Source organism: Diplotaxodon limnothrissa, linkage group LG2 (assembly GCF_057381915.1).
Source record: "Diplotaxodon limnothrissa isolate DT_005_m linkage group LG2, D_limnothrissa_male_GT1.1, whole genome shotgun sequence".
Classification (NCBI taxonomy): Eukaryota; Metazoa; Chordata; class Actinopteri; order Cichliformes; family Cichlidae; genus Diplotaxodon; species Diplotaxodon limnothrissa.
In genome coordinates, this window is record NC_140597.1 from 27,025,119 (window position 1) to 27,169,297 (window position 144,179).

General features: G+C 39.8%; 2 protein-coding genes, 1 long non-coding RNA gene and 2 pseudogenes across 3 annotated transcripts; 3 read left to right on the forward strand and 2 right to left on the reverse strand.

Annotated features, from left to right (window-relative positions):
* Positions 1 to 36,078: 36,078 nt before the first annotated feature.
* On the reverse strand, positions 36,079 to 117,218 carry ctnna1 (catenin (cadherin-associated protein), alpha 1). The gene is made up of 18 exons (XM_085361780.1): positions 116,893 to 117,218; positions 115,279 to 115,396; positions 114,843 to 115,038; positions 103,538 to 103,704; positions 103,056 to 103,175; positions 100,710 to 100,979; positions 94,544 to 94,747; positions 77,337 to 77,417; positions 76,896 to 77,048; positions 69,412 to 69,504; positions 68,740 to 68,896; positions 67,673 to 67,873; positions 64,314 to 64,465; positions 60,944 to 61,054; positions 56,745 to 56,926; positions 50,118 to 50,223; positions 38,912 to 39,046; positions 36,079 to 37,854 (listed from the first exon to the last, which is right to left on the reverse strand). The coding sequence occupies exons 2-18, from the start codon at positions 115,381 to 115,383 to the stop codon at positions 37,564 to 37,566; spliced, it is 2,724 nt and encodes a 907-aa protein (XP_085217906.1). The 5' UTR covers positions 115,384 to 115,396; positions 116,893 to 117,218; the 3' UTR covers positions 36,079 to 37,563.
* Positions 80,646 to 83,650, forward strand: lrrtm2 (leucine rich repeat transmembrane neuronal 2). The gene is made up of 3 exons (XM_085373788.1): positions 80,646 to 80,679; positions 80,761 to 80,871; positions 82,014 to 83,650. The coding sequence occupies exons 1-3, from the start codon at positions 80,646 to 80,648 to the stop codon at positions 83,648 to 83,650; spliced, it is 1,782 nt and encodes a 593-aa protein (XP_085229914.1).
* Positions 117,219 to 120,547: 3,329 nt separating the features above from the next.
* Positions 120,548 to 125,691, reverse strand: LOC146638549 (uncharacterized; annotated as a pseudogene).
* A 1,327-nt stretch (positions 125,692 to 127,018) lies between these two features.
* Positions 127,019 to 130,134, forward strand: LOC146638550 (uncharacterized; annotated as a pseudogene).
* Positions 130,135 to 131,801: 1,667 nt separating this feature from the next.
* On the forward strand, positions 131,802 to 135,650 carry LOC146638551 (uncharacterized). The gene is made up of 4 exons (XR_014906666.1): positions 131,802 to 132,054; positions 134,284 to 134,335; positions 135,208 to 135,363; positions 135,597 to 135,650. It is a non-coding gene; the product is annotated as an uncharacterized LOC146638551 (long non-coding RNA).
* The last annotated feature ends 8,529 nt before the right edge of the window (positions 135,651 to 144,179 follow it).

The window sequence follows — 144,179 nt, forward strand, 5'->3', positions numbered from 1 at the left end:
TATTAGTGCCAGTGTCATGCTTGTCTGGTAAATGTTCCCTAAATTGCAATTAAAATGACCAAATGTGCTACTAAGTTACAAGAAGTCAGACAGTAACCGGCCAGAATCTGATTTTGTGACTGGGAGAATTAAAGTGCAACTTTTAGAACCCCCCCCCCCGCCAAAAAGGAAAATATATATATATATATATATATATATATATATATATATATATATATATATATATATATATATATATATTTAAAAATGTTTTAAAAATAAAAGAATCAACATGCCATTTAAAACTGGATTAAAAATAAAAAAAACATCTTCAGGAGTTCTCTCGTGAGCTATAGCAAAAGGTTTTCTACTGTTTAATTTATATGTGTCATTTAGTACGATGCACAATGCCCCAATTACACTTTAATTCATGTTTGCACTGTAAAAATGATACACTGTTCTAAAAATGATGATGATAAAGAAAAGGATGTAATAATGAATAGTTATGTCAGATTTAAATCAGAATATCTCCTTCCACACCTCGAGGCTGTGCTCAGAAAGGGATTTACAGTAAGAACCTAATATGACTTCTTTAGGATAATACAGTGTATGAACAGAGAAAGTAAGTTTAGTTTTACTGCTGTCTCCTTGATAAATGTCAAATACTTTTTTTGCATAACGTGCCTTTGAGTATTTTGAACTGATAAACCCTCGTCTATGTTATTACTGTGAATCACGTCACACTGAAAACACTGAGAGTAGAATAAATTAGAGATATCCAAGGGATACATCTAGTTTGGCTTATTTAAAACTAACACAAAAATTGATGTGCCAACAAGCGTAGTGGTTAGACTACACGCCTTTGGAACAGAGGATCGCAAGTTCGATTCCTGCCTGGGGCGTCTGTATCCAGTAAGGGTCCTAAGGCTAGACCCCCTATGCTAAGCAAGCCTACCGCAGACATGAGCGAGACAGATAAATATGAAGGCATGCCGGCTCGGACGTCGCCCGGATCAACAAGGTCCGCGTCAGGTGTTGAGGAACCAGGGCACCCTGACGAAAAGTGGGCTACTGGAACAAGAAGGCATCGGTGGGCAAGAGACGAAAACAGGGCGTTGTTGGAATGCTACTACGCAAGTAACCCCGGCGGAAGGGGCTACATGAATAGGATGAGGGACCTATGGATTCTTCGATACCCAACATCCACAATGACGGCGAAACAACTAGTAGCTCAGTGTTCCAACATTCGAAAGAAGGGACTGCTCTCACATCTAGAGATTGACGAGGTACAACACAAATGCTACGGCAAGGAGTCGTCAGGACGCCAGGTCAGGGGGGCGATATCATCACCCCCACCCGAGATTGGGTACATAGCCCCAAGTGCGATAGGAGAAGGATCGTTGAGTGCGAGAGGAACTGACCTGAAAAATAGGATCATGGCCAAGCTTGAAACCTGGATCCCCCGTAGCCGGTTACCAAGATTACGTGAAGTACCCTCAGAAGGTCTGCTAGATGATGTTAATGCAGCACTACGGGCAATACCTACAACCACGATTACCGACACTAACAAGCTGATCTACAATACGGCAGCAGTGATCAGTGAGATGCTTGGCTACAAGTTGAACAGCGACAAGGGGCAGTACCCTCCATGGAGAAGGAGGCTAGAGGGCAAGATCAAAGTAGCACGGAGGGAGGTTAGCCAACTAACGGAGTTGCAGAAAGGTGCGACAAATAAGGTACCTTGGAAACTGCCAAGCAAAGACTCACAGCCTTGGCCAGCCGCTTGAGGAGGTACACCAGAGAGATAGAAGGCAGGAGAATAAACCAGCTGTTCTCCACAGAACCAGCAAAGGTGTACTCTCAGTGGCAAGGGAACAATAAGAGAACAGCACCACCAAGGCTGGAGACGGAGCAATACTGGAAGAGCATATGGGACAAGGATGCAACCCATAACGGCAATGCTCAGTGGCTAGAGGATCTGAGGGCAGACCACAGCGACCTCCCTGAACAGGGTCCAGTAACCATCACAGTGGCAGATATCCAAGAAAGGGTCTCCAGTATGAAGAGTTGGACAGCACCAGGGCCCGACATGGTTCACGCCTACTGGCTGAAGAAGCTGACTGCACTCCACGAGCGTCTGGCAGCACAAATGAACCAGCTGCTAGTTAACGAGAGACACCCGGAATGGCTAACTGAAGGCCGGACGGTCCTGATCCCCAAGGACCCCAAGAAGGGACCGGTCCCCTCCAACTACCGACCAATAACCTGCCTCAGTACTACATGGAAGCTCCTGTCAGGCATCATATCGGCTAAGATGAACAGGCACATGGGTCAATACATGAGCGGGACACAGAAAGGAATTGGCAAGAATACCAGAGGCGCAAAACACCAGCTACTGGTAGACAGAACAATCAGCCGAGACTGCAAGACCAGACTGACCAACCTGTGCACTGCCTGGATTGATTACAAGAAGGCCTATGACTCAATGCCCCACAGCTGGATACTGGAATGCCTAGAATTGTACAAGATCAATGGGACCCTAAGAGCCTTCATCAGGAACTCAATGGGGATGTGGCGTACAACACTAGAGGCCAACTCCAAGCCCATAGCACAAGTCACCATCAAGTGCGGGATCTACCAAGGAGATGCTCTGTCCCCACTGCTGTTCTGCATAGGCCTGAACCCCCTCAGTGAGATCATTAACAAGACTGGCTACGGATACCGACTACAGAACGGAGCAGTTGTCAGCCACCTCCTGTACATGGATGACATCAAGCTGTATGCCAAGAGTGAACGAGACATCGATTCAGTGATCCACACTACCAGGCTATACAGCAATGACATTGGAATGTCGTTCGGACTGGAGAAGTGTAGCCGGATGGTAACAAAGAGAGGGAAGGTAGTCAGAACTGAGGGGATTGAACTACCAGAAGGCAACATTGCAGACATAGAGGACAGTTACAAGTACTTGGGGATCCCGCAGGCGAATGGGAACCATGAAGAGGCCGCTAGAAAAGCTGCAACCACCAAGTACCTGCAGAGGGTCAGGCAAGTCCTGAGGAGTCAGCTGAATGGTAAGAACAAGATCCGGGCCATCAACACGTACGCCCTACCCGTGATCAGGTACCCTGCTGGGGTAATAGGCTGGCCAAAGGAGGAGATAGAAGCCACTGACATAAAGACAAGAAAGCTCCTTACCATGCATGGAGGGTTTCACCCCAAGTCCAGCACCCTGAGGCTGTACGCTAAGCGGAAGGAAGGGGGCCGGGGACTGGTGAGTGTCAGCACCACAGTCCAGGATGAGACAACGAACATCTCAGAATACATTGGGAAGATGGCCCCAACTGACCGAGTGCTCAGTGAATACCTCAGGCAGCAGAAACCCAAGAAAGAGGAGGGAGACGAGGAACCATCATGGAAGGACAGGCCCCTGCACGGTATGTACCACCGGCAGATAGAGGAGGTGGCTGATATCCAAAAATCCTACCAGTGGCTGGACAAAGCTGGACTGAAAGACAGCACAGAGGCACTAATCATGGCAGCACAAGAACAAGCTCTGAGCACAAGATCCATAGAGGCTGGGGTCTATCACACCAGGCAAGACCCCAGGTGCAGGCTGTGTAAAGATGCCCCAGAGACAATCCAGCACATATGTAGCCGCTAAGACTGGTGGACCTAAATCCTCACCACCACCACGTCTGGTATACATACAAGCGAAAAAGGGGAGTGGGTGGGTCAGCGCTCAGGGCACAGAAACTTAGCTGGCTTCAAACACCATTTATTTCCATAATAAAAAAACACAGCCAGAGTCACAAATACAAGACAAAATTCCCCATATACAATAAAAGTAGTGTTGCAACCCGCTAAAAACCCTGCCGGCAGAAATAACTATACAATATTAAAACAAGGCTAAAACATGTTTTCCATATACTAAAATTACTCTCCCATAGTCCCATAATCCCACAGTCCAGCCACACATGGGCGAATGGTCCTTATATGAAGGAGACAGGAGAGGAACTTCTCTTCCAGTATGGCAAAACTCGTCAGCAACAGACCAGGGAGGGGGCTCCTATCGCAGACCTGTCTCCTCCTGACAGCGCGTCGCCGCACAGTCCCGCCCCACTCCACACCTGAACACGGCCTCCCTCGTCTCACCGTCAGATGCAGGCAGAGGGGCATCCCTGCCCTGTCGTGCATTGCAGCCATCGCCACCCACTGGTGCCGTTCCTGCCGTTAGGACTGGATCGCCGAACAACTCGCGGCGCCCCACAGTCAGGCAGCAGTTCGTTCCACACACGTGCGGGGTTGCACGCGTTCCTTTTTCGCCTCCTCACCCTTCGTGCGTCACTCCTCTCTCCTTTGTCTCTGCGCTCACCATCCCCTTTAACAGGGCAACCTGGCGGCTGATAGGCCACCTTGGGGAACGCCCCCACCTCACAGGTGCCTACAATTATCTGTTTAGTCCACAGTGGGTTAAAGGAACATGGTACAACATTAACACCAATATAAATATGAGGATAAAACCATGCAGTATAAATATCAATAAACAAACATGCAATATAAATATCACTATAAAATCATGCAAATAAAATCAACACTATGTACCAATACACAGATTGATAAAACATAAAAAACACAAATTTCCGCTGTGTGACACATAACAGCAGGGTGCAAGATGCTAGCAGGCAAGGCATACATGGAACGCCATAACCAAGTGGCCGGCATAGTGTACAGGAACATCTGTGCCGAGTATAACCTGGAAGTCCCGAGGTCAAAATGGGAGATGCCCCCAAGGGTGGTGAATGACCGAGCTAAGATCCTGTGGGACTTCCAGATACAGACGGACAAAATGGTGGTGGCTAACCAACCGGACATAGTGGTGGTAGACAAACAGAAGAAGACGGCCGTAGTGATCGATGTAGCGGTTCCGAATGACAGCAATATCAGGAAGAAGGAACACGAGAAGCTGGAGAAATACCAAGGGCTCAGAGAAGAGCTCGAGAGGATGTGGAGGGTGAAGGTAACGGTGGTCCCCGTGGTAATCGGAGCACTAGGTGCGGTGACTCCCAAGCTAGGCGAGTGGCTCCAGCAGATCCCGGGAACAACATCGGAGATCTCTGTCCAGAAGAGCGCAGTCCTGGGAACAGCTAAGATACTGCGCAGGACCCTCAAGCTCCCAGGCCTCTGGTAGAGGACCCGAGCTTGAAGGATAAACCGCCCGCAGGGGCGTGCTGGGTGTTTTTTTTTTTATATATATATATACACACACACATACACACACACACACATTATTTACTGCACAAGTTAGCACAACTTTTAGGATTTTTCAAAGCGCAGATGTAAGCACCAGTAGCACAAATCTGAACATCCTATCATGTTCTTTGCGTCCATTGTTAGATGACAAGCAGTCTGCTTTTTGGGACACATGAAAAGCTTCAAAACTCTCTGGTAATATAACTCTATAACTACATATCTGGCCATATGCTATCTCTGAATATTTCATGCTTGCGTTAACAGACCTGAGGTTTACAGTTTCATGGCTCATTTCTGCTGCACTCACAAGTAAAAACGTTTTTTGTTGGTCAGAGTTGTGTATTTGCATGGCCGTGATAATTCTTCCTCAGGCTGAGCAATGCACCGTAACACATGACACGCACTGCACAAAGGTCAAATGTGTGGTGCAGGAACACATTGCCTTGGCATGGCTTGAGAGGGATCGAGATGGGAAAAAATAAAGGGGTGATAAGGGGTTCAAATACAGCAATCTGAAGAATGTATGATCATTTCATAATATTTATGATCCAGAATTTTTTGTAGCTTTCTAAAGTACAGATAAAAGATACCAGCATTCTCCCACATGATTGAACTACTAGCTTTACATGTTGTAGATGACTTCAAATTTTAATAACATCATATTTCAATTTGTTTCCTTTGTACAAGTGAATGAAAAGCTTTTTTTGTTGTTGTTTACCAGCGTGCTTGCTTCAGATTGCTGCTCATGGGACATAAAGAAGAATTCGAATCAAAATGGACTTCAAACATTAAAGCCTATAAAAGCGAAACTATCTGCAAGGACACATGGCACCTGAGGGTGAACTGACCCTTTGATTAAACCATTTTAGAAACAAAATACTGCAAATGAGCTCATTTGAAATGGTAAGCGCTGTGTTTCAGCAGTCAAAAGTGGTGTCTTAAGTTCAATGCCGCAGCCATCAAAGTAGAGACAAATGTGTAACAGCCGCATCAAAATAAAAAATAAAAAGCGTTATCTGTTGCCAGCGTACATGGGCATGTCAAACCAGGATATATATTATTCATCACATCTCGTGTTTTTGATGAAAAAGAACAACATGAAGCCACTTCTAAGCCTGGCATGTTTGGAGGCAGCCGTGGCATTTTGCGGTTGCATGTTCTTAACTGTTTCTCGGGTCTGCGGGGATGCACACGCCACGCTGGCTCGTACTGTACCTGTCTTCAAGGACTGTGACGGCAGCGGCACGATTGCAGCGGTGATTTGGTTCCACAGCGTCTTGTTTATTGGCAGCCATTAAGCCGAGTGTGTCTTTAAAATCTCAACAGAATAGTCTATCAGTTTATGCAGCCCTATTCTCACAGAGATACGCTGCAAAACTCTAGTACTGGCATGGAGAAATGTCATGAGATTAGAGATATCTAGTCTGGTCTTACTCGACAAGGCAGTGGGAATTCATCCTCATCCAGTTTTTTTCTTCTTTTTTTTGGCCAGAAACATTCATTTGACTTCAAAAGAAACGAGATCTATCTATATTTTCTGCTACAAATGACTCCAAGCTATTTCTTTCCATGATTTCATTCATTAATGGTTTTTTTAAGATATTAGATTTCATTAGAAAAGACCCTGCCCCTAATCCAAACAACAAAGCTACATAATGGGAAATGGCCCAAGGAAAGGATAAGTCCTGCTCTCTTTTTTTGGGGTAATATTCGCACAGTCATTTGGATCGTATATAGTCCAAGCACCAGATTAAACTGGAAAAAGAAGCAGCTGCCCTGTCATGAAATAATAATACAGTATATAGTAACAGAAAATAAAACCAAGTGTTTTGCCAGGTGCTTCAGAAAGATGCAACATGAGCTGCCGTGTCAGCGGTGCCTGTTAAAAAAGAAACTCCACGTCACATTATGTAACACCTCATTTCTCGAGAAAAACTTGACAGCACGCCGCATGTGAACACGGGTCGGGACGGACAGCGTTTCTACCTCCACGAGTGTTTACAAACGCAAAATACGCAGAGTGGATTTTTAAAGAGCTGAAAACAGTAACTGAACAAATATGAATTTCCGTCTTTGACTTAATCCATTCACGCTGCCTGGGGCTTGGTGCTTAACCCCAGGGGAGCCCCGGCAATACCACCCCCACCCCCTCCACCCCCCTCCCCGACTGCCTCTGGAGACCGGCGCGGAGAGATGTGCAACAGAATGGAAATCGCAACACTCTCCACCCTCCCAGATTGCCATTGAAAGCATTTACAGTACACTGGGTAAGACAGGCAACCAAGCATTGATAATGAGGAGACGGTGAGAGAAAGTGAGGGAGAGTGTTACTTGGGCAGTGTTTGTCGGCAAATACAAGGGAAGAGAGTCAACGCTTAGTTTTTATTTAGCCCTCCAATAGAGTTAACTATCAGCAGTTGCCTTTGTTGCTTCGTCACTTTGATGCAGTGTTCATGATCTCAGATCATGATGACCACTGGTAGGTGTGAGGTGATTTCGGGGCTGGAAGAAAGATCCTCTGTCCATCACAGAGAGAGTTAAAGGGAGAAAGAGAGACTGTCATCCATAAAAGAATTATCACAGACAGGAATGGCATGCCTTGTAGGGCCGGTCTGGGTAACAGGGAGCTTACAGAGAGAGTACACTCTGCAGATGAGTACATTATTTATAGATGAAAGAGGATCCAAAACAGAGCGATCAATGCACAGATGAGACCAGCTACCAAATGACTCCAACCTGGGTATTTGAGAGCGCGGCAGAATGAGATGTGAGCGGTGCGAAACAGGCAGGGGCACGGGCTGATTTTCATGGCCCCGTGCCCTCTTTGCTCTAAAACAAACCAGCCATCAAGCAGCTACTTCTACCAATCTGATTGCGGAGGGGTAAAAAACTCCGGCCTAGTCCTCATTTGGGAGAACCGGCAAATGAGCCGGCAGGACCACAGAGGAGTTACCACCGTTCGGACAGATCCATCAGAGCAGTTTTGCTGGCCATGCCTCTGCATCTAAACGCATTCCTGCACACAAGCACCCTCACAAATCTTTTGTTATCACCAGAGTGGCCACTGTGAAAGCATTACACCAGGTGTGATATGGACTGCTTATGCTAGCCAGGGAGGTGCAAGGGGATAGGAAGTGGGACCTTGGAGAGTACATTAACCCGCACCGATCTGCCAAATACAGCAGCAATTTCACACCTGAGTGGATAAAAACATGACCATTCATTTTTTTTGCCGGTGACAGGGGAAAACCTCAAGGCTCCAATTCAGCCATCAGGTATGAGACATATGTTCCCCATCATTCAACTGTGTTCGCAGCAGCAGGGGAAGGCATTACATTTATTCCATTGCAGTCATCTATTCAGTTATTCAATTAGCTTCTCGGATTATTTGTCTTCCTGAAAAACTCTCTGGCGTTTGGATGTCTAAGTTTAAGGCGATCGCATGCTTTTAATAAGCATTAAAGCATCTATCACAGTATGACTAGCTCTACTTAGCCACGGCTGAAGTGTGGGTTGGTTAAGGACAAAAAAAACCGCCTTCACAAGTAAAATTCATTCACGAGCTAAAATGCACCTGCAGACGCATACAAGACGCGCACTCTTGTACAATGCACTTGTATTTGCTGCTTTTTTTAAATATTGATAACAGTGTAGGAAAATGGTTTTAAATTATCTCTAATGGTGATTTTTCAGGGGCCACGGCAATGCTGGGTAACTTAAGCGCGCACTGCTGAACCAACAACATTTGCCTTAAGTGGTGCAGGCAAATCTCGTTTCTGCGAGATTAAAGGGCATGTGTCAAGTCGCATCGGAATAATAAGTGACGCTTTTTTACACAGTGTGTTTACAGAGAACCACTTTAACATGCTCCTTTTTAAAAGTGGCATTTCTCCTCCTATAAAAAGCGTCTTCAATAATGGCATGCAACGATGTTTTCATGTTACCATTTCCCTGCAGTAATTGCAGTGGGTGCTGCTGATTTAATACTCTGTACAGTAAACTGTAAATATAATGCTGAATGCAGCCCCCAACCCCCACTACCCCCCTCAAAATTTTTGATGTGCAGTCTTATCAGGACCTCAGCAGTATGAACTTCAAGTTGACACCGCAGGAGAGGAGTTTTTCAGATCCTTTGATGTGTGATTTCTAGTGAACAAGGGCGAATGCGATGTACATGCGAGAAAAGACACCAATTAAAGAAGGCACCACACTTCCAGAGAAGTCGCACCATTATTTCTTTGAGACCCACTCAAACTCTGACAAAGGGCATGAACCAAACCAAACCCTTAGGCATGGGCAGGAAAGGAAAATTGCCTCTGTGTGTGTGTGTGTGTGTGTGTGTGTGTGTGTGTGTGTGTGTGTGTGTGTGTGTGTGTGTGTGTGTGTGTGTAGACTGTATCCTGCACAGCAGAGCTCTGAGACCGAGCAGTAACAAACAAGATAAGACAGTCAGCGAAAGAAGAGAGTGGAAAATTTCAGGGATCTTCAACAAGAGGAAGCTCTCGAGACAGACAAGGTGATACTCTAAGCCATAAGGCATAAGAGTGTGTTCACACTGAGCATCCTTGTGGCTTTGTGCTTGAACTCTAGAGAGTTTATTCTTGTCAGCTGGTTGTTTTAAAAGGTGTCAACCATGCTGTTGTTTTGTGTGCGGTAAATAACTGCACAGGGTTCACCTGTGGTGTACTGGTGGTGTATCTGATAAGTAGGCAGAATGTGGGCTGAACCAACCTGCTGCTCTAAAACTATCAAAAATAATGCTTACAGCCAGGTAATAAGTAGCAGTTGCTGGGTTGCAAATACAAAATTCAACAAGTGAATAAGCAAGAGAACGAGAGAGGCAGTGATGGTCAGGCAGAACAATGGCAACAAGAGAAAGAAACAAGCCGAAGTGAGAACAAAGCAGTGAGTCAGAACTTTGTTTTCTGATTATTTCACAGCAGTCATGTTCAAAAGCACATATAAACACATGCACACTTCCACACAACCCTGCAGAAAGCCAGATGTGACTATGCAGACGCTACATTGCGAAAAGTATTCACTCACCCATCCAAATTGTTCAATTTATTTGTTCCAATCAGTTCCACAGCCACAGGTGTATAAAGGCATGCAGACTGCTTCTACAAACATTTGTGAAAGACTGGGTTGGTGCATTCCAGCGTGGCACCGTAATAAGATTCTTAGATGGCACCCTCTCACGGGTGCATCTACAACTGCTTCTATCTAAGAAAGCTTTAAAATCAGCACCTTTAACCTCCTAGGACCTGGCATCCACATATGTGGACATCACATTTTGGGTTATTTAGACCAAAATACTCAATTTTGCTCTACAAGGGCCTGATATCCACTTACGAGGACATTATACTGCTACTGTTCTATCAAAATTTTAAATGAATATCCTTATATGTGGCTCTTATTTTTCTTAAAAACAAAAATAAGGTAAAATAAAATTCTGGTAATTCTTTGTTTCTACATTCATTGGGCCCCAATCAGCCCAAATATCAAAGAGAAATTAAAAATGCATGTCATGAAAGACTTCGGGTCTAAGGAGGTTAAGCTCAACTGAAATTTGCATGCATGGATGGTAGTGGTAGCAATATGCTCTGGGCTTGTTTTGCTGCCAGTGGTTGTACAAAATATATGGAATAATCAAGGAGGACTACCTCCAAATTCTGCAATTTCGCCCTCATATCAGCAGCTGGATGGTTGAAACTTGAACACAACTGTGTCTTCCAACAGGACAATGTAGGCTAACATTAAGCTTTTGGAATGGCCTTCCCGAAGCCCCAACCTCAGTCCTATTGGAAATGAGTGGATTATGTTTAAAAGCTGGGTCAGTGTGAGGAAAGAAACCGATTTAAATTTACTCTATCAATTCTTTCAAACAGAGTGGTCAAATATCCAGCCAGAATTATAATTATACCATATATTTTTGATCCTGTGTGGAGAGGAGAAAATCTAAAATAATTTCAAACAGCTCCACCAACTTCTTATGTTTTAGATTCATTAAATATACATGTTACCGTTCTGGGTCATTTTGACAGCATTTTCAGTTTATGTGTTTTTGTATTATTTCATATTATGGTTTTTGTTCTGAGTCCTTGTTTGTGCTCTTTTGTCTATTGTGATTTCTAGTTTTGGGGTTTGGTTCTGCCTTTGCGCTTATTCTCTTGCTCCCCAGTTAGTCATGTCTCATGTCTCCCGAGTCCCATGTCTCTGTGTTTCGCCTGAGTCTGTAAGTTCTGTCTGTGGATTTCCTGTTTTACTTTGAAGGTCAGTGTCTCAGGTTAATGTATTCTGTTTTGCTTCCCTCAGTCTCGTCAGGTTTGATTACTCCCACGTGCTCCCCTTGTTCGTCTCATTTCCTTGTTACGGCCTATTGTATTTAAGCCCTGTATTTTCCCTGGCAAGATGTTGCATCCTCCACATTAGTCGTGTGTGTATCCATTGTCTTGTATCATCAGAACATGTCATGCCATTTTTTTCCAGTCTAGTTAAACCCTCCTAGTTTAAGTTTTGTTTTTTGTATTGCCAAGTTTGTTGCCAGCAAATGTTTTGTCTCCGAGTCCTGCACTTGGGTCCAGCCACTGCCAGCCACACAGCTCACCGTGATAATACATGCTCCATTGTGGTGATGATATTACACAGACAGGTCAAAAAAACAGAGGATGTAGTCTGTTTAACGATCCAAGTACTTCCACCTCTTCAGTTTGTCAGATGACTGGTTATTTCCTTTTTTCATTTGATCTTTCTCCTCTATCCTGTCCATCGCTTTCAACCACTGATCCACTCACCACTTAGCCCACCAAGTAAAACAACAAATTTCACATTTTTGAAACAATTTGCCTGCTGCATTAACTCTAATCTTGTGTGGCTGCCGGTGTGTGCTTAAAGATTATTTCACAACAGCTTTGAACGTAGCGCAGCCAATCATAATCAAGGACCAGAACTACCCGTTTTAGAAGAATAATTACAGAACAGGATCACGTATCAATCACAGCACTAGAATTTACCCATTAGCATAATTCGAGAATAAATGGTCACGCTGAATGTGTGTAATTCATTGTCTCAATTCCCAGTTTGTGTGTCTAAGCGTTATGAGACACATCAGCTGAGAAAGAGTGTCACTAGTTGTCAGAGAGCCCAGAATTCATAGTGGCTCACCTCCAGACGGTGCTGCATGGTTGTGCAGGGAGGACAGCAGATATAAGTCACTTACTGCATTTAATAGCTTGAATGAAAAAATGTACTTTATGCATCTTAAATCAAATCAAATCAAATCAAATCACTTTTTATTGTCACATCACATGTGCAGGCACACTGGCACAGCACATGCGAGTGAAATTCTTGTGTGCGAGCCCCACAAGCAACAGAGATGTGCAAACACATCTGTCTTAATGACTTAACTTCTTCTCTGAAGACCATAAATCTGCATATCACAAAAGAGATTTAGTTGGTTCAAGATAAGATGGTCACATAAAAATTCACAACAATGAAGCAACTGCTCATTTGGCTTCATACTTTCCTGAGTTAAAAGGATAAACAGAGAGAAATAATGACATTTTTCTAAACCTCTCAAACGGAAGAGGTTTAGCAATTGCTAAGTTACGGTTGCTATGGTACAGAATAATTAGAGAGTGTGTGCATGAGGGTGTGACTCAGCACTACCAGTGTACGAATGGGAGCCAGTGAATAAACATTAAGAGGATGTGAAATAAAGCATTGTTTATGCAGCTGCTGCCTCCGACGAGTAAGTAACCTATGCCAGCATCTCAATTCTATTCCTGTTCTTCAAGACTGTCCAAGGAAGAGGGAAGCAGAAAGAGCAGAAACCAGCTTTTATGGTTGCTTATATAAATGCAGATGAGGAGTCCAGAGTCCTTAAATGTGAGAAAAAGTGAGTATACCCGCCAGATAAGATGCAAGGGGAGGGTTGGAGCTTTGAGCTGTGAGAATGCACTGATCTGTTCACAGTGCGGTATATTTAGCAGAGATTAAAACCCATGTGATGCAACCGCAACACAAATGGCTGAAAGACGCACTTTCTGTTTTGTGATTTTGTAACGTTCTGTGTGAAATTCAATGAAAAGAAGGGACAAGTGGAGCCTCCACGGCAGCAGGTAACATTAAAAGATGACTCATTCAGCACTTCTATGGGAAGGCTCCCTCGCACCTTCCCCACTGCAGAATAAGCGTGACAGTCTCAATACATGTCGTGTATATGAAGCCTGACTTTAATTTCCCAAGCTACATCCTTTTTTTAATTTACGCTTTTCATTTTAAGGATGAATATCCTCTATAACATTACATTCCACTTAATAGTATGTGAGAATTTATGCCCCTGGGGATTTTTTCCACACTGGAGCTGTGTAATAACCACACAGTGAAGAAAGAAAAAAAAAAGCGGCTCCAAACATCCATCACGCCCCCCCCCCACCGCACTCAGCTATGATCCAGTTTAAACACTACTAGGCTTTGGCAGCGGAGCCGCAATAAAAGCAACTTGACATTGTACACTGTCACATGATTCCCTGGCTACAAAGCACTCTGTGTGTGAGCTCAGCACAAGAGGGATAAATCTGCATAAGCACATAAACAATGTTTCAGGAGAGAATTTGCAGAGATTTACATTTTTTGCTGCATTTTTTTTATGCCTGACATGTGAACGACACCTGCTCTAAAGGTCAAGGCAGTTTACTCCATGTCTGTAAATCCTTGGAGTCATGCTCACAAAAAGCAGCACGCACGTTTAGCAGAAGCAAATGAAGATCTAGTGGTGTGTGACCCAATCAATAAGTGAGACATGGACTCAACTAGGGATGTTGGGGTGTTGCAGATCTCTTTGTATTTATCTACCTAATTCTGCCAGTCTTGCTACCAGAAGGCTAAAGAAGACTGAGACTGAGCCAGTTCCGGGTCACATGGGGCTATGCACCGGACTTCAAAACTCTCCAAGCAGGACGCGAGCGCCAGAGGCAGTATGTGCTGCAAAGCCTTGGATCACGCCCTAGTGGAGAAGCTAATTGGCCAGCAGCGTTGTCTTAAGTCTACTCTGCCCATGATTTAACTCCTTCATTAACTGGTGCTTGTTGCATGTGTTCTCTCTTTAATGGCAAGCAACTCAAATGAAAGCATCCATGGAAATTATCTACTTACTCATCATGGACCTCATTTCATTTCAGTGCGTTATGTGCTGCTGCAGGACTCTAACCAAAGCGCTCTCCCCTAAATAAAGCACTTCACGCTGGGTGTTGGTACATAAGAGAGCAAAAAAAATTCAAACACAAAAAAATCACAAGTCTAGTGGGAAATTTGAATTAGCAGGTTCTTCAAATGTACAGGTGATACATGCTCGCAGTGACGGAACAACCAACTCTCAGTATAGTGAGACATTTTAACAAGGAGCTCAGGTCCAATTATTGACTGAACAGATGTTGCGTTCTTATTTCAGGGCACGGTTGTCATGTCAACCAGCAGAAATCAAAGGAACTCATCCATTTCATTTTTTCAGACCAACACTTACTGAGGGACAAACTAATAAGCCTTGGGGATGTACTGCATTACAGTTCCCCGGGAGAAGCCCGTTTTAAGGTATTTTCGCCTGAAAAAAGAACACATTTGATGAAAAAAAAGAAAAGTTAATAAAAAGAATATCAGTTTCTTGGGTATATTTGTTCGACCACACAGAGTGGCAAAGATGGGCTGCTGGCCGGAGTTACTGCAGGTCAATTAAACAGTGTTTTTTGCAGTCATGAGCAGTGAGTTCAGCACAGCATCAGTTATGATGTGCAGTGACGGCTGCCAGTGCAGCTGTCACATTAAGCACCAGTGCAGTTCAGGTGGCCACTGGCATGCTACGGCTGAGTGCTACAAAACATAACACTTTGCAAAAACACTACCGCCCCTCGCTAAAAGGTTATTTAAAACATAAAACCAGATGGCGTAAAAAAAAAAGTGAATGTATTCAAAGAGGAAGCCAACCGTTTCCAGGTTACACACTTGCCATCATTAAGGCGGAACTGTCCGCCCGTCCAAAAAAACGAAGCATGCATTTATGCAGATGGAAGCTTTGCATAGCATTTAAATCAAACTGGTACCTGTATCCTTATCACATATTCATAGTCACTCAGCCCGCTATGAAGTATTTACATTAAGGCCCTTTGTAAAGCGTTCTACATTCTCGAGCACTCCAAGTTAGCTGCACAGCCCGGGGCAAGAGCAGAAGCAAGAGGCCCCTGCAGATGCTACACACTCACTGATTACTGAGTGTCCAAAAAAAAGCAAGAAAAAAAAAAATCACTGCTGCTGCTGAAAACAGTTTGTCCTCTTCGTTTTGCTGTATACCTATTACTTTGCACTCTGTCTGTCTGGGCAGAATCTATAGGGCAACAAAAATTATCTGCACGCAGATGTTTGAGTGTTTCACGGAAGCGTTTAAGGCTTGATGTATGCTATTATAAAAGCGGTGTGACGGCGGCTGCATTGTCAGCATTTTGGTGTTCAAGGAGCTGATGGGAGGCTGGGGGTCGATTCAGAACAAGCTCAACGAGGATATGACAAGATAAGGGATATTGTGTTACTCACTCCAAACAATAATTACATTTAAAATCGAGCATCTGTGTATTAAGGAAATTGGTTCATTTTTAATGGCTATCTTTAATGGAGTCTCTCCTATTTGACATTGTAATTACAACAGATCTAAATATAGTGTATATATATATATATATATACTGTTTTGGGTTTTTTTATAAGCCATATTTGTAATGAGACTAAGTGGCTTAAATAGAAGCCCTGTTTACTAATCCCTTTGCATTACAGGCAGATGTTTGGTATTATCATATACCATATGCTTAACTGTAATTATCCCCTCACGGTTGTATGACTCCACCACCCAGTCAAGTTGTACTTTGCACCCATGATTACATTTTTCCTGTTTGTGTTCGTCATCTGAGTCAGGAGTCTGAGGATACAGTAAGTTGTCAGCTATACTACTGAAGCCCGCTGAGGTCTGTTTTTGATTTGTGGTGCCGTAGCATTAATAAAAATTTGATTTGACTGGACTGTGTTAAAATTAGTTTTCCTTGTTCTACAATATTAATGCGTAAATTTGCCAAGAGCACCAGAAGACAAGTCATATTTCTTCTGTGTGTTCACACACTTGGCAGACGAAGCTAATTCTGATAGAACACAACACTGCAGGCAAGTCGGTAAACCGTGCTTCAGATGCAAAGAGAGTCAGCACATTTGGCCACCCAAGATCAGTGCCATCAAACTAGTGTCAAGTCAAGTTAAGGCAGCCATTTTTTATTAGTACTAAAGTTACAACAGATGAACCAAAGTGCCGAACAACAGGCAACCTGGACAGTCATTCAGACCTGTGAAATACAGTTAGGCCTAAAAGTTTTTGGGATGTGACATAATTTTTGCAGCTTTGCTTCTGTGCAGTACATCACCCCAATGGAATGCAAATCAAATAGTCAAGATGTGACTGAAGTGCAGCCTTACACTTTTAATTCAAGGGGTTTAATACCAAGTATTGAATTCACTTTTTAGGAGCTACAGGCATTTTTACACATGGTCCTCCAGAGGCTCAAAAATAATTGGACAACCAACTGACAAAAAGCCAAGTGAGGCCTGTTCCCTTGTCATTCTGTGACAAATTAGGCGGATAAAAGTGTTGAACTTACATTAGGTAGCGTTCCCCTGGAATTCTCAATGTGAGGTCCAATGAAATGCAAGGGACAAAGTTCATCATTAGAATGGATGTTATGGATATTTATTTAAAACAGGCCACGCTTGAAAATGGGACATCGTGTCTCAATGAGATTTACCTGTATGAATAATGGTGAAATAAACTAAGATAAATAAACATTGGGGGTGAAAAATACAAATAAACATATCAGAAGGAAAGAAAAATCAAACAAAATCAACAATCTTGTACACAGCAAACAACAAAAGTCTTGAAAGACTACTTCTTTGGTCAAATATCTAGCTAAGCAAAGAACAGTCTCTATCTTTGTCAGAGTCTCCAATCAAGATTCACATTCATGAATGGAAATACACAGAGTTTACAACCTGGTGCAAACCTCTGGTTACACTCAAGAACGGAAAAGCCAGATTAGACTTTGCCAGGAAACAGGCCGAGTTCTGGAAATGGTCAAATGAAAACTAGATGAACTTGTAGCAGAATGATGGAAGAGAAAAGTATGAAGAAGAATAAAAACAGCTCATGATCTGAATAATATCACATCATTTGTAAAATATGGCGGAGGCAGCAGTGAAACTGAGTCACTGGTGTTTACTGACGATGTGACTGCTGATAGAAGCAAGGTGAACTGTTAGGTGTACAGAGTTATACTCTCTGCTCAGAATCAGCCAAATGCTGCAAAGCTACATGAACAGCACTTCACAGTACAAATGAATTATGACTGAAAAGTAAGCGAAGAGTTTCTCAAGTCAAAGAAATGAAATATTCTTTGATAGCCAAGTCAGTCACCTTATCCCAGCCCAATAAAGAGTCATGTCAGAGACTGAAGGTAAAACTAATTACAGTGGCCCACAAACAAGTGAAAGTAGCTGCAGTAAAGGCCTAACAGAGCATCTCAGTGGAGGACACAAAGCATTCTGTGACATCCACAGGTTCTGGCGATCAGGTAGTCATTAACTGCAAACGATTTTTCTTCCAAACATTCCTTATACTTAAAATTATGCTAGTTTTTCCATTTAATTTTCAGGCTCTGAAAATGGGGGACTATGGATAAAAATGTTACAATTCCTAAGCACTTACTACAATAAGAAACTACTTTCAGCTGCTCCCTTATTCACATGGGATTTGGCAGATTTTTACACCAGATGCTCTTCATGACGCAATCTCAAAGGGATTCGTGTCTCCTCCAGGATCAAAGCAGGGGATCTTTTGTTTGTTAGATAAATGTGTAAACCACTACACCATACTATTGTTAAACCCTTTAATTTAAATCTAAATCTGCACTTCAGCCACATAATGACTGTTTGATTCAAACAGCTCTGAAATAATTAAGAAAAATAGGAGAAATGCAGAGATGCGAAATGAAGAGGAAATACAGTCACAACCCAACCTTCTCTCCCTGAGACAGGTAAGTGTTTTTGCAGAACATTATGATGTTGCAGTAAAGCTGAATATTGACCTTTTGGATCAAAAATGCCATCAAGTCATCATCTATTTCTATTACAGCTGCACACAATTTGTGAAATTATAAATTCCAGAGTTAGTGCCAAAAGCATGTTTTGTGAGGTCGCAGTGACCTTTGACCACCAGAATCTACTCAGTTCATCCTTGAGTCCAAGTTGGTATCTTCCCAGATATAACGAAATTCCCCCAAGGTGTTCCTGAGATATTCCTTTCACAAGGATAGGACAAGGGGGATATATGTATAGACAGGAAGCCTGAAAACAATATGCCCCTGGCTATGGCCTTCAGTGGCATATCAACTGACTGCTTTTAAATCCAGTGTCTGCAGCATTGACCATAAACATGCGTGAAGGCATTCTAATTAGACTGGATCATGTCGTAAAGTACGACTTCACTCTGAGCTTATTTCAGGAGGATGGAGTCAATCTCCAAGAAAAACAGGATTGGACTGTCTGTCTGATTCCCTGACAAGTTCACTCAACCCCAAGACAAATTTCACAGCTCTCCCTCTCTCTGGTTTTATATCATTCAGAACCGAAGAAAGACAGCACAATCAAGGCAAGAACGCAGACACTCCTGAGGCACTTTTCCAAAGCAGAGTCTAATTTCTCCATTGTTCTGTGCCCCACTTCTCCGGATATACATACAGACATTCGCCCTGATTCGCTCACCCTGCAAAGGGTCACTGCTACCGAAGGGGTAGAATTTTCAAATCCAATTGTAACGTCGGGGGCGGTTTTCTTAGGCAAGACAAATACTGCCTTTCTGATAAATACATCTCCTCGAGTGTGCATGATGACTGAAATCAGGCGTGGAGAAGAGCACCAGGTTGCGCTCTGAGGCTGAACTGAGTTCATGGCGCCGTCACCACAGAGAAATTATTTAACATCACTTTTAATTAAGTCAGCTAACACAGCAGCTCATTACAATGGAAGGTTGACTAACTCAGTGTATTTGGAGCCCAGTTCAGTTCAGTGGCGCTGATGCCTGTGCCTCCATCCGTTCAAGCTCACCCACACACGCAGCGGTGTCACTGTGGGCCTACCAACAGTACAACAGACATGACAGCAGTAATATGGGAACTGACAGCAGAATAAGAATAGCACTGGTCTTTGCAATGCATTAGTCTAAATGACCCCTTAAGAGATAGCAAGTTAAAGGCTGTATAGGCAGCTTGCTCATGCAGTACTTTTCTGAAGGTTAAACTTTCCCTTCATTGAATTAATTCATTCTTCATGCACCAGCTTGGTGAGCAGTTTAGCTAAATGTTTTTGAGGGCATATCATAGAGGTGGGACTCCTCATCCTGGCTACCAAGTAAAGTAGAAAAATGAGGCTTGTAAGAACGTGGAATGTGGTGAAAGGGTCTATTGTAAGATAAATGTTTTTTCCCCTAAATCTAACCCAAGAATGACTGGAACCAAAAGTAAAAAAGCTACTAAAACTAACGGTGCATCTAAAATAATCTGAACAAATACTAATGATCCCACACAGCATATGAATAGAAAACCAAGCAATGAGCGAGCAAGTGTGTGAGTAACAATGATGTCAAACAGGATCAAACTCCTACAGCTGTTCTCTTTTTTTCATTTGTTTTTTGTAAATTACACATAATTTGTAGAGAAGAGATAAGACCAATCTAGCCATTAAAGACTTTGACTAGAAAGCCATGGGGGGGCGAGGGGGGGGCATCATTAGGAGTTGCTATTCTCCCTTGTTGGGCGACCAGCAGGGACAAACAGTCAGACAGTAGATGTCACGGACGGCAGCAGTGGTCTCAACATGGGTTCATATCTAACGTACAACACAAGGACATTGGCAGTGCTAGCTTACGGCAAGAGGATTCCTGTGACCGAGGTTGGAGGCCAGAGATCGAACAGGCCTGTTTGGGAATTTGTAAACCCCCAACTGACCTAACGCTCTCCAGGAGTTCGGAAGCAAAGCACAGAGACAAGCTGTTGCCGCTCGCCCACAACAAACAGAGAAAATGACTAAGTGTGTTTCTGCCGCTCAGCTATAAAGAGTGTTTTATGGGTTTTAAGAGGCTATTATGGCTTTGCTTTTTTTGTTTGTTTACTTTATTTTTCATGTGACTGCCATTTTTTAGCTAGTTCTAAGATCTTAAATGACATTTAAATGATTCTCAGTTGACAATAAATGTCCTGGAGTGTGTCAAGGGAATTCCCCCCACACCACCACCAGCCTGAACCCTTGATATGTGACAGGATGGATTGATCCTTTCATGTTGTTTACACAAACTCTACGCAACCTACCATCCAAATGTTGCAGACTCATCAAACCAGGTGACATTTGCCCAATTTTTGTGAGTCTGAGCAAATTGTAGCCTTGATTTCCTGTTCTTAGATAACAGGAGTGGCACCCATGTGGTTTTCTGCTGTTGAAGCAGTCTGGTGATTCTCCTCTGACATCTGGCTTCACCAAGACATCTTTTGCCCAGAGAACTGCCTCTCACTGGATTTTCTTTGTTAGACCTTTCTTGTTTCTAGGAAAATAATCAGAATACATTCATACAGTCATTTATATCACCTTCCTTCCCCATTGTTATGCTCGGTTTAAAATTCAGCAAGTTATCTTGACTATGTTTTTTTACATGCCTAAATGCCTTGATTTATTTATTTAGCACACATGGGCACTTGAACAGGTGAATCTTAGATAAACCTCAAGTGGCCATTTAAGAAACAGCAGCTTTTGGCTCTTTCTCTGTGGCGCCTTTTTCAGCATCAACAGTTGCCACTTGGCATCAAACTGAACAAAAAGAGTGGCTGGCCAACTTAATTTATAAAGCACTTAAAAAGCAGCAACCACTGACCAAAGTGCTGAACACAGGAATAAAATTACACTAGAGTAAAACAAAATGAACAAAATCAAAGCATTAGTGCAATACAAGACATTTTAATATGAGTTTAAGAAAAGGTGAGTGAAACAAGGATAGTCAGAGAGACTAATCCATGTTTGTAGGGATTTATCTTCATCTTTCACAACCTGTATCATGCTCAAGGCTGATATTTTCCTTCATTATAGTCAGGCTGTTGCAAATTTGTAACCACAGACAAAAAATCTGAACATCTTTAGGTCTTAATTTAGCTGTTTTGTTAATGTTGCGCTCTATGCATCTGCAAGTTTCGTTAATGTAACAGTCAAATTTAGGGAGGAGTTTTAATCTTGCCATTTTTACAGATTTGATTGATTATTGAATATCATCAACTTTAAAATAAAATGATGAACAATGTTAAAAATAGATTTAATTGTATGCAAGCTTAACGGCACAGCGCTCATCCAATTTCTGCCGTTGCTGCAGTACCGGCCTCATTGTCACATAATTCCTGTCCAGATATTGTGCCCGTTTCGCAGAGTTTTATGAGACCCCGTTTTGGAAGCATTGGCATTTAGTTCATTAAATATTGAAATAAACATAATGTATTACCTCTCCACCTGAGGGCTGCATTAGCCACTTGCATTTGGATGCAGATGATTTTGGCCAACACAGCAAAATAGCTTCTTATATAGCTGGCAGAGAAAGCCCTGTTAGTGGTAAAGTACAGAATAAACAATTCCTCCAGTGTAAAGCGACATGTTTTTCACGGCAGACAAAGCTGGGAATTGATGGGGTTTAATAAGAGAAAATAAGCTGCGTGCTTTGTTGCTAGTTGTTGTCGTTGCAGGTCTCACAATTAACATGCGACACCAGCAACACGGAGCATCGCGGGGGAAGGAAACAGACCAATTAGTGATTTGTAATCTTGATACATACCGCTCTATCACTCCTGATTCTGGCTCCATTGAACTAATACCAGACTACTAAATTGGACGTCATGTATATCCCAGACTGAATGTCACAACTTTCACAGGTAACCATGGTGACAGAGGCAACTGCCTGATTGGTAACCCATCTCTTTTTTAGAGAAAAGAGATCACAATGCCACTCTCTCCATTATGTATGGTAATAACGACACTGCACGCTGGTCTTTTCATCTGCACTGGTACCATATTAGGAAGCCCTCGCCCCGATCCACAAAGAAGACGTGGTTGTGCTGCGTAACCGTGGCCTTTGTTTCACCACCAGCCAACTCGCTGGACCCCGAGCAAACATACATTTATGTGGTTGAACTAACTCTCGACCTAATTAGCCACAAATCACTGAGTGCATTTGAAAATCATCACCAACCTCACCTATAAAGAACACCAATAAAAATGAGCAGGTCTTCGATTAAAGCATTTAAAGCCCATATGTAGAGTGGGGAAGTGGAGTACATTAAGTGATTGTAGTGGATTTCTATTAACATAATGCTATGAGGAGAGAGAGAAAGGAAGCACACCCACACGATGCAACAACATTGAACTATGTCCATGCTTTATTGTGGCTTGCTCTACTCTTAAAAAAAACAAAAAACAAAAAAAACTGTAAATTTGTTTGCTTTTCCATCATCCATTTAAACATTTCATAGGCCAAAAAAATAAAATAAAATCATACCATCATTCCAAACTCTGCTTTTCACGGCAAAATAACATTTCAAAGAAATAACATTTCATAAGATGGGTCTTTGAACAATTTCAGGACACCTTCTCACCCCTGTCACATTGAAAAATACAAACCAGGATAAACACTATTAGTAAAATCAATAGGTCACGAGCATGCCTCCCAGCAAGATATGCCTAAATAGCCTTCTTCACACCTTCCTTTCAGAGCTCTCCAAAATCCTCTTGACCTCTTAAATCTGTGTACAGTTTGTGTGAGACACTTACTAAACAAATAACGGTGTTGCTTCGCAGCCCGTTAGCATCAAGGCAGACATGTAAGGACACATTCCCTCAATCTCCAAATGCAGAGAATATGTCTGGCGATTTGATTAATGCTGCAGCTGGGAGCGAGATCTAATTGTAAAAGCAGGATAAACACTTACTCAGAGAAAGGAAACGGTGCAAATCAGACCACTCCCCAGAGTACTGAGGAAGGAAATTGGTTTAAGGATGAGACACAGGCTTGCGTACCAATGCGGAGCCTGTCACCCTCCTCTTACTCTCTCAATCTAACTCTCTCCAGTTCTACTGCAGCACCTCTGATTCAGATTTTCACTAAAAACTGGGGAAGTGACACAGCACCCCCCTCCCTTATATTTGCAATGCTTGTCCAGCAAGCACAAAGTCAGATCCTTGGATCTGATTGTAACTGATGACTTGAGAAGATATAAATCACACTTGAATTGCAGCCCTGAGATGTCAGCCATTAAAATACAGTGCTGGCTAAAGTGGGTACCCAGAATATATATGAGATGATTGGTAGTCAGCAATGCTGTGTGACACCACTGGATTACCTTATGCAAAGGTGTTCACTTGAATGTTTAATATGTGGCTGTGTTTAAATAGCTGTCAGGATGTATTTCAAGTATAACTGAGGAAATCTTAACACCCAGAGTAAGGAATATATATATCTATATACATTTAAATTAGCCATTCTACAAGTTTATAGAACTCGAGAGCTGAAGAGCTGATCGAATAAGTCCGGCACCAGACACTGGATTTAGGTATTTGCAAATAATCCACTGGCCTTGACTGGAGACAGCATCGCGCCATGAGGGAAAACCTGAGTGCCACAAATCACTGGAGCCCAAAGTCAATTAAAGAGGCAGCTAAAAAGCATTTTACATCTAATTACATCGCACAAATCGTCCCAGACAGCACACACATGTTCACCACCAGTCATTTATTTGCAATACACTGATGGCAGCACTCGCTGTACAGCTTACAGTATTAAGCTTTTTTCCCCCCTCCTAAAGCGTTTGTCGTGAAAGGAGTTTTTAGCATAATTACCTGTCTGAGCCACTGCTGATTCTATTACTTTTTACTGCCTTTTTTTTCTCGTGATTCCTTGGGAGCTGATTATAGAAATGACTTTAAATGAAAAGATAGTGCCAGCATTTAAAAAAGCACTATTTCACTGAATTGCATAGCACCATATTCTACAATAACTTTAGACACAGATTCACATCACAGAAATAAATACCCTGGAACTGCACTCACATTAAAAAAAGATCTCAGAAGCTATGACGTGAAAAGATGTGTTTAGTGATATTACTTCAAATTAGGATGATTATTTTAAAAGGGTAACAGCAATGGGTTTTGTAGGCTTTGTAAAGTCCTGTTTTTGAACTCTGATCTTATCGCTATGATCATGAACATCTTTAAAGCCAAGAGCTTGTTCCTCTGCTGCCATATTTAGTGCCTCTTTGCTTTCTTTCAGTCAGTTTTGTCCACTGGTAGGATTTCCCAGTATCAGCCACTTCTTCTATCTGCCGGTGGTACATGCCGTGCAGGGGCCCGTCCTTCCATTATGGTTCCTCCTCTTGCTTCTCTTCTTTCTCTGGTTCTGCTGCCTGAGATATTCACTGAGCCATCAGTGGCCATCTTCCTGATGTATTTGCAGATCTTTGATGTCTCATCCTGGACTGTGGTGTTGACACTCATTAGTCCTCGCCATCTTTCCTTCTGCTTAGCTTACAGTCTCAGGGTGCTGGACTTGGGGAGAAACCCTCCATGCATGCTAAGGATGTTCCTTGTCTTGATGTCAGTTTTCCATCTTCTCCTTTGGCCAGCTTATTATCCCAGCCAGGTATCTGATCATGGGAAGGGCGTAGGTGTTAACTGCCTGGATCTTGTTCTTCCCATTCAGCTGACTCCTCGGGACTTGCCTGACTCTCTACAAGTATTTGGTGGTTGCAGCTTTCCTTACGGCCTCTTTGTGACTGCCATTTGCCTGTGGGATTCGTGTAGCTTGTACGTGACACCTTAATGTCTGCAATGTTTCCTTCTGGGTTTAAAACCTAGTGCTTTGGATCCTTGAGTCGATCTCTCCTTCACTCCTGGGCTTCATTCTGTAGACTGTATGTGTAGACAGTCTTGTTAATGATCTAGCTTTGGGCCACTGCAGAAGAGCAGCATCTCATTGGCAAATCCCACATTTGATGGTGACTTGTGCAGCTGGCTTGAGGTTGGCCTCTAGTGTTGTTCTCCACATCCTGATGAAGGCTGTTAGGGTCCTGTTGATCTTCTACAGTTTTAGGCATTCCTGGCTGTAAACATGTTTATCTCCTCATTTAAACATGTGGCTTCTAAAGGGCTTGAAAAGATGTAGGATCTGTATCATCCGAACTCTGATCTTCATGTCTTTTGAAGAACTGAGGCACAGATTTAATCTTTAACTTAATTTTTAAATATCTGCTGTTGAAATCTATTTCAGGCTAGACATTCTATACTCCTCAAGACACTTGCTGAAGAATTGTTGACAAATGACACATTTTCAGAATCATTACAGAGCCCATATTATAATGCATGGAAAGAATGTTTGGAAATCCAAGCAGAAAGTTGGGGTTTTTTCTTGAGGTGATATTTTTATGCAGTGAGTGTAACTCCTGCGGATTTCAATCATTACATGAAAATATACCAAGCAGAGGTCCATAACGCACAGAGTGAAGGAACGCTGCTTCTCTGTGTTTGGCAGAAAGACTGAAAAAGTTTTGCGAATAGGTTTGAGTGACTTGTGAAGAAAATCTATTCAGTAGAAATTCCACTGGACCCAGAGCTATTTCCACTTGGTTTGTATCCAACACCACAGAGTTATAATAAAAACTAACCTTTTTAACAGCCAAAAAAGTAATAGCATTGGTTTGTGTGAAGTAACCCCACCCCCTCACTATTACTACCAATATCCCAAAGAGGAAAAACAAACAAATGAAGAAAGAATTTCCTCTTTTACTCAAATTTTGTGCAGTCGATTCATTTCAGTGCCGTGTGCGAGTCTCTAGTGCATTCTGCAAGCATTTATGCCTGTGCTAGTTTCCTTCCACTGCTGTCACTGTGTGTGTGTGTGTGTGTGTGTGTGTGTGTGTGTGTGTGGCACAAAGCACAGCACAAAGCAAATTAGAAGACAGACAGAAGAGAGAATAGCTCGTTAGTCTACAGTAAGCGCATCAAAATTTTTCCAACAAATGCTAATCCATCTAAAACCGAAGATGGGCCAATTTCAGCCAACCACAGACATCTGCAAGTCCAGCGGTCCCCAACCCCCGGGCCACGAGAGTTGAGGCTTGGGTGTGAAATGTATGGTTTTCAGGGTTTTTATCAGTTTTCAGCGTTATTTTGTTATCGTTTTTATCGTTAACTCGGTTTTCCTGGGTCTTTTCACGTGTGTTATGAATAAATCTTCTTTTTTTCGGTACTGGTACTGGTTTTATTTTGTTGTATTTATCCGCGACACCTTAAAGGCCGGACCATGAAAATATTGTCGGGCATAAACCGGTCCGTGGCGCAAAAAAGGTTGGGGAGCGCTGTGCAAGACTGATAATAGAGATGCACTGACACACACACCTTCATACATCAAGGTACTTTTTGCACAACTCACCGTCATTGTTGCACTTTTCTATTGCACTGTTGCGTCTGCACTGTCTTGTGGCTGTTTCTTTTGTAATTTTTGCACACTTGCACTTTATATAGTCCTATGTTGATTGTCTGTTATATGAAGCACCATTGTTGCCTTGCTTCACTGTACCATTGCACATAGTTGAAATGACAATAAAGCCACTTGATTTGACTTGACAAGTCCTGGTTATAGTTCCCCATTGTGGACCTTGTACCTATGGCTTAATTTGCGAGCTCTGGATACAATACCGGCTGTATTTACTTAAAATTTAAGAATTACAAGGTAGAGTAAATAATCTATCATATCAATCCAGTGGTTTGCTCCCCAGCTCCTTCAGTCTGCATCTCAAATCCTTCGTAAGCGACTGAACCCCGAGCTACCCCAAATGCATCCACTGGAGTGTGAATGTTAGACAGGGTGCTTAGGTATGGAAAAAAAGCACTTGTATCAATACGTGTATGATTGGGAGAATGAGGCTGGCGGTAAAAAGGGCTTTGAGTGCTTAGTCAGAGTAGGAAAGCGCTATGTAAGTACCAGTCCATTTAATAAATCACTACGAATATCAGTGCTTAAAGGCACTTCCCAAAGCCTGCAATATTTCACATTGTAGCCCAGTCTTTACCAGTTTAAGCAATCCTGAGGGGCTGAGATGTAGTGATGCCTGGCATGGTGATGGTGAACCCCTTCTTGTTTTTGGCTAAAACAGCTGCAGACTGTAAAAAAATAAAAGACTCAGCTCAGCAATCACAATAAAACCTCTGACCAGCCAGTAGATGAATGCTGAGGAGACTGAAAGCCCCATGCGCCATCACTAATTACACTTCCACGAGGAAAAGAAAAATGAAATCCCCTGTAGGACAATACTTATATTAAACATGACAAGTGGGTTACTGTGCTACTATAAACCTGACACAGAAGGCCAAAATACAATGCGGTAACTTACAATAGCTACAGTTTCTCCTGCTGGCCCTTGGGTGATTAATATTCTTTCAGATTCCCCTCTTTCCCAGCCTGTACGTGTGGTTTAGGTGAACTTGCGGTGCCCTTTTTTGTGTCATCTTATTAATGCGAGAGCGTCAGTATTAATGATGCTCTTAGAAGGTTGAGCTCGTGAGGTCAGGATCACTGATGGAAGACCTTGAAACTAGATTAAACACATCCCGTTTGTTTCCAGAGTTTTGACTTTGCTCGGTTACCCCCACAGCTTAACAGAGAGGAGATCTGTCACTGCTCTAACTGTTGAGAGGCGTGTTTGAATAAACAGACTGTGATCCCTCGTGGTTTTAGAGTGTACAACTGAAACCTTCACCTGTCAAATTATCCCACTACAAAGTAGCCTGGCACCAAATAAAAGAGCCTCTCGGTGTGTTTGCTGGCATTGGAGAGCATTCACAAGTTCAGAGTGAATGACCGTCTCCCCAGGTGTCCCTGCTGGACTCAGTGGGCTACTGAATTCTGTGTAAGGCTATTGACATTTAGCCGGGTTAGCCGAGACTACCTTATTTGACATGATTGTACACTGGCATCTGGATGATGGGGTTCACAGGCCCTTTCAGCCAGTCATACATTTAACATTTATACTCCAGATAACAGAGCCAAATCTGAGACATCCACTGACAGACTGACAGCAGCATCCTGTGTTTATTGCCAGTTCTCTCCCACTTGGTTCAGGGCTAATACTTCAGAAGTCCCTCTGTTCCTTTGTTTATGTACTGCATCGCTCGACAGCAATAAGTTCAACTCAACCATTCCCCAACAATCTGCTACCCCCCTCCTCCTTCACTCTGCCTCTCCACACCCCCACAGCGCCTTTCCTCTGGTTTTAAAATAATGCGAATCTCTCGGAAAACGTACCCTATTGATTAAACTGTCATACCTGACCGCCGTGATTGATAAAAGTTCATTCACACATGTCATGCAATGACAGCAGCCTGAATGATACAGCAAATGGGGGGGAAACTAGCAGCAGGGGGTTTTGACATGACGAGCTGCTCAGCGGTGTCACCTTTGCATCATATCTGCATTCAAATGCCTCATGAAAAAGAAACATCCTGCACTGTTTCACTTTACAAGGCCTCGGCAGATTTAGGTGTCCTCCTTCACGTCAGAGGAGAATCCGTTCTCCTATTAACTGTCAACGCTCAGTCTCTGGAAAATGGGCGGCCATATTTACAGAAATATATTTGCCTGGGTTAACAGCAATGAAACCCTAGACAAGGCTTAGATGGATGACTGGCTGAGCTTAACCTCAAACCAAAATGCTTAAGATTCAGTCTAAATTACATTAAAGATAATCATACTTTGTTCTGACCAGGGGCGTAATTTCCAGGGGTGTTAGGGGGGCTATGACCCCCCCCCCCAATAATCAGACCCAGCCAATATAACCCTCACAATAAAATTATAAATTATCTTGCATAGATAGGCTGTTAATTTTTTTTACTCATTTCAGTTATTACCAGCAAAACAGTTGCATGTTTAATCATCTGATTTATTTATTTACTTAGACAGAGATCTTGACCCACCCCAGTGTTAAGCACAACGTTACGCCCATGGTTCTGACCGATCATATTTAGTAGAATTTAGTAGAACATGTTAAGGAGACTGCTGCAGCTCACCTGGAAACCAGGAAATCATAATATAAATAAATATGTAACTGCACATACTTGTAATACAGACCTTGCACACCTTTAATATCGGCACATCCTCCACAAAGAAAATAACTGTCAGTTATATAATGTATAATATATGATGAGAGGGGCACCTCAACTTCAACTTTATTTCATATTTAATTTTCTGTAATATTTTGCAATATATTGTATTATTTAATATTCTCATTAACTCTGACTACATTATTTCCTCTGGAATTAATAAATTATTCTGACTCTGATTCTGATTCATTTCAAACTGAATTTTCGTTATTACTACGACCTGCCTGCAGTAACTTAGTGGCCCATCAAGAAGCTCCGGCACACACTTTGGAAATCACTGATCTAAGGTTTGAAACTATGTGTGAGAATAGTTTTAAAAGGTATTAATTTTGAGTCTAGATGGAGACAGCCTCGACCTCCTAGTGCATTGAGTTTTTCCATCTTTCCACCTGTTTGTTTCACTGTTCTCTCGGACCTCCACACCTGTATCAGTGTCACACTGGCTCTCCGTCAGCTTACCCGCTGTACGGCTGATGATCCAGTATCTTTTATTTAGAGTGAGTAAGGATGAACACTGTGTATCCTTTGGTCTGGTTCTATGCACAAAAACACTGAAGACTGCTGATGTCACAGTTATCCAGACGTTCCCTGCTGAAAAAGCTGGCTGTTCACATGCACACTGCTGTATTCAAAGTGTGTTAATAGAAAGTTGATGGTAGGGAAGCAAAAGGGATGATGTTAGCGTTAGGGTTAGGAGAGGATTGCCAAGAAAAGTCAATTCGAGGAGTGGACTGAGGCTCGTGTGCATCAAGAGTCAGCACACACGGGCTTCTTCAGGAAGGGAGCTATGAATGTCGCATTCCTAATATCAACTAGAGGTGGGAATCACCATACATCCCACGATACGATATTATCGCAATACTTAACGCACGATACGATATTATTGCAATTTTTTAAAATATCTGCGATATTCAGATTCTGTACATAAAGGTAAACTTTATCAATATTCATTTTATCTAATATCAAAGTCTCACACTCAGTCATTCTCTCATTTCAGTCAGTTTTAATGTTGACAAACTGAACGGTTTGTATTACAGTCTAGTCCAACTTAACTGAATGCAACCATCTGGTACAATTATAGCTGTTCTGAACTATGCAATTTATGAAAACTACGCAGCCCCTTCAGCAACTGAAGAATTTGAAAGTAAATTAAAACAAAATATAATTTTACATTAAATAAAAAAAGTTTTAAACTTAATTAAAATAAAACATGTCTTAAATTAAAATAAGTAAGCTGTCATGTTTATTGCTGCCAAAAAAAAAGTTAAACACATTTGGGCAGTGAAGGAATGTCAGGATTCTTGCTCAGAAAAAGGATCAACATGCTCTGAAGTCAGAGCACAAAACCTTTTTTTGTAACAAAATATCGATTTCTGCTGTCCCTGTATCGATACATTATTAGCAAACAAAATATCACGATACTACACAGTATCGATTTTTCCCCCACCCCTAATATCAACCCACTCATCAACATCAGAAGCATCCTAGGTAGGATGGAAGGAAGGAGACTTTGTGCTCAGTTTGCTCAGCCGGTGGTGTTTGGTCCACTGTGTTTTATCAAGTCAAGAGTCAAAGCAGCATCTACCAGGAGATTTTAGACCGTCATGCTTCCATCAGCTGACTGGCTTTGTGGAGATGCTGATTTGCTTTCCTGGACTCAGAACCTGCTCACACGGCCAAAAATACAATTAAATGGCTTGATAACCATATTATTATTGAACTTGATTGGCCGGCAAACTTGCTTGAACGGAACATCGTAGACAAGTTCAGTGAAACGCTCGACCCAAAACTGCAGACGAGCTGAAGGCCACTATAGACCTCAAAGCACTACTGTATTTTATGGTAAAGCACTTATATATATGTGTGTGTGGAAAAATGCATACAGAAAGTCATGTTTAACCTCCTGAAGATGATGAATTTTCCTCCACTTAATGTATTTAATTACTTTGAACATTCAGGTTTTCAGTGAAGACATAAGAACACCTGTATCAGTTTAAGGTCCTGCATCCTGCTTTGTGGAGAAACACAGGTGGAAATACCACCCTAATGCAGTGTGATGCATAAGGCAACATCAGCACAGGACTGATGTGAGGTTTATTATTACCAATAACTGATGTTTACGGTTTCAAAATTTACTGCTTCTTCCTACAGCCTGGCTAATTCAGGCTGCCCTGGATCTTTTAACATTAAGGGAGCAGATTTATTCCTCATAGCTCCTCATAATAGTGCGGGTTTATTTTAATATAAAGAGGAAGATTTATACTTTAAGTACTTCTTACAATGAACTTAGGGTGCAGGCCCAAACTCCAATGAGAAATGTAACCCTCTGTGAAAACCAAGGCTGCTAAGACAGTTTTCCTCCTACTCATTATTATGTGCAAGGGACGGCATACTTTATGATATGGAAGTTCCCCTGAAGATGCCAGTGAGTCGGATAGATTCAAATTTATTCATTTATTTTCAGATACTTTAGTGAAAGTAGCAACACAAAAGCGTGATAAAGTTCTGCACTGAAAGTCTTGCAAGTCAAAATTCTACCCAAAGCTACCCTTTGACTACCAAAAAGGATTTAAGCCTTACAAAAAATAATAATAATAATAATAATAAAATAATAATACGACCCAGCTCTCATTCAGGTGACATGGCTCATGTCGTCATGACTCACGTCGTCATGGCTCCCATTGTGGCCCATTTGGATGGACAGAAAGGTTCAACCTTGATGGTTTCAAGGCCAAAAGTACAAAAACATAACTGTATGAAGAAAGGCAGAAAGTAGCACGTGCACAGTGAGCAGGATAATAGCGGAACTGAACAGAAGCAGAATAAAACCGCGGGGTAAGAATAAATACGTTTCACTCACCATTAGATAAAGTTGAAAGTGTTGAACCGTCTCTGGATAATATCCCTCCAGTCATTAGTGCACTTGGCAGGTAATGCTTCTCTCAAAGGTCAGATGGACTCCCAGCGAGGCTTCTAACTGGTCTTTCAGTGTGTAAAGCATGACTTGCCGCTAACACTTGAGTGCCATTTACCATTGTGAATCTCACTAGGTGTTGCCACACATTGGTTTGATAGTCCTCCCTCCCTGACTGCCACAGAACAGCAGAAATGAGCAGGAGAAGAGAGAAGATGGTGGCTAACATGCTGCACCCGACCAGAGTCAGCTGGCAAAGTCAGCTGGTGTTAACGGGTTCATCGTTTGGGTTATTGCATGAAAAGCAATCGCTAACACGAAATTCGATTAAGTCTGCGGCTGCAGTAAAAGCCAGGCAAACTATCAAGGGAGGAAATGTAGCAGTTGGTGACATCCATGATTCCCAGATTGTAGGCAAAGCATTTACACCCAAGTATTAAAATCAATTCTTGTGTTTATAATTGTGAAACTTAGTCCAATTATATTTGGGCCTGTGAACATGGCAGCACTACATTAAATGCTATCTTTTTTGCTTCATAAGGGGGCTGCACTTGCAGGATGTTCGGCCAGTACATTTAAAACTAGGCTCAAAGCAGTTATCGGATGGCAATTATACACCTGGTCTGGGTTGACTATACTGTTGGCCACTGTCTTTGTCCACTATGACTCTGCTGAAGCAACAACAGCATGCAGAGGTTACCCTTTGCGCACGCTTGAAGCTGGAAACGAATCAGCGCTCTTCAGTTCCTGTCCTCTGAAGGAGACTGTGTAAAAATCCTGCATTTGCAAAATGGTTAATTCACTATTTTTTCCTTAAACCACTGCTGACTTTCACAAGTTGGGAGCATCGTGTCATTGCTCAACTTATGGAGGGGACTGTATTTCACTTTGACGCAGCTGCCCACAGTGGGGTATTCGCAGCCATTATTGTGACAGTTTGTAGTCTTCTTTTCACCAAGTGGGAGATATATCACAGCTACCAAAAATGAACGATGGCTATCTTCAGTTGGAATAGCTTTGCTGGGACGCTTAATGGAACTGGGCTGTCATTACTCTCATTAATTCCACCTATGCTTCTCCCCGATCTGAAGCGAATATGTCTGCTGTGACAAAAGCTCATTATATCCTTATTCCATATCTGCTGTTCTTTGTTGTACCTTTCAGAAAGTTCCAGGTACAAATGTGTGAAGCACTGACCCAATTTGCTGGGTCCTCCTGCACCCTTTCAATTCACTATCCTCTTGCGCTTTTTTTCCTGCAGCTGTATGTATATCATGTTGTTGTCTGCAGTGAGATGAAATACCGTAATTGTAAATTTAACACGTCACACGGTCACGAGGGATTATATGACCTATAATCTTGCCCAGGGGGTCTTTTTTCCCAAAAGACCTTTAATTCCAACCCATGCGGAAAAATGTGTGTCAGTAGATACACAGCAGCGGCCCCACTTTAAGTCTTACTCTGGCTTTATGCTGACTTAGACACTTTTTATGTAGTTACATTTATAACTTTTTAACTGAGATGTACACTCACTGCCCACTTCATCAGTTATCCATTGCTAGTTTCATATTGGACCCCCGTTTTCTCTCAGAACTGCCTTAATTTTAATGGCATAGATTGGTTGATTGTTGTTTTGAACAGGTGCGCCAAATGATTTTTTTAAAATTTATTTTCCAGCTATCACCATGCATCAACCTTTTTAGTCTTTCTATTTAATGTTCCATGTTTGCCAATGTTGTTTTTTTTTAAGTAAATGTATTCACATCAAATCTTATACAAGGAGCTGGAAAATATGTATTCTTTCCTAATGCAGCTTTCAAAAACAGTATAATTACAGCCATCAGTGATATGGAAATCTTTTACTGCATCCATTTTTGTGTGGGGTTTTTCTAAGCGATTCTGGGAAACTATATATTTTATTAAGTCAATTTAAATGAGGTACAGTAAAAAAACAAAAAAACTGACGGACACACAATCTTGCAAATCACCATACTTAAACTGACTTTCATATTTAAAAATTAAAAAAAAAAAAAGGTGGTTTTGTCTTCTCAGTGTCCTTACAATGACCCAAATATTCTCTGATGTGCGATTACTGCAGCAATATAAATTCTTGGCTGCTTCACATATTGCAGTCCAACTTCACTGGCTATTGTTTAATAAGCACCAGCACCAGGCTAAATATAGTGTTTGATGTTAAAAGCTGCACTTTTAATAAACAACAGCAGCAGGACCCAATGTATGTTGCAAAATAATGAAGTCTATATGGGAGGCGTACAACATAATTATACAGAGCAGCACATTAGGCGGCATGCTAAAGCTTGTTTTGAGAGCAAACATTACTCTTCTGGGCTTTTCCCCCCCCACATACTATAATGTGTTACTACAAAACAAATTAAAAGTGGTACAACAGGGGGGGAAAGTATGTAAGCATGGTTCAAGTGAGGGGAGAAATAAAAATAAATTAAAGGAACGTGTTAATCAGAGTGTAGCATCATGTCAGTTAAACTTTGTAATTGATAGGTCAGTTAAATATCAGAGGGCGTAATCAGTTTCAGCTGCTTTGTTGTTAATGAAATTAACAACAGGTACACTAGAGGAGCAACAATGACAACCCCCAAAAAGGAATGGTTTCACAGGTGGAGGCCCCTCACATTTTTCCCCACTAGTTTTGGTTAGGGTCAGTATCATTATTGGTGGCATGATGCGAAACCTGGACCTTCGTCCCTACAGAGGTTGCACAGGTAGTCCAGGATGGGACATCTATATGTACCAGAAGGTTCACTGTGTCTCCCAGCAAAGCCTCAAACATGGAAGAGATTCCAGTAGACAGATCGTTAATCAAGCAGAGCTGGACAGGAACATAGGTCCATAACTCATTGGCAGGACTGATATCTGGTCTTTTGTGCAAGTAGGAACAAGATGAGTACTTTGAGCTACAAAATGACCTCCAACAAAACACTGGTGTGAAAGTCTCTGACCAAACAATCAGAGGGACAGTAATGGTCTGATGAGGCTAATCCATTTGAAGCATGTACAGCCTAGGCAACAACACCCTGACTTCCATTAGTTATCGAGGATGAAATTGTCAGACCCTATGCTGGCGCAGTGGTTCCTGGGTTCCTCCTAGTGCACAACAAAACCAAGCCTCACATGTTGAGTCAGTGGGCACCTCCTGGAGGATAAAGGACCCCGTCCTCACCTGACTAATTCAGTAGAACACCTCTGGGATATGTTTCGGTCCATCAATGCTATCAACTGGCAACTTAGAGTATCCAGGGGCTCTGGCCCAGATGTGGGAGACCAGGACACAGTTTGATAAAGAGTGTGCATTCAAGCATGTGGGGATCCTGCAAATGACTCTACCAATTTGTAATTCTGCAATAGTAATTTCAGCAAAATGGACTGGCTTCATATTCTTCCACTTTGATTTTTGGGGTGTCTTTGAGTTCAGCCATCTGCAGGTTGGTAATTTTAATTTCCATCAAATGATGATTTGTTTTCAAAGTGTTTATTTAATTGTTTTGAGCAGTGCACATTACTTTAGTCGGCAGTGGTACAAAGACAAATTACAAAATAACAGATTAGATTCACTTTAAAGTTTATTAAGATATAAAGCAGACACATTAAATTTATCAAGTGTCCACTAATATGTCAGCTCTCAATAACAAAACAATCCACAGCAATGTAGTTTGATATCAACTCAAGACTCAAATACAGCAAAAGGTTAACAGTAGGGAGGGAAAAAAAACCCTAAATAACAAAAACGTTCAAAATGCTCAGTTCCCTAAAAAACATGCATGCCCATCCTGCTATGGTTTACAGATGTCAAATGAGCAAAACAAATTCAGTTCCAAGATCAAAACAGCAAGATTTAAAAGCCTTGCTGCAAACCAATGCACCACCATACATGTCTGCAAACCACGCTGCTAACAACTTCTGCTTTTATTTGAACTCTGTAAAGTCTAACAAGCAGTTTGCGTGTTTTCTTAAAGACTGTGCATTAAACTAATTAAGATTTTATATATAAAGGACAAGCAACACAATAAGAGTTAAGAGGCAGATAATCATTTCCATACCTTGCCAACTTCTAAGATGTGAAGAGAAAAACATTGATCCCTCAGTTTGGACATGTTGAGAATGTAGTGGTGTTTGGTCTCATTGACAGCTAATGAAAGCTTGTGGGCTTTGGACAGTACCAACAACTGTGTATTCATTCTTTAGCCCACTGGCTTCTCTTAAACACAGAGGAGTTATTGCTAATTAACAAAGTTTGACTCAACTGCTGGAGACCTGTGCCTTAAAGTGTAGGTTCACACAAGTAGATCAGTTATGTAGCAAAAGAGAAGGGTAAGAATAAACCGTCACCTTTGGTTTCTGAAGACAATACAATAACAGTAACAACAATAAAACTCATTCAAATACAATTTGAGATGGTTAAATTAAAAGGAAAATATCCTTTGACAATCAAGGGGTACAAATGGATCAAATTGTATGGTGCTGACAATAAAGTTTAAAGTTGGTCTGATTTTTTTTTTTTTTTATAGTGTCATAACAAAATACATAATGGCATAAAGAAAAACGCAGGCACACATGGAAATATCTCGACTTGGCTGAACCAAAACATGTTTAAATCCTACCAGTTAGACTCCCACATCCAAATTAACTGCAGTTATGCCTAAAGGTAAAAATAAGGCAGTTGAAATTTTGCATAGCTGATATCTGCAGTACAGAACGCATTTTGCCGTAATCAAGCCTTACACCCTGGAGACCCCACAGTTTTATTCTGAAACTGGTTAGGATACAAAATAACCACAAGCCCATATCCATTAAATTCACCTACTGAATAACTTTGTCCAGTTGATTTCCCTTTCTGAAGAATAGACACTTGATACTAGACAAGAGTACATTTGAGCTGGTGGAATAAAAATGAGGCAGTGGAGGAATATATTGGGTCAAACAGACAAGCGGTCTATGGAAAGATAGAAGAAATATGCTAAAAGCTTCTCTCTTTGATAGAGTGACATGCTCAATCTATAGAAAAACTCATTGGTCAAAATCCTTTGTTATTTTTAAACAATAAATGTGTGGGGTTGGAGGTCAGGGGTCTAGATGCTATCCATAGCTTTGAATTCACTCAAAGCCTGCACAGGGTTCACGTGCTTCCTTTGAGAAGATCTCTTGACTCTGTTGGTCTGGCCATCATCCTGCTTCTCTCTTTTCACCAGAGGCTTCTTCTCAGGAGCTTTCATCTTCCAGGAAACAGCGGGCATATTGAGTGCCTCCATGCCCTTGTTCTTCTGGTACTTGGTAGACGCCACATACGACGCCTTGACAGTGGACACCACGGCATTCATCAGGTTCTTTGCTGCTTGAATGAGTGACATGGCGCTGTCCAACTGATACAGTGGAGGAGATGTTGGAGGGGGGGGGGGAGAGAACAGGGTCAGCTTTGTAAAATGATAAAAGCAAAGGCTGATTAAATCGTCTTTAAGCTCATATCAAGTTAAAAATGAACTAAATCCATCTTTACAGCTTTGTGGGGAAGAGTTCAGACTAAAGCATTAACAACCAGTCCCTTGTCTGAAATACAAACACGTGTGACAAAATTTTGAATATGTAAAAAGGTCACACCAATTTAATCCCCACACTTAACAGCCCCAGAGACGCCACTCACACTTGACTCAAAGTAGTAGAAGGATATTCTCATTTCTGCCCAACAGAAAGGAGGAAGTAATTCATTATTCCCTGCACAGATATTTAAATGAATTTAACTGGCAAGTAAGTGGTTAATTAGTGCTTAAAGGACTTGTAATTTTTTTTTTTTTATTGCAAAGTGCTATCTGAGGTAGTAAAAAGGTTAGGAAACATCAGGGCAACATTAGTCCTTTCCAGCACAGAGAAAGCCACTAAATGCTGTTATGCGTTTATTCAATTAAAATTTAAAATTTAAGCTGCAACTTATAGTTCAGAGAATAAATCATTAAGTAATCACAACCAGCAGCCGGTGTCATTAAGCCTCTGTATTTTTAATTTATTTGGGCAACAACAGATAAAACTTTTAAAAGTAGCTGTGGGATTCTATTGATTTAAGAACTGTTGTAGAAATTAAAGGCATTCCTCTGAGATTTCACTATACACAAGTGCAGTTCTGTTTACATTGATTATCCCATGAAGCTGACAACAAAGCAGCTCAAGTTTCCTGAAACCTGCACAGTTTGCACCACTACTCAGTCTCTTCATTCTTCTCAATTACTGCCACTTTGCCCACATTTGAAGCTGCATCACTGTCACCAAGTTTTACCAGCCTGCAATCTTCAAAACAAAAATCCGATCTCAAACTCAAACTCAGTTCAACACTCGTTTCAGCCTGATCCGATGTGAGGTTGAAAGATAATGAAAACTGGAATATACAACTTAAAGTGCTTGAGGATAAAATGAAAAGGCTAAACTTACCCCAGAGACAACCAGCTCTCCTCCCAGGTTCTGAACTTCGGCCTTGACTTTACTGCAGATGTTAAGCTGGTGGCAATACAAGGCAATACGCTGCAGGTAGGCGTGCAGGTCCTGCTTACAGCTGGAGTCAGGACACTATGAGAGAAAGACAGACACACACACACACACACACACACACACACACACCCTTGTTATGCACAGCTTTCTATCAATAATATTACCTGTTTGCATGTAGCTGCTAATCAGTTAAGTCACTTGCTGGCACTGTTAAATTTACTATGAATGCAATTATGTTCAGCTTTATCAGGATGAGATAGTAGCATGTCTGTGAAGGTTCTCAGTCATCCAGGTCATCATACTCTAAGGAGCTTGGAAAGAAAAGCGTCTGGACTTCTTTGAGTTGCTTGAAGACGTTTCACCTCTCATTCGAGTCCAGACGTTTTTCTTTCCAAGCTCCTTAGAATAAGATAGTAGCAGTGTGACAGGTAAGGTAGACACGCACAAAATCAAAGTGCTCCTGGTACAACAACCTGGTAGATAACTCATTTTCACAAGGTTAAATATGATCAAGTCACACAGAATGCAAATTCTAGTAGGAGGCAAACATTGCTGTCAGTCAATTAGTGTTGATATGAATGTTGTGTGAAGTCTTTTTTTTTTTTACTGAAAGTGTAAACCCAAGCACAGTTCATTGATTGTTTTCAAAATGCCTTCAGTAATTTGAATTCTTAGAAGAAAAGAGTTTGAAAAGACCTTCATGCCAACAACTTAAGCAGTGACCTTGGGCGTGAAAGTGCAAATAAACTTCTCAGGGCTGGAAAAGCACTCAAACAGGCTTTGGTAAATACAGTCTAATATGTGAGTGAGCATGTAATAGTGCAGAGAAACCTTAAAATGCACAGTTAAGCAATTTGAAGACCATAGGTTCATGTAGGTTAAAAAAAAAAAGTCTTACTTTTGTTCCCAAGGCCTATCAAAAGCCAACCAAAAGCACACACACACACAAAAAAAAAAAAGAATACACTGAAGCATTAAAGTTATAAACGCTATTTCGAAGTGAAGAGCTTCAAAAACTGTATTCTGTTTAGCACTGGCAACCTTTTTGAATTATAGCATCGTAATTACACTTGCGCTCTACCTGGTTTGCTAAACAAGCCCCCTGCTACCAGAGTAATTAGGCCACAGTACTCTTAGCTGCTCATCAAGTGAAGGATCTAAGCAGTCTGATGGGGCTCCGATGCTTTACATCAGATCATTACAGTGACTTGAGTCACAGCTAGCATGTCAGCGACAATCAGACTGGCTATGCTATACGATCAAAGGCTGGGAATTGTCAACATCACCTAGCAAACACAAAATATCTATGAAAATATTTGGGATGACCATGTTTGTGAAAAATGTCAGAGGGAGGAGTCCTTTGGTCCTGTTAATTTTGAGTGCACAGAAAAGGTGAAATGGAGATAATTAGGGCCAATCTTTTAATTGATAAAAGCTCTCTGGGACAGAGCTTGTGAGGTCAGTGCTAAAGAACACGAGTGTAAACGAGTGCTTGCTTGTCTTGGGATAAACAAGAAACACTGTATATAAGCATGTAAATGACACAGCGGGGCATAGGGGTATCTCCCACTTGGCTATAATGGCTTTTACTCCTCTTCAAGTGCGTCAACCTAACCAAAGGCAACAAAACCCCGTTTTCGTTTCTGTATCAAAGGAGGGAGGAAGAGGAAACATAAGTAGGATCCTGATTTTTGGACACTTCAAACAGACTAGGACTTATGATGCGTCTAATCCTGCTGAGCGCATCAGTATCCCTAGTGGGAGAACAGAGTGCACGGCTGAGTATAGTGCACTCACTCCCAGCCATACAGCCATGCATGCATGAATTTAAACACCATCCCACCCAGTACAACTGTACTCATTCATACGTGATGGGTCACCACAGCAGAATAGAACATACAACCAACGCATCCTTTAACTACTCAAATAGACCTCATCTACATATAGGACACAAACATCCTAAAGCATCTACAATTACAATTTATTGACAGTTCTTTAGATATTCCATGTACATTTTAATAACAACATTCCCATTTCCTGTATTATCACCATCTACTGCTGACTAATAGGACAGGCTAAGCAGAGAGGACAAATTAAGTGTTGACATTCTATTAAAAACTGTATGGAAAAAGAGATGATGATCATTGTACAGCAGAGGACTAATACAAGGCTGTGAGACCACAGAAAATGGTAGAAAGAGGAAGGTTTAAAAAAAGAAGAAGCAAAGGGGAAAAAAAGAAAAATAAGTAGGAGAAAAGACAGGGATGAAGAGTGAGCCAGAGGGGGAACAGAGTGGAGGAGTAAATAAGAAGTAGAAATCCAACTGGGGAAAAGGAAGGTAGACGAAAGGATTCAACTGTAGTTGGGAGGGGCATTTAAGTCAGAGAGAAACAGAGAGAGAGAGATGCAAACGCAAAGACCTGGGATGAGGCTGAATGCAGCAGCCATGCTAATGAAGGCTTGGGGAAGTATTCAGATGGCTGGAAGCAGGGCACTGTGAAAGCATCACTTGTGCTCATACTCAGCTCAGCTGCTGGCTTCACTTAGCACTCAGGAAACTCTGCAACGCTGCTCTGACTGTGACATGTGAATACATAAGTTGCAAAAAGAAGAGACAAGAGCACCTTGAATTGTTTAGGTGCTGCAAATGGAAATAGAAGTGCAATAAATGCAGGTGGCAAAACTAAGGTAGCTCAATAACTACCCGCACTGTTACGTCAATGCTTCCCTAAAACCAGGTGGATCAAAGGGCAACATCTCTGCTTTTAGACTTTATGCTATAAATAATTAATACTTCAGGTGTAGTTTTACAACCTAAATGTTATTGCATCTGCAGGCTGTGCAAGCACTTTCCCTCGGTAGTCAAGTTAATAATCTAGCCTGTTATTGAAACGGTTCACTCAAAATCTGCTCTTGCGTGAGTTTTTAACTATTAGAACACACCACTGCCTATTTTTGTCTCGTCTGTGTGCTGCTCTAAAATTGCATACAAGCCTTTTTATGTAAACTTTATGGCAAGGATCTTGCAAAACTTTAGAATTATAAAAAAAACTTAAGGATTTTTATGTACCACTCACTGGATGTAGTGGATTAATGTTATTCTTAGGAGATTTAGTGATTCGGGTTAGTAAGACAATGTAATGTTGGGAATGAGTGTATATTATCTGGTGTTTGGGAACAAACTTATAAGCTGTGGGTAGTCATTTGTCAAATTGAGCTGCGCAAAAGCCATCTTGTACATGATCATATTGGAATTTGTATTTTAATTTATTAGTGAATAAACTGAAATTAAAAACAGTTGTTTAATAGGACAGTCAACTTTGCCTTGCCAGCTACTGTGGAGAGATGGCAAATCAAGAATAGGTGCACTAGAGACAATTCTGGTTATCTTTTCAGAACAAACTAGAAGGACAAATCTTTTCAAAAGCAGCCAGACAAATCTTTTCAAAAGCAGCCAGCAGTACAGGCAGAAATGTCAAAGATTCTAGTGTAGTTTTGCCTCCCCTTCACTTCTTGAAGTACCCTTTAAAGAAAAAGAAAGGTGAAACAATGGATGACATGGGGACAATGGGTACCAGATCAGTATTCTAGTTTGCTAATTGAATCTCTTCAGTAACAATGCCTTACAAGACTTTTAGTGTACTACACATTTATGTGGGTCTGAAAAGAGTGGGTAGCTCTTTCTTTCCTTTGCATCAAAGCTGTAGCTCTAGAGAAGCTCACATCACAATCCAATCAAAAGCAAAATGTATTTCTTTCCAATCCACTGCACACAAAAAACAGGAAATGTGGCAATAAGAATGACAGTGCAGGATGCTGAACAAAGCTCTCTCTGTTACTCAACACAAAGCACACAATCTATGATTTAAATAATGATCGGATGGTGAGGTCCCATCATTGGCGAGTGCTATTCAGTTCTATTATACAGAGCAGAGGCAGAGCCACAGAGCTGCCACCGCCCAGCGCTGACCTTTCCGGACGCATCACCCAGAGGAAATGCCAATTTCCAATATTTACTCACGGTGCGGCATTCTAATGTGTCTGCCAGCAACCTGTTGGGGCGAGCCATGCAACAATGGGACCCAAGAAGCGTTTTCTGTTATGTTTGCTTTTCAGTCATGAGAAAATCTAGTCTCCACTGTCCTCAGGCAATTGAGTGTTTTCTCTTACTGTATTTATTGGAGGGACCTGTTGCTCTAGTCTCTAAATTTGGACTGCTTCCTGAAGTCTTCCTTCCAGTTATCTTGTTTACTCAAAAAGACCCATTTATACATTCATTTAGATCAGATGACTTAGTTGTAGGTGCAATTAGAAAGTTAAACAAGAAAAAAAAACTGTACTGATAAAGCATCTTTCAACCCTATAAAAAAAAATAATAATAATAAAATAACAAAAAATAAATAAATACAATAAAACACCAATAGGTAATTTGTTCTCCAACAGTTGAAAGGCAGGCTTAAACACTCAAACATTTATTCAAGTGAGTTTGACAGTCTGGTGTTGTGGATGCATTTTAATAGCTTCAATGGGGAAAAAAATAAATAATACAATACAGAACCTTGCCTGTTGGTATGCTTGTCTATAAAGAATTACTGCTCAGATATACTGGAGACAAAGGTTAAGTCTGTCCAGGCCAAATTCAGTTAGCTTTTTAAGTCAAAATAACAAGCTTTGCTGCAAAAATGTTTATGCACTACCAGTGTATACTTTAAATTTCATATACAATTAGCAAACTTTTGCATACAAGTGTAAAAATGGTAAATGGCCTGTATTTGTATAGCGCTTTACTAGTCCATAAGGACCCCAAAGCGCTTTACACATCCAGACACACACACACACACACACAGGTGATGGCAAGCTACATTGTAGCCACAGCCACCCTGGGGCGCACTGACAGAGGCGAGCAACTACTCCTGGGTGGAGGAGAAAAAGAAAAAAGAAAAAAAAAAAAAGACCAAGTCTGTCTGGTAGAAGCTTCTGGATAATTAACTATGCCTAACATAACAAAGGACCTTCAGGACAACCAGCCGCTGGGCACCTTTATCTGTGATTACACCTCAAAACTGCCACAGGGGTTGCAAGAAGAGATGAAAGAGATAGAATGTGCTTATAGCCACGGGAAAACAACAAAAAAAGGGGGAAAAAAAGATTCATGGCAAACTCTTCTGGAGATACAGGAAACAAAGCGCTGAAAAGACCATTCTGTTTTCTTTAGGGGAGAACTAAAGTACGAGATATGGCTAAGCACTGACGGGAAGTGATCAATTTCCAGCTATAGTCTGTGTAGACATCTCAAGATAACGCAACAACATAAACAATGCTTAGTATATGATATGGGGTTTAAAACTTAACAAAACAGCAGCAAAATGTACAATAGTGAAAAAAATGGGATGGCTTCAAAAGCATACAAACTGAAAAACCTCAGCAGTAAGAAATTCAAAGCAGCTTTACTTGTGGATAAAAACTAGATGGATTAAAACTTCCCAGGACTCTAAAGTGTAACCATTTAGGTCTCGCAACCATACAACCATAAACGTGCCATGTAAGACAAAGATGAGATATGCATTTTCCCATTGGTATGCCTGACTTGTTGTGACATAATACACTACAGAGGTTTCACCAACCTTATAAACAACACATTTGCATAACATTGCACCAATGACAAACAATGGGCTGTGAGATCAGTTTCATGATCATTACTATCCAATTGTCATGACCATTGATCAACAACCACTGATCAAAGTCCATTTGTCAGTGGTGCTAGTTTCAGTCATTATGTTTATAAGGCTGGGAAACATTCAGTCAGCTGACTGAAGAAGTCACTTGGATGAGTGATGAAACGTTTCTCCCACTGAAAACGCTACGTCCAGATGAACAGAATCAACTTTTTGGGATTTAATTACCTGGATGATTGAGCACTAGGGATGGGCATTGATAAGATTTTCATGATTCCGATTCCATTTTCGATTCTGTTTAACGATTCGATTCTTTATCGATTCTCTTACCGATTCTTTTTAAAAAAAGGAGAACACTATGGTCGAATAGCTTAAAACTTTGTTTTATATCTTCTCTTTGAACAAGATAGAAATTTAGGAGTAACATGGCCTTACAAACCCAACAGTGAGATCTTAAGAGATCCAGCCTATGGCTCTTCAATGGGGTGTCACAGGGTCCCCAGGAAAAAAAAATTGTAAGTGTAAAATAATAAAAGAAATATTCTTCTGTAGCAATAACAAAGTATAACATAAATTATTCTGTAGCAATTACACAAGAATATCCAGTAATGTCCCTGCCTACAATTAAACACATTCACTTACCGAAAATTGGGGGCATCTGCTGTGGCAAATGGGTGCAAGCCTTTTACCACAAACTTAGTCACTGCTCGGTGACATTCGTCTATCCTGGCCTGAAAGGAGACGCTACCGGTAGACTGCAGCGAGAACTACCAGCATCTGAGCCAGCCAGACTGTCTCTCTCATCATGGTCACCTAAATGCAGCGCACAGTCATGGCAGGTTTTGTAATAAGGCAGATTGCATTAACGGGAGAGGACGTGCAAACGTTACCGCTGCTGCTGGGTTGAGATTCACGAGTCCGGAGCAGAATTAAAAACACGACATTCATTTAAGGTTATCGTGTGTTTTGTGAGCAAATGCTTTTGCATATTCGTAGTGTTTCCTCCCTTAAATGAAATCTCTACTTTGCAAGTATTGCAAGTTGCCCTGCTGTCATCCGTTCTCGTAAAGTATAATCAAACTTTTGAGCGTTTGAGCTGCCATGTTTACTGCCAGGTAAATGACGCTCCGCAACGTGGTGACGTCATTCGGGGCGACTGGAATCGATAAGGGAATCGTTTGCAAAAAATGGCAAACAATTCCAAGGAATTGAAACAGTGGTTCTCAACAAGAAACTGTTTTCGATACCCATCCCTATTGAGCACGTATCAAGATAAACGAACACCATGAAAAACAAATTAAAACACTGGACTCCATCAGTATACTGGTGGTGTATTATCCTGCAGCCCTGCATCTTCTTTGCAAGACCTCTGATCAAGTGGATATTCCTTTGCTTTCTGTTCACAGAAATCTTTCCAGTAAAGGTTAATTGTAATGCCCATTCTTTTTTACTTTACCAAGCTAGTGCTGATTCTATTACTAATGAGGGTCAAGAATAAATCTTCCATGGGCAACCAACAGTTCATTTTAAACTATGTGATGATAGCTACATTTCTTAACTGCAGCTGCTAAAAAGAAGCTCCGTATTTGGTTTGGGCTGATTCAATCACACTGGCACTTGGGAATGTTAATGTGACATTGAAGCAGACAGGAGAACATCAAGCTGGGAGCACACCAGGAAGAGGAAAAACAAACAAACAAACAAACAAAAAAACCCAAAAAAAACAAAACCTGTCAAGGTAACCACAGGGACCAATTAAAAGGTCCTCATCAATTTTTAATGTTCACACTTCACCTGTCAGTCAGGCATTTTACTGTCGGACTTGTAAGCAAAACTGATAACTTAGCACGGCCAGAGAGAGTCATGTTAAAACACTTACATTTAACGTTGACGCTCTAAAGCAAATAGTTTCTGGCTCTGAATTCACAATAGGTGTGAATTCAAGTGTGAATGGTTGACCGTTTTTTCCTGTGTCGGCCATGCAACCTGTCCTCGATGTACGCCACCTCTTGCCCTATGGTAGCTGGGGAGCAACCCTGGGAACTCTGAAATGGACAAGTGCAACATATGGATGGATGAAAATAATAAAATGCAACTGAATGGGAGCTGATGGTGCTTGGTTAGAAAAAAAGAAATCCAAAAAAGAAATCTTCATTTGGTGGTTGAGTTGAGAATTTGTGGGCTCTCTGGGCGACTTTCCTTCTTCTCTGCAGTAGGTAATTTATAACCCTGCCTGAGTACAGTGTCTAGGACCGGAGCCTGGATCAGACTGTGACCAGCGACAGAGCCAGTGGATCACCATAAATCTTTACTGATTGAATGCAAATTGGAAAAGTACATTATGTATGTCAGTAAACATCAGGAGAATAAAGCTTGCGCAACAAATGCATACAGCATGTGCATGCCTATTCTCCAAATATGTAAGCCTTATTTTATGTGCTCGTGTTTGCATGTGTACATGCAAGTGTTGGTAAGAAGGCAAGCAGCTGCAATTTATAGGCTACATAGCGGCTAACACATTTGCATTATAAATCTCAATTACATAGCATTATTTGCTTACTGGCCCCTCAGATGTAATTCTCATAAGGTGCCCTGCAGAGGAGGGTCATAAATTCTTAATAAACTGCAGTGCAGACCTTTGTACAGCAATGACCTAAATCCTGCAGCTCATCTCTGCACTACACTCATTTCTTTAAATTTTAATAAGGCTCCATTACACATATTTAACAGTTTCTCAAAAACCCCAACCTAGACCATGTCCACCTGCACAGTTCTTTTGAACACAGCACTCGTGTACCAAGCATATCATGACACAGTTGTACAAAGAAGAAATGTGGGGTGAGATGCTGTGCTATCAGTCTGGGACCATCTGCCAATGTGTTTTATATGAGGAGCAAACCCTCACAGGCCCTGCAGGCCAGAGGCACAGAGCGCAAGTGATTAATATGCCTAGGTTAATGAGCAGTCCCAGCTTTGCCTTTGCTTCTCAGACTCTGTCAGTCTATGTGCATCCTGGTAGTGATTCATTTAACCACTGCTGATGGAGTATGCAGACCATCCTATAGCGCACTGCCTTTGCTGCAAGTGGGCCTGTGGCATCTCCTGCTTTGTTAAAGATATGGCCCTAAAAATAAACAGCCTGCGTGAATAAATTTTTAAAAATGGCCACCTGGCAATTATGCTGCTAATTAAAAGGCGAAGCACTCTTAATAGATTCATCTCTCAGGAGAGACATACCTCTCTCAACGCAAATGCAATGCCCCCTTTCTCTCTCTCTCCCCCATCTCCATCATTCCCCTCGTCTCTACCCCATGTCCATCCCTGGGAGCCTTGGCTGATGTGTTATGGGAGAGTGTCGCCTGATCTGCGAGTGTTTTGGTCTCTGCTGAGAGAGAAAGGCTAAGAGGGACAGCTGGATGGGTTCAGAGGCTGAAGGGGTCCTCACTCTTGGCAAATACTTCTGTTTCAACAGCCAAAGCTCTTCATTTATTCATACTTTGAGTGCCTCCAACCCCAAAATCCTCTCATAGTGCGTACACATAACCAAAACACACATACACAGAAAACAAACAAAGTACCTACAATGAGTTTAGTACATAAATGCAAAATAGGTACCTGAATCTATTACATCCACACACACAGACTGCCAAATGGAGAAGCATGTCAGTCAACAGACATGATTGCATGCAGGCATGCACACACAGATATGCACACTCACACCTGCACAGTTACCCATCTGTTTTCTTTGGGGGATAGCGCTGTTTTCCTTAAAGTGAATAAGCATCTTTAAAAGCAGCACTGAGGCATATAAAAGTCACTTTCCAGAGCTTATTCCCTATTCAGATGATTCAAATGCAATTAGGTCAGTACAGGTAGCACTGTTACTTTTTGATAGACGTGGGGTTGTAATATTAAGGATCTGAGGCCATCTTAAATAAAACATCAGATATGCAGGGTATTAGGAGGCCAGCAGCTCATTATGTCAGACCATAGGGGGGTGGAATCTGCTTAAAGCTGAATGCAGATGTTTCTGCTACAAGAAGGAATAACCACGACCTCTCCCTGTGCAGGAAATATGGAAAGGATACTTGAAAAACCTCTTCCCATTTGAATCAGAGGGGAACTTAAAGTACATGTATAGTAAGTAATTAGAAACGGATAAATCCCAAATCAGCTTGTAAACTTATTGCCCTGAAGTATTTAATTTAAACTCTAAAAGAAACAAACAGGCTTCTACCTTTTGCAGCATTTCACCTATATTATCAGCTGTAAAAGAACTGTTAAAGTTTTGATAAAACTCGTTGGCTTCGACATCTAAAATGAGTGAGTGCCTTTCTGAGTGACTGTGTTCTTGAATACAAGTTGACAAAACCCACAGCTATTATAGTCAAACCACAAAGAGCAAGTGATGTATTTAAGGGAGAAAGCCTCAAACTGACAACTGTGTCTTGTTAAAAACATAACTAAACTCTTCCATGATTTCACACCAAAATGTATACATGTTGGAGAGAAAAAGGTAAGCCCCAGCGTTAGAGACGGCACATGAATAAGTTGGGGGATAAATCATGTAACATGTCTCCCTGTGGAGCGCTACAGTGCAAGTATTTAAGTGAAATATGAGGCCATGGATAATTGAATGTGTGTTTCCTGATGTCAAGGACCATAGTCACTGGGGCAGGGAATAGATGTGAACAAGTGATGGAAGTGGGAGGGGGGAGATGGAAGAATGAGGGTTTAACACTGAAAGAAATGGTAAATACTGGTAAGGATTGCATCACAGTCACACAACACTTTGCAGTTAATGTCTTCTAAATAGACAAAAGAACAAATAAAAGAAAGAAGTATTGGGGGGGGGGGGGGGGGAGTAATTCATGTAGTGGATGTTTTCTGTTTTTGTCTGTTAAAGTTTTGTCAAAGGAAAAAAAAAAAAGAAAAGCTTTGCAAATTCAGGTAATGAAAACCTTGACAGTACACCACCATGTAACTTGAAACACGAATTGTTATGTACTACTGTTATTTATTTATTTTTTGAACAAAACAAAAAAAATAACTTTAGAAGACCTGATCACAGGGTGCCAAAGGAACTCTTCGGGGAGGGGTTTGAATTGCCAAATGTTGTAATGCACGGAAAGATGTGGTGATATGAATGAATAGGACTTTAGAGAAACTAAACAAGAGTATTCCAATGCCAGCAGGCAGACCTTTACCATTTTCAATTAAAATTGTGTGTGTTTGTCTTTAAATGATGAACATCTAATCTAATTTGTAGCATTAGACAAACTAATCAAAATGTTAATAATTTTCCATGTAGTCTGAAACATGTGCCACTGATCTGAGATTGGTCCCATTTTACATTATGTATGAGTTAAAATGTTCTGAAACAGAACAAAATCTTTTATGTTACTACCTTACGAAGCTAAACATACTCTGATGTTAAGAATGAAGCTGTAGTCTACAGATTAATATTAACTTACATGGTCAGCGATGGTGCGGCCCAGCTTGTCCATTCTTGATCCTGCCTCAGCAATTTTCTTGGCAGCGCTAATGACATCAGACGTATTCTTCAGCGGCCCTTTTCCCCTGAGGAGAAGACGTGGAAAGATCAGTGACTGTTTTTGATATATTGCAAGCTCATCAAATCAAATCACTTTTATTGTCACATCACATGTGCAGGCACACTGGCACAGCACATGCAAGTGAAATTCTTGTGTGCGAGCCCCACAAGCAACAGAGATGTGCAAACACAACAACACAAACGAGCAAAATACAAGAATGGCCAACCTGAAACTAATAAATATATGTACAATATATAATAGTGTATGCATTTCTGGATGTGTATACTAAATATTTTCCTGCGTGTGTGTGTGTGTGTGTGTGTGTGTGTGTGTGTGTGTGTGTGTGTGCGCACATTTTTACAAATTAAATAGTAAAAAAAAAAAAAAAAAAAAAAATTAATAATAATAATAATAATAATAATAATAATAATAATAAAAATATATATAAAATATACAGAGTTGAATATGTGCAGAACAAGTGGCATTTATATACAGTGTGGAGTGCATAATGTTGAAGTTCCAGTAGTGAAGCTGAGGTGTCTATGACGTGTTCAGCAGTCTGATGGCCTGATGGAAAAAGCTGTCTCTCAGTCTGCTGGTACAGGACCGGATGCTGCAGAACCTCCTTCCTGATGGAAGCAGTCTGAACAGTTTATGGCTGGGGTGACTGGAGTCCTTGATGATCCTCCCCGCTTTCCTCAGGCAGCGCTTCCTGTAGATGTCTTGGAGGGAGGGAAGCTCACCTCCAATTATCCGTTCAGAGCACCGCACTACTCGCTGGAGAGCTTTGCAGTTGTAGGCGGTGCTGTTGCCATACCAGGTGGTGATGCATCCAGTGAGGATGCTCTCAATGGCACAGTGATAGAAGGTCCTGAGGATGCGGGGGCTCATGCCGAATCTTTTCAGTCTCCTGAGAAAGAAGAGGCGCTGCTGCGCCTTCTTCACTGTTTTGTTTGTGTGTACTGACCACATAAGATCCTCAGCCAGATGTACTCCAAGGAACCGGAAGCTGCTCACTCTCTCCACAGCAGCGCCGTTGATGGTGATGGGGGTGTGTACTTCTCTGCACCTCCGGAAGTCCACTATCAACTCCTTTGTCTTTGCGACGTTGAGGGTGAGATGGTTGTCTTGACACCAGTGGGTCAGGGCGCTGACCTCCTCCCTGTAAGCCGTCTCATCACCGTTGGTGATAAGACCCACCACTGTAGTGTCGTCCGCAAACTTCACAATGATGTTGGAGCTGTTAGTGGCTGTGCAGTCGTAGGTGTAGAGTGAGTACAGGAGAGGGCTCAGTACACACCCCTGTGGAGCACCAGTGTTCAGTGTGATGGGGGATGAGGTGATGCTGCCCAGTCTGACCACCTGGCGTCTGTCAGACAGGAAGCTAAGGATCCAGCTGCAGAGGGAGCTGCTCAGTCCTAGATCCTGCAGTTTCCTGTCCAGCTTCGAGGGAACGATGGTATTGAATGCTGAGCTGTAATCTACAAACAGCATCCTCACATACGTGTCTCTCTTCTCCAGGTGTGACAGGGCAGTGTGTAGTGTCAGGGCTATGGCATCATCAGTGGACCTGTTGTGGCGGTATGCAAACTGTAGAGGGTCCAGTGAGTCGGGTAGTGCAGAGGAGATGAAGTCCCTGACCAGCATTTGCTCATTCAATATGCAGGAGCAGCTGTTTTTTTTAGAGACCTCTTTTTCGGTCAGAAGCAAGAATGTATCGTGAACCGGGAACACCTCAGGGAAACTGCACCAAATTCAAAGTGCACGCTGGTACACACATGTCCATACACATAAAACACTCTGGCATCATGCTGTTCTGTCAGGGATGAGAATGTGTTATAGTCCTTTAAAGTCAGAGGTTAGACTTTAAGTTTATTCTCAAAGAACTGAACTATAACACTGCACCATCAAACTCTTGTAGCACCTACATGACTTCTTATAAGATCAAGTTTTCAACTCATTTTTCCTTTGTGTTCAGTCTAATAAAACGCATATTAGCTTGAAAAAATATGCATAAAATTTACTGATGAACTGACAACACTTTGTTTCTCCACAAACTGCTTGGAAATAAACTATCTAGAGGCGATTATATAGCACCACATGCCTTCTATCACAACAGAAAATATAAGAAAAATCTACTTAGAAACTTTTAAGCAACTTTGAAGTGTTTATCACAGTGCTAAGACACAGGACAAAGGTTGATAACACAGGGGCAAGAGACTTTTTGGATAAAGATTGCGCAATAGTGCAATAAGTTAAATATTTTTAGGTTGCCGAGGTAGTTCTGTGCTTCTGGTCACTTGGCTCCATACTTGGTACGGTAAGCTGCCACTGTTCGTCTCTAGTTGCTGGAAGACTTTCTCATCTTCACTTCTAGAGAAGTGTAACAGTTTTTAATAAACAAATAATTGTGTTACCCTGTTAAATTAACAATCTCCATTTATATTACACATGGACGCAACTGATTACATTTGCTGCAACACTCCCACATTGTTGTTTTATTATTTGCCATTGCAAGCCTTAACGTAATGATAACTTGAAGACAGCTAATGTGGCTATCGGACAAAGTACTTTAGACTACTCCCTTATTTCCCAAGGGAATGTCACACTGGATGGACAAGCATACTTGATTTGGCAGACTTCACACCGGATACCATTCCTGATGCAACCCTCCCATTTATCCGAGCCTGGCACTAGCACTAAAAGGACACTAGCCTGTGAGCCCCTGAGGTTGGGTTTGTTTATATTGGGTAATTCTTAAGCCAGGTTGATAACTTTTTAATATTGCTCAAATGGAAACTTTACTGACTTCTTCCAGGGTTTGTCTGCCCACCTGCATGCAGCACTGCCATGTAAAGTTGTCAACATACTACTGAATTAGTCTTAAATCCAATTTATTTGTTTTTGCGCGATCAATTAGTATCCAAGTTTTTCTTTCACACACCAACTTCTCTCTCTTTTTTCCCCATCCAAGTTGGAGACAAAGAAGGCAGGAAGAGAAGGCAAGAGAATTGAAAGCAGCAAAATTGGAATCCAATTCAATTTAAGGCCTTTGGTCATTGCCACAGTATTACACATCCATTTCTGACCCGTCCTGAGCCAAACAAAGCCCATCCCAGCACAGGTCAATCCAGCCCTGACCTGACCCACTGTAAAGCTTATCAGCCATTTGCCACTTTTCTGCCCCCCCCCCAAGGGACTCTGGGACACAGTTGGCAAGAGGCACAAATTGGATTCAAAGCTTCTCTCTTCAGGCTAAAAAAATGAGCCATCCAACCCAGAACAGATGGAATTTTGTGTTCTGTTCTCTTGCTTCCTCTTCCCTCTCCTCTCATCTCCAACCCTTCCCTTCTCATGCTCTCCCTCTGCTGCTCTGATGTAAAGCAAGCCAGAGTCCTAGTGGAAAAGGCCACGCGTCAGTGCACATACTGGAAGCTCCCTGGGGACAAGTCAACCCCTGGAGAGAGCTAACGGTGCTGTGACGATATTTAGAAAAAGATTTGTAGGTTGGTAATATAATACAGAAGTTTGCCCCCAAAAAACACATTAGAATACATAAACATGGTAATCATTTTTATACTGCGAATATATACCTATGATGTCCTCCTTAAAAAAAATTGTTTAAAGCAAAAGAATTAAAGCATCATTTTCCATATCTGTCCACACAGCTGTCCGTGTGTCAATGTGAAGCATTCTACATCAAAAGACTGTGACAGGTGGCTTTCAAATATGTTGCATGTTCTCAAGCTATACACATATGCCTTATTCATGAGAGCTGCCATACAGCCATAAGCGATGCAGAGTCAACAAGGATCTCAGTCACTCTCTGCAGATTTGTCAGGAGGGAGGTCTGGATCAATTACCTCATACAGCATTAACCTTGGCAGTGCTTTGTGCCAGCTCAAGGTTGTGGGGGCAATAATTTGGACGCGGGCTGAATTAGCCAACTACTGACCTTCCATGTGCTACCACTGCATGTGAGAGTGAAGGCATAATGTGAAGATATTTATTCTGCCTGACAAATGACCATGCGTGTTCCCTCAGTCGACCAACCCGCGCGCACACATACACGGACGCATGTGAGACAAGCGTACACAGAGTCAATTCCAAACTCCCTGACAGTGCCAAATAAGAAAAGCCACAATGCTAAGTTATGGGATTAAATGAACAACTTCTACACAGTTACTATGTGGACTGTCAAAAATATTTGTAAAGCATCATTTTCAATTTATTTAAAATGGCAGTAACATAGCAGAGAGGATATAATGTGCTAATTGGAAGAAGTATGACTTATATGTATAAATTCAATTCAAATATTCAAAGGATAAATAAAGAAATTGCATATAAGGTCAGCAGCTCATCACATTGATGAAGGTGCCTCATTTTCTATCTAATAGAACACAGCATTTCTCTTTTATTACTCACATAAAAATAGTCCATGAGTTACCATTCACTGAAGTTTAACTGGGTTAATAAATTGACTTTGTGATTTCATTTTGCAAACTGTAAGAGAGGTGAAAGGCTACAAACAAAGCAACTCAAATGTTCACTCACATTCATACTGCAAATTCTCAAAGATTTATTAGTCATGCTTATTTTTATTATAGCTTTGTCAATCTTTGGCTGAAAACTTATAACTAAAATATTTTCGAATGATAAAATGCATTTGTTAGATAAATAATGAAAGCTGAAGTAGGCATGTGGCTGTCCGAGTTCACTAAAAAGCACTGATTTTAGTCCAGGATGAGCAGTATCATCTGCATGTCATGTAAAAAATTTTCTCTTAATCCTCTGCATGAATAAGAAGTACTGCAAGCAAACATGACTGGTTCCTATTTAACCCTGGTCAGATTGCTGGTTATGTCAGTATTTCAAATCCTCTACAGCTTTCCAGCAATTCACTTTTTTTTGGCCAAGGAGACGGGATCTTTGACCCATTCAGAAGATTAAGATAGAGAGGCAGCATTTCATCATCATTACGGAGGTGACTCAGAGTTAGACACACAACGTCCTCTGAGTAATTCACTTGAAAATTTAAAAAGGCACAGCCATACAAATATAGTCAGACGCAAATACAGGCAGCCAGTCAAAATGTCCACTTGTGCATGCCAACATACAAATGCACTCACACTGTAAGCTAGAAGGTAATGTAGAGATGGTGATGTTGGTGAACCATAATCAGTAATCCCTTTGGACAAGCCCCCACTGTGTACTTGGCAAGGGTCACGATTTACACTTTTCTATCATCAGCGGGTGAGAGAAAAAGCCAGTATCACATCCTTTGTGAATTTTCAAGGTCCTGAACTTACTTGTATATACAACAATGAAACAACAATAAAGAAAGCCGTCACATGCAGCACTGAGAACTTCATCACTGAATTTGTTGTTTATGGTTTGATGCGTTTTGATGTGAAGTGAAAGCCAACAAATCTGTTAGCAAATGGCAAAGACCAGGATGAACTGAAAAAGAGCCAAATTTCTAATGAGGCCTTTGGAGGGTACTGGCTGCTACTTCTGTACAAAGGTGTGTATGTTGCTGCAGAGTCAGAGCCAAGAGTGGCGAGATCTCTTATGTCAACAGGTTCACTAAAACAGACTTGATGAAAATTTCAGGATAAGGCCATGTTTAACTACATTTGCTACCATCTGTCCACAAGACTATCTGGGCTCAACACACTAAGGTCAATCTTTTCTCATTTTGCTGCTGATACAGAGTTTGCACATAGAAGTTTAGCAAATTTAGGCACTATTCACCATCTATAGCATAAAAACGCATGTCCCAAATGTGCACAAAAAAGACCGTGTACAGGTAAAAAAAACAAAACAAAAAAAACACTGGGAATCTACTACTTACTTCAAGCTCACTTCCACTTCCAAGTATTTTGCATATTGACAAAAAATGCTGATTTAGACAGTAATTACACGTGGCTGACCAGCTTATAACATTAAATCATGACATTTAACAGGTCTTTATTTTACTTTCCTTAGACCCATAGCTCAAATGTAGTCTCTCTTTTTTGGTGTAAAATGTCTCACCTGTCCCTGCTGAGCTCTTCACCTCTTGCACCATTTACCAAGAGTGAATACAGCCACTTTAGAGCAGCTCTGTGGATGGAGAATCCCCACTTCCAGAGCTTTATTCATGTACCAGGAGAGAGGGAGATCTGACACACTGCTTATGGCTGTGCATATTAAGATTAAAGGAGGACTGAAAAATAATCAAGCACAAAATCCTACCAACAGTGCTGCTCAAGGAAAAGGGCACTGATGCATGAATGGTACTGCTAAACTAGGTGCACAGCATTGTGCAGATATGGGCAAATGTTGGGAAAACAAATGTAGGCTTACTGGCTGATTGTATTTGACACAGGCTTAAGTTAAATATGCAATCTGACTTGGAAGGCATTTTGCCTGAAGTGCACAACAACAGAATATTAATGCGAGCAAGAGGGAAGTTGACATGCAGCACGTATTTTGTCCCCGTGCAAGTACATGAAAGTAATTACCAATCAAAGGTATTCTTTAAAGCAGTCCACTAACACTAACCTGGTGAAGTCTGTCATCTCCATCATGATCATGCACATCTGCTTGGCCAACACAATGATGTCATTGCCACTGTCGTCCCACTTGGATACCTCTGCATCCAGCTTGCTCTTCTCTTCCTGGAAGCTGGCCACCTGCTCAGCAATCTTTGCCTTCTGCTCCTGGGGCAACTGAGCCATGATAGCCTGAAGGAGGATTTATGAAAAGCATGGATGGTTAGCAAACTAGACCCAAACATACTGTTGCTGATACCATGAACATAAGTTTGGCGGCCATAATCAATGAGTGAGTCTTGTTCGAAACCACGCCTGAGAATATCAAGGCAGCAAGATATCCTACACAACTGTGTGACCCTTTATTTAGAATTTAAACACATGCATAATTGTTCACTATTTGGTGTGTAACTTGCTTTTCAGCAATGTGCCTGAATAACGGTTGCCTGAAGTATCCTCTGAATAAGTAAGTAAATAATATTGTTCTCTCATCCCCAAAATTCAAAGCTGGGTTCAAAATTATGTTCAGAGCAAGTGAGTCATATGTAACATATCTTGGAAAAATATGAACTCACCACCTCTGGCCACTGAAGACCAGTATAAGGGGAGTTAGTTACAACTACTTTATTCACGTTAAGATGTATTTATCACCATATTTATCCATCCTTTTGGACTGGAGAGTAAGAGGGCAGCTTCCAAAAAAGGCAATCAGACATCAGCCATTCAGTGAATGAGCCTGTCAGGCCAAAGTAGGCAGACACTTAAGAGCAGGAAATCCAATATCATCACACAAGTGTTCATTCTATTGCTGATAAATGGGACCCTCTCTCTAGAGGCACATAAGCTTCAAAAGAGCTGTTTATGCAGTGCACAGATGGAAAGACTGTACCTAACAAAACAGATCATCTTTGGCGATTTAAAAACAACAAAAACACTTGAAATGTACCAATGGAGCCATGAGGGATTCTTGAGATCAAGACATGTACAATCTCTCTATATTCTTAAAATATAAAGTTACAAGTAAGTTTAACCTTAAATTTAACAAATTTGGTGCGTAGTACAAATACTGTAGAACTGCAATTCTGTCCTATCCAAGTGAATGTTGTATTGAAGTAATCTCATGACAAAAGAACACACAAAGCTGGTGTCCAGAGGCACAAAAGATTGGATTCGCAGTGTGTTACACCACGCAGGGAAAACAAAATAACTAGCTGCTCAGTCTTTTTTGGGTAGTTCACAGAGTGCAGACTGCTCAGTCAACAAACATTCACTGGTTCCGTCTGTGACATGGTATCTAAGAGCCAGATGGCATGGATGACTGAAGGAAAGCAAACTGGAGGACATAATTCACACAATAAGTCAACTTTAAAGTACTGACTTCAAAGTTGACTTATTATCATCATTTCTTAAAAATTTTAAATTTATTCCAACTCATCTGCATACATGTGTTGTTGCTGAGCTTTATATTTGTCTGATTTTATTACATTTCCAATCTATGCTTAAAGGTAAGTGAAGAATGTCTCTGTTGCCATGAATACTGTTAAAAAGGTCATTTGCAGTGAAAAACCTCTATTTTTAAAACAGCTAAAATGAGTGAGCAAAAGATTCTGGAGTCACCAACTGTCTTCGGGTAATTAATATAGCTTATAAACAGGTTTACGTGTGCACAAGAGCTTGCATGACTCAGAATAAAAAAATTTTTTAAAAAAAAGCTGCTTGGCTACTATGACACTTTTCTTCAATAACATTTTAATGATAGATTAATGGGGCCAAATATTAAGAAAAATATCTTAAAGATGCCAGTTTCCTTAAAACTCATGTAAAGTTTTGATCCTCCATCATTGCTCTGTATCAATAGAACAGCTCATCTTTTAGCATTAGCCAAAAAGAGTCCTACTCATCTATAGCCATGCATTCTTTGAGAAACAGAAAAAGTAAGTAAAAGCATAACAGGTCCATTTTAAGTTGAATATAAGAGCTCTATATGGTTAAACCTTTTTCCCCCCATAACTTGAGCTATTGAGAAGACAAGCCATCATCACCAAGTACGTGGGTGAAGTGTTTGAAAAATAAACAATGGCTGGGACAGCATTAATATTAGAATACTGTTAAAAAAGACTAAATATTTCCTGCAAATATAGAAAGACTAATGTATTGGTTCTACTTTTCTCATCTTCAAATTTCATTAGAGATATAAAATTGCTCTTCAAATAAACTATTCCAATTGATGTTATTGCACCAGTCAAGTGATATTTGTCTCATCAAGTATATTTTTAAACCTACCACACACACACACACACACGGGGTGCAACGATATTCGTATCGATATTGAACCGTTTGATACAGTGCTTTCGGTTCGGTACGCATATGTATCGAACAATACAACATTTGTAATTTATTTTATCAACTTTCCTTCTGACGATGCTGTCTGTGTTGAGCGCTCAGTGAATCTGCATTCGACTACTCCGCCTAGGCTGCACTGTCGAGCGCAGATCCACTGAGTGCTCAACACAGACAGCATAGTCAGAAGGAAGAGCGCAGGGCAAGCTAGCAAGACAGAAGTTAAGCTCTCCAGATCTGGCGTTTGGAATTATTTTGGTTTTCATGTGACGTATGACCCTGAAGGTAAGCGAGTCATGGACTAAAGTAAAACAGTATGTTGGATGTGCCATGCAATGCTCAATTACATGGGTGGGAGCTAGTGTGTTAGCGCAGTTAGCTCGTTAACGTGTTGGCCGTCTAGCCCCATGCACGGGGCGATCGGCGGTAGCTCGTTAACGGAGATTTGCCGTGTTGTGGCGTTAAGGTCATTTCAACGAGATTAACCTGAAAGCACTAGTGGGAACACAACGAATATGACTGCACATTTACGCCGACATCATCCTAGTGCAAAGACAAAAACAACAAGCATGCTACTAACTTTAGCCGAGTCATTTAGACAGCTGTTAGCACATGATTCTCCTTATGCTGCTGAGAATATAGCCCAGAAGAAGCGGATAGTATAGCTTTTATTTTGGAAAGAGACATTTCTCTGTAATAAACTCTCTTTTCCAAAGATGAGTGATTCCTCAATCAGATACAGGGCTTGCAATATCGCTAGCCCGACGTCCTGGGGCTAGCGATTTTTTTCAGTCGGGCTACCAAAATCTATCTCTGCCCTGCCCGTCGGGCTATTGTAGGAAAAATATATGTCAATGCTTTTGCATTCTTTCAGAAATGTAGCTGGGTAATTATGTCATTGGCATCGGTGAGCCACTGTCAATATGTGACATATTGAAATCGCGTTTGAATTTGCGCTTGTTTTTTTGCTTTCACTTTGCAATCGCGCGAACTGTGTATAGAGAGCGACAGCACTGATCTGTGAGTGATGAAAATTTGTGCACCAATTCCTCTGACATCGTCTTATTAATCGTTAGCTCACTATGCAAACATGACAAGTGAAATCTCCCGCAGCAAGCTTAAACATGTGAGAGGTTGATCGCGCAGAGAATCGCTGAGCTTATGTGAGTGCGTGTGTAAAAGCAGGAGGATATATATTTCATTTCTTCTGAGCCAAATAAGACAGGTCAGGGTGAAGAAGTGACAGCCAAAGAAAAGCTTACCACAAAACGGAGAAGTTATGACAAATCAGACTATAAGGCAAAAAGAAAGTGCAGCTTCATGGTTTCATGGACAAAAGAATTTCTGTGGCTGCAATATGACGAGCTAAATAACCAGGGCTGCACATAAGTGGTCCGCAGGTGCGCATTCGCTGTCAAAATAAAAAACGCGCACAAGGGTTAGGGTTAAATTTAAAAACTGTACTTTTGAGTTAAAATATATATTTATAATTTTAATAAATGACAAATTAAAAAGGCATGAACATTTTTTTTGTATCGAAAAAATATCGAACCGTGACACCAAAGTATCGAACCGAAAATTTTGTGTATCGTGTACACACACACACACACACACACATATATAGAGTTGGATGACAATATTCAACTGTGATACTGAAATATGCAGTATCACAGCTAATATTTAACCATGTAAAAATACAGTTAAGCCGCACACTGAAGCAACCCATTTTCTCATAGGAAAATACATTTTTGAGATGTGTTTCTTTCTGGGATATTTCACAATTTTTCCCAAAGTATTGTTGCAATTTGATGACCCTTCGTTTTACAGGAAGAGGAGTAAATACAGAATCAGAACCTCTGAACAACATACCCGTGCACTTTGGCCAGCAATAAGCTGGTCATCCTCTGTCTGCACACTGGTCCTGCTGCGAACATCAAAGTCTTCAGTCTCAAAGTCAGAGTCATCCAATTCCTCTGGAGTCTGTAACAGGACAACAGAGCATGAGAAGATGTCAAAAGAAAGACAAACATCCCAAAAAAAAAAAGTCCAGGAGGAGGGGAGAAAAGAAAAATGGGAGATGAAGTGGAATAAGGTAAGAAAAAGCTGTTTGTACATAAGTGGGGAACATAAAATAATATTGGCATACTACAGCATTGTGAACACTATTAAATAGCAAAACTGCTTACCATCTATGAGAAATGCCTTAGTGCTGCCAGACAGGGCAGCATGAGATAAATGTCTACCCTCTCCACAGCTTGGTAGAGAAACTGTAAACTCCAAATGAATTTGTAAATCAAGTGTAATGTGCTGCCTGTGCATCTTGAGAGGGAAAATGAAGGTATGAGCTGGTACGAAACATATTGGGAGCAAAACACTTTAGAGGCCCATCTGTCGCTATCTGCAGAAAGGAGAGTGAGGCATGAATTGTGTTTTTCCAGAATTTTGCCACTTCATCTCAGATCCTTTACCTCTTGCCCTGAATGCAAAACAAGCCACAGGGAACAATTTGCCATATTATTAATATATAAAATGAACTTTATCTTTGCCGGTTATGCTTCAGGCAAGATACAATATTAAGTGATAGGCAAAAGTTAGTTGATATGTAGGAACAGGGGAGATGATGTGGACAGATAAAGGGACATTAGGATGCAGACGCCCTGGCTTGTGCTTATCCGGCTTTCTCACTACCTCCTTTCTGTAATGAAAAAATAGTTGAAAGTCTCTGAACAATCTTACTCTGCTTTAGGGAATGTAGAGATGTTCTTGTACTCAAGGGAATATGGGTATGGTTTCAGATACAAAAGCTGTAGTGACTCATTGGCATCGCTTTCAACTCAGACAATGCTGTTCAGTGGGGCAGAGATATCACCTGCTGCGGCCTGTGCAACAGATAACCTGTGAACGTGGGAGGCTCAGAAATCATAACTCATGGTGGGCACCCAGTGGGAAACTACTGTGAGAAGTGACAATAGCCTGCAGTCTAAAAAAAGACAACATATTGAAAACCTGCTGTCAAGGTAAATGAAGTTAAAACCCACTTTTTCCACATTGTGGGAAAATATGTTAATCAGGTTTTTAGGTGATAATTCTCTGTATTTCTACCGTGTCTGAAAGCTGCAATTATCCATGTCACCTGTAACGCCTTCATGACGCATACATGTACAGATGATATCTGAAATGCAATAATTACAAGTGTACAGGGCAAGAGGTGAAATTATAGCATTATGACAGAGCTGGAAAACAGACATAGCCTTAACCAGAATTTTTTTCCCTCCTGTTGTAAATATGAATGAGACAGTTCAACACTGAAATAACCCCAGTTTTATTCTTTTTGTGACATTCTGCTCATAGCCTCTGTGGGTTGAGACAATTTTTTCTTCTTTTAGGACAGAGGCAGCAAAATCACCTTGGGCTGTGATGCACCGCACAAATCATACGGTAACAGCTGCCCTCTGTATCTAACTGTCAGTGGCTCGCTGACTTCGAGACAGTTTCATGTCTAGGAGGCATATTCTCTGATGTCACTGGAGGTTGGGAGAGGAGTCTGTCTGCCTGTCAAATACTCAAGGGACATCTAACAGACTGTCTGTGCACTACTTATAGAGGTTAAAGATGAGTCTATCTTAAGCAGCCCCAACCACACTCTTGTCTGTTTTGATTTAAGACTAGGGCCTTGCATGTGGGGATTTTTAGAAAGACAGCAAGAGGGTGGGTTTGTACATGTGAGTGGACATGCCCTGAAGAGAAGCTGTCTCGTGGCCATCTCAGCGCAGCTGTTAGGAGGATTTCATATTTCTTTGGACTCAGAATTGAACGTGCCCACAGAAAAACCCTTGAATGACAGTTTAGCCTGCAATTGAATCAGTCTAGATCAATGCTTTTGATACGCCTTTAATCTTATTATAACAAACAGTAATTAAGACTAAGATTAAAGAGTGTGCTGTGTAGATGCTGCTTGAAATAACAAATGCAGAGATAACACTAATCCATTTTTTTCCTTTGCCTTCTCTAGAAAGTGGTGGGTGAAGGTTCAATCTCATCAGTCTCTCCAGCTGGCACTTAAAGGCAGAATAAAGCTAACAGATACATTATGAGCAAAGCTGCTTAATAAGTCCCGTTAACAGTCACACACGCCAAATTACACCTGCCCACAAATCTACCAGGTAGTGTTCAGCCCAAACCATAAGCCCAATGTTCACCGCTGGGTCTGAAACAAAAAGGGTAAGAAGAGTGGAGCTAGGGCAGATGGAAATTAGTCTTAAAATATAGTTCTTTGGCCTGCAATTCAATTAAGGAAAGCCAATTAAACCCTCCATCTTAAATCATTCACTTATTAAAATGCAAAAGCAGGATAATGTTCCTCTTTTCATTTGTTATTGCTTTTTTGTTTGTGGTTGAGCAGGATTATTAATAAGAGTTAAGGACCACTGTCAAAACAAAATGTGCTCTCAAGGCTAGTGTTTTCAATTTTAAAAAAGTGTTGAAAATAATAGAAGACAGCAACCAGCACTTTGTATCTTAGTGTGATAAATACATAATTTGGTACTGTTAAACATGACAAGTGGTTTAAAGAAATTTGCTCCCTACTGAGAAATCAAATTTGGCAGTTTCAGGTACTTTAGCTACAGGGGGTAATATGTTGAAAGACAAAAAAAAAAAAAAAAAAAAAAAAAAACTTTCCCCCAGAATCTTATTTCCTACAGGCTGTGTGGGTTTCCCCCCTTCACTTTTCTTCATTTTAGAGGAAATATGGATTGAGTCCATTTGTGATTGAATGCCCAAACTGTTCTTAGTGATCCTATGATGAAACGTTTTACCCTGATGGAAATGTTTTCTTCATCCATGGGACACAACTAAAAGGCATTATGCCACAGACAACTAAACCCATTGTTATCCGAAATTGCAAGTCTGGTCAATTAGGTTGGCCACTGCCTGAGACAAGTTAATCATAGGTTCCCAAGACTGCATGTGTACAGGTTCTCACAATTATAGATAAAAAGCTAATCTGGATATTACTACTCATATGGCAACAATAGAGCAACTCCAAGCATATGACTTCTGTTCAAAAGCTGTTAAAAACCACGTCAAAAATCCTCCGTCAGAACTCTCACTGTCACAATTTGAAAGAGAAAAATAGATGACAATATGAAGCCTTACTTTGCATTAGAAATAATAAATTCGATTTAAAAAAAGAAAGAAAAAAAAAACATGCAAACAAAAACAAAACTGTGCAACTCACTCTGATCATGAGGACAGCCTTACGGATGTCACGAATGCCATCATACACCAGGCGCGATGCATCAATGAATTCGTTCTCATCCACAGGCTGTGAGGGGTTTGCACTCAAGGCTTCCACTGCAGACTCCACTTGCTCTGTAAACCGTGGCATGACTACAGGAAGCAGAGATGAAGTTGATCAGTTCCTTTATCAATCTGATGTGGCTTTTCCTGACAGCTGTATGTTGAATGAATTGTGTCGGCAGTGTAAACCGTACACAACTCACTAACATGCAAGCCTCATTTCTACCGTTTCTGTACTGTCAGAAACAAATAATAAAGCAGCTGTATTGATGCTGAAAACCTCTGTAGGTCTTTTTTTCCTACAGTAAAAACTGATCAGATAGCGTTCCATAAGCAGAACTGACAATGTTGTTAGATACACTTCTGTAAATATTTATCCTTATATCAGAGTAATTTACCTTGGGCCTATTTTTCATTTTACATCCATCACATTTCTCTCAGTGTAACTTGGGTTATAAAGCTACTTGACACATACTGTTAGTCTAGTAAGGAAATTACATTAATCGACTTATCAGTATCAATCGCCCCAGTGATAATATTGAACAATAGTTCTGGTCTGATGTTGAATTAAAATTAAATGCAAACGAAGATAGTGGTGTCAGAATTCATAATTACAAAGTGTTATATTAAACCTAATGAAATTTGCACTGGTGTCTACTCAATGCCTTAAATGAATGCACAGAATGCTCTGGAGGACTCACCAGGACATATGCATAGACACCACTTAAAGCACTGCATTAAGAGAGTTGCATTTTGCTGCAACTTCATGAGAACATCATGGGTGTCAAGATGCAAATGTTGAGGGAGGGAGCAGCAGGATTAAAAAGCAGATTTGGTTTTGTGTTTACAACCTCCAGGCTTTTTCAGTCACAGTGATTACTCTCCTTAAACTATCACAACTGACTCTTTCAAGTAAGTTCCCATTTAAAAAAAAAAAAAAAAGTGTTAATAAATAACTGTATTGTTAGTGAATCCATAGATAATGAACTTTAAACATTCTTACTAACTGGTGGAAAACATTGTATAAATGCACCTCAACATTCAGACAAACTGAAAATAGAGGCTAATAAAGATTTTTTTTGCCCTGGTGAATATTGTCCCCCCTCTCTCTATTGCATTGTAAAATATTTTTTGGAATTTGTCCTTTGAAGGACAAAAAACCTCCACACATTAAACTGCAATATAATAGCACAGGTGGAAGGAACTGTAATATGACTCAGTCTTTGAACCTATGACAGATTGATTACGTCATAATTTGGATTAAAACAGAATACTACTGAAGGGTTAACAGTGACCGTCATGTCATACTGACTAGTAATGCAAGCTGTGTGAGAGACCATATCACACAATGCACCATAATGAATTGTGGAAGAGCTCAAAATGTCTCAGGCTCATTCAACAGAAAATTGCATTTCACAAGCCAATTCTAGATTCATACAAGTTGCCTTTTAAAATGCCACCAGCACTCAAATGCTCAAAAACATCCAAAGCAAAGACAAATCAAATAAAGGGCAGACTTCTGAGAAACAACTTTGCAGGCAGATACTAGTGTGGTTTTAGCACCAGGCAATGTACCAAAGATAAAGTGGATGGAGCAGGGTCTCTCCACCTTTTTAAAAATAAAAAGTAAAGATTTTAGAGGCTTTTTGATCAAATTAAATTAAAGGAAATTCTTTATACATGTGTATGACTACTAATTTGTACACAAATACTCCAACAGTACAGTGCACCACATTACAGACAACCTGTCTAAACATGCATACCTCTGGTTCTGTTTGTAAAAAGTGCTGCGTTTGTATTGTACTAGTACTACCACCACCTATAATAAATATATAAGCATAACCAAAATAAGCTCATTCTTGAAAGCAACTAAAGCTATTCTCAAAATAAAAATAAAATCTTAGGAAAGAACAAACAAACAAACTTGTGATCTACAGATTCTCCTAGTCTGCAAGAGCTTAACTGGGGGACCCTATTATCTTAAAGCCCTTTAGTAGTTAATCTTTTTATACTCTTGTCAACCGTTTTTACACAAAAACAAGACAGACATCAAAGAAAGACTATCACGCTCATGCCATTATGGCCCCTAGTGTGTCAGTCCATGTAAGTAGATCATAAATACCATATTTTTCGGACCATAAGGTGCACAGGATTATAAGGCCCACTGTCGACAAATGGGTCTGTTTTCATACATAAGGCGCACTGGATTATAAGGCGCATTAATCGAAACAAAACAGTCAGATAAGTCAAACTTTACTCAACTCATTCCTCTTGCTTCCTCCACTTCCTTACAATTGATTCATTAATGTTGAATTCGCTGGTAGCTGCTCTATAAACACTGGAACAACAGTATGTTGTTCCAGTGTTTTTCTAACTTTTGCTATGTAACTTTGCACTGTCCACTTTCTGCTGTAACAAAACAAATTCCCCACGTGTGGGACTAATAGAGGTTCTTATATTAATGACTAACCTCATATTGTGGCTGGATTATCTCAGTTGTTCTCCCCTACTGAAGTTTGGTCCGTTTACAGTAATTTTCCATGCAATTGCATTTGTCAAAAAAACCACATTGGGAACTTTTATCAAGTGGAAAAAAGTTAGTGTTCATTCTCCAGGTTCACTGTGTTATGCTTTGGTATGCTAACATAAATGTGTCGCTAGAAATCTCTCAGTCAGAACATGATATATCGTGTTTAGTTAACTAGCAAAACTAGCGAGCTAACTTTCTGCTAACTTCTAACTCCGTTAAATTTAATATATTCTGTTTTCATGGATGCCTGGATGTTAAACTTAATTGTTACACCTGGTAAAGCAGCAACACTGATCATTTTATTAAAGATGAAAGAATTTACAGTGTTCGTTTGACTTTGGGGCCTGACGCGGAATACGGTAGCCATAACGCTCAGACAATCCATCAAGCGGTGCGGCTTCGTAGCTCAGCAAAGTCCTACTAAAACATTTCGACAGATTTTTGAGCGGCGTGTACCACATAAAACCGGCTCGAAGTCAATAAACAGCCAGAATTCATAGATAAGCTGCACCAGATAAGGCACACTGCCGAGTTGAGAACATTAAAGGATTTTAAGTGCACCTTATAGTGCGGAAAATACGGTATAAGTGTTAACCACACAATGTATATAAAATATGGACACAGCAACCATGACGCCATCCATGCCCATGGACCCACTGCCTTCTCATTTAACTTTGAGTAACCTACATTAGCAAGTGTTACCGTGTCTACCCTCTCAGTATTTGTCTAAATTTATTTAGTAGTAAACTTATTTGTTTCTGTGGTACCTGTATCAGTAAGGAGCTTTGTTGCCTCCAAAACCTTCTCTGTGTAGACTCCAGGTTCATAATTGTCCATCTCTGAAGTAACCACATGGACAACTCTGGCAGCACGGCCTCGAATAGCCCCGGCGGTACGGTCCAAACCATCAACATCTTTCTCTTGCAGAGCAATGACACACTTATTCACATCCTCCAGGATGTGGTTCTCTGGGGACATAAAGCAGTGTGAAATTATTAGTGTACAGCCCGGACGGACAGTCAGACCTCTCCACACACACCCACACTTTTTTTTATTTTAATCAAAACGACTACAGTATAATATGACACATAATGTGACAGTCTAAAAAAAAATTATTAGGAAGTTCTCATTCCTGAGTTAGTCCTGAAATTAAAAGCCACTGAAAAACTCAAATACATAATATGCGTTTGTTGGAAGGTATGGGTTTGAAAACCAATTCTTAGAATACTTATTAATGAGCCGCCTATAAAATGCAAATGTCCACTGTGTAAATTACAGTCTGTCCTTGGCTGGAGGTCAGAGAAGCCACTCTGCTTAATGCTTAATGAGGACTCTAAACCATTTGTGTGCTTCAACATACATGACAGGATGTCAAATATAGATGTAGTTCTGTTCATGCTTCTGGGTTTTTCTCTATAGCGCATAATGATACCTTGGAGAGTGAACCGATGCTTGTTGTTGGACAAAGGGAGAATTAAGATGGCTTATGCATCTTACATACATACGTTATATTTTAAATCAAATAACAGTGGTTAGTACTGCACTACAATCTCAATCACTCTGTTGTGTGGATAATGGTGACAAATATGGTCTTCTACGTTTAAACATTTTGCTAAGGCCACGTCAGATATATATATATCTGAGAAGTATACAGCGTGACTGCCACTCACGAGGAAACACTACTACTACAGACCGTATAAAAAGGTTTTTCCTCCGTTATGCACTGCGTTTAGTCTATAAGCATCACGAATAATAAAATCCAGACCATTACAACTATTTGGAAAAACTTATTTTGTTTCCTCATGGCTATGACATGCAAATGAACAAGACTTACCAGACACACAAAGGAAGTCATCAATGGAGGTTATGTCATCAACAGCATCAGTGAGGACACGAACCTGCTTCTCCCACTGCTCCTTGAACAAATCCATATTGTCCTGGGCCACCTTACTGTTGGGCTTGGCAGCGAGGGCTAACGCTGCATTAATCACCTGTAATCACCCAATTACAACCATTAAAGCTCAATTACAACATAGCCTTGAGCCACAACATTAGCATAGGTTGATTGCACGAAGACCCCATTCCCTAGCTCAATGTTAGGATTGAATTAGGAAGAAAATTAATTTCTAGAGGTGATTACAGGGAGTGTTTTTAGATACTGACTAGGGCAAAAATAATAGATTGTTTGTTTTGGACTAAGAAACATCTGTGGATATCATAGCTCAGGATGAATGGGACTCATTAGATGAGCTTAAAAAGAGCGTTAGCAGCAGGTGTGTGGAAAAAATGGACTCAATGGTCAAAAGATTGACAAGCAAAACAAACTTGTTATTTGCGCGCGCGCGCACGCACGCACGCACGCACGCACACACACAAAAGGGAGGTTAGAGACGTAAACAGATTTCAACTGTTGTTTGCTGAAGACAGTATGTGCTTGCAATTAAATTTATTGACTTTTGGATGTGCTCCAAGACCTGAGCTGGGTGACAGCTGGGGGCAAACATACCTGGGGGCAAAGACTTTCTAGTTGAGATGCAGCCATACGGACCAGTTTTACCCCTTCCTCATTGTTGGAAATGGAGCATGCCAGATTTGCCACCTACAATGAACAAAAAACAAAATTGTTAACCAAAGGCAAGAAATCTCACAAAAAAAAAAAAACAACAAAAAACAACATGTGTGATTACCCTGCTTCAAAAAACAAAAACAAGAAAAACCTTCCAGTGTTGTGTCCATTGATTCTTGATAATTATTTAAGGTGTGTGAAGTCGCTAAAACTACTCATATGCAAACTAGTATAGATGTTTGTTTTCAGTACAAAGCTTTGTATCACGCTTGGCTGAGGCGTGGAGCTATAAATTATTCAAATAAAAAGGAAGAAAACCACAGTCAAAACTAAATTGTTCATATTCAGTGGTGGTCTTTTTTTGTTTATAACCCTCAATCAATATAACATTTGTTAAGACAATTTCAGTTTGTTTTAATATACTTTCAGCACATTTTCACAGCAAGTAACAAAACCGATAGCTGTGATAAATATTGATATTTGTGATAAGAAAATAATCACAATATGAAAATTTAAACACTTAATTGCTAGTGTCTGTCTTTCCATTGCTTGAAATGGTCCCTCTAACTCACAGGAACCAATAAGTGCAGTGTTGGCTCAAGCAGAGTGGGTGTTAGCAACCCAAATCATTTCAGAATCAGAATCAGAAACTTTATTGTCATTGTCATGAGAACAACGAAATTAAGAATGGTCCCCGATCATTGCATCATCCCTAGCAATATCAAAATATAAATAAAACAATAAAATTCAATAAATAAAATAGATAGAATACTTAAAATACTAATAAGATATAACAGTAAAACATTCACATACATTCCCACACACATGCTTCAGACCGTGCATAGATTAACACAAGAGTGGCGTGATGGACATTTTTTTGTAGTATTCAGATGTGTTATTGCAGTTGGATAACAGCTGTGTTTGAGTCTATTAGTCCTTGCTCTGATTGCCCTGTACCGTCTGCCTGAGGGCAACAGTTCGAACAGGGAGTGGCCAGGATGTGAGGTGTCTTTTATGATGTTTTGGGCCTTTTTAAAACAGTGGGCGTTGTGTAGAACTTCCAGTGTGGGGAGAGGGCAGCCAGTGATCTTTTGGGCGGTGTTAATGATCCCTTGGAGTGCTTTCCTCTGAGCCCCTGTGCAGCTAGTGTACCAGATGCATATGCAGTAAGTTAGAACACTCTCAATGGTGGCTCTGTAGAAGGACACCAGCAGTCTCTGTGTGATGTTATTCCTCCTGAGAATTCTCAGGAAGTACAGTCTCTGTTGGGCCTTTTTCAGCAGCTCGGAGGTGTTCACACTCCAGGAAAGGTTCTCCTCTATATTGACTCCCAGGAAGCGGAAGCTTGCCACCCTTTCTACACAGTCCCCATTTATGAATAGTGGTTGGATCTCTGCCTTTTTCCTTCTGAAGTCTATTATGAGTTCTTTGGTTTTTGAAGTGTTGAGGAGGAGGTTATTGGCCTTACACCATGACGTCAGCTGCTCCACCTCGTCTCTGTACGTAGACTCGTCTCCCTTGGAAATGAGCCCCACCACTGTGGTGTCATCTGCAAATTTCACAAAGATGTTGCTGTGGTGGCGAGGAGTGCAGTCGTGTGTGTAGAGAGAGTAGAGCAGTGGACTGAGCACACAGCCCTGGGGTGAGCCAGTGCTGAGACTCAGGGCTGAGGATGTGTGATGGCCAACTCTGACTCTCTGTCTACGGCCCGAGAGGAAGCTATTGATCCACATGCAGGTGCTGTATGGAAGCCCCAGGTCTTGTAGCTTGGCCACCAGTTTGTGTGGAAGGATGGTGTTAAAAGCGGAGCAGTAATCCACGAAGAGCATCCGCACATAGCTACCATGCTCTTCCAGGTGAGTTAATGCAGCATGGAGTGCTGTGGCTACAGCGTCTTCCGTGGATCGGTTTGCTCTGTAGGCAAACTGATGTGGATCCAGGCTGCGGGGCAGGGCTGCTGTGATGTGTCTGCGGACCAGCTTCTCAAAGCATTTCATTACCACTGGGGTGAGTGCCACCGGTCTGTAGTCATTCAGGCCGGTGATGTGGGGCTTCTTAGGCAAGGGGACTATGGTGGAGGACTTCAGGCAGAGTGGGACAGTCGCCTGTGCGAGGGATTTGTTGAAAATCCTGGTGAAGATCCCAGCCAGCTGTCCTGCACAATCCCTCAATATTCGACCTGGCACACCATCAGGACCCGCCGCCTTCCTCGGGTTAACAGCCTGCAGCATGCGCCTCACCTCGTGCTCTTCCAGGGTGAGGGTGGTGCTGCTATGGGTGGCGTGTCGCCACAAATCTCAGATGCTGCGAGCCTGTTCTGAATAAAGGCAGCACTTTGAACGGGGCACTGCACTAATTTTGAGAAAAAACAGAAACAAACGCCATACATACTGTAGATACATAATTAAACTTGGATAAGTTCATTATGGTAGCCTGGTTTAGGGATTCTTCCGTCAGAAATGGAGCAGCTCTGCAATACAACTAATCCCTGTGGAATACAAACCCACTGCTGTGGATTAATTTATAAAGCTGCTAAAAAGGATACAATATGATGACACAGAGGGAGAAACCAAAAAAGTAGGAAGAAAAACAAAAGCCGAGCTGTTGGGAAAGTTCTGTATTCAATTCCCAGAATAAAAGTAAATTTCACCAAATGGAAATCTAAGTTGTAGCTGGTTAACTCAAGGATATCGTTATTCTCAGTGACTGAATCACAAGACTGCCAGATTGCCATTACGCTCCTGGAGAGGCAAATATTAATGACACTTTCAAAAAGTGAGCAGTAGAGTGAGAACGGGAGTGCTAAACTAAGCAAATCTTGCCTGCAGCTGCTAACATCAGTAATTTTTTTCTGTCTTGACTAAAATAAAGCTCTCCTACAATTATCTCTAAATAGTCTTTCATACTCAAGTTTTACATTAGACATCTACTTATAGCGACATAAATTTAGGTCAAAGGCTTTGAAGATTCCCATTTTGGTTGGCATATACTGGCAGCAATGCTGTAACAGAATGCCTGGGATGTGAGGAACTGCGCCAAAATGGGATTATTCAACAGATAGAAAATGTGCTGAAACATAATCAATTACAAAGGACTAAACCAACTCATGACAGCAAAAGCACTATGAGTCCAACAGCTTTGCTCTTATTTTTGTATTCCCACACATAAATCTGTTAAAGTTTGGTCACTAATTTACTACTTTACTGACGTCTGGGTCAAAAAGCACAACAAAACTGTCAGCCAAGGTGACACACTGAATTTTAAAACGTACATTAATAATATGTCTGATTGGAGCAAAAACACGAGGTTGGAAAAGGAATGAACAAAGCTCAGCTTAGGCATTCAATTTATCTTTTTCCTTTAATCAACTTCTATTCAAAAACAGGTTTCTGTGATGATATTCTTCCTCTGGTACCATTAACAGACAGGGAAATAATACTTATTAGAAAATAATACTTATTAGAAAAAACAAAAAACATCTTATTTGATGGGCTGGTGCATCACTGGCTGCCAAAGTATTGCATTGAGGAGCCCCTTTCAAACCTTAAAATGTCTGAGTAATTTGCTGATGAGAAGCACTTTCTTCACTGTGTAGCTAAAGCACTGAAACATTGATATAAACATATTCTACATCGCTATTCAAACATACTGGAACCAGAGGGAGAACATTTAGTAATCCATGAGGACGAATGAAGAGTGGTTACATGAAGAAAAACTGAAAGACCTGTGTTTTTACTTGCACGATCTTTCACAAAAGCTTTTGATGACGCCCCCTGTGAACCACTGGGAAAGGAGATGTTTCTGCATAGAGAGATGCCATTCCACTTGCAACACTGTACCATACCATTTAAAGTATCAGGGGAGCCCGACTTTACAGTCTATGCAAACAATTACAAAAGTGCACCCGTTTTCTTACCTTCCTGTCCTACAGAGCTATTCCTTAATACACAACCCCTTGTTAAAGAAGTACTCTGTCATCAACAATACGTACAAACCCAACTCCAAGAAAGCTGAGACATTGTGTAAAATGTAAAAGTGAAGAAAAAAAAAAAGCAATGATTTACAAATCTCAAACCCATATTTCTCACAGTGAACATACCAAACATATGTTAAAGCTGAGACACTGGGGTTGCATTTATTTGAAATAACTATGGCCCTGTAACAGTTATCCCAATCAAGCAGTTGCACTAAGGACAGATAATCCAACAAACTACAAACTTATGCTAATATCATGGATAATATATTTAGCATAAAATATCTTAATCACTGCAGTGGTTTAGTATCAGTGCTATTGAGCCAAGTATACAACTGCAGTGTGACCGTCCATACATCAAGCTTTAAAAAAAAAAGTTATTGATGTTCAGGTCTAATGGATAAGGTATTCAGACACCAAATCTTTTTAAAATAAAAGGGTGTACAACTGGTCATTCACATGTCAATGACATAATACCACTGACAGGTAAGATTAAATACACTGATTAACTCCATGCACTCATGGAAAAGCTGATTACCAAGAGTTGTTTTACTGACATGAGGGAACACAATATTTAGTGACCGGTTTTAGAGTTATGGATAATGGGTGCAAGTTTGTTGTTGTTGTTTTTTTTAAACATTAAAAAAAGCAAGCTTTAGGGCAATGCTTAATTTTTTTTTCTTAAACAAAAGAAATCCTTAGGTGGGGTTTACCAGTAAATTCACTTTCCACTGCTGATTATACCATCAGTAATGCACATCTCTGCATCTCAACCTGCTATGTAGCACATCTTTATGACTTATAGTGGCTTCACACTCCAAAGCTTATATTTCAGAACTGAGTGTGCACTCAAAAACAAACAACTTATCTAAATGAGGTAAATAAGTAACCCTCTGCATAATGTGACAACCATCCCTTTGCCTGGATGAGAGCCTTACACAGCTTGGTGCATGCCAAATTGAATGCAGTTTTTTGTATCCCCCTCATTCTCTAAATATGGGTCAGTCATAATGTAGCTTTCATAAAAATGTGTGTAATGTAATAGGCCATTTGCCTTACGGCAGACTACAATTGCGCAACCTGTGATGATATACAAAACACAGCCAGAGACTGGTTGCTCTTTGCTATTCCTGCTACTGAACAGAGGACATCCTACATTTAAAGCATTTTTGTTCCACATGTTATAAAGAAACAAACATGTTTCAACTTCTCTCTCTAGTCTTTCCAGCTCTATTGATTTGCATATATATTGTTTGGCAAAGGCTCTAATCTAGAGCGGCCCACAGCACAGTTCAATACCTACTTCCTACCATGCATTTGAAGGTAAATGTCAACCATTTTTATTTAAAGGTGAAAGCCAAGAGGTCTACTGTGAACTGCTTACTGTTCAGCCGATTGTATTGATGTTGGCTTACAGGAATAATTTTCCTGAGAAGTGAGATAATACTTGACTGTGTGCTTTTGCCAATCATATTAACCAGGGATGGGATACATAAAAAAATAATTAAAAAGGTTAATGTAAAAATGACAAAATGCAATGTTGGCAGCTTCTACAAAGGCAGAAATCTTTAGCCAAAATGAAGAGTAACGTATGCAACTTCTGTCGAGGCTGTTGCAAAACATGATTTATAATTCCCAGGTCCTAGTTAGAGCTGGGCTCTCTCTAGGTTTGAAGGCATACATCAACTTAGGTTGTGAACGCTTGTGTTGCAGCAGTTGATGTTTGTCGTTTTTTGGAAGGAACACACTAAAGAAAGTATGTGGAGGATAAACTGCTAGATTACACTGAATATCTCCTAATGTAGATTTTGAAATGGGAATTTATGGCAACTGGCTCCCTTTTAGAAAATGCGTAATGAGCAAGAAAGTTACTTTGCCCAGTGCTTAAAACTCTACCATAATGATGCCCATCAACTCAGTGCCAAGATGCTGTTCAGTGGCTTTACTACACTACTAGCATTCCTAATTTATGTATGACAAAAACATATTTTGCTGATAAATATTTTAGTACAACTAGACTGATGTAGGAGCTCAGTTCAACTGCAGATATGGAGACTTTGGAAGTAAAATATTCTAGTTAAAGTCATGATAGCAACAATTACCACAACGAACCCCAGCTTTAAAATAGACAGCATTTGGAGTTTACATTCTTTAAACATCATTTGTACAGTTTTTCTTTTGTGCTGCTGATAAGCAGTTTTTACAGATGCACCTTCTATTCTTAGATTGATATCATACAACATGTATATTCAAATGAAAATGAAAACTGTAAGCAAAAATTACTAAAAGAAATTTCTCCATAAAGTTCATAACAAATTTAAACCAAAACTACTTTGGTTTAAATGTAATTTTTTTTTTTTTTTTTTTTTTTAAATTACACACTCCCCCCTTGTGTTTCTAAGTGTTACAAGCACAAATAGCAACCATGCATTAGCAAGGTCTAGTGCTCTAATGCCACATATGACACTCAGGCCTTCGGGTGCTACTTAAGGGGTTACTCCCCAGTGTTGTTGCCCACTCCCCCTTTCCTTCTGATGCTTCAATGGTTTCCCTGGTGAATATGCATGCTGCTTGTCCTGGCTAGTCTAACATATCCAGCTATACTCATGGCAATATGCCCATAGACAGAAGTCACTTTCAAATGTCATATGATGCTCTACACAGGCATTAGAGGAACGGAAGGAAAGACCACTAATGAGCCTGGCTGAATGTTCTGTTAGTTTCTTGCCTATCGAGTCCATTACTTTGCTTTTCTCCTTGCATCTTGAATTTTTTTTTTTAACCATGTATTGCATTCTCGTCTGTTAGTGGAAGGTTATGGACTCAAAACTAGATTTTAAAGATTACTCACGTGACTACTATGACAGCCTGAAACTGTTTCATAATGATCTAAATATATTTTTTGTTTCTCATACTCCACCAGTGTGTGAATGCGAGAGTGAATGAATAGTGGCATTGTAAAGCGCTTTGGGTGCATTGAAAAGCGCTATATAAATCCAATCCATTATTATATAATAAAGAAAGAGCAATTTTGATGTCTTTGGCCACATAGCAATTTTTTATTATTTTTCATTTTAGGGGGAAAAGGATCCAGGATCTGCAATAGAGCTCCTTAAATATTAAGTTTAATAATTATCATTTCTTTATTTAATGTTTGTGTGCGAGAGTGTGACCAACATCAGACTGAATTGACCAAAGACCTTTAAAGAAGCCTTTTAAAGGGACAATAATGCTATAGTCTTATCACAAGTTTTATCTCAGAGAACAGAAACAATAAAAATTAAATATGCAATACTAATGGGATAGAGTTGAAGCATTTGAGTGTTATGATCTGGGGGTGGGTCAGGTTCTGACTGCAAATGCACTGGAGAGAGAGAGGAAGGGGAAGGGAAAACAAAAAAAACAAAAAACAAAAACAAAACACACAAACAAAAAGAAAAACATACAATACCTCAATCAGTTTGTTGGCATGCTCACGGAACACCTGAGCATATTCCTTAACTTCTTTCTCATTGCCATTCTTAGCAGCTTCAATGAGGACCAGGAGGGGAACATTAGTCTCCAGGAAAGAGTCGGAGACATGGTCCATCACAGCTTTGCGCAGCTGTGAAATAAGATGATTTTTTGAAAAAGCGTTAGAATGCCCTTGGTGCATATCCTTTACATACAGACTGATGTCTACCACAGCTTTTTTGAACTACAGATTACATCCTGACATTATGAGAGACAAGAGTCTCCTGAGGTTTGCTGGTAAACTTCAAAAGGCTGAAGTAAAGAAAAAAAATATTTGATTTGTTTTTTTCCAATAAAAGTTCACTGAGCACAAACACTACAGTTTAAAGTTGAAGACCTAGTGGAAAGAGGGAAAAGGAAGTTCACAAAAAAAAAGTACCTGTCTGCGAAGGTCTCTAGTCTTCTTTGTCATTCTATCAATGGCAGTGTTCAGAGCATCGCTTCTGTCCTTTCTTCCCGCCTGAAACATGGAAAAAAGTAGTAATTAGTGAGTAGAATAACGGTGACCAGCTCATGTGTCAAAAATCCTGAAAAGTCTTGGGATCAGATCAAATTAAATCAATATCAAACCTAAAATATTAAACAGTCTTGAGTAAATAAAAAGGCAAAATGACAAAAATATTCATATCTGTAAATCATCCCTTGCATCTTTTCATTTTTAAACCAACAGGGTAGTTATACAATTTATACTTTAACGTCACCCAAACTCTTCTAGAGCAGACTTGGGTCACCCTGTAGGTGTTACTCTGAAATGAAATGTAATTTTCAACAAGCTTGAGCTATTCTGCTTCATGGAGCTAATGTTTGGAGATACCAAGTCCAGTTCATTTCTGAAGCCTCCAGTTATTGTTCATTTTGTTCTCCAATAAACAATGACATCCTCCACCGACTCACAGCAAGTAATGCACCGACAGAATACCAGCTAACAATTTAAATTAATAATGTATACACACTGAAAGTAAACAGGGCAACAGCCACCACATTGGCTTTTATTAAAAAAAAAAAAAAAAAAAAAAGATTCTTTGCATTATTGAAGAGGGGGGGGGGGGAAAGCTACCCAAATCCTTTCAAAGCCTCTCTACCACCACAGCGCTCTTCATGGATATGCTATAAAGACCTACGCACAACATTAAAAGTAGTCTGGTAACAGCCAACGTTTCTAAATCCAATGGGCTGTCAAACTTGAAACTGTTGTAAATCATTTTATATTTGTCACATTTGTGATTCTAATTTGATTCAGGGTTAATATTACAAGTGCTCATTTTGTTTCATTATTCCCCCTCACTAATTTTTATTACAATGCTGCCCAAGTCCTTTGGTCATTTTGTATTAGAATAAGCCATTTATCTTCAAGCTTTAAAGGCCAACATTAGCTCCCAACTGTGGAAACTATTGAGAACAAAGTAAGGACTGGATTGGCTATCATAAGGTGACGTAAGTAGAGGTGACTTGTTGCTACACAAGCACTGACCAACTTTGGGAAAGTCATAAAGGCCCAAAATCATATCAGTCTTATACATTTAAACCTATGCATCCATTTCTCGTTTAAATAAGTTCTTAGTTGTATCCACACAAGTACTCAGGGGCTGCCTTGCAGTGAACACATTCGTAACTACTGAGTAGTTTTAGTAGAGAGATGTTTGATCACATTCTGCAAAGTACAAAAGAAAAACACTGAAAACTTTTAGAAACGCTTGAGAAGATAAAGTGAGAAAGAGTGAAAATTCCCAGATAGTGGAGAGCCATAAAATTAGAGCAAAATTAGATGGACAGGAAAGGTCTGAGTAAAGGCAAAGGACCAGTTGGACTCTGGGCTCTTCTTTTCCTTTATAATGCTTAAATCAACTGCAACGTAACACCATGGATGGCGGTAGCATTGACCTACCCCATCCCCCACTGCCTTATGCCCGTTGGGGGCTTGTGCACACAGTTAGGGGCCATGGAGCTCCACAGCACTAATCCCCTGTGATTTTGTGCTGGCTGGATACAGTGCTGTGGTAGTGCTTTAGCCTGCTTTGCCCCAACACTTTCAATCCTATTTCATTCATGCCTAGCCTATATTTCATTTCCACGCCAAGGGGTTCTAAAGCACTTCTTCAGGTGCTCATTATGGAAGCAGTTTCTCTGTAGAATCTTTTATGATAGCCAGGTGAGTATATCCATCTCCTTTAGGACAGATTTAGGAACATCCCGTTCAACAAAAACCCACTAGTGTTTCAATGTAAGCAAGAGTCTGCTCTAAGAGTCAAATAATATGCAGTCAACATTATTGCTTTTCAAAGTTCATCTTAGTTGGATTAGTTATAAGTTATACATTTATTGAACTTTAAGTACAAATTAAGTATAATTTAATGTTTTCCCCCTTTTAAAATTTACGTTTGCAACACGCCAAATTGCCACTAAGCAGACGACACACAGACAGATGGAACATTCCTGTAAGGTCTTAGTATTTTTACATGTTTTCTCCCATTTTGAGGATGCAGGCTAAAATAGATGTGGAAAAATACAGCAACATGCAGGACAAATGACCTGCAAATTCACCGCCAGATAATGACGGGGCTTACTTTTTCTGTGTTCCAACTTAAATTGTGAAAAAACAGAAAATATGGAATTCACCATCACCAATCAGTGATCAGTGTGCATTGTTACGTGCTTTCATTAAATAACAATGTTTAAAATCCAGATCAGATCAATTTAAGGAGACTGGGGCCGAAGAACCAACTTTGAGCAGGATACCATCTGTTCTTCATACCATTTCTGCTAAGTAGTCTGCCTGATTGCAATTTAATTTGATGCATATACCCCAAAACGCACCTCAACCAAACATTAAATAATGAAGAACTATAGGGACAAGGGATTAAGGAATTTCTCATCACCACGGTTCATTTCACACCTCGACTTTTCAGCTACCTCAGTTTTTCTACCAAAAGGGATGAACAGCAAAACAACAATAAACAAATAATAATTTTTTTAATTTATTTATTTTTTTTAAAAAGGGGGATTCAAAAAAAAAAATTTATTAAAAAAAACCCCTCTGAAATGCAAACATTTTTCCAACAGAAAATAAAAAAAATAAAAAAATAATCACAAAATAGCTTAAGGTCAAGTAGATACATGTTAGCATTAGTAAATTTCAAATCCTTTTAATGCATCACATGAATAACCCAGTATTTTTCCTTGACCTTTACATTTTAAAAGCTAGCCTAACTTAACTTCAAAGGAGCTGGCAATTGATCACATGCCTGTCCTCAAAAGTTAAAGAACTGCAACCAGGATATGTAAATTTGACACCCTATGTTAGCACTGATGTAGTAAAATCTGTTTTGCTGCGTTCTCTCTTTTTATTTTTTTTAAGGTTTATGTCCTGTGTATACATTTATACATACAGTCTGCAGAACAGCAGCAATGCGAGACTGAGATTTACAGCTGTGGTTAATTTCAACAGCATGCTGCCGCAACACGTTCAAGATATCAATATTCTGAAGGTGACGAGCCAGTGGGAGGAAAGGGAAATGCAAGAGGGAGGTGGAGGAAGACTAAGGTGCACAAGCACTGTGTATGAGGCAGAGAGCAAGTGACTGAGCAGGAGAGTGAGAGGGTGTTTGTGTGTGTGTGTGTGTGTGTGTGTGTGTGTGTGTGTGTGTGTGTGTGTGTGTGGGAGAGAAAAAGAGAGAGAGAAACAGTAGTGATGATCGACGCCAGGCTGCCACCACTCTGTAGCAGTGAGTGGCTGCAACAAAAAAGCACAGAATAACATCCCTGACTCCCTGCTCTGCTTTTTTCTCTCTCTCCCTGCGTCTCAGCTAGCAGACGAGGGCTCCGCTCACAGCTCTGCAGAGGCTATGCTGAGACTGAGCCGGCGTCAGAAGCAAGATCTCTGGCTGCCATCAACAAGTTAGGGTTGGAGGACCACGGCAATGAAAGAGAAGCGCTTGATCTTCAATTAACGGTCTGAGCTGACACCATTGCGGAGGAAAGGAAACAAAAGGGTAAAAAAAAGAAAAAGAAGAAAAAGGGAGAGGGGGGGGTCTGATCACTGGAGTCGCTCTGGATGCAACTGATCAACTTAAAAAAAATAATAATTTCTTCAAGGATTCGTGGGCTTGAAGAAAAAGACTCACTCTTCTATGAGCCTGGATTTTAAAGGACTAACAAAATAAAAGGAATAAACATCTAGTCGGGACATGGAATTTCATATTTTGTTTGAATTGGGTGGGTTCAGAATTGCTTTATTTCCCAAGAGGCTGATTCCTTTTGTGCTTAATCAAAAGGGCTTTTTCCCTTTGGATTTTTCTTCCATCTGGTTGCTCCAAGAGTCTGCGGAAAAGGACAGTTGAATGCAGCCTCCGATGTGCACAAAAGAATGGGTAAGTTAGCCCCTTTATATGACAGGTCTGGACATGAATAGGGAATACAAGTAAGAGTGAGGGAGGCTGAAGACTAAAAGCTCTTCTGCCTAGTCTATTTACTGCAATGGTCCTTCATGTTTCCTCCTTCAGACAGAAGAGTTGGGAAGACATACATTTTTAACATTTGAATCTTCTAGAAGATCTCATAAGTGATGAAAAAAAGATTTTTTTTTAAATTATTATTTTTTCCTGAACAGATAACAGATCTATGTTTTTTTTCCTCCCCTAGGAAAAAAAAAAAAAAGCATAGAGCACTTAATAAAAAAAAAAAAAAAATTAAAAAAAAAAAAAAGAATGACAATATTAAGAAAATTATGCTCGAATGAATAGCACAAAATGTGGACCAAAACAGGCTTAATATAAATGGTAAGGGAGAGGAGAAAAAAAAAGGTCTGCCTTATGTATGCAGCTGATCATTAGAAGCCTTGCTGAGAAAATGACATCTCCATTAAACCGAATCTCAAGGGTATCATGTTTACATACACTGTTAAAGTTGCCAATGTAAAATACCTTAGCAGCTATATGTAAGGACAAGACAGAGCGTACACAAAAAAAGCATAACTGCCAGCATGAATTAGTAATAAGTACTCTGCAGAGATTAGCTTTCCCGCCCCACAGTTCATTTTCTTGTCTTTGAACCCACCCAGGTTTCCATTCAAGGTGGCCATTGGTGGGACCTGCACCAGCGGCTCTGTCTGTGATCAGCATGCTCCTAGCGTGCCTGCTGTCTCCTGCGTTGTGCACAACCTGCCCTCAAAAATGCCGCTGTGAGGACCTGCAGTTTTACTGCGACACCCAGGGGCTTAAGGCACCCCCAGATGGTGTGGACAAGGGAGCCCTGGGGCTGTCATTACGACACAATAGTATCACTGAGCTCAGTCCTGATCAATTCTATGGTTTCAGCCAGCTCACTTGGCTACATCTAGACCACAACCAGATTACCACAGTACAAGAGGATGCCTTTCAAGGGCTCTATAAACTGAAGGACCTCAATTTGAGCTCCAATCGTATCACCAAGTTGCCCAACACAACCTTCATCCACCTCATCAATCTTCAGATACTGGACCTGTCCTTCAATCAGATGACTGCTTTGGAGCCAGAACTGTTTCACGGACTGAGGAAGCTCCAGATACTCCACCTCCGCTCTAATTTACTTCGCACCACACCTGTTCGGGCATTTTGGGACTGCCGTAGCCTGGAATATCTGGGCCTAAGCAGCAACCGTCTCCGAAGCCTGGCACGAAATGGATTTGCTGGGCTCATCAAGCTTAAAGAGCTCCACTTGGAGCACAATCAACTGACCAAGATAAACTTGGCCCATTTCCCTCGCCTTGTTGCCCTTCAATTTCTATACCTGCAATGGAATAAGATCAGCAACGTAACATGTGGCATGGAATGGATCTGGACCACGCTGGAGAAGCTGGACCTCACAGGAAATGAAATTCGTGTCCTGACCCCTGATGTATTTCAAACGCTGCCAAATTTAAAAGTTTTGCTGCTGGATAACAACAAACTGAGCAGCCTGGATCCCCAAGTCTTGGATATGTGGCAGTCTTTGGGTATGATTGGGCTGTCCAGCAACCTTTGGGAATGTACCAAAAGGATTTGCTCTCTTGCCACTTGGCTAAGCACCTTTAAGGGAAGGTGGGAGCATTCTATCCTCTGCCACAGTCCTGAATATGCCCAAGGTGAGGAGATACTAGATGCCGTTTATGGATTCCAACTTTGTCAGAATTTTTCAGTACCAGTCGTTCAGACCATTAGTACAACAACAGACGCTACTACAGCTGCAGAGATCACAAGCTCCTTGTTTGGAATTATGCAGCCGACCCCCACACCGGACTATGCAGAGGATTTTGGGAGCTTTACCACAGTCACTACCACAACAATCATAACACAAACATCACGCACTGCTCAAGCTACTACTGCTCCATTGGAAGAGGCAGCTGTAACAGATGACTTCGCAACTGCAGACAACACTGTTATGACTCAAAGGGTTATCATGGGAACTATGGCCCTTCTTTTTTCATTCTTTTTCATCATTTTTGTTGTCTATATCTCACGGAAGTGCTGCCCTCCTACCCTGCGCCGGATACGCCACTGTTCGGCTATTCAGAACCGCAGACAGATGAGGACCCAGCAACGACAGCCTATGGCAGACCTAGCTACGCAGGTACCCTATAATGAGTATGAGCCCAGCCATGAAGAAGGGGCACTCGTAATCATCAACGGCTACGGGCAGTGCAAGTGTCAGCAGCTGCCTTACAAAGAGTGTGAAGTATGAACTCTTATTTATTCCTAGAGCATATGGTTTGTCATTTGACCATTTCAGATGATACAGGGTTTGATTTTTTTTTCCCAGTTTATGTAAAAAGCATAATTTCTACAAGTGAGATTTGAGAATATGTGAGAATGCTACAATGGCAGAGGTTGGGCAGTTACAGGACGTTGTAGAGATAGTCACAAATTTATTTTTATATGAATGCAAGGTTGTTCATATCAGGCAGGGGCAATCATTTTAAAGAAGAAAATTGTAAACTGTGAGATCTGTCTCCACCACTGTCTCTATATTCTGCAGCACAGAGAAACTACTTTGCCAAGTGGCACTCTGCTAACAGAATACATTAAGGGAAGATGTGATTTATGTATTTTCTTTTAAAAAGTAAATATTTGAAATGCTGTTTCTAACTACACCATAGGCAGTCCAAGCCAAACATTCAATCACTGGGGCAAATGAACAGAACCAATTATCAGAACATTTTGTTTTGTAGCTTTGTTTTGAGAGAACTATAATACATTAAAGGGCACTAAGACCAAACTCAAATTATGAATTATAACTGTAAAGTAAATGTCATTATTGTTATGTTATGAATAAAGAAATCATCTGTTACGGATAGAAGAATCCTGAAATTCTATTGAGTAATCACTTATGACATTACGTTTAGCAAATCTGACATGGTTCCACGGTTTCCCACCAAGAATACATTTGGGTTGCCAAATTCAAATAACAGAAAACAAAAAGAAGAAGAAGAAAGGCTGTATTTAGTAAGAATGAGATTGTTTTATTTCTAAAAAAATAAATAAATTTGGATTTCCTCCAAAGAAACATTTGTGTGGAAATGCAACTGAAAGTGTGGACTGAGAATGGAGAATTTATGTTCAATTATATAAATTGGAAAAATTACCTCTTTAATCAGACGTTACCCCCGTAAATGAAAAGCTGTTTTGCAGCTGACTCAAGTTAATGGATGTTTTAGCTCCCACCCACGAGGGCTCAACACCACAAATAAATTCTCAATCTGTGGGACAGACTGAACAACTGTGATTAACTTCCAACACACTACACTGCTTAGAAGGAAAAAAAACAAAAAACTCATGGATGTCAGCCTCACCCTAGACATGGAAAATGATCTACAATGATCTGTACATGGATTCTCCATTTTCAACTGCCATACAAACTGTGACCATAATATTTCCAACAGCTTTAGGTGTTGATTACAATTAACTGATGAGCTATATTATACCAGGATCAATATACAGACAAGCTAGAGTGAGGGTAGCAAGTGACAAACTGTAACAAACAGCTCAAATGCCAGACAGGAGCGCATTTTATTCTGAATACAAAACCCCAGTAGCCTGTGCTCTTTACTGCTTACACACTAATAAGTCCTGACAGGCTCAAGATTGAACCAATTAAAGCAAGGCAAAATGAACTTAATATTCTATCACCCACACCAGTGATCTAGAAACATTTAGTCATGCTACCACTGAAAAATAATACAGTATATTAATCCTTGTGACCAAAAATCATGTGCGAATATATTTTTTTTTAAGGTTTTGTTCTTGTTAGCGAAAAATGAATTTCAGGTCCTAGGTTAGCACTCGAACGTGTCAAGTTAAACTGCGGTCAATACCCTGAGAGCAAATGGAGATCCAGTGATAAGCAAACAGCAAGCCTGGGTCAGGACACATTTGTATGCAGCAGGGGGAGGATGTGCATTAGCATCAGACTAAAGCTGCTGCAGTAGCTTCGCACTTCTTTGTGTTCAATTTAGTAGTGGGGGTAGGGTGAAAGAGTGGGGCTGAGAGGAATAGATAGGACGATGAAGACAGAGTTTAACAATGGGGTTATGTCTTTTTCTTAACAATTCCGAGCATCCTTTTGGGCAAGTAAAAGTAGTAGAGAATGGAATGACAGAATGACAGCACCTTAGGCATGAAATGTACACTGACCAGAGTAGCAGCAACTTCACAGCTAATCAAGTGTTGAGCAGTCCAATGTTTGAACACTGTAAAATTCAAGTACTCAGCGATTTTACGATATTCTTATCAATTCCTAGGACTAGTATTTTAACTCGTGTTTACTAAAGTCTGCAATTAGTGATGACAAGATGCAGCACTTTTAAGTGAGATGCCTGGTTTTCAACAATTAGGGTGAAGTTCATTGGCTGATGCCCCCTATAGGTAAGGAGGAGGTACCATTTGTGGCTTTGTCTTTATATTGAGCTTGTCAAAATTTGGCTTCACACTCAAATGAATGCTTGCGTGTCAACATGTCTCAGCACATGCTCATAGGATGCCTAAAACAAGAAAGTGCTTTTGTAAACCAAAAATTGTTACACTTCATGTCTGAATTGAATGAAAGCATTGCATACACTGATCAGTCAAGCACCTCCATTTTCTAATTTAAGTTGTTTCCAGCTTAGCACTGCTTTAACTATTGCCCTTCTAATCTGTCTTGCATGTTCAAGAGTCAAAATTCAGTTGAATATTTCCTAATCTCATTCAGCAAACTTTATGGGGAGACTTTGTTTTTGATAACACCAAGTATGGGGATGTATATGGAATTCCTATAAAGTTCTGTCCATCATTAGACATTTCACTGTTTAATACTACAGTTGTACCAAGTGACTGAAAATCCACAAATTTGTAGAAATATGCATCCCTTTGCACTTTGGCTCTTTGTAATCTGTTTTTGTTTCCTCTTGTCATCCTCTAGCCCTTGTTCCCACCCTGCCTAAAAAAAAAAAAAAAAAAAAAAAAAAAAAAAAAAAGGAAAATAGGGAGGAAAAAAAAAAAAAAAGAAAAAAAAAAAAAGCAGCACCAATCCCCTCTCTAACCCAACCTCTTTGTGCAAAATGAATGCTTCTCTCTTCCCATTTTCCTTTTGTATTGTAATATGTACAATTTCATATCTGTATAGTGGATAAGCTGTGCCAAACTGAAGAAAAAAAAAAAAACATTGTCCCCTCAAAACATATATTTTTTAAATAAAATGATTATAATTTACAAGGTGTTTGCCAACTGATGGATGCTCACAACTTGGTTTGGTCTGTAATTGCACTTTAGTACAGTGTATAAATCATGATACTGCAAAACTCTGAACATCAACAAAGTGAAATTCAACACTTGTTGACATTCAAGAAGGATAGTTTAAATATTTATGATTTTAAAAATTCAATTTTTTTTGCTATGAGGATTCATGTTTATGGGTACATTCAAAAGTTAATTAACTTTTACTTTACCACAAGCTATAGGTTGTTGTTTAATAGAAGAGCAAATAGTGAAAAATCTACAAACTAACACTGCAATGAATAACCAGTAATTAAGCTATTAAAGCATTTCCAGTCTTATGTAAGACTGAATTGTTGAGAATATTAACTGCACCAAATTCGTGATTTTGCATCGACACTGGTCCTATGTGATTAAATGCCCAAAATTAAATGACCGATATACAAGCACTGCAGTTACAGATAATGATCATCAGATAACACCAGTAACATCCAGCATTGTCCATTTTTCTTGGATGTCAGAGCAAAAAACTAGAGATTAAACTTTGGAATTAGAAACTCTGTGACAATGTGATATTTACTTACATGGAGAAAATCAAAACCAAAACCACAAATTAAGACTTCACATTTCGTGTGGGCTAATAGATTGTAGGCAACATTAATGGCATGGGTGTTTCCTTTTTCTTAGTTTTTACAAGTGACATTTATAAACAGTACTGTCTTTGAGTCTAGTTTCAGATTCAACTTTCAGATGAAAAAAAAAAGAAAAAAAGTAGTAGATATAATTCATCAATGCAAAAAAAAAAAAAAAAGTCTTAAGCTTCTATGTGCAAAATATAAAAAAAAAAACTATCAAAGTGAAACATTCACACAAGACAGTAAAGCAATTTACATAAAAACTAAAACAACAGAAAAGACTTCGTTTTATCATTTCAGTGTCCATATTTTTTTTCTACAGTTGTATAACACTCCAGTAAATACAGTTATTGGCTAACCAACCTCTGGATTTTCGAGCCACTCTCTAAATCTCTGCTTAGTGCAAGTATTACTGCCACTGCAAACAACAAATCCAATATTGTTTTGATTTTAGACAGACTGAGTACTTGAATCCAGACAACTTCCACATTTTTGGATGATTAAACAGAGTACAAACTTAACTCTACCATGTTTGTTCTCACTCACTGACTGCTCTAAAACAGCTAACTGAAAACAAAATAATATCAAAATAAACACCTGACAGGTATTTGTTCAAGAAACTTTCCATAATTTACATATTTCTAATCATATTTTTAGTGCGCACTTGTGTTATATTAAGTAGAAATTATAAAGGCACAGAAACTTGTTAAGCCATTTTCTTCATGTAACTATTTCATCTGAGGATTGAAACAAAAAAAAAAAACAAAAAAAAAAACACCACACCCCTCTAACCTATGATCTTACATTTGTCAGAAGGTTCAGATAATAAATAACTACAAGAGCCACTTCAATTTTACCTGCTCTTTTCTGATGAGGTCTACAAAAAGCAAGCTTCCGTAATTAACCTGGAGGGTGTACCCAAGTGAGCAAGGCACAAAACTGACGAGTCTGACAGCACGGCTTCGGCAGTGTGGTTCAAGGACTCAGAACCCATGTATGTTTCAGGTACTCATTATAAGACCTCCAATAAATCTAGAAAATGCTTACTAGGAGAGACACATTGATCAGGACTCTCATCAGCATATAACCCCTAATGTATCTATTGCTTAAATTTAAAGCCATTCTCCAAGGATATCACTGGTGAGTCCTAGCACAAACAATTGAGAATTACAAACCAATAGACATGCTTGAATATTTAGCCTAATAAATTAAAATCTAATTCAAACTTAGAACAGCACTTTTATTCACAAAAACCTATGGCCGTCATGTTACCATATTACAAAATATTCCAGACCCAGCAAGTCTGCCACTGCTGTCTCATAACCAGAGAGAAATGGTCCAACATCAGGCCTGCTTTAAGTAAACAGCAAAAATTCCAACTCGAGCCTAATCAAACCATGTTTTCTACAAAACAAACACCAACGTTGCTTACACCACTTAAACCATCTGGTACTTAACTGAGGGATAAGCTTTGTTTTCTGAAAGGTACCTAAGCCCTTAGTTTTAAAGCTATAACTTTTTCTGTATGCAATATACATGTTCTTCGCAGTCTGTTTAGGTTTTAGATTCAACTATAGTTCCAAGATACAGGAACTCAAAGACAATGGCTTTACCTGGCTAATAACTGGATTCCACATTCTCAGTTGAATCCATTTTAAGATGTGCCACTTTGGCTCTGAGGCAGCCACCTCTCTACGTAGACGGACACCAGTCCTTCTCAATCTCAACAGTAAAGGAATATTAGTGTTATATTTGAAAGTGTTTGAAACTTAGAACAAGGAAAGAAATGAAGGCTTCTTAGTTTGATCTTGTCACTTAACAGTGTATTCACAGTGTTGTAACTGTAAAAAAAAAAAAAAAAGAAAGAAAAAAGAAAAAAGAAAGAAAATGCAGTATTGAAAGAAAACATTTAAACTGATGTACATTCAATGAAAATGTTATGGTGCTAAATATGAGTCTACCTTAAGGACAACTACCATCAGAAGGACCATCTGCATGCTTAAGCTGTTGCATCGGTATTTTTCAGTATATTACACTTATAAATTGTTTCCTCAGCTCTCAAGTGACCAAGAAAGGGACATGGCAAAAGGTCAAAAGTTGACACAGAAATTTGTAATCTGAATTAATACAAATATATTAATATACAGACAAAGCTTGCCACAGCTGCCAGCAAATTATTTAAAACAAGCCGTCTAATGCAGTTCACAACACACCCTGTTAAAGAAAGGGTGTACCTCATTTACCTGACAGCAAAGCTAATCAAAAAGCTTGGAATTCACCAGCAAAAGATCACCCCATCAATGAAATGTAGCCTGAAGGGCTTTTACTGACAGACCAGTGTTTTATGGAGGCTGTAAATACAGAAAAACCTTTGGGACTCTAAAGCTTTCCCCGTTACATTGTGTGGAGTGCAATTTGTTTTAATTATCCATTGAGATTACAAATAGACAAATTTAAAATAAAATAAATAAAATCAAAAACCCTGTCACTCTCCCACCCCAATATTTTTGGTAAAAACAGTTTATAATAATCACAACCTCTGGGTACAATATCAAACAATCTTTGTTTGTTTCTTTGTTTGTGTTTTAAATATGTCCAAACAAAATCCTCATGTAAAATGTCAATCAATATCCTCATTAGCGTTGTGAACTTGTTATTAACACACACACACACACACACACACACACTATAAGGGTACCAGGTAAGGCGGGTACATGGCACAAGATACAAACCTAAAAAGTATTTAAAATGAGAGGCATGCACAGTGTAAGAATAAAACAAAATTCATTTTAGATGCCCAAGGCAAGAAAACAGCAAGACTTAAGAAAAGAGTGAGGCACTAAGAAAAGAGGGCACAAGCAGGAAGACTGAAACCGCAAAAGAAAGTGAAACAGAACTCAGCAAGGAGAAGGCAGAGTGTGGGAAGAGAACTACACCAAAAACCACAAGCAAGGAGGACAAGTTGGGTTCCACTACATTGGCCAGGTATGTCTTTTTTGCCTAAGGTGAAAATGATAATATATCCTATCCGGTTGAAGAAATTTAAATGTCAGTAGCTGTGTATGTCAAAACAAGCAAGTGTCACTCTCCAATGTGAAATGAAACCCTGACAGATGCCGAGAACAAGGGATGCATTATTAATAGAAAGTGGCAGAAACAGTTGCACTCGACACGTGCCATGCCAAACTGTCATGACAATATGGAATAATTGAGGTCACACTATGTGGCAGTGCTGGGGCGACATTCCCCCCACCCACCTTTCCACTTCACTGGCTGAGTAGACAAGCTCTAGTCTTATTAAATGATCATCATTAGCATTGCCCTTACATTTTCTACTCTGGGAACACGAAAAAAGAAAGACACTTGGACATATCCAAGTGATTCATCCGCATAATGTGCTTGATACATTTAGACATCTGTAGCTAGTGCATCCCAACTTTTCTATTCACTTAGTTCCATTGAATGAATGAATGAATGAATGAATATCTATCTATCTCAAAGCTCAAATTTATAAAAGTCAATACAACTTGTATAAAGTGTCTGCTGTATACAAGATAAACAAATATTAAATGGTGTTCAAATCAGCTCATAATTTCAACTGCTCCTCGAATAACTCTCATGGTTGAACAAACAAATGAAACAAGCAATAAATCACCTGCTGTGAATGTGTATAAAAAGGCAGTTTGAAAAGCTCAAAAACAGACCTAAACAGAACATTAAAAAAAAAAAAAAAAATGCTTATCAAAACAACTTTAATATAAACCAAGCTGGCTTTGAAACAAAATGTAACACAAAAAAAAACAAAAACCTGATTTCTAGACAACATACCAATTGTCATTATCTATCCAGCCCTTTTCCATATAAAAATGATCAAGAGATTTTTAAGAGGGTATTCAAAGGACTTTTTTTTTTTTAATTATCGCTTTAATATATTGTTGCAGCATGCCGCAGCCAGATCATTTGTATATTACTACTGGGGGTTGTACAACTTGTAATATGCCTAATTAAACAAACCTACACAAAACTTAATGAAAAAGATTAACAAAAGCATTTTTGTTTCATGGCCTAAGGGATGAGGAACACACTAGCACATAAATGCAAGCTCCAGAATTTGATTCTTGGCCACTGCTGTTAGCACATTTTAAGCTCAAAGCAACTCAAGTCGTACAACATAAAGTATAGTACAACAACCCTACACTGAACAATTAATTATACTCCAAGTTAAATCCTTTCAACAAAACCTAAGATTCAATGCTTGAGTTTTACTATACGATACTAGGAAATCTTTGAGTCAGGAGGAGTGCAGGAAAAATGGAGAAGGGGGGTAAACAAGTTGTAGCTAGAGGGTATGAAGAAACATAAGGGATGGGAATGAATGAGTTAGGAGTCTTTCCAACACCATGAGCTGTGAGTGTAAACCCATATGCTGTAATGGCTACATACCGTTTATTGACTTTCACTGCTTCATCTGCATTCAAAATGATCTACAGTTAAAAATCAAGGACATCATGTAGCAAGGTTGTGCCAAGCATAGGCCTACACTGGTTTAGGCAAGAAAAAGACTGCCTCCCTGAAAGACATCACATATATTATTATCTCTCCGTCTTGGAATAATTTGACACATCCTCAAACAAGTGTGGTTTGTTTAGATGCTTAAGATTCATAACAAACATCTACCACAGCTTTAAAGGCACCATTCTTAGAGGCTAAACTACGCCATTAAAGCACACTGTGGACAATGACACATTATGCTTCTCATCTGTTGTTTTCATTTGGCCAAATGAGTGGTCATACACCTATCATGTCCACTTATCATCAGAGTGGTATTTCGCTGTAAATCTAACATCTCAAGTCATACAGGGTAACATGGCTGGCATGGATGAGTCCAGTGAAGTGGAAAAGTCATTTTGAAGCAAATCAGAGATGCTTCATGAGTGTCTTGAACCTTAAAATAAACTGAACATGTTGTGGATGGACAACGAGTGCAAACCATGACTGCAATTCTTGAGGCTAGAATAAGAGAAAATGACATTCAAACTTAGTTGACCCACAACTGCTAATTTTGTCAATGTCCAATGAAAACAAATTTTGAGGCAAACCTGATCTGCAATCAAATAATTTTATAAGCATTCACTGGTATGGTGCTTTTATGCTCTGAGCGCCCCGTGCCGAGTTGGACATCACATCATCTGGGGGCACGCCATAACATTTGTGACACCCTAGCCGGTCATGCAGTTTTGTAATCTGATGCTTTGCGCTAGGGCTGCACGATTAATCGTTAGAAAATCGCGATCTCGATTCATACTTATGTGCGATCTCATTTCCAAAAGACAACGACGAAAAAAGAAAGAAAAAAAGAAAGAAAAAAAAAGACGACTGTACCGCATTTTGATCCGGGACGTACTCTGCATGAAAACAAGCGCTCACTCTTCCTGCTCAACAAATGACAAAGGCGGAGCCTTATACCACGTGATACAGAAGCTGTGCCGTGTGATGCTAAAATTAGCAGGGAAAAAACAACTGAGAACATGTCAGGGATGACGAGAAAGTGACAGGAGAAAATCCGTTCCGGTCAACCACCCAAACATCAATAACGGGAACCTTATACAGCGCTTCCCTATACACGTCGAACTCCCGCAGGCACAAAGAAATTACGGAGGCTATTTGCAGTGTTGAGCAAAGGTGGAGACAGAATTTCAAGCAGTACAACATTTTGCGGCAACAACAAAACGTGAGACATTTGTTGTTTTTATGTTTATTTATTGTTTTTATGTTCAGTCTCAACTGTTACGAAGTTGATGTGCAGTTAATAAGTGCAATAAATATTTATACTGGAAAAGAAAATCGTGAGAGAATCATGATCTCAATTCCAAGCCAAAAAAAAAAAAAAAAAAAAAAAAAAAAATCGTGATTCTCATTTTATGCAAAATCGTGCAGCCCTACTTTGCGCCGTGGCCACCACAGCTGGGTCGAACAGTGTACCCTCGTGTCGGTTTTTACCGCCACTTTAATGATATGCCAGTGCAGCAGCTCAGAGATATCTCTCTCTCTCTATCTATATTTGTTTGTTGTTTTTTTGTTTTGTTTTTGGGACAAAACAAAATCCAACAAATGGGAGCAGATTTGCATCTACATACAAAACATGTCACATTAATCCAGTGATAAGACATCAGCACTTGTGGAAAATTTTTCCTTTTGAAGGATAAAAATCAACAGTTTTTGCCATTAAGTCATCTTTTTTTTTTTTTTTTAATATTAGATACTTCCCCAAAGGCAAGTGAACTCTAAAAAAGGTTGTGCTCTTGGTCTTTATATGTCCACTGAATCCTTAAAATTCTAAACAGATTTCACAGGCATGGCATGCAGGGCCAAGGCCAGGAATAAATATATTACTTTTTGTTACAGACAGAATAGTAATTTTAGCATTTAATAAATCAGCAGGCTCAGTTCTGACATCCAGCAATGGTGGGTGAAGTAACTGCTGGTAATGGCTGAAAAATCAACTTCTCAACTTTGAGGCAAGCAACTAAAGCAGCTACCAATGAGAGCACAGGATACAGTAGATTGACATGACAAGGTAGTAAATATATTAGGGGGTCACCAAGGCAACTTGGAGCTTGGAATGTCCACTAATGACCAACCATCAGTGACCAAGAAATGACCATCAAACAAATAGTTTCCTGTGTGGACTGGGCTTAATTGTCTCTAGCTTGGTCATTATGCTCTGCAATATTTAGTATTGTAATTTTTCTCATCTTTTCTATATGTGTATAGACTTTCCTAAGTCTTTTCTTTCCGCTGAATTTCAGAAACAAACTAGTACTTCAGTTTAAAAAGTTGTTCACAACAAGAAATATTGAGTAAGACCACATTTCGCAATTTAGTTTATATATTGAGTACTATGGGCAGCACGGTGGCATGGTGGTTAGCACTGTTGATATTGAGTACTATACTTTATGACATTAAGCAAGGTCAAGGATTAGCTATGTAATCACTTACATAATCGAATTAATTGTCACTGACAGTTATGTGTTGGTATTGGTGTGCCTGCAAGTGGAACAGATTATGTAAAGACTCGCATATTACACTCACATAAAGTCAAATGTTAAGAGTTTAACTCAATCCATGCCAGAATGAATTGTGTTTGTAGTCCGTTGCACAACCTTTGACCTTAGAAAATTGTTCTGCCTACAATAAAGAAGATGGGACGAGATAACATGACAAGAAAACAAAACTGAAAAGAGACTTACATTGCCCATATACTCAGACAGAAGGTCCTGGAGAGCCTGGCGCACAGAATTGCATTCGGCCACAATGCGCTCCCTGCGGTCATCACGTGTGCATGAAGAGTCAGCCATGAGGGCAGCACCACTGATGATGCTCTCAAGGCGCTCCTCCAGGGAAGGGCGGAAGCGCTCCTCGCTGAACGCCAGGGGGTCCACAATGATTTGTTTCTGTAAAGAAAGGGTCAGAGGGAAAATTACACAGGAAGCAAAAAAAAAAAAAAAAGCACAATCATGGTACACTGATCTCTCCTTCACAAAGCCCAGAGTAACAAGAAAGGAAATGACTGAACTGACTGACTGAGGTGAGGTGGAAAACCAGAAGGGAGGAAAGTGCCATGTTGTCTTTTTTTTTTTCGTCTCTGTACACCCTGAACAACAACAACAACTTCCTTTTTTAGCGCCTTTCAAAGGCAGTGTTACAAAGTGCTTTCCACATGGCAAAGAATAAAACAGATGTGTCCAACCAGTAAAGTTCATGGAATGTGTGTAGTGATTAAATTCCTCTATCTACACCAATTTACGCCAGTATTCCCCACAACGCCAAATTCTATCCCGACTTTATGGCTTGAATAACGGCCACAAAAGTGTTTTTGCAGAACATTATGAGCCAATAATATTTTTATGTTAAGCTCTTATATCTGGCTGAAGCCTGTTTGAGTGATTTTTGATTTACACCTGACACAAGTTCACCTCAGTGGTCCCTGTTAAGGTGTTTACAGTTCAAAAAAAGGAAACTGGTCAAACATTTAAAGTACTAAACCTTGGGGTAAAGAAGGATGCAGTCTCCAATTGAACAAATACAAACCAGCGAGTATATACAAAGCTGCATATACTCGCTGAGCAAAATTCAAATCTCTTCATCACGACCCACTCTATAAGACGCTGAAATAAATTAATGTAAACTGAAAACAGTAGTTTCCAGCAGTAATACAATAAGAGGCCTGGTGTGACTGAGGCTTTTTATAGAGCTTGTCTGGAACTGTTGTTATCTGAGTGTATCCAGAAATTGTAATGAGACTGGCAATTCTAAGATTTTTGGCAACGGGCAGTTATTTGTAAAATGGTCTGTAGTCCATGAAAGCATGGCTAAGTTTTTGGGGGTTTTTTCTTCACTGACAGTCCACCCTCCTGCATTGTCTCTCAAACTCAAAGATGGTTTATTTTTGTTGTGGTGGAAGGGCAGCAGTATCAAAGGTAACGTTAAAGCCACTAAAGGCAAAACCCTGTATTAAACTTCAGAAATTGTAAAACAAATCTTCAGGGTTAATTGATTATCCGGGACAAAGTGAAAGTAACTTTTGCTGTCAATTTAAATACACTGCTTCAAGTTAAGCAGGTAATAATGATAAAGTCTAATATACATTCTCTTTCTCTCTCCCCAAAGCAACATGTCCTGGTTTAAAATGGTCCTACCACAAATGGTGAAGAAAATAAATTCTCAGAAAAGGCCACACTTCACATAGTTAACACACTCTGCTAAAAAGCCATTAGGTTCCCACACAGAAAAATAAAATGGCTTATATATAAAAAAATAAACACAAAATTAATTTAGGGATAAAGAATTTAAGAAAATAAGGCCCTGGCAAGGAAAATGGTTTAAATGGTGTAATTTAAGGCATTTAAAACAGGCTGAGCCTCCACTGTACAGTTTGACCCTGGGGCGGATATACCTTTTGCAGGTTCTTCATGGGAAAACCAAGTTACAAAATGTAACCCAAATGTTGTTTCTAGTGTAATAAAAACAGTAACAGTAGAGTTTGTGATTGAGAACCCCATTAATTTATTAGCTAAAGAATTGAATACAGTAGCAGATGAACCCGAACACATGGTGACAACTTAAACCTTAGTAAGCTTGAGAACTGCTGCAAGGTGCCTTGTTTTGAGTATTTTCTCTCCTTTCAAGTTCAAACCATGCAGCAACCATTTGTGCATTACTGAAGGGAGCATAGTCATCCTGGAAGAAATCACTTTCATCATAGTTTAAATGCTCCTCCAGTTAATTTTGTTTAGGCACTGCTCGTTTTTCTTAATTTAAGCTTGATTATGTTCAAGTAAGGTTTCAAGTTTTTGTTTTTTGGTTTTTTTTTTTTTTTTAAATCAAACAGCAGTTGAAAAACAGTTTCCAGCTGTTTTAGGCATGTGCCCTGCTTGCCCAAAAATATCTCAGAAAAGGGTGTGGCAAAGAAAGTTCCTTGACAAAGAAGAAGGAAAACAAAAACTGCTGTGATATGTGCCTATAGACCAATTTCCACAGGCTGTATTTTTTTGCCGTCTCAGTATATATTTTCTATACAAGTCCAATGAACGTCAGCACTTACAAAGTCCTTAGTGCAAAAAGGCCGTCAGCATAGGGATTTCTTTTTCCCCTCCTCACTGTGCTCACAGCGTTCTTTGTTATAAATAGTTCAATTTTTGAAACACTGCTGCCCTCAACAATGTCACTTGCCTCTCAACCAAAGTCAAGAAGGTTTACAATATTAACACTGTAAATATTGATGAAGGACTGAACTCAAGAAGTAACCAAAAACAGGACACCATCGATACTTCCAGCGCAAAAAAGACAAACAAAAAATATATATATTTTCTTTTTAATTAAATCAGATATTCTTCAGGGGTCTCCATACTTTTCCATGCAACTGTACAACTTTCTTTTCTTTCAAGTATTAGTTGGGTAGTATTTATTGCTCATCTCAGTCTAAGAGGTGCTCCAGCAACCCACACTTTTTTCCATATATCTGTAGGACAAGGGAGCCAACTTAAACGTTTCACTTCACACGGGTAAATCTGCTGAGAAAGGCTGCTGGTGGTGACTGCGGAGGGTTAAGGTATCAATACAACGTTTGTGACAGTCTAAGACAGCCAACTTACTCGGGAAGAAATGAACTCTGCAATACTGCTGCAGATGCCCTATTGCTGAAAAATATTCAACAATTCAGCTGTTACAATCGTGGTTTATTAGGCAGCCCGCCCTCTATCACTGCCACCTCCAGCCCCCCTCCGTTATGTCTCATCTGACCTCCTCTGCTTGCGTGTCATATCACCATGGCAACAGGCACACGAGAGAGACATGGAGGAGGAAAAAAAAGAGAGGGAGAGAGATGGCGGGGGTTGACTCATTTGCTAATTTTGCCTTGCACTTGAAAGTGGGCACCACAACTAGGTATTCTGGAAAAGGCCTGCATTCCAGTTTATTTAGAGTGTGTGTAATTACCTGTAAAATAATCACTGATGCAACAGATACAAGGGCTTTTTTTTGTCACCTGATCAATATTGATTAATCACTCAGAAATGATGCCGTTAGGCAGAAAAGCTTTCATACTAATGATCTTTTTATTCTAGAGTGAAAAAAAATATTTTAAACACAAAAAAAAGGGCTTGACGCAAGCCAACTATGATATCATCAAACTCTTTTCTTTCAGCCATCAGCCTACCCTTGCCCTAAAAATACACATTTGTTCAATGCACAAACGGCATTGTGTTATATTCCCAAGTGGGACTACTTTGAGAAGTAATGCTTAGTTGATGAAGGACACTCAAAGAAGACGGTCTTACATAACACATGTACTACCTTAAGTATAGTTTTAGTCAAGCGTTTTGTTTTTTTCTCCTATTCTAGCGGGTACTGAATCAAACGGAGAGCATCTTGCCTTTTGGCTTATTGAGTCCACCACCTCCAAAAAAGAAAAGCAACAAATCCTTTAAACATTGGAATTCTCAGGCACCCTAACCGTGACAAAATTTGAAAGCCTTTAATGGTTTTGTCCAGGGGTCATCTAATACATCAAGACACTAGCAGCAATATAGAAATCAGGGAATAGAATGCCGCTGAATTTTGGCGGCCTACAGTCATGGCAGGCGAAATAAGCATTAACAACCAAGTGAGTAGATCCTGAGTTATTTCTCTCAACTTTCAGGTGAGTATTTCAAACAACTACCCTTCAACAGGAGTGAAGGGTAGTGCTGACATATGAGGGTGAAGTAAATACATTAGAGGGTTACCTAGTAGCGTTAGCAACTGCCTGTGACCAATTCGCTAGTTATAGGACCCAAAACAAGATAAATAAACAGCAAAAAGACTAAAAACTGTAACAAAACCACTTAAGGGCCTTCCGAAACCAATTCTTCACTAAAATACAAAATGTATCACATCACACATAAGATTGCACACACGCACAAAAAGCTAAATAAATAAAAACCTGATTATTAGCCTGCAGAGTGTGGTTGACATTAGCAGGCGCCTTCTTTTCCCCACACGTTAGTGTAGGTTCACATTTCTCCACTAACAACCACACCAGATTACACCCTACATAGAGCCATTCATTTTCTATATCAAAGTTCTGAAACATGCTGGTTCACATGTCTGTCTTTCAGGTTTCTCGTTTACATCTCCCCTGAGAGAAAGTGCACAAGGGGGACACTGCAGCCTGGTGCATGGCATAAGATCTCAGAAACAACAATTAACTGGTGTTATACATTAAAAGTAAAATAAATCAAAAAAAGGTTGTTTAACCAAAGATGTCCATCTTTGTTGGTACAAATCTTTTAACTGTCAAATTGACTACTAATTTCAGAGAGATACAAATAAGTATCTCCCAGCTCTAGATGAAATAAATAGGTGCTTTGGCCATTACCAAATAATTTTTAGAAAACAAATTTTGTTTAGCAAATTCAGTTAACTCGAGTTTCATTTACTGAGGAAAAAGCACTGCTTTCTTTTACTAATGGCAACACAGACTCATTACCTTTGCATGCAGATCTTGCTTACGCGCAGTCACCCTTCCCACGGGTCACATTCTAGGCCGGGAATAACTGTGCAAGCAACTCCCAAACCTCCCATGTCAACCAGCAGAAATACCATGGTCTGCAATAACTATGAGTAATTAAACAATGCATCATACAGCCACTGGCTAATAAAACATGAGCATGCGAATTGCATCAATCACACGAATACACAGTGTCTCAGTATGAGCAACACATCAAGACACTGCTACTTGCGAAATGACTTAATAACCAATACAAGATGAATAATTCATTGAGCAAAAGAGGACACAACAGAAACCTGTACTTCTGTGGAGCTTAATTTGTCTCGTGGATTTGTTGAATGTCTTTGGACTTTATCTTAACATGAAAAATCTCTTGTAAACAATAAGTTACTTTGCAAGTGTGACAGAATAAGTGGCAATGGAAGAGAAATCAGGTTAATCTTCTCTGCATTTATCACCCCAGGCTGCATTAAGTTGATTAGCTTTGTGTTTTCCAGCTGTTATCCTGATGTTGTTTCCTATAAATATTATGAGTACATTATCACACGTTTTATATACCTTTCAAGTTCATTTTTCTTAAGCAATACATTTTGTAAAACCTGACCCATCACACATCCTCATCACAGGTAAAAAAAAAACAAAAAACTTTTCCATTTTATGCGACAATAATGTGAAGCTCTAAGACTCATGTTACTTTAGTCATTTTTAAAAGCATATGGCAGTTATACTTTTACTTTCGTGGTTAAATTTGACTGATGCTGTGTCACTACCTCTGCACTGTAATGTTGCTGTTGGCAACTTGTTTCAATAAATACGCACTTCAGATTAGGCAGTGCGTCATCAGTGACAGTAGCTCATTGGAAAAGGACAGAAGATGACCTTTATTTTCTTTGCTCTACATGTTGATGCCTGCAAACTGCAATAACTGATTTATTTTATTTATTTTATTATTTATGTCATATATCGTCAGAAATTTAGCACATTTCCATTGAATGTTGTGATACAGCTTTGAGGCTATATCTCCACCCCCTCTCCGCCCCCCTCCTTATGATGCGTTCATAAAGACGGACTAATCTATGTCCTTCAAAGAATGGAGTAGTAGTGAGTCAAGCATGTGCCTTAAAGCCATGTCCCAAGTTTGTCCATGTACCTCACTAACTTTGGGGGGTTTTCGTCATTTCATGAGTCAGTTTGGTTAGCTCTATATACTAGCATTCTGACCCAAGTCTAATGTTTCGTCCTAGTCAGGCCTTTGTTGTTAGACTTAGGAAAAATGTCATTTTAAATGTCATGCTTTTCTAGATTAAGCAGATACCTGGAAGTGTGACAAGTCAGGTTGTGACTTGTAAGCCACTCATTTGACTTACATCAAAATTGTTGAGGGCATCGGCAAGCTCTCCACCCCCTCCTGACTGACTGAGTGCTGAATCTCCGGTGGGAGTGGCCTGGGCAGCATTGGAGATGCCGGACACTGCAGACTGCAGCTGCTTGTAGATCAGGTCACGGTTGGCCTTGTATGCTGCCACGTCAGGATGCTGCAGGCAGGCACGGGATGCTGTGTACAGCAATGGGATGTTCCTCTGTAGCACCCCACGGGCAGCAGCCATTTGGTCCTTGTGCTGAACGTCCTTTAGTTCCTAGAATTAAGAAGAATTAAAAAAATTAAAAAAAAAAAAAAAGATCAGAAAAAAATGATAAAAATGTTCAACTTTGAGGAGGAACAGCTATGGGAGGTAGTGTGGTAATATACTTTATATTCAAAATGGACTTGTCATGCCCTTACAAAGACACCAAGTGTAGCAGTTTATTGTAGATGACCCAGATTTTTTTCCGTCCCTTGCAGAAAATACAGTCATAATCAGGTCAATATAAAGTGCCTTTGCGATTTAATACATCACTATTCAGACCATAGCATTGTACTCTAGTTACAGATTCACAGGAGGAGGAGAGGAGATAGCGATCACTACCCCATTGTAGATTTATTATACATTTACAACGGAAAAAAAAAAACAACAACTAGCTTACATACACCAACTACTTCAGCTCCAACTGGACTACTCCCAAGGCTTTTATCTCTACTACTCGTTTGCAATTAAGCCCTATTACTTCCTGATTTCACTTTTGTTAAACATTTCCATCCACACCCAAATGTTGTAGTTAAAAAAGTAATTTTCTCTCAAAACTATTATCAGTTAGATGACTCGATGGCCAAGAAGGAGAACATACTACTGATCACCAATTCCCAAAGCAGTGAGTCCACTATTCAAATTCCAGCACGCTGGGACATTGGCAAAAGGTCACAACCCACTTCCTCTCCTCCATCTCCATCAGCAAAGTCACATAAATGTCCAAAAGAAAGTTTCAACACATTACACCATTAAATAAAAAAAAAAATAAAAAAATGTTATAGTATGATGTGCTAAGTAGCTTAAGATAATAAATGTCGGAGGGCAATTGACATTTTGGTCTGTTTGACCTTCATTTTCAATTGCAAACAAGGTTTCACTTTTATATTATATTCACAGCCCTATGACAGCTGGAATAGACTCTAGTGACTCTGAACTGAGTAATGCTGGGCAGACACTGTGCGATTTTTGGCCCATTTTGAGCCGATTTTTGAGTCGTTCGACCGTTTTGGCGATCGGCCCGATTTTGGCCTTCATCGTGCGTCATGCATCGTGTAGTATACCTGGGGTAACGAGAAGCGATTGACACCTCACAACCAGCTCCCGATCATCATTCGCTTGGTCGTGAGGGTGTCACCGCAGTTTCTCACACTGCGCACGCGCAAACACAAATGTCAGCGAAAAAGACGGTGCAGCACGGCAGTGCAGCGTGTGATCTGGAAACAAGCGATGGAGGTACAACTTGTAGAACTATGGCAAGCTCATCCGAGCCTTTTCGATGTGGCCTCACAAAATTATCACGACCACAACAACCGTGAAAATAGTTGGATCTACACTGCTGCTCAATCACAGCTGCCTGATCAATGTTTTTCATTAGCAATTTAACAAAGTTGATGATGGTGGTGTGCGTGTCTGTGTGAGTGAAAGACAGAGAGGGAGAACGAGCGACAGAATTTCTGTTATAACCTTCATTTTATGGAGGCACAGTGTGAGCACTCGGGTCGCATCAGAGCATCGGGTCGTATAGTGTGAGACCCTGCATCATGACCTATGAACTTCTAACCCCTGCGAGTCAATCGTACAGTTTGAGCAGGAGCTCAATCGCGCGACTGGAAAAAAAAAAAAAAGGAAAAAAAAAATAAAATAAAAAATCAGTGTCTGCCCAGCTTTAGTGGAATAAAATTGATGGATGAATGATTTGGGAGTGTACAATATTTGTGTAGATTTTAGCATCATTTTATTGATGCTAAAATCTAAAGTTTTGATTTTGGAGACAAGCTAGTAACCGATTTATAAAAAAAAAAAAAAAAGCCCATTATAATCATATATAGCTATATAGCCCAGCTATAATCATTTTAAAAACACAAATCACTCCGATACTTGTATACTAATTAGAAGGCTGAATTTAATGTAAATTTTGGGACATGTTTCTTTCTCACTCAAGACTTTTATAGTCACTTGTCACTGTGCTGTTTGGAGCACGTTTTTGGTTACAAGTACTGAAGTCACTCAAAAAATTTCCAACCGTGTTCAAGCTATAATACAGATTCTGTAACTCTGCTCCTGTCTATCACTTTTTTCAATTACCTGCTGTCTCTTGGCAGCCATGGCATTCAGCTTGTCCACTTCTGGTTTCAAGGCCTTGTATTGGATTCCCAAATCCTGTTCTGTACCTGCGTTGCGCACTTTGGCCAGACTGTCCTCCACCTGAGCCACACAGATAGAAAGAGTTGCTGCAATACTGAAGACAGTAATTGAAACACAAGCAGTACTTGACTGAATTAGCAGTTTGCACAACATTAAGTGTTAACTTAGATTAGTAATGTCTATGCTTGCTTTTAAAATTCAAGTATGAGTTAGGATTGATCAATTAAGACATCAAGCTGTTCCCAAAAGTTTGAGAGAATGCAAGATTTCAATTTGCACTTGAATGAAGAGGTTGAGGCAATTACTGACAAATAGAAATATTAAATCAAACTGATTCTACCAACTCTGCATTCACTTCATTGTTAGTGACACTTTAATTAGAATTATCAATGTATGTTATGCATGAGAATTCAACATCTCACCAGTTTAAGTTGCACGAGAAGTTTGTAGACATCAGACATGTCTGCCAGCACCAACAAGTGCGTAACTGCTGACAGGAGGGCCCTGGCTGCACGAACCATATTGCCTCTCTTCATAGATGAACAGGGGTCTTCTGCAAATTCTCCAGAGGCCTGACGCATTGACTCACCTTCAGGTAGAGAAACAAAGCACAAAAAAAAAAAAAAAAAAAAAAAAAAAATCAGCTCCATATCCAAGATTTAAACAGAAACCTTACATGAGAAACCTGTTCAAAACATTTTTACAAGCATTTGTCCAAAAGCAACCATTTTAAACCATTATGACCTTTTCTTTCTGAACCCCCAGGCATCTGTGACTGGGAAAGAGTTTTCACATCTTTCACAGTAACAAAAAGAAAAATAAATAAAAGAAAACATGCTACTGAGCTGTTAACATTGATATCACATTTATTATGGGAAAAATAGTGAGTATTATTTGGGACAATATTTTATTTTATTTATTTATATTTGTGCTTAAAATGTAGATACTTTTAAATATAATTCTATTGAGAATTGTAAAGTTACATGACAAAAATATTTTTTTAAAAATGAAATGGACAACAGCAGCTCATCCAGTGAGGAGTAAGGCCCTGACTAGTGATTATAAAGTCTGTCTCGCATGGGCAACTGCCAAGTCTCTACCGGCCTGTATTTACTGCAGAATGTCTGCAGGTGCAAAAGGGTGCAAAGGGAGCCACAGAAAGCAGCGGACTAGTGAGCCCCGTGAGACTTGCACAACAACCATACGGTGAATGACAGAGAGACGAAGCCAACAGCCAACTGTCATCTGCTACTGCAAGCAGACTAGGCGAGAGACCCTGAGCAATCCAGAGAAAAGACAGCTGTAGACAACTGATAATCCTTCCAAGGATTGAACTACATAAATGTCCCGAGTTCTGCTTCCTCTAAATGGATACTGTTGACCGAAGGTTCTCCTTTAGTCAGCAGATGAGCTGAACCTTTTAGGAAGGGGGAAAAAAAGTGCACCACTGTGTTTAAAACAAGGACAGTGTAGCATCCAGTCGAACTGAGAAGGCCAGAACTGATGGTTGTTGAATGACCTTTATTATTCCTTGCCGTGTATCAGACAACGAACCAATGTAAGAGCTAGACAAACAAACAATTACCATATTATTCATGTAACACCATCTTAATCGCTCATTACGCTGGTCTAACGTTTTTTATTAAACTATATAATACATATTATGCATTTCAGATTGCTCAAATTAAATCATATACATTACAAACCTTGTTCCCCTGTCGACTGTAGCTAGAACCATTCGTTACCAAAATAAAAGCACAAACTTTATATTACGTGAATATGAGCTAGCTTTACATATCCGCCGTTACAGACAGCATAGCAAAAATGAAAACAGAAGAATAACCACTGTATACCAATTATTTTGTTTTCATAAAATGCCAGAAGCCCATATGACAACCAAGATGAAAATCTGATTACTTGCCCAGCTCTACCTGGCACATGCCTCATGAAGGCAGTGATTTAGAGATATGAGACACACATTCGTACACAGCAAGCCATGTATCACAAAATCTGCATAAAATGCTTTTCAGTGGGACTTCCAGTTGAGCTTTGATGGAGTAGGAAGAGAGTCTGGGAGCTCGCGCCAATTTTGATTAAATTGTTATTTATTCGCGCGTTTTGGCCATATTTCCAGTCCTGTTTTGGTTTGTGGATTGTCTTGTTGAGAAGTTTTACTCGGGCCGGCGTAAAATGGCAGCAAAAAAAAAAAAATGTTAAAACCCGCAGTACTATTCAAACACAACTGAGGCCTAGTTTGCAAACCGCGACCACACCCTCGAGTGAGCCGTCGTCTCCTGCAAAGCCCCCCCCCCACATGTCAAGCTAATCCTGATATTGAGGCTCTCAAGGTCGAGTTGCTGGCTTCACTGAGGAAAGATATCGCCGACATCTTTAAAAAGGAACTTCAGGATACTCTTGGTGATGCTTTGTCTACCATTAAGTTCGACCTGCAGGCGGTGAAGACGCAGCTGGCGATCGATAAAGCTGCCAATGGAGGTACTGGTCTGTCACACACGGACCAGTACCTCCTGTTCAACTCCCATCACCCTCTGGAACACAAACTTGGAGTAATTAGGACCCTACACCACCGGGCAGAACATGTTCCCTCTAAGCCTGAAGGGAAAAAGGAACACACGCATGTAAAGGAAGCACTTAAAACATGCGGCTATCCTAAATGGGCGTTCTAAAAGTCAGCAAAGAGGCACAGAAAAGAAGATCAGACACCAGCGAGGGAGGATAAGAAAGACAGACGCAACAACATTGTCATCCCCTATGTAGCCGGTGTATCAGGAAAAACTCAGGAGAGTTTTCTCCAAGCACGACATCCCAGTGTATTTCAGACCCAGCAACACGCTCACACAAAAACTGGTTCACTCGAAAGACAAAACGCCAAAACACAGACTTAACAATGTGGCGTATGCTGTACAGTGCAGCGAGGAATGCCCAGACCTCTACATTGGAGAGACCAAACAGCCACTTCACAAGCGCATGGCACAACACAGAAGAGCCACCTCCACAGGACAAGACTCAGCAGTCCATCTGCATCTTAAGGATAAAGGACACTCTTTCGAGGATGCCAATGTTCACATTTTGGACAGAGAGGACAGATGGTTTGAAAGAGGAGTGAAAGAAGCCATCTATGTCCACTGTGAGCGACCATCTTTGAACAGAGGCGGTGGTTTACGACACCAACTCTCTGCCATCTATAATCCAGTTTTGAGATCCCTTCCCAGACGCCTTAACGCCCACTCACATCCTGGGCCATCTGATCTCAGGAATTCGCATGATAAGGTGGGGCCAGGTTTCACAATGAACTCACCCGAAACTCTGGCTGATTTGGACCCACGCCCAGTTTCACACCTTGGCTCAGGGGATTAGAGGATCATCAGGGGGTCCTTTTGTCCCTCTGTGGGGGGTCACTCCCACTAGGTTTATATCTGGGACTCTCCACCATTTGACCTTAGAACTGAAGAAGCTTCTCGGATGAGAGGTGAAACGTCTTCAAGCAACTTAAAGAAGTCCAGACACTTTTCTTTGCAAGCTCCTTTGACTACGATGACCTGGATGACTGAGAATCTTCACAGACGTTTTTCTCTCAGGTCCACCAGTCTTATTCCAGGATTGATTTTTTTTTCCATCGACAGAACTCTTAATTCATGTGTTAATTCTTCTGACTATTCTGGTATTGTAATATCTGATCATTCTCCTCTGCTATTGGATGTTCAGCTTTCTACCCATAAACGTAGTCCTCCACTTTGGAGATTTAGCTCTCTCCTTCTGGTGGATAAAGAATTTTGTGAATTTCAAGCTCTATTGAGGAGTTCTTGTCCTTCAATCAGGATGATTCTGTTTCATATTCTCTGCTATGGGAGACTTAAATGCTACCTGAGAGGTCAAATTATTTCTTACTCTGTCCGTGCTAATAAAAAGATTAATGCCAGGCTTAAAGAACTTATAGCTGCAATTAGTAACCTTGATCAAAGTTATACACTGAACCCTTCTCCAGAATTACTGAAGCAGCGCCTTGATTTGCAAGCAGAATTTGATCTTATGTCAACCAAAGAGGCTGAGCACTTATTACTACGCAGTCGTGGCTCATATTACGAATATGGTTACAAGGCTAGTCGCTTGTTGGCACATCAGTTACGACGTCAGGCCTCCTCGCCTGGTTGCCCCTTGTCTCCCTTACTCTTTTTGCCATTGCCATCGAGCCTCTGTCTATTACACTGAGATCTTCTTCTGTATTCAGGGGAATCATCCGTAATGGAATTACACATAAAGTATCATTGTATGCGGATGACTTGTTATTATATATGACTGACCCTGCATGCTCCATCCCTGCTGTTTTAAGTATTCTGGAGAACTTCCGTTCGTTTTCAGGTTATAAATTAAATTTGGGGAAAAGTGAGTGTTTTCCTGTTAATACGGCAGCACGTCAACTTCAACAGTCCGATCTAACCTTTCGTCTCAGTCCATCTGGGTTTAAGTACTTAGGGATTAACGTGACTCGCTCTTTAGCTGGCCCTAAATCAGCAAATTTGTCTCCTCTTATATCAAGGATCACATCTGATATTCAAAGATGAGGTAATCTCCCCCTTTCTTTAATCGGTAAGATTAATGTTGTTAAAATGAACATCTTACCAAAATTTTTTATTTCAGTCAATTCCCTTATTTTTGCCAAAACATTTTTTTGTTTCACTGGACAAGATTATTTGTTCTTTCATTTGGGGAGGGAAGCCACCTAGGGTCTCTAAAACTTTGCTGCAGCGATGCAGATTTAGTGGAGGACTTGCATTACCTAATTTTTTAGCCTACTACTGGGCCGCTCAAATCCATAAACTTTGCTACTGGCTAAAATCTTCTGGTTCCTCGTGGTGTAAATTGGAGCTATCGTCACGTAAGGGCTCTTCTTTACCGGCTTTGCTCTATTCCTCTTTACCCGTAAAACCCTCTGTACACTGATAATCAGGTGGTTCTTAACACACTCAAAATCTAGTTTCAGTTTAGACATCACTTTAATTTTGTAATGCCGTCTTCCTCGGGTCCTCTAAGCGACAACCATTTGTTTCCCCCTTCACTTTTGGACTCGACATTCTCAGTGTGGTGTGACAAGGGTATAAAACAGGTCAAACATTTATATGTGGATGGTGTTTTCGATAGTTTTCCCAACTTGTCTTCTCGTTATAATCTCCCTATTACCCATTTGTTTCGCTATTTTCAAATTCGAAATTTTGTTGCCAAGTGTTTCCCAAATTTCCCGTCTTTACCTCCAGAACAGCAGTGGGAAACTACGTTATCATTTATTCCTCATCACAGAGGAACCATTTCGAAACTATGATGCTATTCTGTCTTTTAGCAACCACTCTAATGTTAAGCTTAAGTGTACATGGGAAGGAGAACTAGGAATTCGAATACATGAGGAGTCTTGGGAACAGGCTATAGCGAGGGTACGATCTTCCACGTCCTGTGCTCGTCTTGGACTCATTCAATTTAAGGTCATACACAGGGTGCATTTCTTTAAGTCTAGACTTTCTGAATTGTATCCAGAAGTGGAAAATAAATGTGATAAATGCCATGGTTCTCCTTGTCACCTTAGCCACATGTTTTTTCTGTGTCCTGAGCTACAAGGTTTCTGGACAGGGGATTTTGCTATTATGTCAACTGTTCTTGGGGTAACTCTTCATCCTTGTCCTCCGATTGCTGTATTTGGGATTCCTGTTCGCTCACTTACACTTGATTCCACACAAGAGGATATTATAGCCTTCACATGCCTATTAGCGAGACGTCTAATATTGTTGCATTGGAAGTCTGTTAAGTATCCTACTATTTCCCGGTTGCTTACCATTTCCCCGGTGGCTTAAAGATGTTTTTTTTTTTTAAACTTGAAAAAATGAAATATACGTTGAGAGGTTGCACAGCCAAATTTTTTCACAAGTGGCAACCCATTATGCTCTTATTTTGCTAGTCTAGAGGTGTTGTCTGTTTAAATCTACTTCTGTTACTGTTATATTCCTCTAATATGTTTGATGGTTGTGTTGATCTGTGTGGGACTGGGGGGGGGGGGGGGGGGGGGGGGGGGGGGGGGTTGTTTTTTTTCATATATATTAAGTTTATTTACTTAGGTTGATTGTATTTCGGTAACTGCAAGTACTGTTTTCTTTTTTCAATAAAAATATTTTCCAAAAAAAAATGCTTTTCAGTGCAATGAATCACTTTTTTGTGGTTCATTAAAAGACAAAAAAAGAAGAGTAAAAACAAAATCATTAATAGTAGTTGCCGCCTACAGGGAGTGACCAATGACTGAACACATTTTGTTTTTGAAATCTTCATCTGAGATATAGGCATTTGTCAGCGTTTCTGGTTATACATGGATACACACACACACACACACACACACACACACAAAAAAAAAAGGGAGGTCAAAACCACAACAAAAGGCTCGGTGTCTGCTCTGTCCAGCACCATGCTTTGTTCTACATTGGATGGGTTTGCACAGTTGACTGGGCACATAAATAAATTCTGTAGTCATGAACAAAGCAGGAAATCAGTAGTTTACTTCAGTGGAGACAAATTTAACCTCAAACTCTGAAAAAGACCGTAAAACCACCATCGTTGCCCCAGAAATGCGCAGCCACAAAAAGAAAAGAGAGAAAACCTGTTGTGTCTACCTTTCTAGCATGTGGTGCAGCTTTATAGAAACTGGAGAGGAGATATGACAAGCAGAATGAATAATTTTCTTTGGCCAGTGTGATGTGGAATAAAGATGAATGAAAATTAATTTAGCTGTTAATGTTTACCTTCAGTTATTAGGATCTTGCCAAACACTTCACATATCTCAACCTGATTATTTAGATAGCAGATCTATTTTTTATTTTTTTTTTTTTTTTTTGGGGGGGGGGCGCAGTGAAATATAGAAGTGCTAACACAGAAGCCATTTTCCTAGCTTGCCTGATGCATTCTGGAACTAACTGACTAGTTCTGAACAGTATCTATACTGTGGTGTACGTTATTGCATGGAAGCTTTCAAATTATTTACACAAAATGTAAATAAAGGCCATTATTACACTGTCACACATTTTACTATACAAGTGATTGTTTAACAAAAAAAACAATTCTAGGACAAAATCCTGCTTGAATTAAACCTAATGAATAAACCAAGAAAAATTTTTTTTAAAAGGCATCTTCCCCCAAACTGTCAAAATTTCATGTTAAATTTCCATTTTGACAGAAACATAAAGGCAGTTAAAATGACTAATTTTACTCACCGTCTTCTAAAATTTCACTGTTCAAAGAAATTAACAAACAAATAAGCAGAAATGGACAGATTTAACACTTTGGGATCCAACGTGTCCCTTCTAGCTTGTAAAGGAAGATAGAACGTTGGAAGCAAAGCAGCTTGGCTGCTGTGTTCACACTAGATCCACGCTGCCAAAATACTGCTTTGTGGTTTGTTCAGAGAACCAGTTTTAAAAAGTTTATATAAACACTACAACGTCAAACAGACAAGCAAATAGACTTCCTCCCAGAAATGATACATTTTTTACTGTATGTGGCAAATGTAGAAAGCTTCAGTCATTCAAAGGCGCGTGTATCTCAACGGACAACACTGCTGTGACCATCTGTGAGCCAGAAGTGGCTGTGGCTTTAGCAGCAACTGTCATATCATCAACTGGCTTCAAAACAAATCTACAGTTACAATAACTCAGTCTCCAATATACCACCAACAGTCCAAAAGATTCATTAAATAATCCCTGCAGATCTAAAATAGAGCAATACTACAAATACCTAAGAAAAGTGAGTCATAAATAGGGATGGGTACTGGTATCCGGTTCTGACATAAACGGTAGTAACCAGACTGAAAAGCAGCGCACATTTCGGTGCTTTATTTCGGTGCTTTTTTTTTTCTCCCTGAGATGTCATACACTTTGAATTCTAGCCAATCATTTTACGTTTCCGAGGATAGTAGGCAGGTCCAGGTACATACGTTCTTTTAGAGCAGAGCTACAGATTAAAAATGCCCAAGGCCAAGCAGTCAAAAGTCTGGCTGTACTTCACAGCAAAATTTGCAAACTCAGCAGCCTGCAACAAGTGCTTTAAAGTGATACTGTGCAAAGGAGGTAAAACCTCAAATCCGATGAAACACCTGGCGACGCATAGCGTTTTTTTTAAAAGCTGAAAAATGCGCCGTATTTGATAGCTTGCTGCGAGACCTCACACCGAGCGCATCTACTGCGGGTGGGTTGCCTGTTATCGAACCCGGAGTTAGCAACATCCCCCAAAAACACGAAGAGGAGAGTCCTGGCCCCTAGCCCTGCCAGTGTGGCAGAAAAGATGACGGATGATGATGGCAGCAGCAGCCGTTCTTCTCTGTGTGAGTAGCTTAATGCTGTCCGTGTGTAATTTACGTTGAGTAGGCTAACCACGTTATTACATTAATGCATGTAAGGTGAACTAGCAAACACCGTTGTAGTTACATGCAGCTGTCTTCTTGTTTGATGGCAGATGCTCCCTTCGCCCTGGCCAAAAAGGCTAAAATGACCAAAGAAAAAGTGGAAAACAGTTAAACATGAGAGGTTTTTGGACAAAGTTTGTGTTTTTTCCCCCATTGATTAAGCACTGCTTCCAGCCAAGAGTGATATCATATATGCCCCATAGCTGCAGAAAAGGTTAACATTTTTTTCTTTTTACAAAAAAATAAAACCACACAAACCCAGCTGAACATGAGGTTTTTGGATCAATTTTGTGTTCTCCATTCTTTAAGCACCGGTTTGAGCACCGTTTAAGCACCGGCACCGTTTCAAAAGTACCAGTTTGGCACCAGTATCGGATAAAACCTAAACGATACCCATCCCTAGTTAAAGAAATTATTGAAACCTCAGATTAACACAAAGATGTTAATGTTTCCTGGGACATTTACTGAGACACTACTTGCTACCAATAATAACTTTTTAATTAAATTTAACAAAATCAACCATTTCTCTTGTAACTTTACAGTAATGAAGGTATTTTTAAAATGCACATTTGGAGTTTTTCTTCCTACTTCAGTGAAGCATTGTTTACTTAACTAAAAGTTGCACCACTAAAGGCATAACACACCATTCGCGCAGATTCTGCCCATTTTAGTCTGACAGAGCGAAAGCAGTTTGTGCAAATGATCGACAACACAAACCTCAAACACAGTCTGCTACACCCTTAGGATGTTACTCCCCCCTGAACAAAATCAATAAGGCCATTTTCAGGGGACAGATAGTGATCAGTGCTCCTTTAATAAACTTCCATCTGTTTAATGCTCACCTGCGGCCCACCAAGTGCATGATGAAATGATTAAAATGTATATCACACAGTAAGGCTCCAAAACAGCAGGACAACAAAGACACAGAGGGAAGGGCAACAGAGATGGAACAAGGACAAGAGCAGACAGAAAGGACTGAGTAAACAAAAAGTCTTTAAAAGGGAAAAGAGGGCATAATTGCTGCAACAACCACTTGAACATGCAATATATACAGAGTTTTTATTTATTATTATGTCAGTGATTTCTTTGTGTTTCCTTTTAAACAGCTGGTAATCCACAGCTGGGTAGAAAATGCTTTCTGAATCCAGGGTGGTTTTACCCTACTCAATGGCTATATTATCAGTCTAGGCACGCTCCACTGAGCAGCATGGCATAGCTGACAGCCAGGCCTAGGCACCAGCTAACAGTCACTGAATTCCAGCCCAGTGACAGCTTACCATAACTACAGTAACATTCCTGGGCACTGAGCACAGCACAGGCTATCTAGCAACATGTCTTCTACCTCCCAAATACTCAGAGCTGAGCTTGAGCAGGGGACATCTAACTCACTGGGCATCAAGGGGAAGGGGGGCAGAGGAAAAAAAAAGAAGAAAAAAAAAAAAGAAAAAAGGACAGAGCTACAAAGATGTCACTTCAGAAGGTGATAACAGCCACCCTCCAGTCATAGCTCCTTGGTCTCAATGGTCTCCTAGCGTGTCAAAAGACGGATATGATATACGGAAAAAGAGAGAGTCAATGAGACTTGCTGTGTGGTTGTTAAGATGATGGAACCTGCTATCGCAAGACAAATTGTAATTGCATTGGCTGGTGATTTTTATGGTGGATTCCTGTCTTGAGACTTGAGGAAGTCATGAAATTGAATTTGAAATGGACTGTGCGTGGGAGGCCTCCCACCAGGCAGGTGGATATAGCCATTTAAATAAATTTGACATCACTGGTGACATCTGCAAACTTTTTTTCCTTCTCTGGTCTCCGTGGCAACAACTAAGAAGGGAAGCATTCTGATTAAAAAGCGGGAACAACAGTGCACAGCTCATGTGTCACTTCTGCCATATGAGTTTGTATACCACTAATCACCCCAGTAAGATGACTAATTACACAGAATAACAGACCTCTCCACCAACACAAGCCTCCACGGATCACTTTTGACGTTATCTGCAATATCAGGGTTTATTCTGTAACAAAAAAAAAAACGTTTTGGCCTTAGATAAAAGGAAAATGATCAGGGCTGTGATTTTGAAGTTTTTCCAAGCTAAAATGCATTTTGTTTATCAAAACAGTCCAAACCACAGGAAGTGTATTGACCTCTGTTAAGGCTGCTAACACACTCTTTGGCTATGTGAATCAATCAGACTTGTATACAGAGTCAAATCCAAAGACCTATTCTGAGCCAGGAAAAATCTTGAATACCGCCAACTTTGGGTACAAATAAACCTTACAGACTTGTACGCAGATCCAGGTGTAGGTGCAAACTTGTGCCCTGTCTCGGTTCTAACAGTGGGCTGTTAACGGGTACAGAAACCTTCCTCAACCCACTGTGCTAATCATAAAACCCCAGTTCCGCAGAGATGAGCACAATAATGTAGGGCCCAGATAGTGTGTGTGATATCACTCCAATGTTAGAAGAAATATAATAAAACTGTAAATCGGCATCAATCTTTTTGATGCTAACCATAACATAAATCTTCTAAATTTTCTATCATACAAAACCTCTTTTTTTTTTTCACAACTGTTGATATTTGGCAATCAGTACAGAACGTGCAATTACATGTTACACCCTAATTTGTATACATTTTATGATTTCTGGCAAACACAAGATTTAAATTGGAATTTAGTTCTTCGTGTGAGTACTACATAGTTTATAGTAGACTGCTCAGTAAGGATTTTTAAAAGCCAAGAATACCCCACACACTACCCAAAAATAAGTTCTGAACATTAAGAAACAAGTAAAATAATACTGATTTGATGTTATGCAAACCTCTATAATATAACCACATCTTGGTATCCTTCTATAACAAAAACAAAGGACAAGAAACGGGAGGAAGCACAGAAAATACAACACTGAATATGGTGAGGTTGATTCTCAAGTTCAGATAACTGGGGAGTATCCTAACACTGCGCTAAGAGAACACGCAGGCTTCTCTGGGAAAAGTGGTTAAATTTGATCCCCACAGAAGGTACGGGAATGACACCATCTAGCATGAAATGAATCTGAACCATGTGCATGCTTAAACTGAAAGTCTATTAATGGCCTCATTGAAAAACCCATTTCTAAAAGAAATCTATCAGACTCAAACCATATTCTTATTTCAAGGATTTTTGCTGGAGTAGATGATGTATACATAGATTATGGTTTATTTTTCATCCGTCCTATCTTAAGAGGCACTCTGTACAAGCATGAAGCCACACTGCTGCAATTCGTATTTTCAATATACCTTGCTTGCGGACATCTTCCACAGCAGCAGTCAGCTCATCCTTGAGGAACTGACTTTCCTTTGCAATCTTTTCGCCTTTTTCAAGGAAGTTCTCGGTAGCAGTCTCCACTGATGCAGCCAAAACATGGGCCTTCTTAGAGCGTCCCTTCCTCTTGTTAGATGGGCCTTTATTGCTGGTGTTTACCAAAGTGGTGACCTATGGCAGAGATTATTAGGATATTATATACCTGCCTACAGTTAATAAATTGTGATAAGTCTAAAAAAAACAAAACAAACAACATATGACATAGTAAGGCAAAATAACAGTTCTAAAATGGTGAAATGCAAGAATGAACCACAGGGGGGAAAAAAACACCACATTTTTTCACTTTGCTGTTTTGTGAAATAAGATGTGTAAGGTGCCTCATTTTAATAATACTAATACTTGTTGTATTACCTGTGTGACCAGAGGCTCCAGTAGCCTTTCTACTGCCAGAGTACGGATCTCCAGGCTCTTCGGGTCCCATTTAAAGTTGATGTTTGGTGCGGTGTTGCTAGTCATGATGTCTAGTTTACTGGGTTTCAAAAAAAATAAATAAAATAAAACAAAAAACAAAAACAAATGACAAATTAATTCTTCTGAAGCAGAAAATGTAGACTACAGAAAAAAATGGACATCTCTGTCCTTTGATTACTCAATATTTGCTTCCCTGAATGACTTAAAAGTTATAATTTCTCTTCACAAATCAAGATTTCTGTCAGATTATCAGACTAGTGTCTAGAACTCGGTGCATTAAAGAAATTATTAAAGTCCTTGTTAGAGCCAGCAGTGCTCCATTGCTTTCAGAATGAATGCCAACGGCAGAGCACAGCAACACAGTGGCCCAATTTCAATTTCTCTTTTCAGGCAGTGGCTGTGACTCCATTGATTAGCTATCAAACATGGAGGGGCAGGGATAATCAGGATGGCCCGAGGGCTGAGAGGCTTCAACTGAAAAGTTGGTCAGCTGTATTATGTGAGGAATTACAACACTAGCTATTAGCCTACATTACCAACAAAAGTACAAAAATATTAAGAGGGGAACATGGCAACCATGGCTTTCTAATTTTATAGTGAATCGTTATATATTAGAGCTATTTTCAGTTCTACTGTATTATTAACCACTTTTCTTCTTTCTAATATACACAGAGTTTCTACCCATGAGTTAACACGCAGTGAAACTGATAATGTTGTATTGAAAGAAAAAGTGTATTGGGGAAAAAAAAAAAAAAAAAAAATTCTGTAAAGGTTGTTTGAGGAAGACGTCTGTTTGTCCAGACAACATGACGCATTTCCACTGAAAGCAACATTAAAATGCTAGTCATGAGACGAAGGTTAATCTGGGCCAGCGTGGGAGAAACTGCGTTCGACTGCTCTGTATGGGCGTGGTACATGTCGCAAAGTGATATCTACAAATCTCTGCAAATTAAATCGAAACCGTCTAGCAGGTTTGGGGGGGTTTATGTACGCGACTTAGGCAAAAAATAATAATATTAACGGTTTAAAACTGTCAAACTAAGCCATGTGTAGGTACCAAGAAGTGTATATAATGTATCCAAACAGGAAAAATTACGTAACAAAACAGAAACATGTTAACACTTGCTGAGAAGCACTAGGGTGGGTCAATCACCTGGTGTGCTAACATTAGCTCAACTTCCACCTGTTGCAAAAACTACCTAAACAAACGTCGGTTTTACCCCGTCAAAAAGCGTTAAGCGAGAATATACAAAGCAGAAGATACTCGTGTACACATTTAACAGCCAATAACTGTCCACCTCAAGTCATTTTCAATACTTTATTAACAGCAGGCTACAGGTAACAGGTAACCAGCTTAGCTTAGCGTAATGCAGGTTGCCTGCTGTAACACGGAGCTCTCCAAACACAGCGATGAGCTAAAGCTAATGCTAAGCGACAAACAACTGTTAGCCTGCTTTCTGCGAGAAACTTTACCGACGGCCCAAACAACTAGTCCACTCATTTTGTTTAAGTATTCATTGTATGTAAAGTAAGAAAGACTCGTTATATACTCACCGACAACAGTCCGCTAGACAAAGTGAAGTTTAAAAGTTCAAAATGGAGGAATGGGAATTACGGAATTCCTTGCGTCAAAAGTTCTCCTCCCGTTTCCTCGCCCCACGGACTTAGTTTAACTGCGCCGCTCACTCACGATAAACACTCCCTCCGCTCGACGGCTATACAGAAAAGTATCACAAGAGCTCCAGCAAGTCAGCTGAAAAGTTTCGGTTAAGAGAATTTCGATGGCGTAACGTATTGCCCAACAATAGATGAGGTAAAAGGAGGAGGGGGCGCTGGGCGGTGACCAAGTTCCTGAACTTCCAGGCAGCGGGGAAGGGAGGACACGGGCCACAGCAAGTCCGTAAAACCAGGAGGTGTTTTAGGCGTGGCGCTCGCTGTGTATGTCCATATATGGATTAATTACTGCTTCCATAAAGGCAGGAGTAGGGAAGAGCTATTTAAACTGTTGGGCGAAAAAACAGACTTCTGACAGAGGATGGAAAATAAACTGCAAGTAGTTATTATGAAGAAATCTGATTTTTAAATATGACATTTGATTTGAGGGGATTTTCAGACGTGACATTTTGTTGTAATAGTTTTTGTTTTGTTTTTTCTGCCAGGATTTCTTCGACATTCAATCGTAACGGCTAAACTAGAAAGCCATAAAAAGATTTACTCTTCTTAAGTCTGTCACAACAGAAAAAATAATCATTAAAAACAGTGAAATTCTCCGTGAGCAAATCAGTTCATTATCTCGTATTATTGCTAACTCGTGTATTGGACCTTTGTCTCCTGTCTTTACTTTCCTCTCTGCACTGCACCACTCAGTGACAGCAATGAGGCGGTGTCGATAACAAACTCCAAGGTTTAAGGTTATTACCACAGGCAGTGGCTCTTTTGTCTGTTGCTTATTTTCTTACTGTCTCTCTGTGTGTGCGTCGCTAGCAGAATGTAAAACAGAGCCTTTTCAAACTGAAACCTTCTTTTTGTGAAGTATCACGAAGACTCACAAATAGCTATTTGCGTTATATAGTGCTGTGCAAAAGTCATTAGAATTCTGCAAACTCTGTTTTTTCCTTATTTACTGTACTTCTATTTATCTTAGCACATATTTCATAAAACATAAATATGCAAAACTAGACGGGTGAATCAAAACTTTTGCACATTTTGTACCTTCTGTTAACTTGCTGATTATCTTCCTTTCAGTTGATTTAATTTTTAATTTTAACTCAATTTAGAGCAGCTCGATTTGTTTTAAACTAAAATTATGTTTATCTTTTGTTAATGCTAATGGGTTTTACATGTTAGCAACTCTGTATAACAGAATCCCCTAGGGAAAGCCAGCTGATGTGGCATCAGGTGCACAGACACAATGGGCACATTGAAGCGCCATTTATTCATTTATTATTAATAAATAAACATCATATGGAAACACTGCAGGCATTCAAGACAAGTAAATTAACCAGCATATCTATATCTAGAAATGCTTTGTGGATACGCAAACATGTGCAAATTCAACTCTTACAAGGTCAAGAGCAAATATATCTCACATATGTCGTGGACTGAGACATTTGATAAACATATTCAAGTGCTGGGTATTTTGGTTCAGGCTTGATGAAGTGTGAAAGACATAAATAGATTATCTAAAGAGGCCAGGTGCCACCCCTCTAGCCTCACTTTTCTAATTCACACATACACGCACACACGTATAGCAGTGGTAGCTTCAGTGCTTGGTTCTTGGTTGTATAGAACTAGCTGCAGAGCTGGCAATTAATAGTTTATTAATTAAGTTCAATCTGTATCCTCCTAATGTTATGTGTGTTTATGGCACAAGACACCTCTTAAAGAAATACAGTACTGTGAAAAAGTCTTGAGTTACCCCTCATTTTGTAACATTTTGCTTCCAAGGAGCCAGACTTTCTTGCAATATTGCAAAGTGTTTGTAAGTAAAAGTCCTCCAGGCTTTTCTTCTGCCATTGTTTGCTTTTTAGCCATTTTTAGTCCAGTCCTTGTACCTGACCACTTTCAGAGGAATGTGTTTTTGTGTTTGTTAAGCTACTTAACATGGACCTGTGAAAATCATGTGCTTGAGAAAGGGGGGGAATCCAGCAAAGACCTGACCTGAGAGGTACAACTGGCCTACTGTTCAGGAAAGCCACTAAAGGCAAACAGAGGAATAAAAAGACTGAAGTATGCCATATTAGATAAGAGCTGGACTAAATAATCTCTTATCTCTGTGCTGGTGTTGTTAATGTTGGTCAGCATTGCTACTGACCAGTCATATTGTTGTGACGTGATAGCTTTGGAATATTGAGAAAAAAGAAAACAAATTACTTTGTTTATATTAAACTCTTATGGAACAAATGGTAAGTGGTTCATTTTTTAAAAGTTATTTTATTTAACAAACATATGATCAAGTTAGCATTTCTTTTAGCCAAATTTAGATTACTTGTGTTGGTTTGCTCAGACAGCGTGACTGGTCAGTTGCAATGTTGAGCCAACATTGTTATGATGATGTTGTACACACAAAACCAACACTGGGGTGTCAGTTCAGACCTAAAAAGGAGTCGCAGCAGGTCTTTTGGAGCGATTAATCCAAGTTTGACATTGTGGGTTTTAATTTTTATGAGAATGTATGGAGTAGCTCAGAAGAGAGGAACAACAGTGAGTGTCCACAGCCATGTGGAAAATACAGTGGAGGCTCTGTCGTGGTTTGGGGCTGAATTTAATCCAGTGGTGTTGGATATCTTGTCTAAACTGACTGAATTATGATTGCAGAAAAGTACCATGAGATTTTGATCCATCATGCAATACCAAGTCTGATTGGCAACAGCTTCATATTCAAGCATAACAATGATCCCAAACACACTGCCACTGCAGTGAAAGCATAACTGAATAGAAAAACACACAATGGAACACTATCAGTCGTTGACTGGCACCCACAGAGCCTGGACCTCAACATTATTGAAGCAGTGTGGTTCAATGAAGCTTCAAAACTGTTAGAATCGCACAAACTATACATGTTTGCATGTTTCAATAGATCTCTGCACAATGGATCTGTATTGTCCAAGCAAAATATGAAGAACTGATGGGTGAGATAAGACTTTTCTACAGTGCTTCACGTCATGGTTCCAAAAAGAGAGGACAGTCATCAGTAATTCAAAGCAGTGGACACACAGAACACTACAATCAACAATGCTGTCTTGTCCTGCAGCCAAGTACAACTAACACACTTCTATTTGTTGGCTTGAGTAGGTGTTAATTAAGAAGCTCCACCAGTGCAGCATGAATTACGGTCTTGGAGAGAATGAGCTTACAAATGTACTTATCAAGCTCTTAATGAAGGCCTCGGAATATAATTATCTTTCAGAAAGACACTCCTTAATGTTTTTTGGGGTTTTTGTGCAATAATAATTTGTGAAGTAATTGTTTTCGCCATAGAGTTTTGACCATGTTAAAACTTAAGGAGTAATGGATTCAATTTCCATATTAAATTCTTTGGGATGGAGATACAGCAGTGAACTATCTTGTGTACATTATTAATTTCAGTGTAGAACAGAGAAAACCGGCATGTACATAGTGTAACAGAGATCTGTTTATCCAATTAATACTCCGCAGAGAAGACGGTTTAGATGTGGTGTAATTGTGTTCTTGAATGATGAATGTTTGTCTAAGTAACAGCTTGCTGGGAGGACAAGTTTGGGTGTCCTTGAACTTCATCTTTTTGTACCTGTTGGGCCCGACAAATGATAAGAGCGCAGCATGCTATAAATAATTCCTTCTCATTATGTGGAAGTGCACATGTTTGTCACATACTGAATGTATAATTGAGTGCATGCAAATCTTCAGAGTGTGGCACTAGAAAAATAGAAAATGCGGCAATATTATTTTGTGCTACGTCAGGTGAATATTACAAAAATCAAAATACAAAAATGGTATTTATGCTATCTTTCCTCTTAGCTTTCATGGATTCTATAGATTAGCTCTACATTTCTATTCAGGGGACACAGCATCTTATTGAATCACAGTCCTTGGCACTGCTCCACGCCGATAAAAGAAATGCTCACGGTGACTACTAAAGGTAAGCATCTTTCACAATTGTGTTATTATCTATTGTTTTTTTCAGTCATGGATGCTACTGTATGTTACAGCTTCCTGTCAAAGTAGTTACTCATGCTTTGACGGTGACTGAACTGGAAGCTGCCTCGTTGCTGGAGGAATTTTGTTCCCTGACATAAGGAACACAGCGACTATCAGTCTGCCTAGGACCACCTGACTCATTCTGACAGCTGTCCATGGAGCTGCATGATGTCATCTGCAGGCTTTCCCTTTCCTAAGCAAAACCCTGTACCTTGATTAGAAATGAGTGTGTGGTGATGCATGGCATCAGAGAGAAGTCAGCCGACTAGTGACGCTAATGATAATCAGTCATTCATCGAGACAGTCCAGCAAAGCGGAACAGAAACGTACATTATTCCAGTGGACAAACAATAAGCCCTTATGACATATCAGACATGCCTACAGGTAGGTGTTAGGACGGTGATGTCATAATATCAGAGGTCTGCCTTGCTTGTCTGATTGGACATATCGGAAGGTCACAGTGACCATGACTCAAACACTACTACACTGCAAATTCCTTGTAGCTTGACAAGATTTATTGTCTTAATTTTAGCCAGATTATCTTGTCCATCTTGTTTTGAACATTACAAGCTAGTTTCCAGTCTCATGTGTTAGATGATTAGACTTGTTTCAAGTATATATTACTTTTTTTCCTTATTTAGTCTGTATATCTAAAAATGAACCATTTTACATTTATTTCAAGCAAAAATAGCTTTTAGATAGAGTGTAAAACAAAAATTATCTCAAAATAAGAAACATTCACCTTTTTCCTTGAAATAAGAAAGTCACTCATTGGAAGGTATTTATTTCAGGTTTTTAAAGAAAGGACATCTTCAAGGTTATATTTTGTCATAACATAGACACTGTTTCTGAAATTGACTGGGTAATATGACGTAAAATCAAGTAGGTCTTCAACATCAGTCAGTTCAGTTGCTTGGGCAAGGTTGAGAATTGCAATTTCATAGGCAAGAAAGTCTTTGTTGAAACCCAAGGTTTCATACACCTGGTATTCAAAACAATAAAGTACACTATTAACAATAAAAATGTTTTTTACAAGTCCAAAGATAGGGTTTAAACCATTTGCTGAAATGAGTATAAGAGACCTGTCACAGATGTATTTGTTTCCATGTAAAATAAGCCACTTTACTCTAACGGCATGATGTATAGCATCTTCAATCCCCAAAAACTCTACAACCTTTGATTGCAAATGGTCCATATTAGCAACCTCTGATATAGGACCTAGTTCTTTCTCATTTACAAATATCGGATGCTCAGTTCCTGCTTCACTTTGGCAACACTCCAGCAGCTGATTGTGGTTTACAAGAGACTTGCACACATTCTTAAAGTTTAATTTGGATGACCATTGTTTAAAAAAACTGTGTTTAGACTCGAATCTCATGCACATATGACGTATTACAGGTCCCAGGGCAATAATTTGAGAGGGAAGATGCAGCATGTAATGTTGCTTTGGTATTACATTTTTTTCTGGGAATAGTTGCCTGAATTGTTTAAGATGATCTTCTATCATTTTTTTTAGTTTGGACACAGTTTGTAAAGACACAACTGGGGCAAAAAGTATTTTAACAATTTCAATTAAATCCAAAATAAACTGGATAAAGGGATTTTTCTCTACAACACTGTACAATAAGAATGGCAAAATCTTGATCAATATAAGCATTTGTCCAGAGGATTGTTTGAGTCTGTTGTCACTTGAAGCTAAAGTAGCAATACTAATTGGTGAAGGCTTGTCACGTATGTCCACTGATGAAAAAGGAAAGTTCTGCATGGCAGAATTAAACAAGTCCAAATCCAAATTTCCAGATAAAACAAGGTATTTCAACACACACTTAATTTCCATTGGTGCCACTCCTTCAAGAATTACATGCATAATATCCTGTGGCATCTGCTCTATGAGATTAAAACCTGGGAAATCAACTAATTTGCTTTGTCTATTTATGCCAAAAGTCGTTTTGAGCGAGGATTTCAAAAATTCGGTAGTTGCCCTTTCTATTTCAATGCACTGCCTAATGTGTCCGTCCAATGTCCGTCTGGTGAAACTATGTTCATTGAAATTTTCTTGCATTTCATCAAAAGTACACTCACAATGACGACATTTGCTATACGCAAAACCAACTCCTTCCTTAAATCCTGCAAGCTCATGCTGGGCAAGAGTGTCTCCACACACAGCAACAACTGCTCCGTTTAAATAAAATTCCCCATTGACAGTGTTAATCATAACACAGTAACTTCAAGTCCTCATTGATTCTCCGCAGTATTATATCTACCCCACACTCATCTATGTCCCTAGACTTTGCGATTGCGAGAAGTCTGATGGAAGCCAACTTTGATCTAAACTTAGGGTCTATGTTGCCTAAGGTGTAATAAAACATTAGTAGTTTATTTACACTTGCACGTGACCCTAGGGGGTTACACATTTCTATCTCATCAGAATAGAGTATCAGTTGTAAAGCAGAGTTCTTCTTTGAAAACAGTGGGTGGGTTTTGAAAATAATTCCATCATTAATGTCATACAAAAAACTGGCGTTGGGGCAACTCTGAGGTCCAGCACTGAGCATGTCAAATAGTCTTGAATTGGATAAAAGCTGTTTCAAACTTTCAATCAAAGGAATGTAGTAGAAAGACTTGTTTTTGATTGCAAGAACTCTCGATTCTCCCTTTTTAACTCTACAGGCATAATTGGAAATGATGATCTCCTCAGGTGTGACAGGGTTGAAATGCATCGGTGTTACACGGTCCTGTAGGTTTGAAGCTGCACATATGGGAAAGGGATCCTGAAAGTTGTCCAGTGTTGAAAGAACTTCTTGTTGTAAAGGTCCATTGCTGTCAGGTTGCCTTTCAAGGATGGTCTTTATTTTTCCCCTCAAGGACGTCAGAAGAGCTGTTTGATACTGTTGGACACCAAGGACAATGTTGTTGACACTCCTCTGATGGGGGAAAAAAAAACACATCAGAGACATGAAAGCGTAAATAGAAAATATAACAGAAGCAAAATGCAACTCTATTTCTTTAGCTCAAATTAATGAGCCACTGAATGTTGTAATTTACCAGTGGAGCAGTAGAAGAAGAAATCAGCCAATAATTGGCATTGTTTTGCATGACATGCCACATGCATGACTCACGTGGCACAAACACATTGCACCGAGCAAGATGGAGGAGCATGAAAGGTTACAACAGAAAAAGTGAACAAATGATTGCCTCATTTATTTTTTTTATGTAATTCTACTTCATTTGTCTTTTATGCCTAAAAGTGAACACATTTTACACTGTTAAGCCTATTTTAAACTGTTGAGTGTGCCCAGAGTTACATACATTGCAGTGAACTGCACAACTCTTGTGCTTAACTTCTTCGTAATGTACATTTGTTCTTAATAACTTATATAGGTGAAAGTAATAGCTGAATAAAACCAGCGATGAAAAACAATCAATTAATTGCAAAGATAGTGGACAGATTATGAAAAAAAAATCATTAGTTGCAGCCTTACATTGAACCAGACTTATTAACAAGTTAACAATGACACCCCCATAATATCAGATGAAGCAGTACCTGTGATAGGTGGCATTGCTCCCGCACACCAATAGCAAATGCAGCTGCACATCTGGCAAGATCAACAGTTTCTCTTTTACCCTACAGGACAAAAAGAAAAACAATTGTGTAAGAAAAATGACTCACTCAGAATGTGTTTCAAATTCCACCAGATGCAAAACAAAACAAAGAAATATTCCAAACTGTTGTACATTTTTGCTATTAAAAGATTCATACTACAATGGATAGCTAATGAAGCTGCAAATGTTATGAACAATTTAAGAGTTATTTAATGAAACTTAACCAATCTTTATGGAATCTACTCTGAAGTTAACTGAAAGAAAAATTTGAAAGCTGCTTGGTTCATGGAGCATCTAACAACAACCAAGGCAGGTACACAACACTGGTAAATAAGTTTATTTATTATGTTTAAGTATGGTAACTAAGCCTACATTGTTGTGCAAGCCTGAATTTCAGCGGATTCATGCATTTGAAATTCAGCACTGGCCTTCATACCTATTAAAATATTCTAATCAAGTAGTTTATCTTAGAAAACACATAACTTTAAAACTATAATTTTCACTTGAACTGAGTACATTTCTGAATTGGGGTAACTGTGCTTGGTTAAGGTTAAACAACACACATACATTTAAAAATTCGCGCGCGTACACACAGAAACACATAAAGTACATTACCTGATTCTGACGAGGTGTTTGAAGCTCAGCCGCGTCTTGCTCCATCACGTTCTGACTTTCCTGTCGCTCCTCCTCCAACACCTCCGATGTTACTGGGGGGTCTAGTGGTGGTGGCTCTACTTCAGTGCCATTGCCATTGCTAACAGTTTGTCTGGGTTCGGCAGTATAGTCGGCAAAAATGGCTGTACCAAAATTTTCGCCTCCTAATACATTTGCATCGGATGAAGCTGTCAGCCATCCTGTAGGCGGGTTCCCAGTGGAGATGTATTGTGGATGTGTGCGTCTGAGATGGTGGTAAAACGAGTTGAAAACACGGTAATCCTCGGCGCATCCATCGACTCCACAAATGACACGGAAATCTGAACTGCGACTGTGTGCAGTATTAATGTGACTTAAGAGAGACTTCAATGTTAACGCCACAAAGACGAAGCAAATCACACACCTCCAACAGGCCATTGTATTAGACTAAAGTCAAGCAAAAAATATGTTGCAGTGTGGAGCTGTTGCCGCGCTAGTTTGGGAAATACCAAGTTCATGGTATTACAAACTGGAGCTGTAAAAACAAAAAATGGTCACAAATAAGGTAAAATGAAATAACACCTATAAGAGTTTATTTTAAATCAATGAAGAAGAAATTTACCTATCATACTGACTGTGTTTTATGAACGTACAAACCACTAAATTGTATATAGAAGCAAAAATTGAGATGTGCACCCCCTTCGTGTTTCATGTTAGTTGCTACCCAACTCCGTTTGAATTTGGAGTCACAGGAATCTTCTGCACCTGAGCATTGAAAGAAAAACTGTAAGAGAAAACTTCGTCAAGAAAGAGAGGTAAGCAATTTTAATTTTTCGAATGTAAGTAGTGTGTAGTCTAATCACTGTTTTAAAGTCAAGCGGACAGAATAATAAATTTAATTTGAGCGCGGGAAGGAGTAATGTAGCATGCTAACGGATGCTAGCGTTAGCTTAGCAGCCCTCGCATGTGGTTCAGAGAACATTATTTAGTGAAGTATCTACTGTAATGTTGTGAGAATTCCTAGCTATGCTATTTATAAGGGGCAGTATTAGCCGTTTGTATTAACTTAAGTTAATAGGCACACTGAGAATTTCTTTCAATTAGCAAGAGAGCTAATTAACCACATTCAGGGTTTTCCAATTGTCTTTGACTGATTTACTAGCTGCTTGAATTCCCTCACAAGGTGTGGGTTTAAATTAATATTTTGATATTAATTGGATTTATTAAAGTGGGCTCAAAACAGTGTTATTCAGGAATCAGGCTGGTTGGTAAAACAAGTAGCGCTGTGTATCGATTCAAAATTGAAACAGAAGATGGCAGCACTGTATGTACAAGGATGCCAGCTGCCGTTAAACCCCGAAGAAGAAGCTGTATCCCAGAATTCATAGCGCGGCCTAGCTCAGTTTCCAAAAATGGCGGAAGCTAGTTAGTTTTAAAATTTCTCTTATTACTCTTTCTAGGTCACAAAATAAACGTTTAACATATTTTCAGGCGAGAATGTAGCCGTGTAAACTTCAAATATCTGGACAGTTTATCAAGACACCACATATTTTCAAAAGCGCTCCAACGTTTTCGGAGACGTCTGTTACCCACTAGCTCGATAGCTAGCCGGGGTTTAACGCTCACTAGAGCCGTGAGAACACCGGACTCCGGGCGAACCATTTTCAAAACCACCGCCGTCTTTCACTACTCAGGTGAAACATGATATATAAGTCACTTAAATAACTTAAAAATGTTATTGTTTGGCTTTTTTCAGTATTTTATTTGTTCCTGAGTAAATCGGTTTGGCTGAGATTAAAGTTATAGTTTTTACACAGCTGAATAAACGTCAAGCAGACAGCTGATTATCAGAAGTGTGAGATGCTGGAGAATATACTCCGGTGTCCTTTTATATTTTAGATAGCAATGAGCAATCTGCAAATTTCTTTAAAATGTAATAAACTATCATCTTGCCTTTATTTTTAGTTAGCACATACCTTAAACATTTAAAGCTATAAGCTAATGATCGTTATGTAAGAGCAGATACTGCTGGTGCAATAAGCTGTACATTTTACGTCCAATGGATGCATGATCTGGCAGCCCTAGTCAGCATAATCTTATTGATGAAATTCAATGACACAAATCTGGGTGAGTAAAAGTTCACCGGGCAATATTGTATAACCCTTTCAGACCTCAGCCGGGCTGTCTGGACATTTCTTTTCTATAATAGCTTTAAAAAGGGTAAAAATGTTGAACAATCAAAACGATTCTTTGACGTGAATCAATTTGATTCTCATGGGACTCAATTAAGATTCAACTTTTCAAATGTTTTTAACATAACACTAATTGTAAACATTTGTCTTGCAGGTGACTGAGCAATGGAGAAGCTGGATGATGTTACAGTATCTGTCCTTAAAGGTTATATTTGATAATATATTTGTGTGTGTATATATGTGTGTGTGTGTGTGTGTGTGTGTGTGTGTGTGTATATATATTTATTTATTAAAAAACAGTTATGTTTGTGCAGTTATGTGCTTGCACAGTTTAACTGGTGTTTGTCTTTTTGTTAGCTGCAAGCATTGACGAGCGCATGCTTTTAACATTGACCCGTGATGATCTCAGGGACCTTTTTTCTGGGCCTGAGCACTTTCTCAGAAGAAAACATGTGTGGTCAATAATTCATCCTGAGGTATTATGTAAAAAATATTTAATTCAACTAATCTCCAGAAAGTATGCTTTTATTTTAGCAGTACTTGACATTTTTATTTTCTCACCCTAAACCAGGAAGACCATCCGCTACCACAGAAACCTGAAACAACTTCTTCACCCAGGGTAGTTGCAACAGGCCCTCCAACTGCTGATGCTAATGTAAGCCAGCTGAAAACCTTGCAGCTCCCCAGTCCTCCGGAATATGTTCTGTACACCGACAGTGAGTTGGAGCAATGCCGAAAGAGTTACCTGGAGTTGGCCTGCTCCGGCAGGGAACAGGCATGCGTCATGTCAAAAGAACTGAGATGCAGATTGGTGAGAAATACAATCACAAGTATGGTGTCCCTTTTGAGAGCAAGCCAAGGCCAAATGGAGCAATACCCCTCTAAGACCGAAATCACTGCAATGGCTAAAAAAGTTGTGGAATATTATCCTATGCTGCAGGATAATGATGCAAGCGTAAAACACGTAAGTTCTTGTATTTGTGTCTCATATATAAATCATTTTGTTTTGTTCAGGGGGCATGATATATATGTATTTTCACCAGGAGAAAAGGCTGCAAAATATGAAAACACCAGTAAAAAGGCAAGGACCAACACCGGAGAGGGGACGGCCCAAGAGAAGGCTCACTGACCTCTACCCAAGGGATGAAGAAGCTGATGATGAAGATGCTGATCGCAGTTCTTCCAGTGGTGCATCTACTCTGTTATCACCTGTCAGAAATTCTGACAATGCCTCCACTTCATGTGAGTACATACTAGTAATTTTGTAAAATGGTTATCAACACACAGCCAGTAGTAGCTAATGTTTTGTGGAAGTCTACTTCAGTAACAATGAAAAACCAAAATGCTCTTGTACTTCTCTCTATCTTAGCTGACAAGGATAGTCGGCAAATACAAGCAAGACATTACAAAACATTACAAGAAATGTGTAAGAAGGCAAAACCAAACCAAGAAGATGTGTCCCAGCTATTAGACCTCGAGTTTGAAGCCAGAAGATCCTTCATTGACTCAGACACCATGAAAGAGGAGAACAGAGCTTGCCTCATCTTGGATGCATATCCATGCTTTAAAGAATTGCATCATGTAAGTTTTTGGAAGAGTTAATAAATAATCACTTTAATTTCAAATATATTTGGTGTGGTAGTAAAGTTATTTTGATTTTATTTGTCTACTTATTTTTTTAAACCTATTGTAGGCGTTGGGTGAGCTTCGCAGAATTTTGGATCCCCACAACAACAAGTTCATCAGTCAAGTAAAACTGAGATGGGAAGAATTCTGCTCCAGGGTAGAGTTCTACGGTGTGTCAAAGAAGGCAATGAATCCACCAATGACCATGGACAAAAGTAAGTTTTACCATTTGAATACAAAGTTCTCATCCTTTAAAATTTATGTTTATGAAGGTTTGTTTCTGCTTTGTCCAGCTGAAGCCCACCTTGCACTGATGAAGGCTCTTCCTCTTTCCCACACCTGCCCATCCACCAAAAAAGATGGGGAATGCTTCTGAAGCATTTCTACATGTCCTGAAGGTAAGTTTTATAAAATTTGCTTATAAAGATCTACAGAAAATTTGGCAAACAAAATATTTCGGTCAAACATGACTCAAAAATGCTTTTTCAGTTTCAGCCGAAAGACTTAAATCTATAATTTATTGTTTTCATTAATTTATAACGTATTTAATGTACACGAGTGTGGTCACATAAGGAGTCGCTTGATAAACCATAAGTCAAAACTACTATAAAATGTGTGTAACCAACAAAGAACAGGATAATGACATCTCCAACGTTATGACCAAATCCCAGCAAAAAAACATACAATTAACATAAGATGTTGACTGTCATGTCTTTTGTGTCTTGCAGCCTACAGAAGATCCAGATGCTGTCCTCCAGAAACGAAGCTTGTCATGTCCAGTAGTGATGTTCGATGGCTGCAAGTGTGTCATTGCTGTTGGTAATTTACCAGTTACAACATTTGACAAAGAAAAAATTGGTGAGGCTATGATATATGTGATGGCATACTTTTATGCACTCCATCTGACTTACCCCAAATGCGTGGCAACCCTGCTGTCTGTCATTCAGACAGAAGTTCTCCAGGATGCCATTCATGAGCATGACACTACATCATCTTACAGAAAAGCCCTGGCAGAATGGCATGCATTTATTGGAAAGTAGTGTGTAAATTTCAGATAAGATTAGGAGAGGGCACTTCTGTTTTGTTTTTGTTTGTTTTTTTTCAATCTGGGTCTTATTTCTAAAATGGAAAATGTTCATTTACTCACCCAGACAAGTTTTGTGGTATTTGGTGTCATTCGGAAGAAATTAGAATCTTTGTGGTCTTCCTATGTCACTCGTCAATTTTAATGGGGCAATGGCGAAACCTCTAAGGCTGTTGAAATGTTGAAACCACTTAAACTCATAATGTTGGACCTGTACTGTTCAATTGTATCTTTATTATCTGCAGGTTATTGTTAAAGTGGACAAATAAAGATGGACACTTTTACTCTGTTTCAGTTTTGTTTTGTCCTTAATCAGCAATATAATCTTAAAGTAGTGTTTAGCTAAATTTAAAAAGAAGAAATATCTTTAAAATGATTTAATGTACTAGTTTTTAGATTATTTGCCTTGATTTGTTTGTTAGAATAAGTGTTTTATGCCTATTTTCAGATTTAATTTCTTCAACATTTTACTTAGAACAAGTGGTTAAAGCTTATTTTAGGTTTCAATGTTCTGATTTGTTCCCTGGAATGAGTGTAAAATACTTATTTTTAGCTTTATTTAAATCTAGATATTGTTCTTATTTCAAGAAATCTTATTAAGAAAAAAACACTTACCCCATGGGCAGATAATTTCACTTGTTTTAAGCAAATCTTCACCAAAAATAAGTGTATTTTTCTAGTATTAAGGAGGTGGGTTTTTGCAGTGTAAACTGTTCTTTGCAGTCTGCTGAGCTCCACCTGCTGGTTTAGGCTTTTTGATCACACTCTTCCCTGCTGTCCCAGTGGAGCTGCTTTGACAGAACCTCTCCTTGACTTACAAAAAAAGCAAGGAACTAACGAAATAACCCTTTTTCTGTTTCTGGGTCAAGTATAACAAGTATAGCTATGAGCTGATCTGAACGTGCCTCCTTTTCACTCTTCACACGTTTCTTACTGTTTATTCAGTAGTCTGGCATTTGGCTAGGGTCAGTGTCACTACTGGTAACACGAGCAAGGGTTGCACAGGTAGTCCAACTCCTCCAGGATGTCACATCAATACTTGCCATTGCCAGAAGGCTGGCTGTGTCCCCCAGCATGAAAGAGCATGAAGGAGATTACAAGGAGCTGAGAACAGGCTCGCTGAGAGCAGACTCACTCTGAGCACATGTGACAGACTGAAATGGTCTGGAGAAACTGTGGAGAACATTTTGCTGTAACATCGTTTAGTATGACCAGTTTGGTGGTGTGTCAGTGATGGTCTGGGGAGACATATCCATGGAGGGACACACAAGCCTGCTATTAGGTATCTTAGGATGAAATCCTTGGCTCCACTGTCAGACACTGATGCAGCAGGCCTTGGATTCCTTCTGATGGACAACAGTGCCCAGCCTCATGTGATGAGAAATGCAGGCAGTTCCTGGAGGATAAAGGAACCACTGACTGGATCCCAGTGCTCACCTGAGCTATAACCAACAGAAGACCTCTAGAACATTATGTTTCAGCCCATGCAATGCTGTCAGGTTGCACCTCAGACTGTTCCAGAGCCTAGCAATACCTTGGTCCAGGGTTAGGGGTTAGGAAGGAGACCCCCCACACTGAAAAAAGTGATATTGTCTCCTTTTAAATATAGCATATTATATTTTGGTATATCTTTTCAATTCAAATGAGTAATTCCTGTCTACATATATAATTCGAGTAACTCCAGAATACATTCCCTGCGTTTTAATCCAATTAATTTTAGTTAATTAAATGTAGCTCAAAATGCTTAAGTATGTTTTTCATAGCCTCCTGCTGGGCCATTTTGCGCATGCGTTAGGACAGGCCACCATTTTGCACGCGGACTGAAGAAGCGGACTCTTTGTGTGCTGCAAGCGGGCTCAAGTTAATCGCACAACTTCATATAAAGGTGGTCTAGCTTCGGTAAGTAAACCTTTTACGGTCGTTTTTGTTTTATTTTTTTACCTCAGTCAAAGCATGTTGACTCTTTAAGACGTGTGCACATGGAGAAAGAAGTCTAAGTAGTTGTACACCTCTGAACTTTGTCATGAATTTGACTTAAGCTAGCTATGTGCTCTATTAGCTACTGCTCTATTAAAAGAGTAATTGTATTGATGCGTTAAAATGTCATATGTTTTTAGCTTAGTTCTTGTGGCACACTTTGTACTAACAAATTATGGAACGAGGCAATTTCTCTGTAGTTAGCTGTAAAGTTCACTGTACAGTCGCCTGCAGTTTTAAGTGGAGAAATCGTCCCTCCCGCCACAACATTGGCATTAAGGAATAGTCGGGCGGGGGAGGGGGCTTCTGAACGCACCTGCACAGTCAGGGGTGCAGTAGGAAATAAGTAGGATTGGCGTTGCACAACGTCTTTTGTGCAGAAAAAAATAATGGTTGTAAACTGTGGAGGAGAATAACTCAGTGGTTGCCAAAAATGTGAGATCAAAAGGCACTGAGAGTGATGTTTGTCAGAACTGAAATTAACTCAGAAAAGAAGTTGCTTCACTTGATAGAGCTGTTGAGTGCAAGACCTGTCAGCGGTCTGGTTTAGCATTTAAAGCCTCGCTACGTGCTTCCAAACCGCTGCATTTAATCTCAGAGAAAACTAACACAGAGAAGTAAAGCAAGTGTGTAAGTTCATCTCTTTATGTTTGCATAGTATTTCCATGTTGAGCTTAACAACCGATGTATGGAGCCACAGCTGGACTGGCTGTCGGAGTTTTGTATTGAGGGGGAAAGGAAGCGATTTGTTTTATACTTCAGCTAGAATGAAAAAAGACACAAAGCTGGAGTTATTCGGTGTCTTCATGCTGAACAGCTAAAACTTCTTCCCTCATTCTCCCCCCTCCCTCTCCTGTTGCTACTTCAATCATGAAACTGATCGATTATCAGGTGATCGGCTTTTCTGTCGCTAGTCTCTCTCATTTGTTAGTCACCCAGTTTGCGCTAGAAAGAGGAAAACGGCAGATAAACAACAGCAGCACGTTTAAGCTTGATAAGCTGTTGCTAGAATTTTTTTAATATTACTTCTAGTATCCGCTTATGTTTTCTGGAGCCACAGCCGTAATAGCTGCTGGTCATGATAGTTTGGATATGTGGTGAGAAGGAAACATGAAGGTGAAACCAGGAGAAGTTTTTACTGAATCATTAGAGCTGAACAGGTAATGAAGAAACAGGTTTACATTTTAGGTCACATGAATGAGTTGAAGGGAAGTTATGAACTGTTTCTGAGAGACAAATAACACCAGGATCCTTTTCTATGTAGCTGACAGCTGGTAACTGTGCAGGGGCGGATCTAGCAAAGTTTTGCCAGGGGCCAGGTAGGGCATTAACAGGGAAAGGGAGACACAAAGACATAATTTTCTTTCTTATTCTCATTTAAAATGTCTAGCTTTTAATAAATAATTATTCTAAATCTTACTACCAAAGTGGTGATCTGGTTAAATGTATAGAGATCCATTATTGTATGTAGTAAATATTAAGTCTAATATATGCCCTAGTAATAGTAGTACATATAGCACTTTTTCCTTTGGGAAGGTACGCTGTCTGCAACTGTATTGAAGAAAAATGTTGAATCAAATTATTATAGAAAAATAATTGATTTCTGTGCATTAAAGTAGATTACGTCAATTAAGCATTATCAGGCGGAGGGTGCGGGGTGGTTTCCTAATATTTTTGCTGGGAGTTGGCAGTCCTATTAGTTAGTTTAATATTTCGATGTACTGTTTAGAATACCTGAATAAGGAGGATGGTGTAAGTTTTTTAGGTTGATCAGTATTGCTGAAGTATAAAATATTTTGGGTGCAGTGTATTTTTTGCATACAGGTATAACAGAATAGCTTTAATGTTTTGTTTTTAAAACTGAGTATGAACTTATACAAAATGCAGCAAAATATTTATAAAAACAGTTTTATTTATTATAAAATACACTATATCGGATTCATATCGGCATCGGCAGATAATCAAATTTATGATATCGGTATCGGACATAAAAAAGTGGTATCGTGCCATCTGTAGTTTGCACAGAGGCACAAGTAAGATTTGTTTTGTTACAAGGGAGTATCATGAAGTAATGCACTAATGGCTTGGAAACGGTAATTGTTTGTCTTTCTAAAGTTTTTTTTTTTTTTATTTGTCTTCCTTTTCTGGCAGATTTTCTTCCCCTTATGTGTTACTGTTTATTCAAGAAGATGGTGTTATTTTGGTAAGTACATGCAAATTCCTTACATATTTATCACAACAGTATTTGTCACAGTATTGCAGGGACAAGTTTATCTATCTCATCTTAAGGGTTCTTGTGATTATTAATATTGATATTAATTAATATCAATTAATATATATGATTAAATTTCTTTTATCCAGGACAAAAGAAAAAAAAAACTTGCGAAAGTGAAATGAAAAACAGGAATTTAGTTCTTGTGAGTTAAGAGGATGCAGAGCATAGGGTTAGATGGAGGTAGATCATTCACTGTGGTGATCCCTGAAGGAAACAGCCAAGAGAAAAAGGATCAGATTGCAAAAAAAAATGTGGTTTGTTTGCATACATGAGTCTTTACGGTACCCACAGGACTCCTGAAGTATAAGTACTCTGAAGTTTGCAGAGCAATTTCAGAGATGTTTGGGGCTTACATGGCAAGCATGTTTTTAGTTGCACATCTAAATTTTCTCTGCTCTCTGTTGCTGATGGCAGAGTTCTGCCCCGCTGACCTCACAGGTGAGACACTCCCACCAGTGGACAAAGAGCACAGGAAAATGTGTTGCCAACCACCTGAAACAGACAAATATCTGCTTTTTAAAACCCTTTAAACCCGTTAAATGGACTGATGCCATTCATTTCTTCTTTGATTAACAGTAGTAACATCCTTCATGCACTGTATACTAACCCATATGATAATCATGCTTTATGAAGTGATGGCAATTGCATTGTAGCATTTAATGAAGAAATAACAAAATAATCATACCAATGATTAAGCACCAGTCTTCTTTTTTGTGTGTGTGTGTGTGTGTGTGTGTGTGTGTGTGTGTGTGTGTGTGTGTGTGTGTGTGTGTGTGTGTGTGTGTGTGTGATATATACAGGTAAATGCTGAATTCCAGTGTATTACAACACTTCAACTGGAGATGACCTTCGCGGCACAGTTAGACAGAATTACACCTCAGTTGATGACAGTTTTCCAGAAGAAGGGCGGTGTTTCTGGGCAGAAACTTGCCCACCACTTGCAGATCATGCAAGAGGTAAATCTGAATATTGCAAATTCTATTTGGATTTCTTTTGTCTTAAGTGGCAGGTCACTGGTGAGTCCAATAAGCCGTTTTAGGTGACCAGCCAAGCAATCTAAATTTTGAAATTTCATATATAAATTTTATTTACTATGTTTGAACTGACATATGATAAAATTTACTTATTGCGAATGTCAGACATTGTTCTTTTTTCCAAATTGGTTTAATCAGCAACTCTCTTTAAACAGGCTGAAAGTGATGTTAAAGTGAAAAGGGAAGCAGTTCTCAGGGCACTTTGCCTCGACCTTGGTGAAGAGGACGGAAGCCTTATTCGGGAGTTCTTTGTAAGTCATTTAAGTCATTGTAAGCAAGTCATCTATACACACACTTTTTAGATAGATATCTGTGTGTGTGTGTATTACACACACACACACACACACACACACACACACACACACACACACACACACAAACGACTAGATTGGAATTTAATTGTAGAGTTAATTGTTTTTTCTTTTACCTTTTTATTAAATGTTTAGGACATTGAAGGAGATGATATCCAGAGAGACCTGAAGAAGCACACCATGGGCATTTATGTCATCAACAGGGAGGATGGACAAAATGGACATTATGATGACATTGGAATATTTGTTGAAGGGGAGATAGTCATGGACAACATTGGATCTCTGGCGCAAGCTTGTGCATTGATGCTTGGAGTAATCTATGCACTAAACCTAGCCTTCCCCAAGGAATTGAAGGACTATTATGAATTCATTTAGAAAGTGTTGATGGGATTGGATGGTGAAAAGCTCTCCCCCAAAGTCTTTGGGCTGAAGAACAAAATTGCTACTGGATAGGAAGATTTCTAAAATAACACATCAAGAGAATGCTGTTATATAAATTACCAATGACTGGTGCTCTTGTGAATAGGAGTGAAACTCTTGTACAACCATCATTTGTTCTGTGTTATGTTTCGATTGAACATTTTAACTTTCAATAATGAATGTTTCACGTGTGGTACATTTGAGTAGCTTGAAGAGCAACTTTGTAATTATTCAGTTATAGCTGCTGCCCTGCGTATAATCAGTGTTAACTCAACCGGATAAAAAAAACAAAACCATTCATGATTACCACACTGCAGCACACTGGTAACACTTTAAAGACTATTAATTGTTTTGAAGCGAGTATGTTAGGTCAGAAAATATGTAAAACATTCAGAATCTTCAAGGAAGGACTAGAATGGAAAGACAGTGGTCAATAAGCAGTAAGGAAAACACAAGTTTAATTTTAAGTCTAATTACCTTATTAAAATGCAATTTCTAAATATGGATCGCAGAACAGCAAGTCTGAAACTGGTTAGTTTGTGGATGCATCAGTTTCTAATTGTGATACATTATACTGCTGGTAGTGTTTTATTCTTTTATGTAAGGAGTTTGTTTTTTTTTTTTCTTTTTTAGAGGAAGAGAAACATTGGTTAACATTTCTCTTGTCTGTTGTTTCTGTTTTGTTTGAATACAGCTTTTTAAAGCTACTAGTTCATAGGCAAAAGTTTTGTAATTTGTATTATACAAATTGCAGCAATTTCCCTTAGAGATGTGGATTCTTATTCTGTTTGCAACAAATTTTGCATTAATAAATGATGTGAAAGAATGTTGTAGTTTTCATTATTGACGTTTTTAAAAACTACAAATCAGGGTAAGCAATATTTTTTAAGTAAACTTAACTTAATTGAAATAGAGAGAAATTAACAATTTGATTGATTTGAATATAAGTTTGGGACATAAGTGTAAAGGAAACAAATTATTCTGGTACATTTAACACGACCTTAGTTGGACTTAGTCAAATATTATTAGTAAGACGTATCCACAACAGTTAAGTTAAAGTAGCTTAAAAATATATGTTGGTTTTACTCGCTTAAATTAAATTCAGTGTACTTAAAAAATATTTCTGGATTCAAACAAATTTATTTCGTGCAACCACTTGTCATAAAAAAATTGAGTAAATTGAACAAAACATTTTTTTCAGTGCAGGACACCATCCATTATCACACTAGGAGCATATTGTCAGGCATGTATACAAGCATGTGGGGGGCATAAATACTGAGTAACACTCACAGTAAGCACTTTCAGCATTTTCAGGGTTTCGTTGCATTCAGTTTTCTGGAGATTGATCATTTTCATTTTCAACAAATGATTTGGCATCCTTTCATGTCTAACATATTTCCCAGTCCAAACGAGTGTAGATATCCAGCATGATTCACACACACACACCCCCCCCCCCCCCCCCACCCTCCATTGAGATCTGATGTGTTTTCAAAGTGTTCCTCTAATTTTTTCAAGCAGTGCATTTCAAACAAATGTTTTTTGCAGAGGTTCTACTTGCGAAGGTGGTGTTAATATTAGGTGATGTTGATGATAGGTGATGTTAATAGGAAAACAGTGATGCAGACTATACTATACAAGCATCTCTATTTTTTTCTCTCTCCCTCTTACTTGTATTCATCATGTTACCTCTATTGCCAGATGGGTTTCGCTGATTAGAAGACAATCGTGTGTTTATAATCACTTTCACATAAACAGTGATTACTGACTGGTATGCAATTACCACCAGGCCACCAACCACGAAATCACTTGTCATTCACAGTACAAAGAACTATTCTAGAAACCTTGTTTTATTCCAAAAGTCTCTTGAGACCCGCTGCCCTAATTTCTCATTTTCCAAGTGGGATTCAGGCTAAAAGGAAGGTGAAGTGTGTGATGGAAGCCACAGAATGAAACATAATGAATTTCAAAGCGATAATGAGTCACAGGTTTAAGCAGCTGCCAAAGTGTTTGAACTAAGCACATTCGCGAGCTTCAAAAATACAGTAGGATGCAAGCTTTGTTTTGCATTGAAGCACTAATCGTGTACACACATACACACTCATAGCATTACCAGCAGTGAAATGACTGAAGACAGCTTATATAATGTCAGACTCTACATTACAGAAGAGATGTTTTTTTGTTTTTTTAATAAGGGACGCTCGGGAAATGTCTGCGCCACAGGCTGTTTATATTATAATCTGTGACTTCTGATAGAACATTTTATACACAAAGCGTGTATATATTTATACATATGTGTTTATAGGTAGAAATGTATTTCAAGTCACATGTGTCACATAACCAGGCGTGATTTTAGGTGGAACTTGAAGAGAAATGGGTAAAAAGAGAATCCACAAAAGGATTTGGGCTGATGGAAAATAAGACTTCTTTGAAGTTCAGAAACTAATCATAAAAGTACCACAGTAACCTAAGGGCCTTATTAAAACAGCTAAAAGAAAAAAGAAAGAATATGTTTTTGCTTGCGACTTCTAATGCGCTGAAAGAGCTGAAGCAGTCTATGTAGGAAATAAAACAATAAAACAAGCAATAAATAGATGTTTGTGAATAAAATAAAAATGGATACTTAGTCATATTATTAAAGCCTGAAATCCAATGTGGATTTGGTGTGTGTATAGTTATGAGTATGACTACTCACTAAATATTCATTTCATAGAAAATAATAAAATGCCACTCTGAGTCAATGGCTCTATAAGCAGAATAGAGGAAATAGAATTTTACAACACTGTGAGGTGGCGTTCTCTCAGATATACAGTAAGAAAGACCTCGAGAGTTGTGTGGCAAATTGGAAATTGAATCCGGCCTGTGATAGAGAACTTCCAAGCTGGGGAAATGACCTTTCAATATTAATGATGCAGAGAGCTATGACATCATCAGGACCTGATTGGGTCCATGTGATGTGTAGACAGGCCTGTAGAGAATATCAGCTCTCCCCGGCTCCACTCATGCCATATTTATTATAATAAAAATTTATCAAACCAACTGCTCGAAGCGTCACTCAGTGCAGCAGCAGAAATGTGGCAATTCAGCCGGCACTACCTACCATTTTCCACACAGCTGATAATAAGTCAGATGATGTCATTTTTTTCTGGCTGTAGCTCGGGCAGAACTGAAGCTCAAACATTTGTTTGCTCATGGCCTGTTTAAAAGGTGCCTCACACAGTGTATTGTAAAATCAATTTACTTCCACATATAACGAAATGTAATCACCGTCACAGATTTACAGAAGTCTTCCTAAGGCAGTGAAACAATGGAAAAGAGGGGAAGTAATGCTCTTTCTGTGTAGTCGGCCATGACTTGTTTTTGCTGTGCTGCAAAGCACGGGTCATTGAAAGCATAAAATTCTCGCACATTGCAGAAAGAGCAGCGAAGGAAAGCGAACCGCCGCCGTTCTGACGTTGATTCTTTCCGATGTGAGGACTTCTGGTGGAGGAGGTTGTCACCAGAATCGTCGTTTATGTGTAGTCAGTCACTTTCACTTGATATGGCACTATGCTGTTTGAATGGATGATGGATAAAGTTTTCAGAAGCACCTGATAGTGTTTGTTTGTTTGTTTGTTTGTTTTTTGAATAATGAATAGAAGATTGAAGAGCTGATCTACTGATATGCAAAAACCTTTTACGAAGAGAAAAAGCACACAAACTACAACTGCAACGGAAATGGTTATGCATTTAGTGTTGACATTTCTGCCGTTTTGCCAAAACTAACATGGCAAACAGCAGTTTTCATTCCTCCAAGAGTACTTACAAACCTGAAGGGAATTCAGCAGACGTGTTGAATGTCAGAACGCGTATGGATAATTACCCATAAATTATCCAAAATGACAGTTTTTTTTACCCGGTCTGTAAAAGCAATACCTGCAGGTGAAAACATCAGTGTGAAGAGGTGATAGCACAGGTAAACACGGCAGGGATGTGCTGCGGTTTGGAAACAAACTGGTACTTGGAAGCGTGTGGTTGCTGTGTAGCTGCTTGCTGATAGCTCTAAATAGTGAGATACAATGTTGAAATACTGCAGGACCAGACAGCAATAAACACCCAGTCGTATCCAGGGTCCACCACAGTAAACAATCGCCGGGTATCTGTCAGCTGGATGTCTAATCAATCACCAGGATGTGTCCAATTTAATGCGCTGTCAAGAGAGGTTTATGGATTTCTATTTTGACGCGTCAGTGTTGCCAAGCGGGAATCCCGCACGTCCATTATCAAAATTCTGTAATATATGAGGAAATAAATTCTGGAGTAGCAGAAATCAGAGTGCAAATTTCTTAGAAGGAACGTATTAATTGACTGATTTGGAACATGAACTGTGCATCACATAAGCAAAAGAAACGTTTGTTACTTTTTATTCCTTATAGAGGGTGCATACTGTAGCAGTTTGTGTCAGATGCTGGAGTCAGGAGAAGTTCAGAAATCATACTGATCCATGAAAGAAAAAAAACAACTAGTGAAAAGCAACTGCTTGATAACCTCAAAACAAGCACAAAGAAGAGTTGCAGATCTAAATGATTAACATTCGCTTGATAAAGATGAAAAGTAGTATAAATAAAATATTTAAGAAATATGCAGAAGCCCTGGTGTGTCCAATTAAGAAGACTACAAACAGCAACTGAGGTAGTCAGACACTTGGTGAGGCATTCCTATATTTTATGTGATCTTAAAATTGTTGAGGATCTGTTTTATTTTGTGCTTATTTGTACCGTGTTTTTTTTTTAAGCAGTCAAAGAATAAAAATTTTACATTGGTTATCTATAGACATGACATTTAGAGATTTCTTTCTTTTTTTTTAAATCAGAGGAGCCAAGAGAGTACACATCCACCTATCCATCCATTTCCACAACTTCTTATCAAACGTAATGTCACAGGAGGGTGGCTGGACTGTCCCAGCTCTCATATAGCGAGAGGTGCAGTATGTCCTGGTCCAACGTCTTGGGCATGCACTGTATACATTATAATGTCTGCACTGAAAATAAAAAAGGCTGATGTGTTACACCCTCTTAGGATTAATCAACACGCTGTCTTATATTAGATTACTTTACAGAGCTGTGTGCTTAAATCAGATACTTTCAGTTTGGGTCTGTGCTATTTCAGTAGCTAATAAGAGACGGTTTATGCAGACAGGGGGTTGAACCCCTAATTGGCTGTCTGAAAAGTGACATCATTATCACAGGGCCATCAGTAATTGCTGTCTCGCTTGTCCACACCCACAATTAACTTTATGGCCCAGCACTCACCTCAGCATCTCATTAGTTTGCTGGTGCTACAGTTTAAGTGTTCGCTATCTATCTATCTATCTATCTATCTATCTATCTATCTATCTATCTATCTATCTATCTATCTATCTATCTATCTATCTATCTATCTATCTATCTATCTATCTATCTATCTATCTATCTATCTATCTATCTATCTATCTATCTATCTATCTATCTATCTATCTATCTATCTATCTATGCTCAAGAGGTAAAGCAAGTCATCCACCAATCAGAAGGTTGGTGGCTCGATCCCTGACTCCCCCAGAATGCTAAAAAGCACTTAGTCACAGATAAAAGCGCTGTGTGACTGGATGAATGTGTTCAAGTGATCTGATTGATTTTGTGATACAAAAGTGCACATTGCAGTATAATGTGATTCAATATTTCTTTAATGCGGTGACATAATAGTCCCATCCATATTTTAGTAACTCAAATCTAAGGGAAATAAACACTTTCATTATTATTCTGATAAAAGAATATACATACATTACACAAAACACACTTCCTTCAAGAGTGCATTACGAAAATGTCTTGTGGATAGGATGAGTCTTCATCTAATTATTTAATAATTATTTTAAGCAGCTCAGTGTGTGATTGTGTCAGCTTGAAATTAACATATTTACTCTGGGTTATTTCTTTAATTTTTTGGGTCAGTTTGTCCACTTCTTGGCGATATTAGCAGATATTTGGCAGAACTTGGTGTATCTGGAATGCCATGGCAGACAGTGTCACTCCCCCACCCCCAAAGCCTTGAGAACTAATGTGTGCGCCTTTAGCTTATGTTTAAATATCTGTTTACTTGGCTGTGAAAACAAGTTAGAAGAAAAATTCTCCTTTTTTCAAAATATTGTTGTCCAATGTCTCATAAAGCCACAAAGAAAAAATTAGCACAAACTGTGCTTTGCTTGCAGTGGCTTCACTTCTCTGTTGCACTGGGACCCATGGATCACATTGCTATGAAAATAGCACAAATACATTCAAAAGCATTATTGCTATGTCCTTGCCTTCTGACTGGATCGGAAACAATCAGATTGAACAGCTTAATTCGTGTGCTAGCATCTGTGGTATTTCAAATCTATGCTACGTGTTCAACTTTAAACACCATTCCTAACACAGTTATTATTTTTCTTGATGTTTCAGTAATGGAGCTTTCATTGAAAATTCTTCTAATTACACTTTAATATGTACATGTAAGAACCTAAGAGAAAGAGAATGACTTATGTCCAGAAAAGGATCCCACCCTGTCAGTTTGAGTGACACAGCTGAAATGCACTCTGTAGCGGCACATCAACAGCGAGATAAAGCCCATGGCGGAGAAAACTAATCCGAGGGTTAAACCACTGTTGACTATTGCACTGACGCGTCTTTGAAGAAAGACAAAGACAAGACAAAGCGATAATGAAAGGCGTCACATTGCAGTTTCATCTGGGGAAGAACTGTAGCTGCTCCATTTAACATACCAAGGTTATCTAGTGACAGCAGACAAGCCTGAAAAAAAATACAACAAGCCTGTGACAAATATAATGCAGCCTATCCAAAAAATGTGTCATCTCTTAAGTATAATGAAACCATTAGGCATGAAGCATGAAGAGATGAGAATAACAAGTGCAACGGGAAGAATGACCCAGCTGTGTTTTATAAAGAATCCGAGAGTGAGGAATGGGTTTGGAGGAGCAGAATAAAAGGGAAACAGAAAGGAGGGGAATGGACCTGGTTAAGAAGAAGCAATGATCAAAGCACAGGAATATGGAAGAAGTCCTCGTCCAGTGTCGGTGTTGCAGGATCAGGAAACCACATTGCATGTATGTCAGAGAGCTGCGTCCTGCTACAGTTAGCACCTTCAACCAATTTCTCGGTGATTTCTCGACTTATTTTCACAGATTGTGGTAAATGTTTCACACATTATTGAAGGGAATATGGCCACAAGTAGGACTTCCTTATAAAAAATTTATCCCGACAGATGTGCACTTCTGGCTTCCCCCTGCTATGTAATTCACCAGGCAACAGAATTGAGTGTAAAGCTATCTGTGCTCAAGTGCATCAAAAGCTGCCTTGCACCTGGTCGTATTGGAACAATACGCTGACTCTGACAAAAAACTAAATTACGGCTGGGAACGAGCCATTAACATCAATATAATTGAGTCCCTTTATTGTGTTGCAGTGTGTATGCAAAACATTCACTGGAGTGGAATTATGCATACATGCAATTTTAAATAGCGTTTGGAATGAAGAAAATGTTCTGCTTGTGAGGAAAATTGAGCAGCGGGCAGTTAGAAACAGATATTTTTCTCAGGGCTTGATGAAGCTTATAAACAGAACTAAACTAAGAGGAATATTTGTTGCACCAAATCAAGACCACTACTTAACCGTGCCTCCTCGGTTTGTACCTTCTTGCATGTCTGTTTTTCTCGGTTGATTTGGTTCAATTGTCGGGTGATGACAGTTGACTTTTTCAAAGCTGTTCGTAATGGTGCGCGTCAGAAAAAGCATTTCTCGTTGCTCATTATTTTAAAAAAAACATAACCTCCACCAAGGAGGTTGTGTTTTTTTTAAAAGATCCTTTTTTGTAGCATTTTTGCCTTTCACTGTTTAGCAGTGAAAATAGGAAACTAGACACACAACAAGGGGCTGCAGGTCAGACTCAAACCCAGCTCACTGCCCCCCAGCCATCTAACATGTGATCGCCTGCTCACCCACT

Coding starts and splice junctions, on each gene's coding strand:
- ctnna1 (XM_085361780.1), bottom strand. CDS start 115,383: ATGACTAGCAACACCGCACCAAACATCAACTTTAAATGGGACCCGAAG. Junction 100,980..103,055: donor TGGCTGCCAAGAGACAGCAG/GTAATTGAAAAA, acceptor TCTTAATTCTAG/GAACTAAAGGACGTTCAGCA. Junction 94,748..100,709: donor ATGCCCTCAACAATTTTGAT/GTAAGTCAAATG, acceptor CTTTCTTTACAG/AAACAAATCATTGTGGACCC.
- lrrtm2 (XM_085373788.1), top strand. CDS start 80,646: ATGATCGACGCCAGGCTGCCACCACTCTGTAGCA. Junction 80,680..80,760: donor GCTGCCACCACTCTGTAGCA/GTGAGTGGCTGC, acceptor CCTGCGTCTCAG/CTAGCAGACGAGGGCTCCGC. Junction 80,872..82,013: donor GTTAGGGTTGGAGGACCACG/GCAATGAAAGAG, acceptor GAACCCACCCAG/GTTTCCATTCAAGGTGGCCA.